The sequence below is a fragment of the Pleurodeles waltl genome, chromosome 11, assembly GCF_031143425.1.
Source record: "Pleurodeles waltl isolate 20211129_DDA chromosome 11, aPleWal1.hap1.20221129, whole genome shotgun sequence".
In the NCBI taxonomy this organism is placed as follows: Eukaryota; Metazoa; Chordata; class Amphibia; order Caudata; family Salamandridae; genus Pleurodeles; species Pleurodeles waltl.
The window spans coordinates 696,649,230-696,793,408 of NC_090450.1; the positions used below are offsets into that span (position 1 = coordinate 696,649,230).

Consider the following 144,179-nt stretch of genomic DNA (forward strand, 5'->3'; position numbering starts at 1 on the left):
ACAAAGCATGAGCCGTATGATCTGCCTAAAGGGCAGTTAGGGATGAATCCATATAAGCAAGGATGGGGGAAAAGACAACAGTGTGTAGCAAGTAGTTGTAAGTATTTCCATAAACCAGTTGATTCACTCCTGAAATATAAAGACCGGCAAAACCAGTTTCACGATTCAGGAAGGGTTGACAAATAACCCAGGGTTTAAGATCATTTTTTAAAGGTCCTTGGGATCCATTCAGAATAAATAGTCTTCACACATTTGAGATTTCTTAACACCATATTTGAGAGTTAAGCCTAATACAGCATAGAAACAACCTTAATCTTTTATGTAATACATTTTCTGTTTCAAATGGAAATAGGATTCATAGTCAGTTAACCGGAATTTCGGGAAAATCAGGAAGCTAAATTAGCTTGGAAAAATACTGGGCATTGTTACACAGAGGGGTTGAAATACTTGCTGATTTCTAGTTTGTAGATTTGATTCACTCTCTTTACTGTTAGCTCTTTTGGCCAATCATAATGATGAAACGAATTACACTTTCAGTGAATACTGTAAATTCATCTACACAGATACCTCTGTTGCTTTAGTTGATGTGGACACCCTTATAAAGTCCTCCTGATATATATAAAAAACATGACAAATTATCAACTCGAACATTTATGCAGAAGATCAAGAACACTAAATCACTAAAAATGATTATTATGCTGCCAAAGTGTCCTTGAATACGTTCTGAAAATGTCTGTGTGCTCTCCCAAAATATTCTTACATCTACCCTCCACCTGCCTTCAATTAAGCTTATAAGATGTAACCAAACACCACCATTTCATAAAAAAAAAAATTAAATCACAGATTTCTTAACCTAGTGTCCCCAAAAATGTCTCAAATACTGCTCCAATTTGCAATGTACATCTATGCATGCTGTAATGTGACTTTAAAGATTCAACCAACATTTTCCAAAACAAGATTTTTGAATATCTCATATATAAACATGTACACATTTTCTCAAAAACATTCCAAAAATATAAATATATTGAAATATTATGCCCACAAGTGGGGTGCCAAAATGTATGCAAATAGTCAACCAATGTAATTTCTGCTGGAGATTAAATACGTACTAGCTAGGCTTTTAAAATGATCCAAAATACGCTATCATATTTTACAATAATCTTTATGCATTTCCCATATGTCCTGTAAAATTACCAAGTATTTGTTCAAAATATCAAATGATATCTTGATATCTCCTGTCACGGGGCCAAAACATCTGAAAATTCTTCCAAGTTGTTCCAAACTTGACTGTTGTTGTAGCACATACTATCAAACAAACTATCATATTGTCTCAAAATGTGTAACCAGAAAGTCCTCAAAATAAAGCTATCCCTATTTTAGAAATACAAATATCCCCACTTATGCTTCCACAGGTTCTCCAGCTGTGCACATAAAATGTCTCCGGTCAAGCTACTGGAATGCGATGAAATGAACTGCCAAATGATCTGCCAACATACTGCTGAATACGTTACAAAATGTCCTTAATGTAGGCTACCAAAATCCCCCAAAGTAAGCCAACAAAATGTGCACAGGAGCTACTAAAATATCTCAGAAAATGCTAACAACTGTCCCAGTTATGATACCAAAATTTCCTACATTGTATCACTAAATATTATATGTTTCCACTAAATGTCCCTTTAGAATTCACCCCAAAATGAAATGGGTCCCTTTAGAAAGGCATATTGGAGTACCTAAAGTAGTACTCCTGTAGCAGTCTTTCATTTACCTTTAAATACCTTTGGGAATTAGCCCCAAAACATCTAAACTGAGGAAAGAAGATTATTCAGGAAATATTCATAAACAATTAGACCAACTAGAAAGAATTGTGATTGTTTTGCACTTTTACTAATATGTGGTTGGGTGTTCATGGCCGATTCACAAAGGCATGTAAGATTACATAAAAGATTGATCCTATATATTTATTTCCGTACTTATGAACGTTTTTGTGAATTGTCCCAAAATGTCCAACAATGTAAACAAATCCCCCCAAAAATGCTACCAAAATGTAGTAACAAAATGTTCCCAGGTACACTAATGAGTGCTATATACAGTGCCATAAATTCTCAAGTGAACACCATCAAATATTTACCAAAATCACAGAATGACCCTATTAAGTTATCACAATGGCCCCAAAAAGGCTACCACATATGATGCCAAAATGTCCAAAGATATTCAATCACATATTGCTAACAAGATATTGCAATATTTGGTCATAACATCCCTAAACAAGCTATGAAACGTCTCGAAATATGGTGTTAATTCAATGCTCATAACACTTTTGACGTGTCTCCAAATATGCTTTTAATGCATTTCAAAATATGCAGCCTTAAATCCTAATTATTTCATCTAAAAAGGCTGCTGTTACACTTGTCAGAGAATCATTGTTTCTCTAAATGTTGTTAAAGTATAAGTACACCCAAATTGGAATATTTTCAATACCTCACCTAATTTGTCAGAATTCCTTTCAAATTAGATAGAGCTTTATTTTATACAAATATCTTGTCGCCCAAAATTCTGTATGTTTAATCAGTAGATACAGATCTGTTAGCAGTCCCAGCATGATTAAACATTTTTCCTTACTGTGGAATAAGATTTTTTCCTTTAAATTGCTTCTTAAATGAGACATACACCACTGTTTCCTGGCTATTAAGCCACACTTTTACTCACTAACTTACAGCTCAAACTGTTTGAAACCTATAATTTAGCATGATTTTAAATTAAGGACTTAATTACTATGTGAAATGTTACTTCCATCTCCAGGAGTGTTATATTATCTTTACTATTTAACTCAACCATGGGTTAAAGGTTATATATATATTCCGAACTGATTTGTCTTGAACACGTCAATGCGGTCTATTAATGTAAATTTTATATTTTAGTTTATTTTATTTCCTACCCCTGAAATTGCTTCCCATATTTACCTCAAATTTCAGTAGACTGCATAAATAGTTTAACTTTCTCAACATAGTTAATTACCAAATATTTTAGGATGTTTAAAAACACACTTTTGGGATACAAATTCTTTATGTGGTTTCAAATGAGCATCTGTTGTCCAAGCCTTTCTGTTCACTGATATTACCTTCTGGAAATGTACTTCATTAATACATTTATTCTTTATTAATATTCTATTGCATATATGTTATCTAATTGACACATCCTCCTTCCTTTCATGCAATTGTTTTCCCTTTGCTAACTTTTAATAGAGACCTGCAAACATAAGGCTTACCAACTGTAAGCTAACCATAATTATAATTGGCAATTCTGCCTCACATTTCTTCCTCCGTCACGCTGGTCTGCGCTCCGTCCCAAGTCAAAAGGACCTCTCTGATCACTTAATCATAACATCAAGATGCTTCCCACATAAGCTTACAACAAATACAACACTCTACCATCTATGCACTCGTCTGCACAGTGCAGTGTGTTACCTGTCCAATATTGTGCTTTGGCAACCCCTGAATGAGTAAGGAGTGCAAATGCTTTATTACAATACAATATAATCTCTTAAGGCATTTAAGGCATTTCCCAGCTTCAGCTGTTACAAAGAGTGACACAAGACCTTTATTGCTCATCTTTTGGAACCTAGAAGTACTGGACGGCCCAAAATAGTGTTACAAGTAATCATTTTTCACTATTATTTATATAAACATTTTTTCAAAGGAGGCTTTGAGTCTTCAAGTAGTCATGCTGGATCAATATTTGGTAATTTTAGGTTTATCAAAGGGCTCGTTTAGGATTATTGGACAGAATGTTTTGAATCAGTTTCCCAAAATTGTTACAGATATGCATGGTCATCTCTTCTTAGACAACTGTGTTAAACCCTATTGTATCAGGGGTCGGAACATGGCGAGTGGCACGTATGGCGTGCGCTGGGCATCCTATCAAGCTCCCCAGTGGACACTGAGCGCAGTGTTTTTGCCCTCTGGCGAAGGTGCAGCAGTGGCAGGGACCTCTCTGCAGGCCTATGTGTGGGGGCTCCAGCCCCACGAAGACGGAGGGCAGCAGCTCGACTGGAGCTGCGGGTTGGGCGCGCACCGCCCTGGAGCTCCAGAGGAGCCGTCAGGCAGCAACGCTGTTACCATCCGGGGGATCGCAGGAAGAATCAGCACCAGTTGGGTGGCTGAGCAGGTGGCGTCCTGCAGGGCAGGTTTGGTGCAAGAAGATCTCAGCAGGAGGACTAGTCCAGAAACAAGCAGGCGTTTCTCATCCTCTAAGCTGGTAAGAGGGTCTATTTCGGTCAGAGGTAAGAGAGGAGCCCATAAAAAGGACGGTTGTATTAAAACAAAAATAAAAGACTTAAGTTTGTCTTCAGGAGGAGAAGGTGGGGGAAGGAAGATAGACTTCAGGCTGACGGTCCTGACAGTGAAGAGTTTGGGAAGAACTTGAGGAGAGCCACTTCTAGACATAAAAACAGCCCTGGCCAAGTTAAAGTGACTCCCTCCGTACGGGCATATTTTAGGGCTCTTCCATTGGTCATTTCTACTTCTGGTGCCCAGATGGAGAAGATGGCCCAGGTGGTTTCCTTCCCACAAGATGGGGCATGGCGAAGGAGGGTATTATACCCCCCCCCCCCGGACCTGAGGAGGCTTCTCAGGTTGGTTCTTGTTGCGTTAGCTGGGGGGGAGGGGTGCACGGTCATTATGGAAGATTTGGAATTATCTAATAGTTCCAACCCTGGGGAGCCCTCGGGGTGATGGGATCTCACCCCCTTGGGCAATTTGGGGCTGGCGGAGCAACCTGAGCTCGACAAATTGGATAGTATGTTTTTGGCATTGACAGAGAATTTATCCAAAGGGTTTGCGGTCTCAGAGGTAAACCAAGGAGAGATCAGGTCGGCCTATGAGTCCTTGGAAAAAAAGTACGATCTCCTGGCCCTTAGGACCCAAGCCCTCGAGGAGTCAATGGAGACCGTTGAAGAATTGAGTAAGAACAAGGAGGAAATTAAATTACTAAAGGAAAGTGAACGTAATTTACAGGAGAAATTGGAACATCTGGAAAATTCTTCAAGGAGGAACAATTTAAGGATTTTAAAGGTGGCGGAAGATGTGGAAGGTGACGACCTAAAAAAATACGTTGCTTCTCTTATAAAAAAAAATCAGTGCCTGTGGAGGAAAGTGAAGCTGAGATCATAAAAGATATTCAAAGGATCCATAGAGATCCATTCAGTAGGGATCTTAATAGGAAGAAACCGCTGAAGATTTTGGTTAATTTCCAGACCTATCAGTTGAAAGAAAAAATATTGCTAAAGGCATTGGGGCCGGGGCCCTTATATGTTGAGTTCTCATTTGAGATTAGGTAAGATTTATCTAGTGTAACACTAAATAGGCAGTGGGTGCTAGGAAAGCGATTGGAAGAATTTAAAAATTTGGGTGCAGTAGCCCAACTTAAATTTCCAGCAACTCTGCGTGTAATGTATAATAATAGAATGTATAATATCAGAGACCCAGACTTAGCAGATGAATTACTAGAAGGTATAAAAAAAAGGGCAACAGTGCGCAGGTTACGCCGTGGAGCTCAAAGGGGCTCTAAATGAGACCTAAGTGTCGGCTAATAGTATGGGGGTTCCCCCGGGTGAGGAGGGTGGGTAGGGCCATGGAGGGGCCACAGTGGGTGCTAGGGGGATGGGGGTTGCACTGAAGGTGGGTTGGCTGGGAGGAAGCTATAAAATATCCTTATGCACCTTAGGCCACTTACACACAAATGTATAGGGTCTTAGAGGGTCAGAGAGAGGGGGCGGGTTTATTTGGAATGTTAATGGTTTAAGGGTGAAGGCTAGGGCAAGAAAGATTTTGTTGTTGCTTAGGGAATGTCCAGCACATATAATAGTTTTGCAAGAGACACATCTACCAAAGAGGAGATGTCTAGTTTGTTTTCCAGTCACAAATGGATTCAACACTATGTGTGTACAGATCATAATTTTAATACAAGGGGGGGTAGCGATTTTAGTTAAGCGGCAGGTAAGTGTATCGTTGATAGGAGCCAAAACGGATAAGTCAGGCAGATGGCTTTTGGTTACCCTCCAGTTGGGAGGAAATAAATTCACATTGGTAGGGTTTTATGGCCCTAACTGTGATGATATAGAACCTCTGCAAAGGGTTTTTTCGAATCTCTTGGATTGCATGGATCCGGTTATTATGGTTGGGGATTTTAATGTGGTCCTGGATAATAAGGTGGACAGATCAGTCAGGTCTAGGTCACTGGGTACACCAAAATCGCAACAATATCTTAAATTAATGATGAAAGAGTTCCAATTATGTGACTTATGGAGGCTAAGAGCAGGGGAGGACCGGGAATTTTCTTTTCACAATAGAAAGTACGGCCATGTGTCTCAAATTTATTATTTTTGAGTAGATAAATCTGTGTGTGCCTAGTAAGGAAAATGTCACTTACCCAGTGTACATCTGTTCGTGGCATGTTCCGCTGCAGATTCACATGCTGTGCACTGTTCCGGCCATCTAGTGTTGGGCTCGGAGTGTTACAAGTTGTTTTTCTTCAAAGAAGTCTTTTCGAGTCACTGGACCGAGTGACCACTGCCTTTCGGCTCCATTGCTCCATCTTAGACTGTTTTCCCCCATAGGGTGAGGTAGGAGTGGTAGAATGAGAATACTGAATGAGATGTCCATGCAATAGAATAGATATGTATGTACATAGTTTGTGCTAAAGGAATATTTATTTACATATATACAATTTTTAATTGCAACTTAAACGGCTACAGGCTCCTGGGGAGGTGGGAGGGCGTATGTGAATCTGCAGCGGAACATGCCACGAACAGATGTACACTGGGTAAGAGACAATTTTCCGTTCAATGGCATGTGTAGCTGCAGATACACATGCTGTGCATAGACTACAAAGCAGTAATCCTCCCCAAAGCGGTGGTCAGCCTGTAGGAGTTGAAGTCATTTGAAATAATGTTCTTAGTACAGCCTGTCCTACTGTGGCTTGTTGTGTTGCTAGCACATCTACACAGTAGTGTTTGGTAAAAGTATGAGGTGTAGACCAAGTGGCTGCCTTACAAATCTCTGTCATTGGTATGTTACCTAGAAAGGCCATTGTTGCTCCTTTCTTTCTAGTGGAGTGTGCCTTTGGTGTAATAGGTAACTCTCTTTTAGCTTTGAGGTAACAGGTTTGTATGCATTTGACTATCCATCTGGCTATGCCCTGTTTGGATATAGGGTTACCAGCATGGGGTTTTTGGAAAGCAACAAACAATTGCTTAGTTTTACGAAATGGTTTTGTTCTGTCTATGTAAATCATTAGTGCTCTCTTTATGTCTAATGTATGCAGTGCTCTTTCTGCTACTGAGTCTGGCTGTGGGAAGAAGACTGGGAGCTCTACAGTTTGGTTTAGATAAAACGGTGAAATTACTTTTGGCAGAAATGTTGGATTTGTGCTGAGAACCACTTTATTTTTGTGTACTTGTATAAATGGTTCTTCGCTAACTCTTCGTAGTGAAGTGATGGCTATTAGAAATGCTACCTTCCAAGTTAAGAATTGGATTTGGCAAGAATGCATGGGTTCAAAAGGTAGGCCCATGAGTCGTGTATGCACAATATTAAGATTTCACAAGGGTATTGGTGGGGTTCTTGGAGGTATGATCCTTTTTAGTCCTTCCATAAAGGCTTTAATAACTGGGATTCTAAAAAGTGACTTTGCATGTTTAATCTGCAGGTAAGCAGAGATTGTCGTGAGATGAATTTTGATGGAAGAAAAAGCAAGATTTGCTTTTTGTAGGTGTAGTAAATAACTCACAATGTTTTGTATGGAGGCATCTAACGGTGTGATCTGGTTTCCTTGGCAGTAGAAAACAAACCTTCTCCATTTATTAGCATAACAATGCCTTGTTGTCGGTTTTCTTGCCTGTTTAATGACTTCCATACACTCATTTGAAAGGTTTAGATAGCCAAATTCTAAGACTTCAGGAGCCAGATTGCTAGGTTGATCGATGCTGGATTGGGGTGTCTGATCTGTTGTTTGTGTTGTGTTAACAGATCTGGTATGTTTGGGAGTTTGATGTGAGGTACTACTGAGAAGTCCAACAGTGTGGTGTACCACGGTTGGCGAGCCCACGTTGGTGCTATGAGTATTAGTTTGAGTTTGTTTTGACTCAGTTTGTTGACTAAGAAAGGAATGAGTGGGAGAGGGGGAAAAGCGTAAGCAAATATCCCTGACCAATTGAACCATAGAGCATTGCCCTTGGACTGAGGGTGTGGGTACCTGGATGCGAAGTTTTGGCATTTTGCGTTTTGTTGCAAACAGATCGATGTCTGGTGTTCCCCAGCAGTAGAAGTATACTTGTAGAATCTGTGGATGTATTTCCTGTTCGTAAGTTTGCTGGTGATCTCGACTGAGATTGTCGGCTAACTGATTGTGAATGCCTGGTATATATTGCGCTATCAGGCGAATGTTGTTGTGAATTGCCCAATGCCAAATGTTTTGTGCTAGGAGGCATAGTTGTGACGAGTGTGTCCCCCCCTGTTTGTTTAGATAGTACATTGTTATCATATTATCTGTCTTGACAAGAATGTGTTTATGGACTAGAAGGGGTTGAAAGGCTTTTAGTGCTAGGGAGACCGCTAGTAGTTCTAAGTGATTTATGTGTAGTTGTTTTTGTTGATTGTCCCACTGTCCTTGTATATTGTAATTGTTGAGGTGTGCTCCCCACCCAATCATCGAAGCATCTCTTGTGAGAATTGCTTGAGGCCCCGGGTCTTGAAATGGCCACCCTTTGTTTAAATTTACTGGGTTCCACCATTGAAGCGAAAAGTGTGTTGGGCGGTCTATCAACACTAGATCCTGAAGTTGACCCTGTGCCTGCGTCCATTGTTTTGCTAGGCACTGCTGTAAGGGCCGCATGTGTAGCCGTGCGTTTGGGACAATAGCGATGCAAGACACCATCATGCCTAGGAGTTTCTTGACAAATCTGACTGTGTACTGGTGATTTGGTTGTATGTTTGACACCATAGTTTGAAATGATTGAACTCTCTGTGGGCTTGGAGTGGCAATTGCTCTTTGTGTGTTGAGTGTTGCTCCCAAGTATTGTTGTAGTTGGGATGGTTGCAGGTGAGATTTTTTATTACATACTGCGTGTGATTTTGACACCGGTGTTGAGTCCTGGCTTTTACGAGCCAATCGTCGAGATATGGGAATACATGCATGTGATGTCTCCTTATATGAGCTGCTACTACAGCAAGGCATTTTGTAAATACTCTGGGTGCTGTTGTTATCCCGAAGGGCAGTACATTGAATTGGTAACGTTTGCCCTGTATGACGAATCTGAGGTATTTTCTGTGAGATGGATGGATGGGTATATGGAAATATGCATCTTTTAGTTCTAGAGTTGCCATGTATTCTCCATGTTTTAGTAAGGGAACTACATCTTGTAGTGTGACCATGTGGAAATGTTCTGATTTGATGAAGAGGTTTAATGTCCTGAGATCTAAAATTGGTCTTAGTGTTTTGTCTTTTTTGGGAATAAGGAAATATAGGGAGTAAACCCCTGTTCCTTTTTGGTGGTGAGGTTCTAGTTTTATGGCTTGTTTTGTTAATAGTGCTTGTACCTCTATTTGTAACAGGTCTAGATGTTGTGCCGACAGTTTGTGCGCTCTTGGGGGAACATCTGGAGGGAAATGTGTGAACTCTATGCAGTAACCATGTTGGATAATTGATAAAACCCATGTGTCTGTGGTTATGTCTGACCAATGATTGTGGTAAAGTGTTAATCTTCCCCCTACTGGTGATGTGTGTTGGGGAAGTGTGACATTGGAGTCACTGTTTGTTGCTGGGGGCCTGCTTGGTAGGCTGAAACTTTCCCCTTGATCTTGGGAATTGCCCCCTGAATGATCCGCGAATGGATGCCTCTGAAGGTTGCTGTCTAAAACCTCCCCTAAATTGTGGTTTTCTAAATGTCCCTCTATACTGGGAAGAGTAGAACGCGCCCCTGGCTTTGGCCGCGGCAGTGTCTTTCTTCATCTTTTCGATGGCTGTGTCCACTTCCGGCCAAAACAGTTGCTGCTGATTAAATGGCATGTTTAACACTGCCTGCTGTATTTCAGGTTTGAATCCTGAGCTTCGTAATCAAGCATGTCTCCTGATTGTGACTGCAGTGTTTACAGTTCTTGCGGCAATGTCTGCGGAGTCCAGTGCTGAACGAATCTGATTGTTGGAGATGGCTTGCCCTTCCTCTACTACTTGTTGAGCCCGTTTCTGATACTCTTTAGGTAGATGCTGAATGATGTCGGTCGTAACGAGCGAGGAGGGCCTGCGAATTTACAATACACCATTGGTTGGCAGCGACGCCACTCTCTTTTCCGCTGCCTCAACCTTGCGACTTTCTTTATCAGGGGGTGGTGCATCTCCTGATGATTGCGAGTTTGCACGTTTCCTTGCGGCACCAACGACTACAGAGTCCGGTGGAAGCTGCTGCGTAATGAACACTGGGTCCGACGGGGGTGGTTTGTATTTTTTTTCCACCCTCCGAGTGATGGCTCTTCCCTTAACTGGCTCTTGAAACACTTGCTGTGCATGCTTGAGCATGCCTGGTAGCATAGGCAGGCTTTGGTATGACGCATGCGTGGAACTACCAGGGTACTGAAGAGGAAGTCATCTTCCAATGGTTCCGAATGCAAACTGACATTATGGAATGTCGCAGCCCTGGCCAAGACTTGGGTATAGGATGTGCTATCCTCTGGTGGAGATGGTTTTGAGGGGCAGCACTCGGCTATTGTCCGAGACGGGGGGGATCGTAGAGGTCCCATGGATCTACACCATCCTGTGTTTGCACAGTATGTGTGGGTGACTGTGCAGTGGGCGTACCAATTGGTGACCCTGTCGTTTGTGGTGAATGTGGTGGCGATATTTCTGGAGAGAAATGTCGAGTTGGTGATTTCTCTCTAGCCACTTTAGCTCTTGGCTGATCAGTCTCAGTCTCTGCTTGTGGTAGAAAAGCCAACTTTCTCTTCAATTTGAGAGGAGGGGAAGTTTGAATTTTTCCCGTATACTTATGGATCTGTATTCTTGCTTGAGTTTGGTCAAACTCTTCAATGTCCAGCTCCTCTTCAAACCTATGCCTCTCCTTCAGTTGTTTGGAGAGCCCATGTTCCTCTGTATAGGAGGTCTTTTTCGGCTCCGAAGCTGGTTTTCTCGGCACCGAAATGCCCATGGTGATGGTTGGCCTCGGCTCCGAAAGGCTCTTTCGAGGCTTAGTGCCTTCGACAAGGCGATGTCCGCTTTTTTCGATGCCGGTATCTCGGCTCGAGTCGGAAGACTTCGGCACGATTTTGGCCTTCTTCGGTGCCGAAGGTGTTGCTTGGTCACCGCTTTTTTTATGGGTCGAGCCATGGCCTTCAGGCAGTGGTGTCCCCGAGGCCTTTTGTTTTTTCGGCTGACGTTGGGGTTGGGTCGGGGCAGGCGTACTCACTTTTTGTCCCGCTGTCGGCGGTTGGTCTCTGTCGGAGTCGTCCGATTCCGATCCCTGGATGGAGATAGCCATCTCCTCCTCTTCGACATCGAGGTGTTGTGACAATTTCGACGCCATCTGCATGCGCCTCACCCTCCGATCTCTTAAGGTCTTTTTCGAACGAAAGGCCTTGCAGGCCTCGCAAGTATCCTCTCTGTGCTCCGGTGACAGACACAGATTACAGACCCGATGCTGGTCTGTGTATGGATACTTAGCGTGGCACGTCGGACAGAAACGGAAGGGGGTCCGGTCCGTGAGGCTTCGACAACGGGTGTGGTCAGGCCGACCAGGCCTCGGCTGGGCGCGGAAGCCCCGAAGGGCCACCGAAGCGGTTGTCTTGTCGGTGCTGATGTATCGATAGAAGATCTTTCCCGAACGCAACAATACCGACGGTTTTTTGATGATTTTAATACTTTCCAGATTCGAATCACGGAGTGAAGAGGAACACGTCCGAACCCGATGGCTGAAAGAAAACATCTAAGATGGAGTCAATGCCCATGCGCAATGGAGCCGAAAGGGAGGAGTCACTCGGTCCCGTGACTCGAAAAGACTTCTTCGAAGAAAAACAACTTGTAACACTCCGAGCCCAACACTAGATGGCAGGAACAGTGCACAGCATGTGTATCTGCAGCTACACTTGCCATTGAACAGGATATTACTTATTCTCCCGCACATTTGTCTGATCATGCTGCAGTGATTTTAGGAATTAATTGCCCTCTGGAGATGTGCGGAGAAGGTGGACTCTTGATAGGATTCTGCTGTTACAAGAAGATATTATAGGCCGGCTTCGGAAGGACACCAAGGAGTTCTTCAGAATTAATTATGGTTCGGCTCCTATAGGTGTAGTGTGGGATGCTTATAAGGCAGTAATGAGGGGGAGGATTATAAGTATTGCTAGCTATAGAAGAAGGCATTATAGGGATCAGTTGGAGGGGATTGAGAGGCAAATACGGTTGTGCTATTTGGATTTAGAGAAGCGAGGTGACGAGGAGTTTCTTGAGTAACAAGAGAAGGGATTTGCGGCAGCAGTTGGAGTCGGTCTTACAAGCTAAAATTGAGAAGAGATGGGAGGTAAATAAGCAGACTCAGTTAGAGATTGGAGATAATATGGGGAATCTATTGGCCTGGAAAATCAAGAAAGATCAGGTCCGGGACAATATAGATGAGCTTGTGGCTAGTTATTCGGGGATCAGATTGACATGCCCTGATGAGATAAAAGAGGCCTTCCTAAAGTTTTTTGTATCTCTATATAAAAAGGATGGGGAAGTAGAGCTCGAGGCAGCTGAGAATTGGTTAGATATAGCCGTCCTTCCCCACCTTAAGCAGGACAAGCAGTCATATTTAAGCGGCCCTATCATGGAGGGGGAGATAAGGGCAATTCTTAAAAAGAGTAGTAAGGGGAAGGCAGCAGGAACGGATGGTATCCCGGTTGAATTCTATCAGATATTGGGCGACTCTATTATCCCTCAGATGGTCCAATTATTTTCGGAGATTTTTGAGGAGAGCTTTTCACCACCAGCTTCATGGCATGAAGCTACTATCTCTCAGTTTAAAACCAGGAAAATGTCCAGTGAGGTGTGAATCATATAGACCAATATCTCTGTTGAACACTGACTATAAAATCTATGCTAAGGTTTTGGCAAATAGGCTGAGTGGCGTAATTGGTGAACTAATTCACCCAGATCAGAAAGGCTTTATACGGAATAGGTTTATGTACGAGCAAACATTTAACCTAATTGGTGCTATTGACTTAGCTACTACGTATCGAGAACCGATAGCAGTTATAGCATTGGATGATATGAAAGCGTTTGATAGGGTTACCTGGAATTACTTAAACTTAGTTCTTGAATGGAAAATTTTGACAAGCAATTTGGTTGGTTTACCAGGCACCAGAGGCGAGGGTATTGGTGAATGGGGGGCTTACGGATCCGTTTGAGATTACTAGAGGTACTAGACAGGGTTGTCTTCTTTCCCCTTTGTTATTCGATCTGTATATAGAGCCCTTTGCAAGAAGGAATGGGCAAGATCCAGGAATTTCACCCTTTAGCAGTAAAGGATGGGTGAAGAAAGTTGCTTTATTCGCTGATGACCTCTTAGTTTACACCTCAAATGTATCCGATTCTTTTCCGGCATTATTGAGTTTGGCACAGAGTTTTGGGAGGGTTTCAGGTTACCATATTAATCCGGATAAAACAGAAATAATGGTAAAGAAACTGGAGGCTGACAATTGCCGCACGACAAAATCTATGAGATACTTAGGTTTGGTAATAGACCAGGAGGTGGAGTGAATTGCAGAGGTCAATGTCAGGTCTGTAGTATCAGAATGTAGTAAGTTAATGTTAAGATGGGCACACTTGCCTCTTACATTGACTGGGAGGGTAAATTTGGTCAAAATGATGATCCTGCCTAAGTTGAATTTTCTTTTCAACTCTATCCCATTATTAATGGATAGTAGGCTCTTGAGTATGTTTCAACAAAAGGTCAATTTGTTTATTTGGGCACAAAACGGTTCTAGGATTGCAACGAAGAAACTGCGCAGAAGAAAGGAGAAAGGAGGCCTTACACTTCCTGATTTACAATACTACGCATGGGCATTCCATCTTAGGAATGTTAGAATGCTATTTTCTGATCCAGATCACTCAGCGGCTCGAGAAATGCTTAATTGTATGGTAGCAACAGTAAAAGGTGCAGCCACTTACTTTTTTAATACGTTTGGGGATCCCAAGTTTTTTAAGAAAGTGAGACTGAAGATGTTGCAGGATGCAGCTAAAGTGGGGTATAGGGTACGGCAGGTGGCAAGAATTGAGTATTATAGTTTTTGGGCACCGGTTTGGGAGTCCCCGGGGATGCCTGAATGTCTTACGGATGTGTTAGCTTTGCCTCTCAAGAGAGCAGGGATCCAATACTTGGGGGAGCTAGTCGGCAGTGGTTTGTTACTATCTTGGCAAGATGTTATGGAACGGACTGGTCAAAATTTGTCAAGATTGAAGTACATACAATTGAGGAATTGGTCCCAGAAGGTTATAGGTAAGTTGGGGGCCGAAAACCAGTTTGTAGACAATATAATAAACAATCAGGCGAGTATAGGGAGGGTTTCTAGTTGGTATTGGGCCCTGGTGGAGGCACAGGATGGGGACTTTAACTTGCCGTACTCTCTTTGGGGGGAAGTTATGCCGGCTGATCAAATACAAAGATGGTGGGGAGATTCAATGCATATTGTATATAAAGAAGTCAAATTAGCATCACTATTGAGTAACCACCTCTTTACTTTGCATAGAGTCTTTTTCACACCAGCAAAGCTCTCGAAGATGAGAGGAGGAGACCCAGTTAACTGTGCAAAATGTGGCTTATCGAGAGCATCAGACATCCATATGTTTTGGGACTGCCCACTGGTACAAAGTTTTGGGGTAAAGGTTTGTAAGGTTATCATGAAGGTTGTGGCGCAACAGATCCTGCCGAGTCTTCCCCTTAGTAATTTTTAGTGCCCCGAAAGAAGGTGAAGTTAAGTGTAGGGTGAAGAAGAGATTATTTTAGTATTGCGATAATTTTGGCTAGGTGGGAAATATGTTGCAAGTGGACTTCCTCTTCCCCCCCTTCGTATATGGATTGGTTTGGCACACTTAATGAGATTTCTAGGTGGGAAGTAATAACTAATTATGTAATTAGGGAAGGGAAGGTGGAGGTATGGTCACGATTATGGGTCAATGGTGTACAGGACAACACTGCTCAATAGGGTATCATTATCAATTTAAGTATTCTCCGATGATTAAAGGCTAGGTCAACTTAACCCTCAAATGGACTGGTATTGAGAACAAGTGAAAGAGACCCGGCCGCCCCTTGGCGTTACGTATTTCTATATGTGAGTGAGGCCGTTTGCTCGTTTGGACAATATGAAGTTGATTCAATCAGGGGTGTATGAGGACAATAAAAAATATATATATATTGTATCAGGGGGTCAAAGTGCATTTTAAAAAAGTATGGGAACTGTGATGCCGCATGGTCAAAGGCGTGGCTAAATAACACAATATTCTGTGACTTTTTTCAGTCTTTCACCTTTCGGTACCTAAATGTAAAATAAAGCACAGCTTTAATGAAAACTAAATGCAAGTTATGTTAACCAGTGGGAATCGCACTATTGTACACTATAAAACCTCTATTAGTTAATGCACTGCAGCAGACAGCCACAGAAGAGAATTCTAGTTGGTGTGCTGGAGAATAATGACTTGTGTAGGTTTAGTGCTACAAGGTCCCTTTCTGTGACAGAAAGTTTGTGAACATGCAAGACATTGTTTTAAACTTGCATTAAACACAGTATAAAATAGGCTGCTATAAAATGTAGGAAAAGGTTTAACATAAATAGTGTTTTTAAACTATAGATTCTTTGGAGAATGCACATAGTGCAATTTTTTATAACTGTCTTTAAAAAATACACACTTCACAGCTCAGCTGGGAAATCCCTTGAATTAACACTCAAAACGAATAAAGGTGTGTCATCAGGAAGCTTTAAGTGATTCATCAATTAAAGTCAATACTGGCTTCCAAGCACCCTGTACATTTGCAGAGTAACCAGTTCTGCACATTAACATTTCTTTCAGGCAAGCAAGCACCCTAGCAAGAAGGCTTGTTTAGTGGTCTGCCCCACCCTTGGTTTCCCAGCACAGGAGACTCCCTGTCTTACACTTCAGTTTGTCTTTCCACAAACAGTAGGGAAACGGTTTTGTAAGATGAAAAAAGTACAGGTACGTATGTGCCCCTCAGATACCCCCGACTTGTCACTAGTATGCATCTGTTGATTACCGCTAGCCATTTTGTAAGGGCTCGGGGTCTGCGGAGTGCATTAAAATGTTGGTTTGCACTGTTATTAAGACATGGGCTTTAAGAGGATAGAGAATCCACTGATATCTGGCTATATGCCCAGGAACACTACTTTTATGTTTGGTTCAAATCTCCATCCCAACACTTTAGAGAACTCATCCAGAATATTATCCAAGATTCTGTGTATGTGCGTGGAGGCAACTACTATGGGATCATTCGTTATTTTCAGTTCTATCTATTTTGTAAAGTGTATACCTTAAGTAATAGATTATGTGCATACATTAAATTTATTTGGGGTTTATCTCTGCAGCTCTAGACAACACTGGGACTGGGAAGACTTCTCCAATCTCCAAGGCTCTCACCTTCACTCCATTCTTTATATCTTGAAACTGCTCATTTGAACTTTTTCATACATTTAAAAAAAAATACATTTTTATTCGTATTTAAAGATAATACAACAAGGGCAATGGTGGAGCCCAACATAATGAAGAAAAGAAAAATGTGAGCGGCAGTCCATCTTTCCATTAAGTCAGACACTGTTGGTTCATACATCAAATAGAGAGGAAGATAAAAACTTAACATTGAATAGAATTACACAGTGAAACAGGCATTCAAAGGTAATAATTCTATGATAGGGGTATCTCATCAACATTATATTGCTCCTCTAAACCATAATTGTCGATCCAGCAACCCCATAACTTGTGGAATTTGCGGGGGCAGCCACTGCTTTTATAAGTCACTTTCTCTGCCACCATGTAAAGGTCCATACCAGTTTTCCACTCAGACAATCTGGGCACATCAGCCCCCCGCTTCCCCTCACCAGTGTTTGGTCAGGTCTTGCTTCACAATTATCAGTCCCAAGTTACATAGTGTTAGTTTCATTCTCGGAGATCTATATCATTGGGTATACCTAAGAGTACATATTTGGAGTTATCAGGTATTGTTATCCCAAGGATTTTGCTCACTTCCTGGAGTAGCTTGTGCTAGTATGAGTATATATTGGAACACGACCAGAGTGTATGATAGAAGCTTCCACATTGCTCTCCGCAGCAGAGGCATTCCAGAGATGCATCCCTGCCTCTCTTGTGTAAGCGGCATCTATCATAGTAGACACAGGCCCTCATTCTGAAATCAGGCCGCCGAAAGACCGCTCCGCGGTCAAAAGACCGCGGCGGCCATTCTGGCTTTCCCGCTGGGCCGGCGGGCGCCCGCCAAAGGAGCGTCCGCCGGCCCAGCGGGAAAGGCCCTGCAACAATGAAGCCGGCTCCGAATGGAGCCGGCGGAGTTGCAGGGGTGCGACGGGTGCAGTTGCACCCGTCGCGATTTTCACTGTCTGCAATGCAGACAGTGAAAATCTTTATGGGGCCCTGTTAGGGGGCCCCTGCACTGCCCATGCCAGTGGCATGGGCAGTGCAGGGGCCCCCAGGGGCCCCACGACACCCGTTCCCGCCATCCTGTTCCTGGCGGTAAAAACCGCCAGACACAGGGTGGCGGGAAGGGGGTCGGAATCTCCATGGCGGCGCTGCTTGCAGCGCCGCCATGGAGATTCAGCCCATGCACGGGAAATCCGGCGGGAAACCGCCGGATTCCCTTTTCTGACCACGGCTTTACCGCCGCGGTCAGAATGGGCTGGGAAGCACCACCAGCCTGTTGGCGGTGCTTCCGTGGTCCCCGGCCCTGGCGGTCTTGGACCGCCAGGGTTGGAATGACCCCCACAATGTCGAATTTTAAACTGAATAAGTCTTAATCTCGATTTTATTGTCCCTTGCTATGGAAACGTTAGTGCTGCGTCCCAGTCCAGATCCTCCAGCTCACACACATCTATTACCCATTTATTTCTAAGTTTTAGGAATGTGTTGGAATATTATTATTAATAGTTTTATAGATCAAGGACTTTATCTTCCCAGTTATTTTCTCCATCATAAGTCTACCCTTCAATGGGGAGAATTCGGCAGGGGTGGAGGAAATCCCCTTGGCTCTCCAGGCATGTGCAAATTGGAGGTATTTATAACGCTGTGTCTCATTGAACTGGAATTCCCTCTAGAGAACTGCAAAGGACATCAGCATTCCCCCTTATAATATGTCTCCTAAGGTGGAGATGCCCCGGCAGTCCCAGGCTTCAAAATCTCTCAGCTTCCCAATCTCTTTAAAGATCCCTCCAGCCCACAATGGAGTTAACTGTGTGGCTCTATGTGCCCATCCCATGTATTTAGTGGCCTTGTGCCATGCTTCTATGGTTATCTGAATGGCCGGAAACAATTGTCTCATGCCCTTTCCTCTGTAGAGAAAGTAATATTGTGAATTTGTCAGGAATTGTGCACGCTTCAGTGCATAAGTGGGATGATCTCCCTTCTGGTGGCCCCATTCATTTATAGCTACCAAGTGGGAGGCCCAGTAGTAAGCCCTTAGGTCCGGAAGTGCTATTCCACCATTATATGCATTGCGCTGTAGGGTACGCAAGGCTATACTAGGGTGGGCACTGTTCCACAGAAGTTTCCGTAGTATATTATCTATTTTAACAAATATGTCTTCTGGAATTCTATAATATGTGTTTGGCAGGCAGGGTGTAAATGAATTTTGGGAGGGTAATTATTATAAATAATGCCATCTTTACCAGTAGAGGGAGGGGGAGTGTCATCTATCAGTCTGCATCTGTTTGATAATCTAAGAAAACTTTTCTTACATTATGGCCTATAGATTTCCCCTGGTCTGGCGTAACATAAATCCCTAGATATTGGAATCCCTCTTGGGTTTCTTTCAAGTGCCCAGGGAGTTCTATCTGGTCCTGTATTCCAGTGATTGGGAATAGGACTCATTTATTCCAGTTTATTTTATATCTCGAATGGGCTCGGTATTGCTCACAAATTTGAAGGACTGCTGGAAGAATTCCGGGTAGGTGATATACAGAAGAATGTAGTCTGCATATAATGATATCTTCTTTTCTGGGATCGGAGACTCGTTCATTTGGAATCCTCTAATATCAGGATGTGCACCTATGACAGGCCAGCTACTCTATGGTCAGGGCAAAGAGTAGGGGGAACGGGGGGCCACTGTGATGGGTCCCTCTCCCGATTGGAAATTCTGTAAACTGAACTCCGTTGACACTCACCGTTGCCACTGACTTAGTATACAGTAGATTTATCAATGCCAGTAAACTTGGCCCAAACCCCACTCTCTGAAGTGTTTGTATCGTAAACGGCCAGTGTATGACATCAAAGGGCTATTACATGGGGTTCTGGTCTGTGTCGGACCTCCGCAATCCAGTTGTGGAGGGTGCCTCTAGTGGACCACCCAGGTATAAAACCGGATTGGTCTTCATGAATTAGGGGAGTGATGACTCTTATAAGTGGTGCGGCTAAGATTGTGGCTAGTATTTTTACTTCCATATTCAGCAGGGATATTCGGCGGTATGAACCACACTGCGTTGGGGACCTACCGGTTTTGTGTATAACTGCTATCATTGCTTTAAGAAGATCTAATGGAAGTGTTCCCTCCTCTCGAGCCGTTTGGAACAATGTCAACAGGTGTATGGCCAATATGTCAGCCTGTTTCTTATAGAATTCCACTGGGAGGCCATTGAGCCCTGGTGTTTTCCCTGAGTTTAGGTTGGAAATAGCCTCTCGGACCTCCACAGGGGTGTGGTCCATCTCCAGTGTCTCACAGTCATTTTTAGAGAGTCTATGGGGGTCATTCCGACCCTGGCGGTCCAAGACCGCCAGGGCCGGGGACCACGGAAGCACCGCCAACAGGCTGGCGGTGATTCCCAGCCCATACCGCCGCGGTCAGAAAAGGGAATCCGGCGGTTTCCCTCCGGATTTCCCCTGCATGGGCTGAATCTCCATGGAGATTCCGACCCCCTTCCCGCCACCCTGTTTCTGGCAGTTTTTACCGCCAGGAACAGGATGGCGGGAACGGGTGTCGTGGGGCCCCTGCCACTGGCATGGGCAGTGCAGGGGCCCCCTAACAGGGCCCCATAAAGATTTTCACTGTCTGCATTGCAGACAGTGAAAATCGCGACGGGTGCAACTGCACCCGTCGCACCCCTGCAACTCCGCCGGCTCCATTCGGAGCCGGCTTCATTGTTGCAGGGCCTTTCCCGCTGGGCCGGCGGGCGCTCCTTTGGCGGGCGCCCGCCGGCCCAGCGGGAAAGCCAGAATGGCCGCCGCGGTCTTTTGACCGTCGAGCGGTCTTTCGGCGGCCTGATTTTGGCGGGCGGCGACCGCCGCCCGCCAAAGTCAGAATGAGGGCCTATGTCCCTGAGATATTCAGCTATCTGTGTGGGATTGACTAGGGAGCGTGCTTTGTAGAGATCTTCATACAATTTTGCGAATATCTCCGCTATACTCTGGCCTGTGTCTCATGTAATGCCTTCGTCTCCCACAATTTGGTGCACCCATCTCGCATCTATGTCTTGTCGGCCCAGCCAGGCCAGTAGCTTCCCGGGTTTATCTCCTACATCGTATAATTGATGTTGTGTGGCAAGCATCTGCCTGCGAGCTTCATCTGATGCCAAGGCCACATAGTCTGCCCTTAGGGTTTCGTCCTACGGAGTGACATGTGGTTTGGCGAAGCTATATTGATAGCTTCCACTCTCTGAAGCCTCCGTTCCAATTCTTCGAACTCCCTAACTGTTTTTTGCTTCTTGTGAGCAAATATATTCTGGGTTCTGTCCCTTAACAGTGCCTTGTAGCCCTCCCATAATATTACACTCGAACTTACTGAGCCCTCATTCTCTGTGAAGAAGAGTTGGGATTTGGTTTGGACTCCCTCAATGTGTTCTTATCTTCTAATTCCCTGGCATTCAAACTCAACACCCTGTCGGCCTGTGGGGTTTCTGTCCCATCGAGACCCAAAGCAGGGAGTGATCAGATAAACCCCTGGCCACATATTCTGCCCAACATGCTGTCCGGCCTTCCCCAGCCAAGACAAAGACATAGTCCAATCTGGAAAATAACCTATGTGTACCTGAGTAATAGGAATATCCTCTGTCACCTGGGTGGAAACGTCACTGCAGGTCTCTTTTCATACATTTTTGAAACATTTGTAGTGCCTGATGTAGTTTTCAATGTTGATCATTGTATTGCTTGTTTTATCTACATTTAGTGCCCAAAAATAAATGTTTATGTCAGGGTATGGGTGGAAGAGATCATGCCTGAAGATGAACTACAAGAACTGAATGGGTGTTATGGCACATAAGTGATCAGTACATAGTGGCACCAGAGAGAATATTCAAATGAATGGTTTACACCGCTGTAAGAATATGGCGAGTTGTATGGAAGTCCAAGGCCCATGGCAAGTTAGAGGACTTCTGCAAGTTTTATGTTTCAGGCTGTGCAATGGATGGGTGTTTCATGAGGAACATGGCCTATGATCTGAACAGGAGGAGAAAGAAACGCTTATTTTGCCTTTCACAGCTCTTGCTTGAGAAACACTGAGACACGACTCAGAGAACGGCCTTGTGATGAGTAACATAAGCCGGTGCAGTGAGGAGCAAAGCGATAGCGGTCTTCACATCACCAGCAGCTCCTTGTGGAGAGAACGATTCGGGTTTGTTATGGTAGAGAATCAAAATACTTTTGGGTAATTAAGGCCAGTCATAAAGCACATTTGCTTGCCACTTCCAGTAAATCACATCCATTTCTATCATATTCCAGGTGCCTTCTCGCAATTTAACAACTACTCTTCTTTTCACATGATTTGAGTAATATGTGTGGTGTCATTATACACAATGGGAAGGTGGATTTGTGTAGCTAGAGGCACCGTCCCTTAAAAATAACCTGTGCCCCCACATCCGCAAAAGGCCCTGCCTTCCAGCTACACTGTACTGGAAGGCAGCCACATGGTTTTACTCGTATCTATGAGAAAGATCTTACTAATGTAAGAATACAGTGAAAGAAATCAAGGTGTTATCTTCAATCAGGTCAAATGACTTAAAGTTATTTTTTTCACAAACTCCAGCCTGCGCTTTCTGCAATTATGGTAACACCTATCTTGCCTACATTGATTACTCCAGTTTGCAACACAAGAGAAAACGTGCACTTCCACAGAAACGCAGTTTGTGCCGTTTAAAGGCAGATGAAATGCTGACAGACTGAGCATTTCGAACACTCAAAGTATCAATTGTTCTCTCACTGCTTTCAAAACATGACATTCTTCTGAGAGTTTGCATCAAGTCTTCGAAGCAAAAAGGTCAGCAGCTCTTAGGGAAAATTAGCATATCTAATTTCTTTACTAAAAATAATACTTTTTCTTCGAGGCGCTCATATTAATTGCAATCTCTCTATACTATTGTAATATTACATGTTAATTTTGTTTTATAAATGTGAATTTCCTTGATATCTGAAGAAAGTCTCCCTCAGTGGCTAGAAGTACATATGTATTAACAGAGAAAGAAACTCCCTAGGACCAAACCACATAAACCTGGTGTCACAAAATACCTTTTTACTTTCCACAGCCAAGAAACTCCTGTGAACGTAGTGATCGGCCACTTTTGGGATGAGGCATCTGGTCAAACGGTGCACAAGGAGTCTTGATGACATGTGGCATTCCAGGCCGTCCACAGCTGCAGAACACAAAGCTCACACTCCTCAGGCCTTTGACCAATGAAGCAGACATCTTCAAGTGAATCTTGAATGGATTTTATTTCGGGTACTTTTACAAGTAACAGTATAAAAATAAGAATGGGCGATGTTTCATTTCTTCTATACACCCCAGGAGCTCTTGTTCATTCAATAACACTGCACCAGTCTTCTAGCAGGCTACTTACTATACACCTCATCCCTTGATCCTTCTTTACATAACTCTCTATCATAGGCCTCAACCAGCTCGAAGGTTTTCTGTGCAGCCCTACGCCCCCTCCGAAAATGTGCATGTCAACTAACTGCCTACCCACCTTGTGTGGACAGCATGGGCATGCATTTCTTGTCTCTGGTACTTCAGCAGCAGTGGCTGTCACCGTGGTTCATTTGGAAGCAATACTGACATTTCACCTAACATCCTGGGTAGACAGACTGTACTTCATCAATAGCGAAAAAAAACCTTCAGCCTTCGCATTCAGTCCTTCCCGATCATAACCAATGGCATGCAATCTACAAGTCTTTAGTGGCCAAGGTTCATGGCTTTGTCTCCCTCCTCTTCATCATCATCCTCACCATTGAAGGTGGAGAAACAGATGGGCTGGCACTCCAGAGTGCGAAGGTTCAAAAGGCAGGCCACTTGTGAGACGCTGAATTCTGGGATAGCGAGCAGGAGGACCCGCTGTCCATCCATTCCTAGCGCCCAATGAAAAAGACAAAATCAGGCATCTTGGTAGCAGGGAACAATCAGCAACACAAGACCAGAGAGAGGCAAACAAAGAAGTGAAGCGTCACTTAAGCTGTGTGTGGGTCCCGGTGCTGGAGCTGGCTGGGGGTGCTTCGAGTAGGAATGAGCTGCATTTATAGATCTGGATATTGGTTTGAATACTATAACAGGTGGAGGTGTTTTGGGTCAGAAATGAGGTGCATGAGGATGCTGCGGGTGAATATTTAGGAACATTGACAGATCTGTGTGTAGGTGCTGGAGGTCTGTACTGAGGTGCATTTGTAGATCTGAGTATGGGTTTTCTAATGTTGCCGGCCATTGTTGAGGTTCAACGGAAGGGTTGAACATGGGTTCAAATAGGGGATTAGGAGGTAGCGCTGCAGGTCAGTGCTCAGTACTGGTTCTCATAGTATAGGTCAATGCTGGGGTGCACTGGCAAAGCAGTACATGGGTCCTCATACTGGGATAGAAGGCAGTGTTGCAGGTCACTGTTGAGGTGCACTTGCTGATCTGTTGCTGGGTTCCAACACTGCAGGGCAATGTTGCGGTACCCTACAAACATGCATATAGGTTCTAATAAGGTGGCACTATGTGGGGCTGTAGGACAGTACTGTGACAAAGTGACAAAGGTGTCTTATGGTTTCTATGGAACAAAAGGGAGGTGAATAGTCAGGTTGCAGTGCATCCTTAGAGCTGTGTGTATAGCTCTAAGGATGCTCTATATAGTGTATCGAGTATAGTGGGATAGTAAGATGCACTGTGGTCCAGAGTAATGGGCATTGCAAACGTTGTGTGTGGTCTCTGTTCTTTAACAGCAAAGAGTGCTGCAGGTCAGGAATGAGATTTATTTTCTAGATCTCTGTCACTATATGTGCAGACACTCTTCTCCACACTTCTAACCTGCACACATTTTCTATCGCACGTGTATATTTCTGTTTCTGCCACCACTCCTCCCAAGCCCAGAGCTGCAGCAGGCCTGGGCACGGTGAACAGAAAAGAAGCAATGGAGTACCTCTGAGAAATGTGTTCCCTCAACCCTGTTTTTGTGGTAGGTCAGTCCCTGCTTAAATGGATCACATAATACCACTTAAGGACTATTTGCGTGCTAACAAGGTCATCGATTGGACCGGTTCCTCACCTTTGACTTCCTTTGATTTGAAGGCAGGTGCATTGCCGCAGAAGTAGACAGCAGGACAGTCTTGCAAAATGAACGGGTCTGACTTATAAAAAGGGTAGCACCCTGTGAAGGGAAGAACATAAATCAGCATCCGATGGATAAGCAGGCGGGTTTCAGAGAATCATCTCAATGAATGGGCAGGGTGGTCATTGTTGGAAAGGGGAAACTTGGGTATATGAGGAGAGGCCCTGTAGTACATAGTGAGATCAAGAAAGGTAGGGCATTGGCTTCTTATTGCAGGGGAGAATTTGAGGGGCAGAAGAGAGGCCTTTCAGAATAGGGAGGGGGGTGGTGGGGAGGTCTTGAAGGAGGTTCAATCACTGGTTCGGTTGGCAGCAGGGAGATGCCCTATCACAGAGGCTAGAGGATGGTAGGTGAGAAAGCGAGGAACTATCTGTGCCCCTTTGACCTCACCTAGCGTGTCAGGAGAAGTAGGGCTCAGGTGTCCGATTCTCAGAGTCCACTCCAGGATCTCCAGGTGGTCCTCCATGTTGCTGTACTTATAGATATCACTGACGTTCTGTCCCGAAGTTCCAAGAAACCTAAGGAAGCAACACAGAGGCAGAATCGTCAGGACCATGGAAGCAACAGTGCTCACTTAACCTAGAGGCAGGATCACCACATGCATGTAGAAACAAATTCATGTGACAGAGGACAGGATTAGCCAATGCATCATGTGACAGAGGGCAAGAGCGACACGTATGAAAATAAAAATCATGAGCTGGAGGGCAAGGCGATTGCAAGAATGTAGAAAAAAGCTGATGTGACAGAGGGGCAGGATCAGAACACGGAGAGAGAAAACAAGGTGATGTGACAGAGGGCCGGATCAACAGATGCATGTAAAAAACAAGCTGATGTGACAAGGCAAGATCGACATGCATGTAGAATAATAGTAGGGGGTAAGAAACGGAGATGTAGACAGAACGTTACAGGACAAATGCTGGTCTTATTGCATTGCCCAAACTACTAGCGTCTCTATGATTTATAGACACGAGTTATTGCATGACAAATATCTGCCTCAGCTTTAACACACACCTGAAAAAAGTCAACTTCAGTATAAGCCACAGATGTCAAGAGATGTGGGAATGCCACATCACACATTTATACATTTGGCATGGCAATGCCCAGGTGTGAGCACATAGTGGAAACAAGTATTCAACAACTTGAAAAGGATGATTAAATACACCCTACAGATATCAATACAATTGGTGCACTTGGAATATGTGCACCCTACTCCAAGATCCGTCAGAAAGTTTGCGGCAAAGGGTTTAATGATTGCTAAGGGTACATAGGCAATAACGTGGTTCAAAGGTCCATTTCCCCAGATTAAACACTGGACTAAGGCTATGAGGACATGCAACAATAAGGCAGAACCAGTTGATGCTATCCAACCTGTTAAATCCAGGCGGAAAGACATAGGGGGGCTCTTGAGATTTTACCTGGCATCCCAACTAGAAGTGACTGACCATGCAGAGCAGGAAAGATGTACTGAGGGTCTGGTGTGACCAGTCTCAAGATTCAGAGCTAATGCACTCATTAGAATGACTGTATTGGGTGTGGCTTTCCTTGAGGTTAGTAGGCTGGGTTAAATGGTCACCAGTATTGAGACAAAATATTGCATACATTATGGGAGAAGTTATGCCAATGAAGTAGATGATTGTATATTGAACGGAGGTGTTCCGATACTCACAACAGATACTTGTTCAATGCTTATGGCTATTGGGACGAAGTAACTGGCTGTCAACATGAGGCTACTCTTAGGGTTACGATCATTTCGGAACGCATGTCAACAGTTTACCCTATGATGACTTTTCTGTAGCAGTAATTTTGATGACTATAGGAAAACTAAATACAAAAAGCATATTTACTGAGTGTTGAGGAATATAATACATCTACGGTGCTAGGACCGATTGCCTTCCTCTGGACACTGCAGATGAATGGATGACAGAGGAGAAAAATGAACATATGCACTTCGGACACAAAGTATGCATCTGTAATCTAGAGATGAAACGACCTGCAAGGAAGGTGATTTTACATACTGGTTAATACAGGAAAAAGAGAAACACTCAATGGCAAAGGAGCTTTGGGCAAAAGGAACCCCAGAAGCAACAGCTGTGGTGGAAATGGGAAAAGGAGGGCGCAAGAAGACACGGATGCAGTGGACTTGGGTACTCTCACGTGTCCAGACATTCAGACGGACAATATTAGACACATAGCTACATGGACCAAAAGATCAAGCGAAAGTGGGAATGAAGACGATTAATCAGTCCTAACTATAGGGAGACAGGGAACTAAGACAACAGTGAGGGCCTTAGAACCCAAATCAGGAGCAATACATCCCAAATAAGAAACAGGATGCTCATAAACATTGCACTACAAAGAATGACACAAACCCCCCACAGTAACTTGAAAGGACACAGAGTCAATTGTTCGTACAAGAAATCACTGCCATAGCTGAAACGGGTAAGATGAAGGGACTAAGCCACAAACCCATCCTGCAAAGCATGTAGCTGAGTAATCCATACCATAAGTTTTACTTACAGAAGTTAAGTTGGGGTGGGTCACAGAATATGTGTTCCTCCCCACCGAAACAGTGGCAAAGTTAAGCCATCACCCCTACAAACTGCATCATGCAACGATATTCCTTTCCCACTGTATGGAAGTTTTTGTAAGTTCTGTTTTTGCTAAAAAGAGGACACTGGAAAATTTCCTGGAAATTATAACACAAAACGTAATATTATGTTCATATGTCTGCCATTCTTTGATGCTCCCTTTTAAAAGTATGTCCTTTGAACTCTTAAACATAACATTACTTCAGCTAGAATATTTTCAATGAATACAGAAAAAGGCAAACATATAGTTAACGGGGGACTAACATTGCACAAAAAATACCTGATTAATTGATAAACACAAGGGGTACATTTAGAAAGAGCCATCTGATTTATATTTACTTTTTAATTTAATGTTTTCACCTTCACAATGTCTTAGGACTCCCCTGGTGCACCATGGGTAATATGGGATGTGACTAACGGTTTTTACCCCAAAGGGGCAGTAGGTGACGACAGCTATGATCTGTCAAAGACCCGAGCACGAGCCAAGGAGACACCAGGTTTAACCAGAAGTCACCGAGCATGGTCATCAAAACAAACAATTATAATCTACAACTCTAATAGTGATAACAGCTGTTATACTGTCTTTGCAATTCTTAATGTGACTTAATGAAACAGAGATGATACAGAGACACCAGTACCTCTCAGACGAGAGCAGCAGACATGTCAGTACCTGAAATCATGTTCATGACGTGTAGTTACTGTGGCAGTGATCATTGATAGCTTCAAGCACTTAATCATTTCTTATCAAAGATATTATTCCAGAAATCAGTCTCCCAAAAGTTAATTATGGCAGCAATCATGCACCAGCAGATAGTGACTGTAAAAGTGCAAGTAATCAAAGGCCCATCAGATACTTATTGTGTTGGTAATTATGTACTCACCAGAAATAATGTAGGTACATCACACTGAACCATCATCATTACTTGTTTGATTTGTTTTTGTCGGTATTTTAGAGTATTTATCAATTGTTGTGTAATAGACAAATACATATAGTGCTCAGAGTGAAATGGAAATGTGGTCTAGGTGCGCACACAGTCCGTGGTTTGGTGGCATTGATGTATTATCCGTGTGCTGAGTCAGAGCATTCTAGGGACCAATGCAGCGACTGGTTGAGTCTCCTCACCTGACGCCATCGATGACTGCCTGGTAGGGGTTGGTAACCAGCTGCAAGGTGGAGTACACAGCAGCCTGTGGGAACATGCAGTGATGCAGAGGCTGCTGTGGGAGTGTGTAGTTTGTAGGGTCATACTGCCCGGGCATCACATCCACGGAAACGGAGGCCTGAAATGTAAAACAAATCCATCAGCTAACCAGGAAACTCAATCACAGCACTGAGCTTCTGCAATGACAGCTATAAACCAAATACAGAACTCAACCTCAAAAGCCAGTTCCTGCAGTTGGAGTTTGACAGGTCTCAACCATTATTATCCTTCGTCCAATAGGAGTGTCAATGCCTATAGGTGAACTCAATGACTGTGATGCACTGCTGCAGGGTCAACACCACAGGTAACGTCAATGTTTTAGCTACACAAGGGGGTGGGGTCTGTACCTAAAAATAAACAATGTTATTCACCTTTTTTCAATCTGCTTGTTTCATCAAGACGAAGCTTTTGAGTCATACTTCCTGTCGCCCCCACTTTCTGATGTCAAAGTTACCCACTCCAGCCATTTGTCAAAACCCAGAATTCTCTTCAGGATTGAAAAGTCATTCCCTCAACTATGCCCAACTAATGAGGAATGTTAATTTACGAAATGAAACCAGGGAAGAGTTTCCTATGTTTGTTAAAGACCCAGATTGTACATAAAAGAAGTGGTGGGCCAGAGATACTGACAAGTGGCTTGAAGGGAAGTAGCCCCAACTACCCAGTTACCCCAATTTTGGTAGATGTGAGCACTCTGAATATTGAGGAAGATTGAAACAATGCCCATCGCCTTGTTAAAAGCTCCCCATAGCCTTGTTAAAAACTCTGGGAGTAGTGTTTAAACAGAACAGCAGAATCTTCTATTGAAAGTGACCGCCTCATTCCCCAAACCAGATGAGTTTTATCTGATGTCATACAGAAATATGCAGCATAGATGCCACTCAGTTTGAGGATAAACAAACAACCTACCTTCAGTAACACCTTTTCTGGTAGAGATGCTGTAGGAAGTTGGCTCTGTATGTGCTATTTCAAAGTAAGGAATAGCATGCACAGAATCCAAGGGTTCCCCTTAGAGGTAAAATAGTGGTAATAATAGATAATACTAATGCTCTATTTTGTGGTAGTGTGGTCGAGCAGTAGGCTTATCCAAGGAGTAGTGTTTAAGCATTTGTTGTACATACACATAGACAATAAATGAGGTACACACACTCAGAGACAAATCCAGCCAATAGGTTTTTATATAGAAAAATATCTTTTCTTAGTTTATTTTAAGAACCACAGGTTCAAATTCTACATGTAATATCTCATTCGAAAGGTATTGCAGGTAAGTACTTTAGGAACTTCAAATCATTGCATGTATACTTTTCAAGTTATTGACAAATAGCTGTTTTAAAAGTGGACACAGTGCAATTTTCACAGTTCCTGGGGGAGGTAAGTTTTTGTTAGTTTTACCAGGTAAGTAGGTCACTTACAGGGTTCAGTTCTTGGTCCAAGGTAGCCCACCGTTGGGGGTTCAGAGCAACCCCAAAGTCACCACACCAGCAGCTCAGGGCCGGTCAGGTGCAGAGTTCAAAGTGGTGCCCAAAACACATAGGCTAGAATGGAGAGAAGGGGGTGCCCCGGTTCCGGTCTGCTTGCAGGTAAGTACCCGCGTCTTCGGAGGGCAGACCAGGGGGGTTTTGTAGGGCACCGGGGGGGGACACAAGCCCACACAGAAATTTCACCCTCAGCAGCGCGGGGGCGGCCGGGTGCAGTGTAGAAACAAGCGTCGGGTTTTCAATGTTAGTCTATGAGAGATCTCGGGATCTCTTCAGCGCTGCAGGCAGGAAAGGGGGGGGTTCCTCGGGGAAACCTCCACTTGGGCAAGGGAGAGGGACTCCTGGGGGTCACTCCTCCAGTGAAAGTCCGGTCCTTCAGGTCCTGGGGGCTGCGGGTGCAGGGTCTCTCCCAGGTGTCGGGACTTAGGTTTCAGAGAGTCGCGGTCAGGGGAAGCCTCGGGATTCCCTCTGCAGGCGGCGCTGTGGGGGCTCAGGGGGGACAGGTTTTGGTACTCACAGTATCAGAGTAGTCCTGGGGTCCCTCCTGAGGCGTCGGATCTCCACCAGCCGAGTCGGGGTCGCCGGGTGCAGTGTTGCAAGTCTCACGCTTCTTGCGGGGAGCTTGCAGGGTTCTTTCAAGGCTGCTGGAAACAAAGTTGCAGCCTTTCTTGGAGCAGGTCCGCTGTCCTCGGGAGTTTCTTGTCTTTTCGAAGCAGGGGCAGTCCTCAGAGGATGTCGAGGTCGCTGGTCCCTTTGGAAGGCGTCGCTGGAGCAGGATCTTTGGAAGGCAGGAGACAGGCCGGTGAGTTTCTGGAGCCAAGGCAGTTGTCGTCTTCTGGTCTTCCTCTGCAGGGGTTTTTCAGCTAGGCAGTCCTTCTTCTTGTAGTTGCAGGAATCTAATTTTCTAGGGTTCAGGGTAGCCCTTAAATACTAAATTTAAGGGCGTGTTTAGGTCTGGGGGGTTAGTAGCCAATCAATCAATCAATCAATCAATCAAAGGCATTTGTATAGCGCACTGCTCACCCGGAGGGTCTCAAGGCGCTGGGGGGGGGGGGGGAACGCTACTGCTCGAACAGCCAGGTCTTGAGTTGCTTCCTGAAGGCGAGATGGTCTTGCGTTGTCCGGAGGTGGATGGGGAGGGAGTTCCATGTCTTGGCTGCCAGGTAGGAGAAGGATCTTCCTCCGGCGGTGGCTCTGCGGATGCGGGGGACGGTGGCGAGAGCGAGGCTGGCGGAGCGGAGCTGGCGGGTGGGCTTGTGGAAGGTCAGGCGGCTGTTGAGGATCTTGGGGCCCAGGTCGTGGAGGGCCTTGTGTGCATGGGTGAGGAGTCGGAACGTGATTCTTTTGTTGACGGGGAGCCAGTGCAGGTCTCTCAGGTGTTCGGAGATGTGGCTGTGTCGGGGGATGTCCAGGATGAGTCGTGCTGAGGCGTTCTGGATCCGTTGGAGTTTCTTCTGGAAATTGGCGGCGGTGCCGGCGTAGAGGGCGTTCCCGTAGTCCAGCCGACTGGTGACGAGGGCCTGGGTGACCGTCTTCCTGGTCTCGGTGGGGATCCACCGGAAGATCTTTCGAAGCATGCGCAGGGTGTTGAAGCATGAAGATGAGACGGCGTTGACTTGTCTGGTCATCGAGAGGGAGGAGTCCAGGATGAAGCCTAGGTTGCGAGCGTGGTCCGTTGGCTTGGGGGTGGCTCCCAGGGCGGGGGGCCACCAGGAGTCGTCCCAGGCGGATGGTGATGATCCCAGGATGAGGACCTCCGTCTTGTCTGAGTTCAGTTTCAGGCGGCTGTTCTTCATCCATTCGGCGACGTCTTTCATCCCTTCGTGTAGGCTGGCTCTGGCAGCGTCCGGGTCGCTGGTGAGGGAGAGGATCAGCTGGGTGTCGTCGGCGTAGGTGATGATCTTGAGGTTGTGTTGACGTGCAATGGTTGCGAGGGGGCTCATATAGACGTTGAAGAGGGTGGGGCTGAGCGATGACCCTTGTGGAACTCCGCAGATGACTTCGGTGGCCGCTGACCGGAACGGGGGGAGGCGGACTCTCTGGGTTCTTCCGGCGAGGAATGAGGTGATCCACTCCAGGGCCTTCTCCTGGATGCCGGTGTTGTTCAGGCGCTGTACCAGGGTGCGGTGGCAGACAGTGTCGAACGCTGCGGAGAGGTCCAGGAGGATGAGGGCCGCAGTTTCCCCATTGTCCATTAGGGATCTGATGTCGTCTGTGGCTGCGATGAGGGCGGTCTCCGTGCTGTGGTTGGCTCGGAAGCCGGATTGCGAGTGGTCGAGGGATCCGTTGGTCTCGAGGAAGGCAGCTAGCTGTCTGTTGACGGTCTTCTCGATGACTTTGGCAGGAAACGGGAGGAGCGAGATGGGGCGGTAGTTCTTGAGGTCGGAGGGGTCTGCAGTTGGTTTCTTCAGCAGGGCACTGATCTCGGCGTGTTTCCAGCACTCCGGAAAGGTGGAGGTGTTGAAGGAGGCGTTGACGATGTCACGGAGGTGGGGTGCGATGATGTGGTCGGCCGTGTTGAAGATGTGGTGTGGGCAGGGGTCCGTAGGGGATCCGGAGTGGATGGTGTTCATTGTGCGTGTTGTGTCTTCGGTGCTGACTGGGGTCCAGGTGCGGAGGGTGGCGGTGGGGGGCATCTGTTCGGTGGTGGGGTTTGTGGTTGGTGGGCCGAAGCTGTTGTGAATGTTGGCGATCTTGTCGTGGAAGAAGGCTGCGAGGGAGTCGCAGAGGTCTTGCGAGGGAGTGATGTCATTGTTTCCGGCGTCGGGGTTGGAGAGCTCTTTGACGATGCTGAAGAGTTCCTTGCTGTTGTGGGTGTTGTTGTCCAGTCGTTCCTTGAAGGCTGTCTTCTTTGTGGCGCGGATCAGTTGGTGGTGTTTGCGGGTGGCGTGTTTGAGGGCCGTCATGTTGTCTGTGGTCTGGTTGGTGCGCCAGGTGTTCTCCAGGGAGCGGCAGTTCTTCTTGGAGGTGATGAGCTCGTCGGTGAACCAGGAGGCTTTCTTGCTGCTGCGTCTGCTGGGGGGGTTCTTCTTCAGTGGTGCGAGGGCATCTGCGCAGTTGGTGATCCACTGTGTGAGGTTGTTGGCGGCTTCGTTGGGGTCCGTTGAGCTGGTGGGGGGGTTCTGGCTGAGGAAGGTGGTGAGCTGGTCGCCGGTGATCTTGTTCCAGCTCCTGCGGGGGGTTTGTTGAGGGTGGTGGTGGGTCGTCGTTTTACTGAAGCTGAAGTGGACGCAGCTGTGGTCAGTCCACTGGAGATTGGTGGAGTGGCTGAAGGTGACATATTTGCTGGATGAGAAGACTGGGTCAAGCGTGTGGCCGGCGTGGTGGGTAGGGGTGGTTACCAGTTGCTTGAGTCCGAGGTTGGCCAGGTTGGCCAGTAGAGCAGTGGTGTTGCGGTCCTTGTCGTCCTCCAGGTGGAAGTTGAGGTCCCCCAGGAGGATGTAGTCGGTGGAATTGATGGCGTGGGGGCTGACGAAGTCTGTGATGTCTTCGCTGAACTGTGTGCGTGGTCCCGGTGGTCTGTAGATGAGGGTGCCTCTGAGCGTGGTCTTGGGGTTGGTGTGTATCTGGAAGTGGAGGTGTTCGGCGGAGGTGAAGGTGTCATCGGAGTTGGTCGTGATGCGGATGGTGTTCTTGTGGATGATGGCGATGCCTCCTCCTGTCTGGTTGACGCGGTCCCTCCTGGTGATTTTGTAGCCTTCTGGGACTGCGATGGCAACGTCGGGTGCTGAGGAGGCGTTCATCCAGGTTTCCGTCAGGAAGGCGATGTCTGGTGCTGTCGAGTCGAGGAGGTTCCAGAGTTCGACGGCATGCCTGTGAACGGAGCGGGTGTTGAGCAGGATGCACATCAGGTGTTTGTTGCTGGGGCTCGGTTTAGTAGGTGCAGTGTTGGGTCGTAGGCTGGTGAAGCGGCAGGTCAGGCAGGTGAAGGGTCCGTGGGTGCGTCTCGGGGTGGCTCGGTAGCAGGCGGTGTTTCGGCCGGCGTTGAGTGCGTGGAGGGTTCTGGCATCGTAGCTGTGCAGGGTGTGCTGGCGAGGGCGAGGACCAGGGGGTCTGGCGCTGGGCGCGGTCCAGGCGCGGACGGGCGCAGACGGGCTTACCTTTGGCGCACCTTCGGCGCTCAGTCGGAGCTCCCGCTGCGCGCGTCCGCTGCGCGGTCGCTCTGGGGGCGTCATAAGTAAGGAGCCGGGAGGGAGGAGCAGCTGGGTGGCGGGAGCGGTCCGGCGAATGGAATCACAGGGGGGCGGGGCCGCAGGGAGGCAGCGGCGGGAAATCCCAGGAGTAGCGAACGAAGGAATCTGCAGGCAGGAGGCGGCAAAGGCAGGCAGGAGCGGCAGCAGTGAGTGGGGCGACCAAGCCCTGTGGAGGGCTGAGCCAATGGCTACTAGCCCTGAGGGTGGGTACACCCTCTTTGTGCCTCCTCCCAAGGGGAGGGGGTCACAATCCTAACCCTATTGGGGGAATCCTCCATCTGCAAGATGGAGGATTTCTAAAAGTTAGAGTCACTTCAGCTCAGGACACCTTAGGGGCTGTCCTGACTGGCCAGTGACTCCTCCTTGTTTTTCTCATTATTTTCTCCGGCCTTGCCGCCAAAAGTGGGGCCTGGCCGGAGGGGGCGGGCAACTCCACTAGCTGGAGTGTCCTGCTGGGTTGGCACAAAGGAGGTGAGCCTTTGAGGCTCACCGCCAGGTGTGACAACTCCGGCCTGGGGGAGGTGTTAGCATCTCCACCCAGTGCAGGCTTTGTTACTGGCCTCAGAGTGACAAAGGCACTCTCCCCATGGGGCCAGCAACATGTCTCGGTTTGTGGCAGGCTGCTAGAACTAGTCAGCCTACACAGATAGTCGGTTAAGTTTCAGGGGGCACCTCTAAGGTGCCCTCTGGGGTGTATTTTACAATAAAATGTACACTGGCATCAGTGTGCATTTATTGTGCTGAGAAGTTTGATACCAAACTTCCCAGTTTTCAGTGTAGCCATTATGGTGCTGTGGAGTTCGTGTTTGACAAACTCCCAGACCATATACTCTTATGGCTACCCTGCACTTACAATGTCTAAGGTTTTGTTTAGACACTGTAGGGGTACCATGCTCATGCACTGGTACCCTCACCTATGGTATAGTGCACCCTGCCTTAGGGCTGTAAGGCCTGCTAGAGGGGTGTCTTACCTATACTGCATAGGCAGTGAGAGGCTGGCATGGCACCCTGAGGGGAGTGCCATGTCGACTTACTCGTTTTGTCCTCACTAGCACACACAAGCTGGCAAGCAGGGTGTCTGTGCTGAGTGAGGGGTCTCCAGGGTGGCATAAGACATGCTGCAGCCCTTAGAGACCTTCCTTGGCATCAGGGCCCTTGGTACTAGAAGTACCAGTTACAAGGGACTTATCTGGATGCCAGGGTCTGCCAATTGTGGATACAAAAGTACAGGTTAGGGAAAGAACACTGGTGCTGGGGCCTGGTTAGCAGGCCTCAGCACACTTTCAATTGTAAACATAGCATCAGCAAAGGCAAAAAGTCAGGGGGCAACCATGCCAAGGAGGCATTTCCTTACACAACCCCCCCCCAAACAAAAGAGGATGAGACTAACCTTTCCCAAGAGAGTCTTCATTTTCTAAGTGGAAGAACCTGGAAAGGCCATCTGCATTGGCATGGGCAGTCCCAGGTCTGTGTTCCACTATAAAGTCCATTCCCTGTAGGGAGATGGACCACCTCAACAGTTTAGGATTTTCACCTTTCATTTGCATCAGCCATTTGAGAGGTCTGTGGTCGGTTTGAACTAGGAAGTGAGTCCCAAAGAGGTATGGTCTCAGCTTCTTCAGGGACCAAACCACAGCAAAGGCCTCCCTCTCAATGGCACTCCAACGCTGCTCCCTGGGGAGTAACCTCCTGCTAATGAAAGCAACAGGCTGGTCAAGGCCATCATCATTTGTTTGGGACAAAACTGCCCCTATCCCATGTTCAGAGGCATCAGTCTGCACAATGAACCGCTTAGAATAATCTGGAGCTTTGAGAACTGGTGCTGAGCACATTGCTTGTTTCAGGGTGTCAAAGGCCTGTTGGCATTCCACAGTCCAGTTCACTTTCTTGGGCATTTTCTTGGAGGTTAGTTCAGTGAGGGCTGTCACAATGGATCCATATCCCTTCACAAACCTCCTGTAATACCCAGTCAAGCCAAGGAATGCCCTGACTTGAGTCTGGGTTTTTGGAGCTACCCAGTCCAGAATAGTCTGGATCTTGGGTTGGAGTGGCTGAACTTGGCCTCCACCTACAAGGTGTCCCAAGTAAACCACAGTTCCCTGCCCTATCTGGCATTTGGATGCCTTGATAGAGAGGCCTGCAGATTGCAGAGCCTTCAAAACCTTCCTCAGGTGGACCAGGTGATCCTGCCAGGTGGAGCTAAAGACAGCAATATCATCAAGATAAGCTGTGCTAAAGGACTCCAAGCCAGCAAGGACTTGATTCACCAACCTTTGGAAGGTGGCAGGGGCATTCTTTAAACCAAAGGGCATAACAGTAAACTGATAATGCCCATCAGGTGTGGAGAATGCTGTTTTCTCTTTTGCTCCAGGTGCCATTTTTATTTGCCAGTACCCTGCTGTCAAGTCAAAGGTACTTAGGAATTTGGCAGCACCTAATTTGTCTATGAGCTCATCAGCTCTTGGAATTGGATGAGCATCTGTCTTGGTGACAGAATTGAGCCCCCTGTAGTCCACACAAAACCTCATCTCTTTCTTTCCATCTTTGGTGTGAGGTTTGGGGACTAAGACCACTGGGCTAGCCCAGGGGCTGTCAGAGCGCTCAATCACTCCCAATTCCAGCATCTTGTGGACTTCCACCTTGATGCTTTTCTTAACATGGTCAGACTGTCTAAAGATTTTGTTCTTGACAGGCATGCTGTCTCCTGTGTCCACATCATGGGTACACAGGTGTGTCTGACCAGGGGTTAAGGAGAAGAGTTCAGGAAACTGTTGTAGGACTCTCCTACAATCAGCTTGCTGTTGGCCAGAGAGGGTGTCTGAGTAGATCACTCCATCTACTGTGCCATCTTTTGGGTCTGATGACAGAAGATCAGGGAGAGGTTCACTCTCTGCCTCCTGATCCTCATCTGTTACCATCAACAGATTCACATCAGCCCTGTCATGGAAGAGCTTAAGGCGGTTCACATGGATCACCCTCTTGGGGCTCCTGCTTGTGCCCAGGTCCACCAAGTAGGTGACCTGACTCTTCCTTTCTAGTACTGGGTAAGGGCCACTCCATTTGTCCTGGAGTGCCCTGGGAGCCACAGGCTCCAGAACCCAGACTTTCTGCCCTGGTTGGAACTCAACCAGTGCAGCCTTTTGGTCATACCAAAACTTCTGGAGCTGTTGGCTGGCCTCAAGGTTTTTGGTTGCCTTTTCCATGTACTCTGCCATTCTAGAGCGAAGGCCAAGTACATAGTCCACTATGTCCTGTTTAGGCTCATGGAGAGGTCTCTCCCAGCCTTCTTTAACAAGGGCAAGTGGTCCCCTTACAGGATGACCAAACAGAAGTTCAAAGGGTGAGAATCCTACTCCCTTCTGTGGCACCTCTCTGTAAGCGAAAAGCAGACATGGCAAGAGGACATCCCATCTCCTTTTGAGTTTTTCTGGGAGCCCCATGATCATGCCCTTTAATGTCTTGTTGAATCTCTCAACTAAACCATTAGTTTGTGGATGGTATGGTGTAGTGAATTTATAAGTCACCCCACACTCATTCCACATGTGCTTTAGGTATGCTGACATGAAGTTGGTACCTCTGTCAGACACCACCTCCTTAGGGAAACCCACTCTGGTAAAGATACCAATGAGGGCCTTGGCTACTGCAGGGGCAGTAGTCGACCTAAGGGGAATAGCTTCAGGATACCTGGTAGCATGATCCACTACTACCAGGATATACATGTTTCCTGATGCTGTGGGAGGTTCCAGTGGACCAACTATGTCCACACCCACTCTTTCAAAGGGAACCCCCACCACTGGAAGTGGAATGAGGGGGGCCTTTGGATGCCCACCTGTCTTACCACTGGCTTGACAGGTGGGGCAGGAGAGGCAAAACTCCTTAACCATGTTGGACATATTGGGCCAGTAGAAGTGGTTGACTAACCTCTCCCACGTCTTGGTTTGTCCCAAATGTCCAGCAAGGGGAATGTCATGGGCCAATGTTAGGATGAACTCCCTGAACAGCTGAGGCACTACCACTCTCCTAGTGGCACCAGGTTTGGGGTCTCTGGCCTCAGTGTACAGGAGTCCATCTTCCCAATAGACCCTATGTGTTCCATTTTTCTTGCCTTTGGACTCTTCAGCAGCTTGCTGCCTAAGGCCTTCAAGAGAGGGACAGGTTTCTTGTCCCTTACACAGCTCCTCCCTTGAGGGTCCCCCTGGGCCTAAGAGCTCAACCTGGTAAGGTTCAAGCTCCAAAGGCTCAGTTCCCTCAGAGGGCAGAACTTCTTCCTGAGAAGAGAGGTTCCCTTTCTTTTGCTGTGTTGCAGTTGGTTTCCCAACTGACTTTCCTGTTCTCTTGGTAGGCTGGGCCATTTGTCCAGACTCCAGCTCTACTTTTTCACCCTGTGCCTTGCATTGTGCTCTTGTTTTCACACACACCAGTTCAGGGATACCCAGCATTGCTGCATGGGTTTTTAGTTCTACCTCAGCCCATGCTGAGGACTCCAGGTCATTTCCAAGCAGACAGTCCACTGGGATATTTGAGGAGACCACCACCTGTTTCAGGCCATTGACCCCTCCCCATTCTAAAGTAACCATTGCCATGGGATGTACTTTTCTCTGATTGTCAGCGTTGGTGACTGTGTAAGTTTTTCCAGTCAGGTATTGGCCAGGGGAAACCAGTTTCTCTGTCACCATGGTGACACTGGCACCTGTATCCCTCAGGCCCTCTATTCTAGTCCCATTAATTAAGAGTTGCTGTCTGTATTTTTGCATGTTAGGCGGCCAGACAGCTAGTGTGGCTAAATCCACCCCACCCTCAGAAACTAGAGTAGCTTCAGTGTGGACCCTGATTTGCTCTGGGCACACTGTTGATCCCACTTGGAGACTAGCCATACCAGTGTTACCTGGATGGGAGTTTGGAGTGGAACCTTTCTTGGGACAGGCCTTGTCTCCAGTTTGGTGTCCATGCTGTTTACAGCTATGACACCAGGCCTTTTTGGGATCAAAGTTTTTACCCTTGTACCCATTGTTTTGTGAAGAGGCTCTGGGCCCACCCTCCTGTGCAGGTTTTTGGGGGCCTGTAGAAGACTCTTTACTATTTTGAGTTTTGGTTGTCTCATCACCCTTCCCCTGGGGAGTCTTTGTGACCCCTTTCTTTTGGTCACCCCCTGTTGAAGTCTTGGACACCCTTGTCTTGACCCAATGGTCCGCCTTCTTTCCCAATTCTTGGGGAGAAATTGGTCCTAGGTCTACCAGATGCTGATGCAGTTTATCATTGAAACAATTACTTAACAGGTGTTCTTTCACAAATAAATTGTACAGCCCATCATAATTACTTACACCACTGCCTTGAATCCAACCATCTAGTGTTTTCACTGAGTAGTCTACAAAGTCAACCCAGGTCTGGCTCGAGGATTTTTGAGCCCCCCTGAATCTAATCCTATACTCCTCAGTGGAGAATCCAAAGCCCTCAATCAGGGTACCCTTCATGAGGTCATAAGATTCTGCATCTTTTCCAGAGAGTGTGAGGAGTCTATCCCTACACTTTCCAGTGAACATTTCCCAAAGGAGAGCACCCCAGTGAGATCTGTTCACTTTTCTGGTTACACAAGCCCTCTCAAAAGCTGTGAACCATTTGGTGATGTCATCACCATCTTCATATTTTGTCACAATCCCTTTGGGGATTTTTAACATGTCAGGAGAATCTCTGACCCTATTTATATTGCTGCCACCATTGATGGGTCCTAGGCCCATCTCTTGTCTTTCCCTTTCTATGGCTAGGAGCTGTCTCTCTAAAGCCAATCTTTTGGCCATCCTGGCTAACAGGAGGTCATCTTCACTGAGAGCATCCTCAGTGATTTCAGAAATGTGGGACCCTCCTGTGAGGGACTCACTAGTTCTGACTAACACAGTTGGAGACAGGACTTGAGGGGTCCTGTTCTCCCTATTTAGGACTGGAGGAGGGACATTGGCCTCCAAGTCACTAATTTCTTCCTCTGTGAGGTCATCATCAGAGGGGTTGGCTTTTTCAAACTCTGCCAACAGCTCCTGGAGCTGAATTTTGGTAGGTCTGGAGCCAATGGTTATTTTCTTTATATTACAGAGAGACCTTAGCTCCCTCATCTTAAGATGGAGGTAAGGTGTGGTGTCGAGTTCCACCACCTGCATCTCTGTATCAGACATTATTCTGCTAAGAGTTGGAATACTTTTTTAAGAATCTAAAACTGTTTCTAGAATATAATTCAAACTTTTAACAAACTTTTAAACTCTAAAAGAAAATGCTAAACAGGGACTTAACACACAAGGCCCTAGCAGGACTTTTAAGAATTTAGAAAAATTTCAAATTGCAAAAATGAATTTCTAATGACAATTTTGGAATTTGTCGTGTGATCAGGTATTGGCTGAGTAGTCCAGCAAATGCAAAGTCTTGTACCCCACCGCTGATCCACCAATGTAGGAAGTTGGCTCTGTATGTGCTATTTCAAAGTAAGGAATAGCATGCACAGAATCCAAGGGTTCCCCTTAGAGGTAAAATAGTGGTAATAATAGATAATACTAATGCTCTATTTTGTGGTAGTGTGGTCGAGCAGTAGGCTTATCCAAGGAGTAGTGTTTAAGCATTTGTTGTACATACACATAGACAATAAATGAGGTACACACACTCAGAGACAAATCCAGCCAATAGGTTTTTATATAGAAAAATATCTTTTCTTAGTTTATTTTAAGAACCACAGGTTCAAATTCTACATGTAATATCTCATTCGAAAGGTATTGCAGGTAAGTACTTTAGGAACTTCAAATCATCAAAATTGCATGTATACTTTTCAAGTTATTGACAAATAGCTGTTTTAAAAGTGGACACTTAGTGCAATTTTCACAGTTCCTGGGGGAGGTAAGTTTTTGTTAGTTTTACCAGGTAAGTAGGTCACTTACAGGGTTCAGTTCTTGGTCCAAGGTAGCCCACCGTTGGGGGTTCAGAGCAACCCCAAAGTCACCACACCAGCAGCTCAGGGCCGGTCAGGTGCAGAGTTCAAAGTGGTGCCCAAAACACATAGGCTAGAATGGAGAGAAGGGGGTGCCCCGGTTCCGGTCTGCTTGCAGGTAAGTACCCGCGTCTTCGGAGGGCAGACCAGGGGGGTTTTGTAGGGCACCGGGGGGGACACAAGCCCACACAGAAATTTCACCCTCAGCAGCGCGTGGGCGGCCGGGTGCAGTGTAGAAACAAGCGTCGGGTTTTCAATGTTAGTCTATGAGAGATCTCGGGATCTCTTCAGCGCTGCAGGCAGGAAAGGGGGGGGTTCCTCGGGGAAACCTCCACTTGGGCAAGGGAGAGGGACTCCTGGGGGTCACTCCTCCAGTGAAAGTCCGGTCCTTCAGGTCCTGGGGGCTGCGGGTGCAGGGTCTCTCCCAGGTGTCGGGACTTAGGTTTCAGAGAGTCGCGGTCAGGGGAAGCCTCGGGATTCCCTCTGCAGGCGGCGCTGTGGGGGCTCAGGGGGGACAGGTTTTGGTACTCACAGTATCAGAGTAGTCCTGGGGTCCCTCCTGAGGCGTCGGATCTCCACCAGCCGAGTCGGGGTCGCCGGGTGCAGTGTTGCAAGTCTCACGCTTCTTGCGGGGAGCTTGCAGGGTTCTTTCAAGGCTGCTGGAAACAAAGTTGCAGCCTTTCTTGGAGCAGGTCCGCTGTCCTCGGGAGTTTCTTGTCTTTTCGAAGCAGGGGCAGTCCTCAGAGGATGTCGAGGTCGCTGGTCCCTTTGGAAGGCGTCGCTGGAGCAGGATCTTTGGAAGGCAGGAGACAGGCCGGTGAGTTTCTGGAGCCAAGGCAGTTGTCGTCTTCTGGTCTTCCTCTGCAGGGGTTTTTCAGCTAGGCAGTCCTTCTTCTTGTAGTTGCAGGAATCTAATTTTCTAGGGTTCAGGGTAGCCCTTAAATACTAAATTTAAGGGCGTGTTTAGGTCTGGGGGGTTAGTAGCCAATGGCTACTAGCCCTGAGGGTGGGTACACCCTCTTTGTGCCTCCTCCCAAGGGGAGGGGGTCACAATCCTAACCCTATTGGGGGAATCCTCCATCTGCAAGATGGAGGATTTCTAAAAGTTAGAGTCACTTCAGCTCAGGACACCTTAGGGGCTGTCCTGACTGGCCAGTGACTCCTCCTTGTTTTTCTCATTATTTTCTCCGGCCTTGCCGCCAAAAGTGGGGCCTGGCCGGAGGGGGCGGGCAACTCCACTAGCTGGAGTGTCCTGCTGGGTTGGCACAAAGGAGGTGAGCCTTTGAGGCTCACCGCCAGGTGTGACAACTCCGGCCTGGGGGAGGTGTTAGCATCTCCACCCAGTGCAGGCTTTGTTACTGGCCTCAGAGTGACAAAGGCACTCTCCCCATGGGGCCAGCAACATGTCTCGGTTTGTGGCAGGCTGCTAGAACTAGTCAGCCTACACAGATAGTCGGTTAAGTTTCAGGGGGCACCTCTAAGGTGCCCTCTGGGGTGTATTTTACAATAAAATGTACACTGGCATCAGTGTGCATTTATTGTGCTGAGAAGTTTGATACCAAACTTCCCAGTTTTCAGTGTAGCCATTATGGTGCTGTGGAGTTCGTGTTTGACAAACTCCCAGACCATATACTCTTATGGCTACCCTGCACTTACAATGTCTAAGGTTTTGTTTAGACACTGTAGGGGTACCATGCTCATGCACTGGTACCCTCACCTATGGTATAGTGCACCCTGCCTTAGGGCTGTAAGGCCTGCTAGAGGGGTGTCTTACCTATACTGCATAGGCAGTGAGAGGCTGGCATGGCACCCTGAGGGGAGTGCCATGTCGACTTACTCGTTTTGTCCTCACTAGCACACACAAGCTGGCAAGCAGGGTGTCTGTGCTGAGTGAGGGGTCTCCAGGGTGGCATAAGACATGCTGCAGCCCTTAGAGACCTTCCTTGGCATCAGGGCCCTTGGTACTAGAAGTACCAGTTACAAGGGACTTATCTGGATGCCAGGGTCTGCCAATTGTGGATACAAAAGTACAGGTTAGGGAAAGAACACTGGTGCTGGGGCCTGGTTAGCAGGCCTCAGCACACTTTCAATTGTAAACATAGCATCAGCAAAGGCAAAAAGTCAGGGGGCAACCATGCCAAGGAGGCATTTCCTTACAGATGCTAACCGCATATTCCTAACCTTAGAATACATATATCCCCAGGTGTCAGACAGGACCTGGAAGACTTTGAAGCAGCACCCCTGTGTGCTGGGAGATGATGCCTGCAGCTTTGCATGCGTCAGCTGCACCAATGTGACGTGCGTGGGTCTACATAATAGCCACCAACGCAAGCTAATCAGTTGCTGTTGAGGTTCTTTCACCCCTACAGACACAGAGCACAAATCCAATTCGTTTTGACCAATGTGCAATACCTACAGTGGAATATTTTTAGTTTAATGAGTCCAGTTCCCAGAAAGGGGAAAATGGGTGGGCCAGTGATGAATTACTACCAGAAAAGATGTTACTGAAAGTCAGTAAGTTGCTCTTCTCATGGAGACTTCTAACCACAGATTCCTCACCTTTGAACAGATAAAAGGGGAGTACCTCCCAAGGGAATGGTCTGTAAAATGGCTCAAACCAAAAGGTGCTGCAGGCCCAGTTCCTGGGATTTAGACTGATGAGGGGTCTTTCAGTGTCAGAGACTAAAAGCTTCACCTCCTGGGTGACTTTAAAGTGAATCCGGGCGCACTGGCTGCAGGCCGGGGAATCGTGAGACGACCTCAAGCACAACAGGCAGACTAAGTGGGAATCAGTGACAGCCACTTGCCTGGGGCATTCCCCACTAGGCCTAAATCCTGTTGACATGTCCCTTGAACACTGGTTTGAATTTCAAGTTTTAGAATCAGAAAACTTCGCAACATTGAGGAAAAATAATCAGAGAGACCAGAGGAGCTTTTGACTGGGGTGTGGTTCAGGGCCAAAAACAAGATATTAGTTAAAAGACCTGTTTTTCTGACAAAAATCAGAAGGTTTGTATACAGTGACACTGCAACTCTTGTCAAGGCCAAAGGTATAGGGGATCCTTTACATATGTTCATGAGTTAAAGGAGCGCTGCATCACACTGCATAGTGCAAGACACCGGTGACTGGCTGGTGGGTGATGTGTTGATAAAGAACAAATAAGCAGAATATAACTAGGTAATGTGCAAATTAGTTCCTTGTTTGGTTATGAATGGTTGTTTGTACTCTCTTGAGGGAACTCATTTGCTTGTGATGTGAAAGATACTATGTAAAGGAACCACAGAGAGATTAGCTGAGAGCACACTTTGAGCTTAAGTTTGGGGCGATTTATAAGGAATGATATTGTATTCAAGACTATTGTATTATTTTTTTGAAAATACAAAAAAAGGTGTGTACACCATGTTGCAAGTTCCATAAGCTGAAGCTAGCACCACTAAACCACAGGCAGCAAACAAGTATTCTCTTTTGTAACTGGAAGATATTATGGCATAACCCCTTCTTCAAATGTATATGCCTTCCCATCTTCATCACAGGAGGATTCCTAGTATCAAAATAGGCCTGCCCACTCTCCTTGAAGGGGAGTCTCACAAAAAGTTATATAAAATGGGATGCTGGGCACCCAGACATTGCATGATTATTATTATAAGTTTATTAAACATAGTTACTAAAAACCGTAGCATACAATAGCGTATTTTTGCAGTTGCCACCAAAAAATTCATAACACATTAAAAGGTCTAGAAGACACAATATTAAAAAGCAAACAAATCCTCAAAAGTACAATGTTCTGCAGCTCAGTTTAAAAAGGCAATTCAAAATGGTGTCCATATGTTTAAGGCCAGACATTGCATGGAGCTCTTGCGATGGAGCCAGGTAATGCCATCTGTGATGGCTGCATTCCTCAAAGCCTTTGACTTGTGGATAAAACCTTGGGACCGAAGTAAAAACGAAGACTGAGGGAAGCTCTGCCTGTTTAAAAAGAAAACCACAGAGAAGCGTGCAAGTATGCAAATGCAGTGCCTCCTCAAGCAAAGAGGAAAAACTGGAGTTCTGAGAGCAGTAGGACTTGCATTCACACAGGCTTCAGAATCTTACAAAGACACTTTTATGCTGTGAAATGATGCTTACAATGTTTATTTTGCAAGTAAGGAAACTGCAAGCACCTGCTGTTGCGCTGTTTGACCTGTCCGCCTCCTTCCACAAGTCTACTTGTTCTTGTTCCAACATTCCCAGGCTCCTTCCATAGGTAGTGAGCTCCTCTCTGATGCACAGTGAAGGATGGAGATGTTCTTTCTCCCTCACCAATCGGACTCTGTCTTCACCCTTGACTGAGCTCTTGCAACCAGTTACTGATAACTATATGACTATATGGCAAGCGAGGTAAGGTTGTACTTTCCTCCAGTATTTTGTAGGATAGCGTTCCAATCAAGGTCTCCCTCAAAGCGGCTTCACCTTGAAGCCTGACACTTCTTGATAGCAGCATATTTGGCCTACAACACTTCCATCGCAACAATCAGTAACAATTAACTCAAAGGTCAAGGGTACTAAACTACAAGGAACTGAGGTTAGTGAAGCCCTCCCTCTTCTACAGTAGAACTGCCGGGTGAAGTGCAACAGATCTGTGGACATAACATGACTACAGTAATGTTAAGATAATTAATTGAATGTTAATTAAAATGTCATTCACATGCAGTAAAGAGGAGAAAACTAGTCAGCCAAACTGCACTGCTGCACATTCAAGACAACACAAAACAACTTCAACAGGCACTCGACTTAGCGCTAAAATAAAACCGAGCATTGTCTGTGATATGAACAAAGCCCATACAAAAGGAACCCTCCTCCTTAGTAAGCACCAACGAGGCACCTCACGCTGACAATCCCTTTTGTCTGCCAGCTGAAGTGAGAATGGTTTAAACACACAGATAGATCTGTTAGGGTACAAATTCTTGAAGGCAGTCAATCCATGTCAGGAAGCACAAAGACCTGCTTATTTGAAAGCCCACTAAAACATTTGTGTTCATCCAAAACCTGAATAAAAGCTATCAACAGTTTTCACAGATGACACAGCAACACCTAAGGGCTATGAAACTATAACAGTGGTGGCCTTATGATCTATCTATTGCTAACACAAAGGTGGATGCATCTGTATTTTATGCAGTCTACACCTCCCAATTGCTTTTGTAATACGGTTTTCTTCCACTAGACACTGACCTTACCAACATTGCTGAGGAACAAAGGGCCTGATTTACCGTTTGGTGGACAGAGTATTTCATTGCAACTAAGACGGAGTAGCTTGTCTGCCAAACGCTCGGTCCGCCCACCCTATTTTGAGTTGAGCAGACTGCCAGGATTACGCCTAGCAAGTAAAATTTATACAGTCTGCGGAAATCTTCCTTTGACAACCCGAGGGAGAGCGGGTTGTCGTAGTTAAGGCATCTGATCATCTGCCCTATTTAGAGTAGGGGGGTCAAATGGCTTTTTTCTGGCCGTCACCATCAGGAATATCCTGACGGTGAGGAGCATTACAAATAAAAGTTTTTTTCTTTTCCAACAAAAGACTCCCACTTTCAGTTTGTTTTTGGAAAAGAAAAACACTTGTGAACTCTCACATGGCTTTGTATGAACTGCTGTTGCAGCGATTCATTTAAACCCATAGGGCTCACAGTAGGGTGATTAGTGAAATGTCAATTTGGCAGGTGGAGTAAAGGCAAGGGTGGAGAATGTAAAGTCTTCTGCAACCCTGACAGCCTTTACTCCATCCGCCAGCCTCTTAATCAGGCCCAAAGTGTTCTGGAATGGCATGGATATAAACCAAAATTACCTTCACATGCTACATTAAAATAGCTGCAACACACCCACACTTGGCCTCAAAACCCAGAAAATCAAAAAACAGCAAGCATGTAGGAAACACTTCTGTGGACGTGACCCCATACGTTTACCTCACCTCTAGTCATTCCTGAAACATTCTCAGACTTCACTCTTTCCAGAAAAACAGGGGAAATAATCCCCAAAAATGAAACGTGGCCATGGTTCTGGCAACTGTAGGTGTATTTTGAGACTTGTTAGTGACGTAAGTTCAGTAGGACATCATTCAAGTTGCATATTAAAGAAGCAAGCTGCTGTCTTTTGTAAGGGGTTAGCTCAGGGCAGGGAGCAAGTGGTGATAGGCAAAAAGGAGAATGGTTAACTGTTTACTGTAGTGCATTTCTTATTTCTTTGTTGAGCGTGATGTGCAGAGGTTATGATGTTGAGAGGAATTTGTCAGTGTGTAGTAACAAAAAACCAGTGCTTGAGACATTAAAGACCTGCTGCACCAAACATCATACAGCAGAGTCCCTTTGAGTGTTCATAACATATTGTGTGCATGGCAACTGGAGAGTGCTCTATGGATTGTAGAAGTTGAAGTTTTGAGGATATTTGGAAGGTCAAGGGGGGATGTGTTCCAGTGGTGAGGGACATGAGGTAAAACTATCTAATACGGAGGAGGTGTTGGGGATTATCAGTGGCCAGATCTTGTTGGGTGGAGGATCAGTAGGGCAAAAGGAGAACAGATGTTAGGAGCCTACAGACAGCAACAAGGTGGGGTAAAAACGCAAGGGCAGATTCAAAGAGAAAAAGGACAAACCTCGTAAGAGAGCAAGAGTTCATTGTAGTCAGGCTGCTTAACGTCTATAATTCCAAGTGGAGACAGATTAGGAATGGTACAGGTAACAGCAACCAAAGTAAGTACTTATCGAAGGTGTTGGAAAGAGTGTCTCTTACAGCCAAACAGCTTGCTGGAAGCTTGAGTATTAATTGTTACTCATGTGTGCCTATCCCAATCTCCCTTCTTTGTGTTGGGTGATAAGCAGATATCGTATTGCTTCATACTGGATTTCTCAGAAGTGAGGCGGGTTGTTCGGGAGTGAAGCTTTTTGAGCCTCTTTCAAGGCTGTGACAGGCGGCACCATGAGCATGCACCTTTAGCATTGATAGTATGTGGCCACCCTGCAGAGCTCTATCTAAATTTCTCCCTTCCTCAGAACTGTCTCAGGCACTGCCCCAAAACCAGAAGCCCTAGTACGAGTTTGATCAACGAATGAAAGGGTCAAATCCCGATCGGCAAGCTTTTTTAAAGGGCATCTGCCGGCCCTGCACTTACACTCAGCTGTAGCAGAAGTTCATCCAGCATCCTGATGGACTCCACACTAGCAGCTTGAGTTTTCTTTGTCAGGTACTTGGCCTGAAAAAACAGAGGACGAGATCACTGGATATCCACATAGCCACCCATATCATTACACAAAGTTGCTCCATCCACACAAGATACTCAAGCACACAGGACAGATACTGTGCAGGTAGCAGGCTGCAATAGCCCTCACACACAGCAAAGACATAGCAGATAGCAGCAGTTTCCCCTTACATAAAAACAGATACAGCATGGCCACTAGTATTACAAGCTACCTTCAAAGAGCATGGGCGGAGGCATTCCAAGCTTCCAGCATAAACACCCGCTGTCCCCATGCCACATCGAGGTTTACCTTATTCAGCGTATCCTTGCTCTGTGTGCTCTTGCTCAGTAGGTTGCCTGCCAGGATTACACGGGAAATCTGTGAGGCACTGGTCTGCTCCCCTTCATCGCCCACCTGGCCGGTGACCACGTCCAGCAGCAGCTGCAGGCCAAGGAGGCTTTCTCCACTCCCACTGCCCAGTCCCAGCCCTGAAGCCAGCAGCACAAACCTGTTCCAGCAAGACAGGGAAAGGAGTGAGAACATAAACTCTCTCCAATTTGGTTACTCCAAGGGCAAATTAAAGTCTCTGGCACTTCTTGGGTCTCTCCGCACTCTTTTCCATTATCAGGGGAACACTAAAGAAGGGTTTAATAAAGAAAACAGAGAAATGATGGTTGGGCAAGATCTCCATCTTTCTATGTCTCTCTCTCTCTCTCTCTCTCTCTCTCTCTCTCTCTCTCTCTCAATAAAGAGTCAGTTCAAGCCCTGCTTTCCTTTCCACAATCACAAGTGCAGGAAAAAGCTTTTGACTAGTGTGGAGAGTACAGTGGAATTTGGACCACATCCCAATTGACCATATTGGTCATACTGTCTAGATAGAGGCATTCTCCTGTAAGGCAGGAGTTGATCACACCCACATTTGGGAATATGTAAAAAGCAGATATATACATTTGATTTTCACTTGAGCTCTTAATGAAACAAGTTGCACTGGAATCTCCCAGCTGATGACGCATTGCCTCTCCTTGAAAACAACGTATTTTAAAAGCTATGGCAGGAGTGTGTAATTGAATGAAATTTTTACGTGTCCATGGGACAGCTTGCTTCGTAAATCAACTTGTCCTGCAACAAAATCCACTTGTCCCTTTGGTGCCATGTAGTGCAGCGACAAATTATGGCAGCAATCTCATTATATAAGGGCTTTGATAATAGCCTTTCTGATTATGCCAGTGCTCAAATTAGGGTTTGAATACTAGCAAATCCCTTATTTTGCCACCTTTCCACAGATGTACATACTGAGGCTGTCGGTAGCAGTAAGCAATAGTTCCAGGTTTGAAATGCCCTTTGGAGTCTGTACAAACTTATGAACTTGCATGTTTTAGGGAGTTTTACCAGCTCTTCTCTAATTGTCTCCCATCCTGAGAAATCTTGGAAATGTATTCCTGACAGTTGGGGAAAAAGGTAATTGGAAGGAAAGTGAACTTGTAAATGCTCAACAGATTTTCACATAAGCAAATCTAGACATACATGTTTGCTTGAGATAAAATTTAGTTCACAAATATTTTCTAGGAGTAACATTTCCTGACCTACTTCTGTAAATTCTTGGTAATTCATGAGTTGTAAATCTGCACGAATGCAAGGACATATACCATGGGTGCACTTTTGTGACATCCTTTAAGCACTGGGTCCGTAATTAAGCCTGGCGTTAACCAAGACATTTCGTTTTTTTTTTACAGTTATGTCTCTCTCTCGATCTATTGGCAGGCTTTACTATGAGTGACAGCATTCTGCTCTTCCACAAGAAGCACTTTGGCACACAAAGTAGTTTTGTTCAATGCCAGGAACTACTGTGACAATGTGTGCTTTTTGAGACCAAAACATATTTTTGCTCTTGCCAACGTTTGTTATCGCAGTGAGGGCCCGGCAGCTCCCACAACAATAAAGGTTTACAAAAAACATGTCAAAACAAGACTCACATTGACAAAACCAAAAGACTAGCGACCAATGTGGAACCTACTGTCTTTGACAATGCTTGTTTACATAATCTTGTTGAAACTGGTTACACTGCTTTTTCAATTATGGCTATATTTTCTAGAAATACTAGCATGCATCAACACATTTTACTAAATGATGCTTCAAAGAAATGGTACCAAAAATTCACAGCAGCTTAGCAAAACTTTTTTATTATCCTCACTTCATTTTTCAATGAACGTTTTGATTTTGAAATCAAAGAATCCTCAATATTGCTTTCATGCTTCTGAAATTATTTGCATCTAACCAGAGAGTATTCTGGGAGCATTATAAGTAGCCTCATATTGTTCAACTTTGTAAATGTGGGTACGCATTTTTATATTGGAACTACTACCAGTAGTGCTGTCAGAGCTTACACCAGTTCCTTAGAGCCAGCTCACCATTATAATAAAGGCTTTGAATTAATGAACCATAAATACAAGTTCGAACAGAATTAACATTTTGACTCATGTTACCTTTACTGTAGACAATGCCCTTCCCTGATCCATAATGTGGTGCAGTAAACTGGCAGCCAAAGGGTTTGAGCTGCAGGGGGTTGGGCCTACTTGCCCCAAGGACAAAATAAATATGGAACCTTGTTGTTCTTGACCCCAAACAATATGTCCTGGGCATTGGGATAAAGGAATTCCACACCCCCTGTATGGTATTGTTCTTGGCTAATCTTGGTTTACCAGACTTATGTAGATTGTCAACATTACACATTTTGCGCTGTATCTAATTTAAAGTGGGCCAAGTTTCTGTCTCGTACATATATTGAAAGTAAATCCACAATTTAAGGACGTTGCAGTATGAAGTTTACTGAAAACGGTCCCCAGAGCAGCCTTCAGTCAAGTGTCAGGAGATTAAGTGCCTTACAATTCCAAGCATAAAAAAATCTGACAACCTTGACAAAGATTAGGGGTTTCCAACCTTTTCACTAACAAAGCTACTTATGTTCAATAAAAATCACCCTGAGCTACTAATATTATTAGTGCTATACACATCAGACAAGATTACATTAGCGGTCATCCATGCAAGATTACCAGACGTGATCACCTCAGTGCAGGAATGCCAGTAGTACCATAAAAAAAGGCTTAGACAATCTGCAATGCCTCTACAAGTGTAATACATAACAGCCCCTACTGCAATGCCTTCTGGCACCAATGTAATAATATTAATCCCTTCCCCGCAATGGACATAATGGTTACCATTACGTCCTGGTATAGGCCCTCGGGGGAAGCGCTGGCGCCCCCCCTGCTGAGGACCTTCCCCCCGACCCCCTTGCCCCCAGGGCGGGGCTGGAAGGGGAATCGCTTCCCCTTCCACCCCCGATCCCCCCAGACCTCCCCAGTGACGTCTGATGACATCAGTGTGCCAATGTGCACTGACCTTATCAGAGGTCAACTCCTGTCGCTCTGGAAGCAATTCTTCCAGCGCAACCAGAGGAGAAACTGATTAGTTTCTGCTCAGTACGGAGGGCAGGGGAGGCATGAAAAGGGAAGGAAAGGCAAATTGTTTTTAGGCCAGTTCTGATTTGGGGGGCAGAACGGTCTATTTCTATTAGGCCGATCTGTCCCAAGGGAAAGCAGAACTCACTTAGGCACCAGGGATTGGTGTGTGTTCTGTTTGGGGGGGCGGCAGCCCCTTGGGCAAGGGTCGCTCCCCATGGAGGCACATTACTGTTGGCCATCTCTGCCCCCTAGGGAAGATTTGTTTTTCAAAATAAGAGGGTGGGGATGTGCTATACCCCCACCCCAAATAAACGGGGTCAAAGTTGTTCTGCCCACCAGTGGGCAGATGGGGCAATTACCCTGATCCACAAACAAGGGGGGGCAGAAAGTCTACTAGATGCCAGGGAATAAAAACAAATAATAATAATAATAGTATGGTGGTGGCTACAAACCAGTATGGGCATGGTTATGCCCCTCCCCCCAACTGAAGGGGGTAACAGTCTTTCAGCTATCCCCCAAACACTAAAACATCTTATTCCACGGCAAGCAAGAGGACATTTGAGTATTTTGGGTTTTGGTTTTACATTTGGGCCCTGAGAGCTTGGCTAACTCTTAAAATCGTCCCACTTGAAATGTAGAGTGCTGCACTTTTTGGACTTATGGACACTGCCATGTAGAAAAATCCACAAGACCTAGACACATCTGAAAACTAAACATCTAGGTGAGTCCAGGGTGGTGTGCTTCACATGTACACTGCACCATTTTCTTACCCACAATGCCCTGTAAACCTCCAACTCTGCTGGAAATCACAAATTTTTTCCAAATTTTTGTGATGGAACCTTCCGGAATCTGCAGGAACCCACAAAATTCTTACCACCCAGCATTGTCTCATCTATACAGATACAAATTCTGCCCCACTTGTCAGCCTAAAAATGCTTTTTTTCAAACTGCCCTTTTGGACCCGCTTTGGTTCCCACTCAATTTCGACCTGTTTTTAGCTCTTCCCTGTCGCAGGCACTTGGCCCACCTACACAAGTGAGGTATCATTATTATTGGGAGACTGAGGGGAACGTTGGGTGGTAGGAAATTTGTCCCTGTGCAGTAATCCCACACATATATGTGGGAAACGTGATTTTGTTAGCTAAATTTGAGGTTTGCAGAGGATTCTGGGTAAGAAAACATTGGGGGAACCACGCAAGTCACACCTCCCTGGATTTCCTTGGGTGTCTATTTTTAAGAAATGTTTGGGTTTGGTAGGTTTCCCTATATGGCTGCTGAGTCCATGACCAAAAACATAGGTCACCCCCCTCAAAAACGGGTAGTTTAGTATTTGATCATTTTGATGTGTCCACATAGTGTTTTGGGGCATTTCCTTTCCCGGGCACTAGGCCTACGCACACAAATGAGGTACAATTTTTATCGGGAGACTTGGGGAACGCTGGGTGGAAGGAAATTTGGCGCTCCTCTCAGATTCCAGAACCTTGTGTCACCCAAATGTGAGGAAAAAGTGTTTTTTTTGGGCCAAACTTTGAGGTTTGAAAAGGATTCTGGGTAACAGAACCTGGTGAGAGCCCCACAAGTCACCCCATCTTGGATTCCCCTAGGTATATAGTTTTCAAAAATGCACAGGTTTGCTAGGTTTCCCCAGGTGCCGGCTGAGCTAGAGGCCAAAATCCACAGCTGGGCACTTTGCAAAAAACAGGTCTGTTTTCTTTGGGAAAATGTGATGTGTCCACGTTGTGTTTTGGGGTATTTCCTGTCACGGATGCTAGGCCTACCCACACAAGTGAGGTACCATTTTTATCAGGAGACTTGGGGGAAAACTGGATGGAAGGAAATCTGTGGCTGCTCTCAGATTCCAGAATTTTCTGTCACCAAAATGTGAGGAAAAAGTGTTTTTTTAGCAAGATTTTGAGGTTTGCAAAGGATTCTGGGTAACAGAACCTGGTGAGAGCCCCGCAAGTCACTCCATCCTGGATTCCCCTAGGAGTCTAGTTTTAAAAAATGCACAGGTTTGGTAGGTATCCCTAGGTGCTGGCTGAGCTATAGGCCAAAATCTACAGCTAGGCACTTTGCAAAAAACATGTCAGATTTCAATGTAAAAATGTGATGTGTCCATGTTGCGTTTCCTGTAACGAGCATTAGGCCTACCCACGCAAGTGAGGTACCATTTTTATCTGGAGACTTGGGGGAACACAGAATAGCAAAACAAGTTTTTTTTTTCCTTTCAAATGTAAGACAGTGTGTAAAAAAGACGTCTATTTGAGAAATGCCCTGTGATTCACATGCCAGTGTGGGCACTCCGGAATTTAGAGATGTGCAAATAACCACTGCTTCTCAACACCTTATCTTGTGCCCATTTTGGAAATACAAATGTTTTCTTGATACCTATTTTTCACTCTTTATATTTCAGCAAATGAATTGCTGTATACCTGGTATAGAATGAAAACCCATCTCAAGGTGCAGATGATTTATTGACTCTGGGTATTTAGGGTTCTTGATGAACCTACAAGCTCTATATTTCTGCACAACCAGAAAAGTCCAGCAGACGTAACAATATATTGCTTTAAAAAAATCTGACATTGCAGGAAAAAGTTACAGAGGAAAACGTTGAGAAAAATAGCTGTTTTTTTCACCTCAATTTCAATATTTTTTTATTTCAGCTGTTATTTTCTGTAGGAATACCTTGTAGGATCTACACAAATTACCCCTTGCTGAATTCAGAATTGTGTCTACCTTTAAGAAATGTTTAGCTTTCTGGGATCCAGCATTGGTTTCACACCCATTTCTGTCACTAACTGGAAGGAGGCTGAAAGCACAAAAAATAGTAAAAATTGGGTATGTCCCAGTAAAATGCCACAATTGTGTTGAAAATGGGGTTTTCTGATTCACATCTGCCTGTTCCTGAAAGCTGGTGATTTTAGCACCGCAAACCCTTTGTTGGTGCCATTTTCAGGTAAAAATACCACAAGCCTTGTTCTGCAGCCCTTTTTCCCATTTTGTTTTTAAAAAAACGACATTTTTGCTGGAATTTTGGCTAATTTCTTGGTCCCCTTAAGGGGAACCCACAAAGCCTGGGTACCTCTGGAGTCCCCATGAGTAAAACTTGGCAATGTTAGGGTGCAAATGGACTGGAGCATACGAGAAAAAAGAACACAAAAGAGGGGAAAAAAACACCAGTGAAGGTACTGCTTTTAAACTAGTGCTCAAAGATGTTCAAGGACAAATTCTAAAGTGCATGGATTCCTATTCCCCTAACACTAGGCTTAACAGTGTCTCCATGTTTTCATTTGGAAAGGAACCATGGCCTTTGTTGACATTTACCACATCAAGAATTTCAAAATCAGACAGGAGGTGGATGTGCTAAATTTACATATAAGATGTATGGGCTGACAAAAGCTCTAAATAAGAACTTGCTCTGTCACGTGTTAGATTGTATACTGTGTGGGCCAATGGAAACAAAGGTCTACAGCAGTGGTTCCCATCCTTTTGACTTCTATGGACCCCCACTTTATCATTATTGGATACAGGGGACCCCCACTGAATCATTATTGGAATCCGCCACCGAGTCATTACTGAAAGTTGGGGAGCTAATCTGTTAATATTATTGAATTTTCTAGGTAGCCGCGGACCCCCTGAGGAGGCTTCGCAGACCCCCGATTGGGAACCACTGGTCTACAGAGTTCAAAACCTACAGGGCAGGCCGAATGCTTTATATTTTAATTTTCATAGTACATAAAATGGGTACCTCTATGGCTGTTTTTGAGTAATATATCCAAATCTCTGTATGAAAATAGTATCCTCCTTTAATGTTGTTCAAGACATACTTCCTCAGTGCCTCTCTCAAAGTCCCCTTCACCCAACTATCTCCTTCCCTTACGTTAGCAGTCTCTTTCAGTGATCACAGCAGCCTCGCCCAGTGATCTTTCACCTAGTCTAGTATAACAACACTTTGTCACAACCACGAGAACGTGAGAATAAAGGAATATCTCTTCACGAGCAGTAGCAGACCACCTAACATTTCCGGAAAGAATTCCCCAAGACATCTCAGAAATCTTGTTATTATTCCATCATTTCTTCTGCCTACATCTCCTTGCATGTCAATCTGAATGAGACACAAAAAATGATGACTGTATAGCACAAACCTCAGCGTGTGTTGTCAAAAGACATAAATATGCCTTACGTTATGCAGAATATTTCCCACAAAGGCATTACAGCTAGAATCAACGTAACAACTAATACTCATTTGCAGAATTATATTCCTAACGGTGTGAAACCCACCACCGCTAACACAAAAGCACCATATATGGAATGTACAGAATATTGAGTGTGAGAATAAAAGAACATATTCATAGCACTGGGTGCAAACAGCATGAATAATTACAACACTTATAACTGACTAAATCACCAACACTGATCTCCTCCAGAGTAGGGTGCTACCCTTCTGAAAAAGTGATTCAGTGCCTCACCAGTTCTAATAAGCACTATATAAACAGCAATGCAATATCTAGAACCCATATATTACCTTATTAGACCCTGGATTCTTTTCACTTCCTCTATCCCTGAGAGTCTCAACCTGTTATTCGCTGTCACTCTCCTTTCGCATATCCTGGCATGCTTCTTTTCCCTTTTCCTGCAGTATCCTTCTATCCTCCAATTACCAATTGCAGTCTCATCCCCAGCGCCTACTGTCCACTTCAGACAGCTGCAGGTATCGTCCCTGTTAACCCACTTCCTGAACCTTGCTCCCACCTCCACAATTACACTTCCAGCCTCTCACCTGTCACTCTCAAGGACTGGTCGTGGCACCTGAGGGGGCATGTCAGCTATGCAGTGGTCCTCCACCATGAACCGTCCAGCTTCGTCCTCTGCCCCAAACACAGCGAGGATGGTACCTGGGTAGGAGAAAGAAAATACCATTGACACTAGATCTCTCTGGCAAAGGGGCAACAGCACAAAATAACCAATAGGGGTCTGGTTGGGATGCTGGTGACATGGATATGAAGGTGGAAACTGCATCAGTCCAAGGAACGCTTCAGCACAGGGCCGAACGAGGCCAAGAACGGCAGATCTCAGCTGATGGAAGCCAGAGCACCAGGCTGCAGGCGGCAGCAACAATGGGCTGCAGGCAATCAGTCTGGCCCAACTGAAACAGCAACAAGGGCAGAGGATAGAAGCGAGCAGCATAAAGCAAAGGAGCTTGATCCAACAGGGTAAGAGGCAAAGAAGCACCAGCCCGAGAGCGGCAGGAGCACCCGGCCAAGAGTGGCACACCACAGCAAGAAAGGTCAACAGCCCCAGCCCAAGAGAGGAAGTAAATAACAGTCACAGGAAGCAGCAGAGGGAGGACAGAGGGGCGGACCAGGACAGGAGAGGCTGAGTGTCGCTGAGGCAAAGAGCTGAGTGGGACAGTGTCACTTATTTGAGAAAGGACCGAGCTAAATCCAGTGCAAGAAGCAGTGCAGGGCCTACTGACAGCAGCATACAGTGGGTGGAGTGGCAAAACTGGCATCGCTCAACAGCCGCACCTGACGGGCAAGGTAGTAGCAGCAGGCACCAGGTGGGAGTAGCACTGGGTCAAGGATGAGGGCAGCACCAGCTAGCAGCAGAAGAACCAGCCAAAGCGGAGAAGTAATATGGGCATTTGAGGGCAGCAGGCGGAGGGGATAAAGGAAGCAGGACATGACAGAGGATTGCAGTAGCACCAGAGTAAGGGATGGCACAGCACATGGTAAGGAAGGTGACAGCCAGTCCGGCAACTAGCACAACTGAATCAAGGAGCACAACAAAAGGGTCTGATGTCAGCAGCACCACCTAAGGGTGGCAGCAGCACCGGGTCGAGAGGAGGCAGCATCAGTGGACTGATGTCAGCAGTATCAGTTTGATGACTGCAACAGCAGTAGGCATTCGGCATCAATATTGTGATTTGCCAGTAAGAACGCAAATGGCATAGATTATTCATCAAACTCTAGGCTTGCTTATTCCGCTAACGCAAAAGAATATTATTCTAAAATAAGGAAGACAAAGACCTACTTTTCCCTCCAGGTTACAGTACAATCCCACGCGACCTAAAAAAAACACTTCACTATCATTACAAAGCTCCAAATTCCTATTGCAAAGCAAAGTGATGTTCCAGCCTCCCGAGCTCAATGAGACACTATCCAAATTCTTTTCGACAAAATCACTATCAGTAGGAGGCGGATTCACATTCTATCCCTTCACAAGTACATTTTTAGTTCATTTTCGGGTCCCTTTAGCTAAGGCTGATGCAACACTAGAGGAATTTTCTCCTCAAGAAGATTTACATCTTGATAAAACCAATTCAACCCAACCCCCATAATGGATCACCATTAAAACTTATTTTTGCAAAAACATACGCATAAATGTGCAGCTATGATGGCAAAATGAAGCCTTTTGAAGGGCTTTGTTTTCCTGCCGCATACTGGTATCATGCACTGAATGCAAGCACAGCTTTTTGAAAGTACTGCTGAGAAGGAACATTTCAAGACAAGACTACACTATCACACTTCATTATCCTCTCAAAGAATGAGGGAAAGGCTGACTGACTGCTAGCTTGAGCATTACAGGGTTACCATGTGCACATGGCAGAGACATGGGGCCTGATTTACAAAGGGCCCCGCGCACCCGTGCTGGAGGCCCCACAGTCTTGGGGGAGTCTTCACACTTGTGGCGGAATCACCGCAATGAGAACTCGGAGAATTCCCTTTGCAGAGATCCCGCCCCGAGTGCCGAGACTCCCCCAGGACTGAGGGGACACCGCACGAGTGCGGAGGCCCTCTGTGAATCGACCAACTGAGTAAACACTAAACGTTCAACACTAGCTCTTATTCTGGTTGCTTGGTGAAGGGCATTCTTCCATAGAAGTGTGTCTACTCGAAAAATGAGGCATTTCTACCCTCCATTATCTGGCTTAGCGGCAGCGATCTGCCTGATCCTCTCGTGAGTTTTCTAAGCCCCCATTAGCATCATTTCCGCCCACAAAGCATACCTGTGACAAACTTCTGAATGTCTATGTTTCCCTCGAGCTTGATGCGCTGCAGCTCATCCTCCAGGATCAACTCATCTGTGGAGCTGATGTACTTTGACCGAAGTGGCTGTGGCAGTAGGTTGTGCTGCGTAGAACAGAAGCATTAAAAATGAACATTTTTAAATTGCTCTCCACATTTTGGTAAAATAATAGTATGGATTATATTGTGATTTCGCAGACTAGAAGCTAGTGTAATGTGGAAGCTGAGCTACAAACCTAGGAAGCACACATGACCCCTGTGCTGCTGCCTAGCTACTAGCCTTAACTCAGTGTTGTGAAACATAACCCAACTAATTAAATAAAAGAATCATTTTAAACTATTACAAGGTTATTGGTGAACCTTTCAGAAACTGGAACTTGCAGTAATTGCAAGTCAACAGGTTAAAGAAACTTGTTCCCTCACTACTCACTCTTTGCTGCTAAACAACGTCTTCTGACATCACTCTGTAATGCTTGAAATTTCCCTTCAAAAGTGCCTGCTCAAATGACTAACGGATTAACAACTCTGAGCATCTACTCAGTCTATCACGTGGAGGGCTTAGAAAAACCAAAGAAACCCCCCAGAAAAGTCGACTTTCTCAAAATCTGTTCCTGTTTTTGACGCATGTCCTGAGGTCTCTGTTTCAGCCAAAATGGCCAATTGATGCCCCCTTCACCAAGGCAGTGGTGAATGCTATGCAGGGGCGGCTCCTTTATTAGGGCGTGGAAGTGCTGCCTTCTCGCCAGCAGCAGCAGCTGCAAAATCTTTACAGGGAAATTATAATAAACTGAGTTTATTATTGTTCCTTCTAAAGGGTGGGCGGTGACGGGGGAACACGGAGGTGTCGAGCATGTGTGTCTGGCCTGCCGTCTCGGGCCAGCCAAACACACACGCGCAGTAGGCTCTCTCCAGACCGGTATCACAGTTGCTGGGCTGGAGAGAGCCTGCATAGGCTCACAGTCTGCCTGGGAACGCCCGCTCCTAGCCAATCCTGACGCTGCTTTGAGCAGCATCACGATTGCAGGCAGGGCAGGCTGGGAGCCTGTGCCTGCACTTGAGAACAGAGTAGCAGAGGAGCGGTGGAGCAGTGCGGCGGCAAGCAAGTGTTTATTTATTTAATTATTTTATTTAATTTTTATTTCCCCCTTCTCTAACCCTGTCATCCTCCCTCTCCCCCCACACCTGCCGCCCGCCCCTTCGGCACACTTAGAGCCGCGACTGATGCTATCTACACTACATATGAATCCTGACAGGGCTGAGCGATAACTGTCATTGACATGTTAATGCTAGTATCTCCGAGCATGCAGCAAAGTATTTTCAGTGCATCTGTTTTGACACTGGCACTGCCGGGTTGTTTAGAAACAGACTGTCTGTGCCTTGGCACAGCCATGTTGCTTCTAGTGTTGTTTAAGTGTTTATTAAGAGATTACTAGCGCTGTGGTCTTGTCAGGCTATTTCTAAAGGAACAAAGGAGGTTCAGAAGAAATGGCAAATACTTTGTTGTTGCTAGTATGCTTTGGCAAGGTTGCTTTTGGCATTCTCTAGACCAGACTGCCTCTCATTCGGCCTGAGTGTAGAATGGGGGTGCTGCACCTTTGCTAGAAGGCCTGCAAAGCCCACATGTAATGGGTGTGGGGGATTCAGTGTCTCCTTCCTGCTGTGTTTATTGCTACCGGACTACAGAAGGGTCCTGGATGTTAGGGTCCTGGCTATGCCAAGTAGGCAGCTGCTGCTTTACTGTGGAAGAGCAGGTCTGTGTGGCTTCGGCAAGCTCACTACACCCATACATTATTGTGAATGTGTTGATGACTGACATGGCTATGAAAAGCTGCCTGGTCTGTTCCTTGAGAGATTATTGACTTACCTCCTCACTGATCTCCCTCAGGATAGAAGGCTGCAGCTCCATGGATTTGAACAAAGTACCCACAACACAGCACTTCTCAGATCCCTGCAGCTCACACAACTTCCTCACCACAATATCCTTCCCTGGAATACAACAAGGAGAAAATCATGCATAAGTTAACATAACAATAAAATGACAAAAACCTTAATAGGCCTCAAACGCAATCGGACTGGATGCTGGTCATCAACATTGCTTGGCTTGCTGGACAACTGTTAATATTTATGGAAACGTGCTTTGCAAGACCCTTGGTATGGATAGTTTTGTATTACAATAAAAAGCCAGACTATATAAAACAGATTAAAGATGGGGAAAACTGGCACACTGTTACAACTGAGGACTTTACACCACATTACTAGAAAGAGCATTGCCAGCTACCTGTTTAAGGAATATCCTCTACCTCTCAAAGATGGATTGTATGGACATATTTTTCTAATTGAATTGCTTCCATAAGAAAAAGGGTGGTTTCTCAAAGGCATTCTCCTTCATGAGATTGACTGTCATTCATCACAGACTGCCCGAAAGATTTCAATATGCCCGTGTACAGCACTGTTTTGTTCACGATGATGCTCCTGCCAGTACTGTCAATACCATTTCAATTCTCTTGTGACAGCTTTAGAGATGCATGGAACTCACGCCACTCTTTTAGGGAAAGATACAGAACTAAACCTAAAACCAAAAACCTTTCACTCGCGGTTGGCTCTGAGTAGTTTTGGATCTTAGGGAGTGCATGTACAATATTTTTAGAATTGGCACTAAACCTCATGGCTTGTGTAAAAACTTTAAACTTCTGTTGAAAGCCCATGTTCCTAAGGTAGTAGAACTCAGAGGTCCTCATTATTATAAGTGTGGAAGAACCAAATTGGTAATTCTCCATCAAGTATTAAATATATTGTAGAAATTGATAATTCGCAGATACAGAATTATGAATTTTGAATTTCTGAATGGAGACTAGCCACAGCAATTGGTGTTTCCACAAAGATTCCACTGGGTTATTCTTCTAGTTTGGCCTGCTTTCCCCATGCACATTTAGAAAGGTTTTTCCTGGGAAAATGTATGCATGAAAAGAAAAAACACACTGTGGTCTAAACACACAACTTACAATTTTAATGTGTGGCAAGTACTCCAGTTTTCGCTCACACTGCAGATGTAGCATAGCTTGTAATTGAGGTTATAGGTTTCAAACAGCTCTCGCCCTAGTATAATTCAGCCTACACTTTTTAAGAAAAGCTCTATTTGAGCTTCTGTCTTTATCTTGAGGAACAACTTCACAAAGCTGTGCTAAGGTTGCAGACACAAATATAGCATTTTGACTATATTACTCCATGCCTACTATCCTTACAATAGTTTGCAGTTTCAAATGGATTCAACAAAAATCCTTGGGTACTGAACTAAAAAAAAAAAAAAAAAAAAAAAAAAAAAAAAAATGTACACGCCAGGTCCTCCATGTCAGTAAATCTGAAGCAGCTTTTCACTGCATGTAATCAAAGGTCGTAAACATACCTACCCTAGCAAGAGTTGTGCTTTTTACAATCATACATAGGCAGTCAACCTGCAGTTAGAAGAAAGGACGCAGTTGGTGAAATGACAGAGGAACTGGGGTCAAGAAAAGTAAAACGGCAGAAAAGAGTGACTCAATAAAAACATCCAATAAATTGAATATGCCACTGCCAGCAGAAATCAAAGGGTCTGCTAGTGTACAATCAGAGGAAGGGTGTTCAGGATTCAGGGAAGTAATTGAGCTGCACAGTGTTATATACTTATTAGGAAAGTTAATCTTTTTGTATGGTTCCCTTTCACATTGGGAGGCTGCTGAAACAAATTCCCAGTGCATGTGCTCTGATACTGTAAATATCACATATAACTGCCTAACCCCAATTGCCTTAGGCGACTCTGAGGTACAAGTGTGTAAAAATTACACATGGCATTGAGGTGAAATATCACATGTGGGCTACAGTGTGGTTTTGTATGATTCACATGGGATATTTCAAAACATGGCATCAGGTCTACCACTGCACCTTGAGCAGCTAGAGGCCAAAATCAGAGTTGGCATATGTCAGAAAAAAAAACTGCCGACCAGGTGCAGCTCGTCCGTATAGGGGGAGGAACGTCGTCCTGAGCCAGGAGCAACCACTGGAAATCCTTGTACATGGAAAGGCTGATAAGTTTTGTTTATTATCCTTTCCATGTAAAAGGGGTGGGGCATTGGGGGTGACGAGCTGAGGGGAGTGCACTCCCCTCAGAGCGCATGTGTGTTTGGCCAGCCGTCTCAGTATTAAGAGTCACACTGTGATGTCTGCCACAAAACAGCCAAATTCCCGAAACTGCCAGGACAGTGGAGGAGGGAAAAGAGGCGGACCCACCACCAGCAATGCCAGCCTGAGAAAAATCCTCCCATCATATTACAATCCACAAATCACGCCAGCAGTTCTTCCATTACGGAAAACCATTGGTTGTGTGAATCGCAGCAGTCTCAACTCATGTCTTTCAGAAAACCACACCAAATTGAATAATTTGAATAACACACACCTGATACACATCCACACACCCCACACATCTACTCACTGCACTATATAACACACCCCTACACAACCCACAATCCTTTGCAATCAAAACACCACATACAGCCACAGACAACCAACACCCCAGAGAGTTAAAATTTGCAAGAATAGTCACCCATAGACACTTCACTACGCACACATCACATGCCTGTACAAAATACAAATATTAGTACCACACACAATCCACCACACCTGTCACCCGCTCACATCGCAGCACCCTCATCTCACCATTTATCTAACTCTGCACACATTCACTTTGAACACAACCACACCAGCTACACAACCACTACCATGTCCCCACAAAAACACCCATCACAACAATGCAATGGCTCACTCACACTAACATCCCAAGCAAAACACAGCTATCGCCGAGTGCCCATATATAATGGCCACAGATCAAAGATCCAAAGCTAGAAACACACTAACCTGATTTGGAAAGTCAGATGGCTAAGTGGATGCACATGTAGTACATCCAGATACAGGCCAATGTCCAGTCAAAAGCTCTTATTTGTGCCAGCTATCATGCCAGACAGTTCACTAGGTAACAGAGGTGAACAGCCATGTCATTTATTTGACAATACCATATGCCATCAGCTGTACAATCACTACCAACATGGTTCATCAACATAATACATGGTGTATGAAATAAAGTTACAGAGTTTTATGTTGTATCCACATTACATAGTGCATCAGCTGTCAGTGCCTTGACATGATCCCCAGCAATGACACCGTCTGCAACTCACACAAATGCTAAAATACCCCTACTGTAACCTGAACTCTGCGTTTTACTCCCTCCAAAGGTAACCTTGACATTGTCACCATGGAGAGGATACCACTGCCCCTCTGGATGAAGGCCCCAGGGAGGACACTCCACTTCTATTGGGATGAAGCATGTGGACGTGACTTTTTCCTTATGTTTGTGTGATCCATGCAGGTCAACACCATCAGAAGAAGGGAATTTGGTGTGCAATCGGCAAGCAAGTGCAGACCCTGGGGGTCTACAGCCAGCAAAACACCCACTGTAGGAAGAGGCGGGAGGACCCGAGACAAGTTCAGGGCACCAAGATGTGCATCAGGGGCATGCTGCACTATTTATATTTGTCCTGGAGTTCTTTTCTTGGTGCATTTTTGAAAATGGCCGACTTTGTTTGTATGTGACTATTTGTGTGTAAGTAGTGCTAATGCTACCTGTTTTGTTTGGTCAGCATGTGAGGTTGTGTGCAGTGCATTTGTACCCCAGTGATGTGTGTGTGTTGTGTGATGGCCATGTGTATGTTGTGGACATGCTGTTCTCATGGTATTGAATGGTGCTTGTTTTTACATGTGTTTGTTGCAGTGTTGTGTGCCTTTGTGTGGTTTGACTGTTTTTGTGTGTGGAGAATGGTATGTCAGATATATTGTGATGTGTGTTTGCTGGGTATGCCGAATGCTGCGTTGTATGGTTGTGTGATAGTGTGTGTTTGTTCCCTGTCAGTGGTACGTTGTGTTGTATATCAATGGGTGGTGTCTATTGTGGGTGCTTGCCAATGCTTTGATGGTTTAGCGGTTGTGGTGTTGTAGTGTCGTTTGGTAGTGTTGTGTGCTGTTGTGTGTGACTTTGCCAGTGCTGTGTTTCTGGGAGTAGGTGTGTGTGAGAGATGGCTGTAGTGTGGGTACGTGCGGGTGTGTATGTGGCTATCAGGTTGTGGTTGTGTGTGTGTGTGTGTGTGTGTGTGTGTGTGTGTCGCCCTCGCCACCCATTCCTGATTGGTATGTTGTGTGTGCATAGGTACTTTGACAATTTACAACAGTGACAGGTAAGTGTGTGTACTCCCAGTTGTTGTTTTCATCTTCGGCCTTGATTCCGGTGTCTCTGGGCGAGCAGGAGCAGCAGGAAGACGTGTAGTTCTGGTTCCATGACAGCTCAGGACAAGTATGGCTTCCTAAAGGTGAGTGTCTCCTTTTATACGGTTGGTTATACAGTTGGTTTCCGCCTGGGTTTCTGTAGAGGTTTGACTGCGGCGGAAACCTTGGCGATGTGCTCCTTGTAATCTGTCCGTCTAACACATGGTCTCTGCCAGCCTGCAGGTGGCTACCGTCATTTGTGGCAGCTGGACCGCACTGGCGGTGCCAGTAGTGCTTTGGCTGTGTTCTGTCATAACATAGCGGTGCGACCGCCACCGCCAACATGGAAGTCCTGGGACCACCAAACTCGTAATGAAGCCCCAAGTCTTGATTTTAGTGCAACATACGTTCTGGAGTCTTTCCTCCTTCATATGATTTGAAATACAATTGTATTTACAATTCAGCAAGATAGCACACATTTGAAATACAGACCATTTATTAGTAAAAAGCAGCTTAAACATTGTAGATCATGCAGATATCTCAGGTGCACTGTGTAAAGCAGTTCCACCCAAAAGACCCAGTAAATGTTCTCTTATAACACCACTTTTCATGATGTCTTTAATTTATCCGAATACTTGGATGGAATTTTGACAGGTGATGCCTGACTAAGTGTAATTCTTGTTTATTCAGTTGCATAATGGCTCCTTGTCTACTTCAACATAGCTTGACTATCCTCTCAGTCGTTCCTTAGAAAACAATCCACCCTAGCTTTCTGTACTGTACATCCACTGCTTGCTATTACATGTAGCAGAATTTCCTAATTCGATAATTTTCTTTGAATAAGGATGGGGTACTACATTTCCTTTTGCTATCTGTGTGCAATTCATGTAAGTTATAAAAGGATATTTCCTTTCTTTTTGGGAATTAAACTTCCTTAGCTGTTCTTGCATACCTAAATTGCTTCCATTTTCAATGGCTACTAGAGGACATTCTGTAACCAATTTGTTTAGATCAGAGTCAAATTCAATTGGACTTCCAATTCCTGCAAAAATCTTGTGACATAAATTGTAATTGTAATAGTATTTATATAGGGCTTACTACCCCTGACGAGGAGTCGAAGTGAATTTGGTGTGTAGCACGCTACTCGGAACCCAAGAGGAATTAGTGGTGGATTAGTTTAGAGTTAATTTGAGCAGAGGGTATGTGAGTTTGTCATATGGAGTGACTAGAGTAATGGAGTCGATCCTGCTCTTTTCTCTATATATACACACTGACAACTCCTTTCTCGCTAAGGCTTGTGCTTTGTCATCATCTTTCCACAGTATGGTTACACTGTATCCTATTTTTGGAATTTCACTTTCAGAACTTTAATGGGTGCTCTAATTTCATCTTTTTCAGAAATAATGTGTTTAGGTCTGAGTATCTTACTACATGGAACGTGTATCTTCAATGGTTCTGGGCGGATTGTATAAGAAGTAACTTATTTAGATCACGAATAGTGTAATTCGGTTCCCATTGCAAATCGTTCTTTGTCACTGTACATGCAAAAATGTGATCTCCTTTTCTTGTGTATTGTAAGTGAACTGTATTTTTGATGGTACTTACATGCAAACAGTGTACATTATTCACAATTCTTTTACCCTAGTGTGCAACACCAAAAATATATATATTTTTTGTTATGCTTTCATACAACACTAGCTCAGTTTTCAATTCCTCTTTATCGAGAATATTTTTCCACACATTCCTTTGCTTATTAGTTGTCATTTCATTGACGTTAGACTGTAAATAGTAATGTAGGTATGTCACTAGTGGTTGAAATACTGATTCGGTCTTAGGTAAACTAAGATGAAATGGTGGGTGGTTTGATTTTCATTAATTTTCTGAATTTTACATAACGCAGGAAAATTGAGATAATCCAAGATTGAAGTCTGAAAACGTTCTGTGGTCTATCATCATGTTGTTTTTCTCAGTCCGTCTTAAAACTTGTTGTCTTCAATCCTGTTAGCATGGCCCTCTCAAAGAGATCTATAGTGATATTGTTTCTGGCAGGATAAAATGTATATTTTGCTGTAAATCATTCACAATTCTCATATTCAAATTTGATATAGTCGTCTGTGAAAAGAAAAGGTTTAGTCACATTTTTTAAATAAACATATGCATTTCTACCTTTGTGGAAAACAAATACTTGCTCTGTGCTAGGAATAAAAGGCATCCTTTTTGTAGTACTCTCTAGGGCCTTCATTTGCTTTAATTTGTCTAATGACAGGTGAAAGGCTACACTTGTCTGGATCTGTGTGATGCCTTCTTCTCTTTAACCTCTAGGTTTTCTTCTTGTTAGGTGCTGATGTAAAAAAAAAAAAAAAAAAAAAAAAAAAGGAGTACAACTTTCTTTTAGTTCTTCCAGCTTTTGTTTTCAATCTAGAGGGACCAAACCCAACTTCTGCAACGTCTTTAAGCTTGTTGTGCCTGGTACTGACAAATCCAAATATTTAGTTTTCCCCTGAACCTTTCCTAGGTTGTCTTTGTCACCCTACTGTAAACTTTGTCCATTAAATAGTTCTTTGTGTCTCTTCTACATTTTTAGGTCGAGCATGAGCATTCAACCTCGTGTATACTTTTAGTATATTTCTGCTGGCTTAAAGCAATTTCATTTGTTTGTTGCAGAGTCCTTTAAAATTCTTGCTCGCTAGTGGTCAGTTCTGCCTTTTCCCCCCTCCTTTTTCTGTTTCAGAACAGTGACCAAATGCTGTATTATTACACTTTGATTTCTTTATCTGGTGCTGTGACGGACTACTTTGGCATTTCTTTGGTGCTCACTTTTTCATGTGGGTATTTTAGGCTGGTAGCTGCCCGTGTTTTATAGCAGCATTCCGTTCCTCTCACCTCCTCCCATGTCGCTGACATTTGTTTTGGCTTTATTCCAGTGCTGTTCTCACCCCCGGCTCCTAAAATAAGCTTATTTTACAAAAAAGAACCACCCAGGCGTTTAGCATGAATGCCACAATATGCTGTTTCTGGTATAATGTAGCTAAACCTAGAAGCAATGATGTGCAACTTGCTTAGCCCCGCATCTGCAGTCTCTCCCTCAGGGCTCCTCCCTGCCAGCAGTCAGGAAATCACACACAAGGCATTGCTTATCTCCTTTATTGGGGCCATAAATCTTCTCAGTCTGCTCTGCTATTGTTAACTTTATTACAGCTTTGTTGAAATGAGTGGCAAGAATGCTTGCAAGACTTCTTTCTGTTAAAATAAAAAGAACATACTTGTCCAGCCTTATTTTCCATTGTCTCTCCTCAAGGGCTTGTGATTTCTGATATCAGTAGCCGCCAGTGACCACCAAAACATGGCAGGAAAAGACGAAATTATGAGACAGGGTTGAAAAATGTATGTGGCAAGAAAAGTTCAGTTATGAATTTACAATACCAATAACTGTAACTGAAGTAAATGTGAGAACTACTGCATTGCAAATGCTTGTCTTATATTTTTCGAGTCAACTCTTTCCTGTAACCATCTCACATATATTGCACAATTAATGTAATTATGAACAAGCAGCAGCTGACCAGTGTTTTGCAGACATAGTAGCTGACTGAGACATGCTCAGAATGAGGATAGGCTTACACACGGATAGAAGGAACTGCATAAAAAGTTTGAGCAACTGATCTACTATTCTCTGTAAGGCTTATGAGTTACATTAAAACCCAAATAAGACTTACAATTTTCACTTTTATTTCTTTATTCAGATATGCAAGATGAATATAATTATTAAACAAGTTCATCTTAAGAAAGATGTGCATACCCTGAAATGGAGTGGGAAGTCCTAAGCACCTTCATTATCCCTTTTATACGCTGTGCACAGCCTTCACCCAGGTCCTATACCTAACCTCCTTCATCTGTGTACAACAGCGTATGGTTACAAGGTTATCCTGGCCTTGCACTAGGCTTAATTTTCTGGTTGCCAAATTTCATGCAGCTTTCTCAAACTGCACCAAAGTTATTACTGGATTAAACTTTTCTTTGTGGCTCCTGACAGATCTACTGAAAATCTGTCCTAAAGAAACCAAAAGCTAAACCTTCAAACCTGTCCAACGGTACTACAGTTATTAGCAAACTGACACTTTTTGACCCCATGCTAACTTTGAAATGTGCCACACACTTTCATGTAGCTGTATGAAATTGAGAAAACCTTGAGAAGGCTAAACATGTTATGTATCTGCAAAACATTTATGCAGATCCATCAAATATTGCTAAATGTATAAGTAAATCAAGAATGTTTTGACCACTCCCTCTACAAAAAACCTGGTTCAGGATGTAACTAGTTAACTGTCTGCCAGATTACATGCAGTTTCATTAAACAGCACTAAGGTTAAAAGCAAATAAAAATTGTGCTGCCCTCCCCCCTGCCATTTAACTTTACCACCATTCAAAGATTGGCACAAAATGTGGCATACCAACTGAAAACTAATCATTCCAGGCTTCTGCCATATTTTGTGAAGATTTGTCACACAGTGTCAATGTTACTAGAAAATGAACACTTTTTGCCCTTTCTTTTAACTGTATACCTTCTTGATGAACCTTCATTAACTAACATATCAACCGAAGACTGGACAGGCTAGACTTTTGCCAAATTTCGAGCAGATCCATCAAACTATGACCAAGGTGGTTATTCAGAGTGTGGTGGTAACCTGACCGCCACGCCGATGACGGTGTAATGACCGCCACCAGGGTGTCGGTGCAGACCGCCATACACCGAGTAAGGCGGTGAACCCAACGCAACACATACAACTCTCCACCAGTACCGTCACCGCCGACAAGCAGCATCCAGCGCCGGAAGTAAACTTCATGCACGCAGAAGCCAATGTATCGCCTACCATATTCTGAGTCACCACGCCGCTAGGATATCCAGGGCGGGCTAGATGCCACAAAAAGCATGACGGAAACAGAAAGTACAAAAGGAGACACCAACCTCCCGGCACAGAGGCGCCTCCGCAGCTGCTAGTCTTCCCAGCGTTGTACCTCACCATACACGTTCAGGGCCACCGACAACGACGAAGATGACAACCATAAGTACGCCTAGCACAGAGGGGAGGAAATGGCAGTGATACACTCCCACACATAACACACATTTCTCACACAGACAGCGAAGGCCACACACAATATACGTCAATGCCAAGTACACAATACACACACAAAGCCAAGCAGACACGTGCCAAACATACAGGATAACGCACACCAACACATCCCATAACCACACAACGACAACTAGACCACAAACACCTTAACGCAGGCACAGACAGGCATATTGTGCGACACCACACATACACACACCAAGAACTGTATGTAGCAATGACACACAATCAAAAGCAGTGAACACACATCCAAACAATGACACAGGTGACACAAAACGTACAAACAACAATAATTGAAATCCACACATGCAGCATCAGACGCACACAACACCCCATATAATTCCACAAGCAAGCAGTCAGACACATTACAACATGCCCATGCCCATGCCCATGGCACAACCCATCTACCCAGCGAATCCAACAACACAGACACAACCCATACAGACCTCACACACTGTTGCACACAGATGTCACACCACCATGTAGAAGGAAACCAGGACAAGCATCTCAACTTGCCAACCACAGCAATGTGGGCAGTTGTATTCTTCAACAAATAATAAAAATGAACTATATACAATATGTGCCAATGGCAAATCCAGTGTCCAGAAATGCAGGACACATTGTCCATAACTCATGGGCCCAACTTGACTCCTGACAGCAAATAGGCCTCCACGTCATAGGGGCATCAATGGAACAGGCAGGCACCTCAGGGACGTACGGGTGTGGGGCTGGCTTGGATGTGGAAGTGGCACGTTTCAGTTTGGGAGGGGTGACTTTGGCACTGGGAGGGGAGGATATCTTGCTGGGTGGAGGAGTTGGGGAAACACCAGAGGGGGCTCCCAAGGAATGGGAGGTGGAAGGGCCTGAGAGGGGAAAGGGGACGAGGATCAAGGGGTGGAAGAGGAGTAGAGAAGAGGTCAAGGGCGGCAAGAAAAACTTTCTTAGGTACACAGGGCGGTCACATGATTGAGGGTTGGGAGTGGAGGTAGAAGGTGTAGTCTGACGTGTTGGTGTGCTGTATGTGGATGCTGGTGTGTGCCATGTGGGTGGTGGCTGAATGTTGGGTGGGTGCGTGTGCATTCATTGGGAAGAGGGGGCAGAGATGAAGGGAGAGGGAATGGGAGAAGTGTGAGTGAATGCTGCGGTGGTGTGTGCAAGTGAGGTGGATGTGCTGCAGGTGGCAGAGACTTAGTTGTGTTGAGTGCAGATGTGGTGTGTAAGGTGTGTATCTGGAGTCTGCTGTTGGGGGGATTGAGGATATGACAGGAGTGATAGCAGGACCAGTGTGTGATGATGCAGTGCTGGCAGGTGTGAGTGGAGATGTGACTGTAAGGGAGGAGGTGGTGGGGGAAGTGTCTGTTGTGTTTGCAGATATGTGTTGTGTGTGTGCATGCCTGCGTGAACGTTTGTGATGCCTATGACTATCTTTGCGCACCTTGTCTGTTGTAGTGGGTGTATGCTGGTATGTAGGTGTGCTTTGGACAGGTGTAGGGAGAGGGGTTGTGGATTGGGAACAGGTAACTGGAGGGGGGACGGAAGATGAAGGGACATTGGCTGCCGTCAACGAGGAGGCCAGAGCCTGAAATGATCTCTGTAGGCACGACAAGGCACAGTGAATACCTTTCAGGAACGCACTGGACTACTGCATCTAGGAAGCCAGTCCCTGGATGGCATTCACAATGGTTATCTGCCCCACAGAGATGGACCTCAGGAGGTCAATAGCCTCCTCATTGAGGGCAGCAGGGCTGACTGGGGCAGGGGCAGAGGTGCCTACGGCGAAGGAGATGCTCACCCTCATGGGTGAGCGGGCATGGGCAACTGGGTGGGGTGCTACAGGGAGGGCGGTGCTGGTATGCAGAGTGGTGGACAAGGATGGTGCTGGGGTGGTCCCAGATGGGTCCACCACTGCCAGGGAGCCACCACTGGAGAAGGAATCTGTATCAGATGTGTTGGTAGATCCAGTCTCCCCTCGCCCTCCTTCCCACTAGTCCCCTCGGCTTCACAGCTGCAGGGAGAAAGGGTCTGTCTCATAGATATGTGTTCTGCTCTCATGTCGGACATTTGTATCCCTCATAACACAGTCAGCACTCTGCCTAGCATTGTTACCTATGGTCATGTTCCCTTTTCCACACAGGTGACTCCGGATACCCCAACCTGCCCTGGCCCCTGACACCTCTGAGACATACAACTATAGGAGGTACAATGAGGCACATGGCTGGACAAGGCGAGTGACTGCATGGCCTTTCAGTCTCTTGAAAGCTAGATTTTGTCACCTTCATGTGTCTAGTGGTGCCCTACAGTACCGACTAGGGAAAGTCTGCAAGATCATTGTTGCATGCTCCATAATGTGGCCCTTAGAAGGCACATCCCACTGTTGTAGGAGGGGGACATTGATGCTGGAGCAGTGTTTGGGGTCGGTGACTCTGATGCTGAGGGGTAGGCAGACGAGGATGAGGCAAATAACAACAGGACTGACATGATTTGTCTCTACTTTCAATGATGCACAGGTATGTGTGAATTGTATGTCATCTGCACATGGAAGAAGTATTGCTGCAGCCAATCTGTAGCCAGTATGTGCATGCATCAAGGTGTGTGTGGGGAATAAAGCCTTCCATCTTGGTTTCCGAACTTGAAGGGAAGTTGACTTACCATGAGGGGTAGTGGAAATGCACTGCTGATAAGTACATGTGTGGAATGCTGGTGCCATTGCGGTACAGCCTTATAGTTGTACCAAAGGTTAAGGTCCTCAGTCTGCCTGTTTGGGTATATGTTAGGGGGACTTATCAGTCTTGCCCTGCTGCGTAGGCATGTCAAGCTGCATTGTCAGCTGCTGTGTGGCAAGTACCTGTTCCTGACTACTCAGGGAGGTGAACAATAGAGGATGTTACCTATGTTATAACTTTCCTGTCCCACACGTGTGCGAGTGCCTATGCAGACCCTTACATATGTGGTACCATAGCTACTGGGCCAGTCATCCTGTGTATCTGTTCAAATGCTGTGGATGTATGTCTTGGTTCACAAGCCTTCCAACATTGTGCCTGGTTCCATTTCATTTTCCCTCTTCGGATCACATCTCTGTCTGCAAGCTGATTTCTGTATTGTCTGTTGCCATAGTTTACACTGGTTATCATTACAATTTGGATACACTTACCCACCTGCTAGGGTGTCCCACTGCATCTGTCACTTCAACATTATTGTGGTGCCGGCATGTGTATAGATTTGCTGCTTGGAAATAGGATTGCCACTACATACAATGAAGAGACGTGCACCATGACTTGTGTGAATTTGTGTTTAAGTGTATGACATCACAGTCCAGAGGAGTTGGGTAATGGTGTGGGTGTTGTTCAGAGCGGGTGGTACAGCTGTTTGTCTCACGGGTCTTGTATCCATGTGCCCTGTATGCTGTGTACTTGGTATTGGACAGCCAACAGGGTGTAACAGTGGCACACAAGGGTGACAGTTCAGGAGAGGGATCACTTCCTGGTGGGGAGACTGGTCTTGGCCTCAGGTCCTGCAGGATATCTGGAAGGGTGACCTCTTTTGCGGGGGAGTCCCTCAGCTGCAGGGGTAGGGGTGCTGGTGGCCTGTTGGTCCTCCTGCTGTGCCTCAATTCCAGTAGCAGGTGCTGATGTTGTTAGAAGTGGTGCTGCCTGACTACTGGATGGGGCCTGCTGTTGGGTTGAGGATGCCCGCAGGATATTGTTCAACTCCTTGAACTCCCTTAACACGGAGACCATGGTGGCACTGAGTGCCTGCCACTGCTGCATGGCCTCCTGGTGGTATTCCCCCTGCAGCCTTTGCATGTCCTGCAAGGTGGTGAGTATCTGGACCATCTTGTCGTGGGTTTGCTGGTAGGCTCCCAGGACTCTGGAGAAGACCTCCTGGCCAGTTGTGTCCTGTACCTACCTCGTCCCTTGGCCCACAATTGCCCTCCCACTGGCCCTTATCCCCTGTGCCTGTGCCCCTGGTGCAGTGTGCCCCCTTCCACTGATACCAGGACCGTCACTGTCTTCGGTTTGCACAGTTGACTCCTGTTACTGTCCTGTGGGGCACACTGATGTATGATGTAAGCTTGAGACACAGGTATGGGAAGGTGGGTTCAGCTGTGCATTGGCTGCCAAAAGGGAGGTGGTTACAGTTGTGGGCAGGGGGAGGCTGGTGGTGGTGGACTGACCATTCATGCCTGATGGGCAAGGTTCATGGTCCATATCCAGACTTCCAGGGGAGTCCTCCCCTATTTGACCTGCTTCCAGGCCTGGGCTTTCTGTCACTGGGCTCCTCTGCTGTGTGGCAGTACTTGGGAGACCAGTGGAATAGGAGGTATTGTGTCAGATGATGGTATTGTAGCAGTGACTCACATGGTTGTATGCCATCATCAACTGGATTTGCAGGGCAGTAATGATGTTGACAGTTACCAGTCCACTCCTTGTGTTATCATCAGTGGAATGTTGCAATGGGCCTATTATGGAGGATAGTTAATGTATGTCTTGCTACTGTCATTGCCATGTACTGATCCTCATTCCTTAGACCTACTGGTGATGGGGAGTGACATGGTTTAACGTGCAATTGCAGAGATGTGATGTGGCTGTAGCAGTCATGAAAGGGTACAGAGTGTTGCATTGTGGTAGATGTGGTGCTTGATGCAGTGTGAGGTATCCATGCACTAGGTGGGCCTTTGAGGGAATGATGTCAGTAGGGTGCTGTGGCATGCAAGGGTGGGTTTTGAGTCCATGATTGGTTTGTGCACGTTAGGGTGGTGTGAGGGGGGTGGGAAGGTTGTGGGGGGACATGTTGGCCGGGGAGTACAGTACACTTACCAGTGTCCAGTCCTCTAGGTATTCCCGTCAGCCCTTCTAGATGTAGAATGGCCAGGACCTTCCTCTCCCACTGTGACATTTCTGGGGGAGCCATTGGGGGCCCACCAACAGTCCGAATAATGGCGATTTGCTGCCTGGAAGCCATGGCCCGTAGCTTCCCCCATAGGTCGTTCCACCTCTTCCTAATGTCCTCCCTTGTGGGTGGATGGTTCCCCACTGCATTCACCCTGATGACTAGCCTCTGCCACAAGTCGTTCTTCTGGGCTATGGATGTCTGTTCCACTCTAATGATTTCGTCACCTTCAGCTCCTCTTCTGTGAATCATGGGTTTTTTGGTGGTGCCATGGTGGTTGTGTTGTGGGTGTAAGTTGTGCAGGGATTCTGGGTGTGCTCTTTGTTGATGTGAGTTTGTGTAGAGGTATGTGCTTTGTGGTGTTTGTGTACAGTGGTGTGTTGTGTGATGACTGTTCAGTGTGATAGTGCCTAGGTGCAGAGCCTTCTTTCAGTGTGCTTCTGCCTCACTCTGTCAGAGTTTCTGGTTGCAGTGGGGTCTGGGTATGTGTATGTGTGCGTGTTTGTTTGGTAATACCGTGGACAGGTGTGTGTATGGGTCTCAGGTGTTGGTTAATGGTATTGTCCAATGTGGTGCAGTGTTCTGGTGGTGGTGCCTTTTTTTCCAGCGGCGGTTCAGACCGCCAACGGATTGCCACCGTGTTAGGACCGCAGTGCTGATTTGTGAATCGTTATTTGGCGGGCAGGATATTCTCGGCAGCGCGGTGCTGGTGGTGCAGCTGCCTCCTTCACGCCATCGTTTTAGCAGACGGTGTCGTTTTTTGGGTGTATTTTGGGCGGTATTGTGGGTGACTCATAATGCGGCGATCTTCACTCCACCATCACTGGCTGCCTTTCGGTGGCCGCTTGCACGACGGTCTTCGGTAATGACCGCCAAACTCGGAATGACCACCTAAGTTACTAGTAACTAAAATGTATTTTTGACTTTTCTTTAACTTTAATACCTACCCTGTCCCTTCACAATGGATCTTCAGAAAACCCGAAATGTCAGCACTGGGTTTAAGTTGCTAACTGTTTGCCATATTTGATTCAGATTCATCAAACAGTGCCAAAGTTATAAACAAAATAAATGTTACTGACCTATCAGACATACCAATAGAAACATAATCAAATGACTGCATTTACCATGATGCATTGGTGCTATTTTATGCTGGAGTGTGAGGCAGGGTGCTCCCTTTTTTGTGAGAAACATAATCCTGTCAAATTTCTGCCAACTTTTGTGCATACTTATCATACAGTGCCAAACATATTACAAATTAACACTTGTTTGACACCCCATTTTTAATTGCCTCCCAGTTAATGGATGTGCACAAATTTGAAATGATCACGATCAATCTCAGCATATTGTCTGAGACTGTCACATTTATCAAACTGTGAAAAAGTTATAAGAAAAAAAACAAATGGCTTGTCAACTGACAAGATATACAGAGGTCTACCCACCTAGCACCTTTATCAAATGCAAAATCTCTCTGAATAAAACTACTGAACAGATTCACACCAAAAGCATGCTTTCTCAGTAAAGTCCTATATTCACGCCAAGTTTGGCATAAATCCATTGAGCAGCTTAGACTGCAGGTGTGAGCAAAAATTCCTATTGGCAGTAAAAAAAAAAAATTTAAAAAGGGAAAACAGTTTTTGTTTAAGCTGACCTTAACCTTTTTGACCCCTTGCATGGATCTGCATGAATATGTATCACCTACTGGCGGATGCCAGTACGTCGTTATAGTTAGGACCATGTTTCCATAGAAAAAGCATTTTTTTACTTGCCTATATCTTTGGCACCGTTTGACGAATCTTCACACAATCTTCCGAAAAAAAGTGTTGCACACAGAAAGTTTCAGGGTGATCCATCAAGCAAGGGCTGAATAAAAGAGGGGGTCAAAAAAGTTGTGTTTCCCATGTTAATTCCTATAGGACCGTTAGACACATCTACAGCCCGAACGACTGGACTGAATTACAATACATTTGGCAGAAAGCTAGCTTTTGGTATGCAGACTGATCTTTTGCTTATTTGGTGTAAAGCCTTTCAGTAGTTTTTAGGAGAAAATTAGGGAAATCCCAAATTGTATATTTTTGGACACTGCATCTTCGCAAATTTTCTGCGAATGTGCCTGAGAAAGGGAGCGCTGTAATTGACTGACCACAACCTGTCTAGAAAGTTGCGGCTGCCATTTTATTTCACGGGACACAGTCCCCCAGGGTGAAAATCCTAATCGAAATTAACATAAGGGATCAGGGCGCAGGGGTGTAACATAGGTGTGTTTTAGGGGCAAATTATGGGTTTTTGATAATTTTGCATTTCCATGTACACACACTCAGAATACTCATACGCCCACTCACACACCCACTCAGACACTCATGCAAACAGTCAGACTCACACACCCACTTTCAGACCCACTTAGACACTCACACACCCGCTCGCAGATCCACTGACAATGACATGCCCTACAGCTAACCTGCGCTGTGCACAGCCAAAGGCCATGCGTGGCATGTGGTTATGTGGTTATAAGGGCTTGAGTGAAAGGCTTGGCAGCGGTCCAGGCTTTGCGACCAACTTCTGCCTCGCACCGCCAAAGACAGTGCGCAGCAGGGATTAGAATAACGTATAGTAATTAAAATTACTTTATGTTAAAAACCATAGAAATTCACTGAAAAAACAAAGGTTACAGGGGCATTATAGTTAGGCTCCGAATGTACTCGTACAAAACCACATAAATTCAGCAGTTATAGGTAGAGCTCCTTCAAGATACTATAACTCATGCTCTAAAGTAACTATAACTCGCACCTTCACCATGCACAGCTAATTACTCCACATATTATATAATTGACAAGATCTGGTATGGCATCTTTGATATTATCACTGCAACATTGGCAATAAAATTATTGATAAGAAAACTGTGCTTGGCAAGGGCGCAAGTTATAGTTACTTGAACAAACTTTAACTATAACTACTGAATTGCTATGGTTTTTTGTGAGTAAATTCAAGTCCTAACTATAAGATCCCTGTAACCTTTGTTTTTTTCAGTGAATATATTGTCTTAGGCCACCAATCGCTCCAGCACTCTCCAGCGGGTGCAGTCCCACACGCACAAGGGTGGACTCACTGTAACAATTCCTCTCCCACAGTACAAACGGCTCCGCACTCTCAGGGAAGTATCCTTACGTTTTTTATTTAAATGCTGTCAAAACAAACGTGTTTCTGAAAGCGCCTTTATCAGTGTTGAAATTCTTCTATATTGACTATATACCCCTGGGAGAAAGAGGAGGTGATCGAGAATTACAATTAAGATGTTTAGAGTCCAGATATATCATTGAGCTTCAGACAAAAATACCATTTGGACTAAACAGTGAGGAACAATTGGCGATTCACCTAGATTAGAACAGTAGCTTGTACGAATATTGATTGTAAAGGGATGGAACACTGATTAGGAAGGCCCATTCAGGGCTATATTTTGGGAGTAAAATGAAATGAATTTATTTTCAATGATGTCGGGGAATTCTATAAGACAGCATTAATGTCTAATTAGCCCGCTCAGGGCATGCTAATGGTCTAAACTTATGAAATGAAATGATATCACATAATTAATATAGATGTGTAAGAAATGTTATATTCTGATTGGCCCATTCAGGGTGTAATAACATTTTAATGAGCAATGGAAAGAAAAAGGAAGAATGATGAATTGGTAATACTGTAAGACGTTATAAAATGGTGGACGCTGTATGATCTAGGTTACATTGGCTTTCATATTTCAATTTGCCCCTTTTCAGTGCTGATGAAAAAGAATCATGTGTATTAAAATGCGTGACTCTCTGCAGTACGCCGACACTAGCAAAGGCGCTCGCCAAAACACGTCTGCTTGTCTAGAAAGCGTGTGAATAAAGAATGTAAGGATACTTCCCCGTGAGTGCGGACCCAGTTTGTACTGTGGTAGAGGAATATATATATATATATATTTTTTTTTTTTCTTCTCCAAATGGCCCCCATCAAAGCGCACTCTATGAAGTCGGTGCTCAATGTCAGGGACGGGCCAACCCTGTAAAATATTTGTGTTCCATAGACAGAGCATTTTTTTGTTTTGCCAATAACTTTGGCACCGCTTGACGAATCTTCAAAATTTTTTCGAAACTTATACTTTGGTCAATTCAGCTGCCGTCACGAAAGTTTTTCAGGGTGATCCATGAAGCGGGGGCCAAAATAAAGGGGGGGTCTCAAAACACTTTTTCTCCATTGTGTGTCTATGGGGATTTTCAATTCTTTAGAAACACCTACAGCCTGGACTGCGGAACAGAATTACACCAAATTTGGCACGAAGCTAGATTCTGTTTCGCAGATCACGCTTTTTTTAAGGCCAAAAAATATAGTTATCTAGTGCCGTGGATCGATCCTCTGATTTACGCGCCAGAGGTAGGATTTGATTGGCTGGCCGCAAGCTCACAGCTATGTTGCGGCCGCCATTTTATTTCATCAAGAAACGACCCCAGGGGCTAAAATCTTGAAATCTGGATCACCAGATGAGATCTACCCTTTCAGTACCAAAATAGATGTAGGCCCTGCCACTATTCCTAGTATCACTCCAACTCACATTACTACTGTGCAGTTGAATTGCGCATCTGATTAGAAGAAATTGGTATTTAAACCTCTATTAAAATACCTAATTTAGATACAATTGAGATAGGTAATCACAGTGCTATTTCTCTTTTCTGCCAATTGTGAAGTTAAAACACAAACACTTAGCTCACTTGTTAGCAACAAATTTACAGCAGCACTGGCTCCTAAACAGCAGTCAAATAGAATTCAGGTCAGAACTTGGCACTGAAGCTGGCTTGGTTTCAGCACTCAACACTTGTAGAATGGACCTTGATCTGTTATGCAACATGTTGACAATTTAGAAATCATGTCCCGATGATTACTCTTTCTGCATGCAGTTATTATATCATTTGTGTTTATGGAATGTAAGAGTGAAATTTCCTAATGTCCATCACCAGGTGGGTTGCTGCATTCTGGGCAGTCTGCCTTTGAACTACTAGACTGGCTTTCTACCCTATATAAAAGTAATACGCATGATCATGTTTTGCATTGATCAATGTATTTCATTGCTACTTTGTGGTGTTAATAAGGGGGAGAATAGGCTTAACATGTAGAAAGAGGAACAAGACATTTCCAATGTGACAATTAAGGCTCAGTTCCAGATCTCTTTTCTTACAGGAGTGTACTTGTATTCTTAGAAAGTGTGAGATACCGTTGTCCTCAAGGCTGGCTGTGCTACAAGAATATTAGCCACATCATGTACAGTTGAGCTTGAGGCAGCTAAAAGTACATCAATTTGGCAACTCCTTTCAACTTTTTTAAAATCATGAAGAAACATTCCTGATGCCCAATGACAGAGCCCCTAACATTTTAGTCAATGATTCTTTGCATGTCGGAACAGAAAGGCCAATTCTCTGAAGAGGAAAAGTAAAAAGTAAGTAACAGAAACATGGTGTTACTGGTTAACAAAATATGTGGCCTAGCTGAAAGGGACATTCAGGAGAGTGGCTACTTGTGCTACAGTGAGGCATGCTGTCACTTCTTCTACATTTGGTCTAGTAATAGGTAGCCTAGGGCAACCATAATGTGGCTCAACGCTTTTATCCAATGTTTGTAATCATGAGCAGCACAGCACATTCCACATAGGGCAATCCTTCCCAGGGGTTCTCAAAGACTACTCAAATGCTACTCTAAATTGGGCTTCAATATAGTTTTCCATGTTCAGTAGCCCAAGGCCACCATCTTTCCTAATTGCCTATACTGGTTTCCTTGGTATTTTGCCTTTTACTCCTCTAAATAAAGAACATACAGGCTGATTTATGTTTGCTAGTTCTTATTAAGGTATTGCCACTTGAAAAAGCTGTTAAAAACTCAGTAAGACATTAATTTTCAGTGCAGGCACCCTTTCTAGCCACAACACAAAGGCTGCCATTTGACCAAGTCTTTTTTTTTAATATAAGAGGAGAGAAAAGGATAATTTACTTTATATAAAACGTCAATCTTCTGGGTATCATACATTTCAGAGTACTTAATTTTATCCTACACCCACCTAAACGTCGAGAACAACTCACTTCTAGCCTATTTCGAGTAATGTTCAAGCTGCACACTCAATTTTGGTTCAGTTAACCTTGAAGTCCAGTGTTGTATTATATTGTCATAGGACATCTAGGACACCTAGGATTGAGAGCCATTCCCTCTACAACTTCACTCCCCCTAATCTTCAACATCCATAGTTCTACAGACAATGCAAAAATGCAAAAAGAAGAGGTGATAAATGGCACCCAGGTCTCATTCCGTTGCACAGCGGTAAGATTTCTGGCCTTTCCCCATTAACTAACTCTATACCAAGAGGTAGAATGTAGCTAGCCCAAAATAACTTCTGCATAACTTGTCATACTCTTGCCCTGACCAATACATTTCTGAGATAGGTTGAGTCAAGAAAATTGTACGTTTACTCAGCATCAACAGCCAAGATAACCATAGGCATTTTCAGTTTGTGGATTGTTCTAGGAGATGAAGAACCATGCGGATACTTTCAAATGTTTGCAGATTTTTAATAAACTCAGATCGATCTTGATGTATTCAGAAGGGCTTGAGGGTATACATATAACTACGTTTTTTGTGCAGTAAAGAGTATGCTTTTTTCCACTTCTATCTTACCCACCCTCTGGTAAAACTGAGTTCAAATGTATTTGTGTCATATTAGAATAAATTAAAGGGAACTTCTGCCTCCTAAATTTCTGTGCTACTGTACCAGTGGTATTTGGTATAATGACCAATGTGATAAAAACTTAATGAGTGAAGATTTTGATAACCAATACTTTCTGCTCTAAAACAGGCAACCTCACTGTTTCATTCAAGCCAGCAGGCTAAAATCATACATAGTGTCCTGGTGACATGTCTCAGGGCTTGGAAAGAAAAGGGAGAGTTAGCAAATTTGTGTACACAAGGACAACCAGCATTTTAAAATAACCCAGAAGTATCCGAGAAGATGCATTAGGTTTATTAGTTACAGCCATAGCTGTCCAGTGCTAAGTCGGCCTTACACTCATAACCGGCGGTCATTTGACAGGGAAGGATTAAGACGGAAAAATATGTAAAATGTAGTGGGACAAGTACTGAGAACAAGAATAGATTCCCTACTAAACAGTATGTTAAGTGACCAGAGTATGAGGGCATTAAGCAAGAATTAGCCTAAGTAAAGCAGAATTAAGGCACATGAAGCAAATGGAAAATATGTCACACACCAAGTGGATCTACCATAAGAAAGGCAAAAAAGGAGACAGGTAGCATGCTTTTAGGTTAAAAAAACAGCATGTGATGATTACGAGTAAATAAGTTGGAAAGGATAGGATTCTAATTAGAGATTGTGGTGCACAGCAGTCAAAGTTAGGCAGTTTTATACAAATCACAAGTACATCACAGAAACAGTATCTCTCTCAGAAATGACTTTTGAAGAATGATATGCAATTAGTAGAGAAATAACGTCATGGGAAGTAAAAAAGACTATTAAATCAATTCAAGCCAGACATAGTGAGGCTACACTTCAGAGAAGGTAGCCAAGATGTTGAGCAACGCATCCAATTTATGCTGAAAAAAGAGCAGGGTTGTTGGGTCGTACATCCATGGTTGATGAATCTACCCTAATGTTCAGAGGCACTGATTTTAGAATGGGTTAAAGAAGTAAATCAAACTTCCCTTTATACATAAAGTTGTTTCTTTTTAGCATCTTAAAAGTTGCAATGATCATTCACCATATAATGACTAGGCAATTTAATTTCAGGTGGAAGACAGTATCTTGATTTACCCTTCGCCAGTGATATTTATTTGTCACCCATTGAGAAAATCACTGGAGCACAGAAATGTCAGCAAAACTTCTATTTGCCGTGTACGGATGCCATCTTAAAAGAGTTCACTTTTACTAGGTTCTATGATCTGGATAACTGCATTTCATTTCAATTATGATTTTGGGAAACTATACGACAAGGTAAGAAGGAACATATTACATGGCAACTCTATTGTAACTCTCAGCAGCAACATCACAAAGCATTCGCGATTTAATTGAAACAAATGTTCTGATACTAAGAATATACCCTCTTTAAATTGCTGTTCTTGTCAAATGAAGTGACTTTTTCAAATGCTTGACCTAACTACGTTTTAATGTCCTTGGCTTTCTATGTGCAGTTTTGTGTGTATGTTTTATTCTTATTATATATCTTCTGTCTATGTGCAATTTCTGGTTATCTGAGCTACTCCAGGCGTTCTTACACGTGTTGTTTATTATTACTCCATGCCCTACAATACTGCTGCCCTTCACTGTTTTTTTCTTTGTAGGCCTTGGACTTCACCTGTATTTTAGTTCTTAACGAGCTGTAGTTGCCATTTTGCAACTTTTTCTTGTGTTTGAGCAAGTATGAAATCTAACTCTTTCTATTAAAATGTTCAAACGTTTCTTTTATTTGTAATGAATATCAATGATTCTGTGACAGTCTAATTGGACATTTGATTTGTGTCAACTTAAGTCACTTTTGTTGGTTATACCACTGTATCATATAATATGTATGCTGAACTAATTATACAGTCTGACATGTATAAGATGAGATGGAGGGCACTCATAGACTGTAAACATCAAGGTTTATATTTTATACAAGAAAAATATTATATTTCATGATTGCTGCAATACAATACAATTGTTGGCATTACGGCTGTAACATATAGTAGCTGGCTGCACTCACTTATAAGAGCCGAACAGATAATTTGTCATGAACAGTTTAAGAAAAATGGAATAGCTAAGCATGCCGGACATTTGAGAGTCAGGAAGATCAAGAGTCACAATGGGAAAATGCCACAAGTTGTGACTTTACTAAACCCGAGTTGCTTAATGTGCTATTTGACTATTTGTATTTTATCCTACATTTCAGATATTTATGGCTTAATTAGTTAGCTAACCTCTGTCACCTGCCTAGCTTTTTCCCCAAAATCTGAAGTCACCCTCCTGTTTTTTTCTTACTGTGTCAGATACTGGAAACTAGCCTGGACCCTCGTTGCTTCCCTTCCTCCACCCTCCAGGGATCACGTTCTAGAGATAAATGCAGACCAGACTCTAAATCAAAGCTGGAACATTATTTTGAGCCCACCCTGAAGCCTTTGCCATCCTCATGGGAAAACCTAATTTCTGAGGTCCTATTTCTCAAGGAGGTGCTCTCAACTGCCTAAATGTCCAGAAAGCCATATCGCTAATACCCTGAACCACCAGTTACTAAAGGGTTCGAGAAATCAAGCAGATTTAATAACCAGTAAAGAGGTGCATACGTGCAAACACTTGGACCCCCAATCAAATCAAAATCTACCCTAAAAAACTAAGGGTCCACTTTCGACCTAGTACTAAATTGCTTTGAGAATTGATCTTCTGAAGATAAATGTCTGATATTATCTCCTCAGTCAGAGCAAAGATGAGAGATACAAGAACTTGTGAATCATGTCTACATCTGATGAAGACCAGCTGAAGCTACCTCAGGCCTCAGCAGAGCTTGCTCCTTTGTCCTTCCCCATTCAGGACCTTGTTGGTATCTTATTTTTAGCACAATCATACTACGCCGCCCTTAGGCTAAGAAACTGTCCTCTTTATAACAAGTGTTTCAGTTGTTAACCACTGGCTAGATCACTCTCCTGACAACTGTAGGTTTATACTCCATACAATGTGCCCAGGGTTGACAGCTAAAGGTAAACTATGCCTTACTCATGAGGTACATATGGTATAGAAGACTGAATTATTTTTCTGATAATTTACGGCACAGCAAGAAGGAGCAAATTATATGGGAATTCTCATTTAATTGCAAATCTTCCCAGGAAGAACATCACAAAGCATCTGTAATGCCACTGACATCGAAGAAAATAGGTCTCAATTTTTTCACCTACTGGTTTAGCCAATGTTTATTGCTGATACAGTGCACTATTGGTAAAAAGCAAAATGCATTCTACTAATGTTGTGCTTGGAGTGGTAAATTTAAAAAGATAATTTTTGTTGTGCAAAAGCACGTTTTTAAAAGTAGAGTGGCCCAGCACCAAATGGCTGCTGCCAGGACCACCAAACATAAAAAAAAATGTAAAATAAAGTTGTTGTTTTTTTAAGGACCAAGATGGATGTGCGAACTACAGAGTAGCGGATGTGGGTGGTGGGCTTAGAAGCAACGAGTGAGATGGGGGAAAACAACAGATAAGTTCTAGCCTTGGGGCGGAAAAAAAAAAAAAAAAAAAAGCAAAGGTGGGGTAAAGAATTGAAAGGTCTGGGGAGAAGAGATCAACACGGAGCGCGTGCAATTGAACAAAAGAAGAAGCACACAAGGAAAAAGGGAGCAACATGGAGAGTGTGGATGTTTAGAGAGCAGTACATGATAGAGACCAACAGAGCACATGCACTCTCACGAAGAGCAAAAAGAAAAAACTAGCTCCCTGTAGTGAAATATGTGTTTTTGCCCAGACTTTGTGTTGCACCACTTTGCAACTGGATTAGCTGTCAAGTGTTCACCAGTTACATTTTGTATTCAGTTTAGCTGCCTATTGACTTTATCGTAGTGTTAGACACTGCCATGTTAAAGGCTGACCGTTTTTTTTTCACATAGTAAACTGTGCTTGTTTTTGTATTCTTTCTCACCGAAGAGCTAGGACATATTATCACCGAACAGCTAGTATTGAGGAGGTAGGCAGTCAGCACAATAAGAATGTACCAGACTGATGTATTTTAGTGCAAACAGGTACAATTTTGGGAAACTGTCCAGTTCCAACCTGTTTCTTTCAACTCTGACCTACGTTAGCCAGCATGTTTGAATATTTCTTATTTATGGGAGGGGTTTTTCCAGAAAGCCCTTCTCCAGTAGATATAAAAAGGTGGCCCTTCTCAGTAGCGGTGGAATTCCGAGACCTCGGTCAGGCTTAGACATCAAATGCCTGACATTTGTCCCGTGAGGGTGGATATCTCTTTCTCGCAGTTGAACTGGGTCATCTTCTTGCTGGCATGAGAAAAATGAAGAGCTTGGCAGGCCCTACGGTGATGAATTTTTACTTAATTCTTTGCTTTGCATAATATTATCATAACTACATATATTTGCTGTGTACATTGCAGTTGAGAATCATTTTAGTATATTTTCCTTTCATTGCTGTGACCATTTTTAAACGTGTGCTTTCAATCAACTAAACTCTTTTTTTTAGGAACCTCATGGTGAACTAATAATAAATGTCTTCTTTGAACTGAAAAGTGCATTCCAGAAATGTTTGTCAGCTTGGTCATTAGTGAAAGCAAAACACTCCTAAATGGGAATAGTTGAGGGACACAAGTAATGCAGTCAGAAGGACTGTAAAGAAGCTATGCTCTACAGGAGGAACAAAAAAAGGAAGGAAAGACAATGCATAGGAAGCAGGCAAATCGGAGTGATAAGAAAGCCATACAGTTGTAAACAATGAGCAAGCTCCAAGCCCACTGTAAGTTCTGCTATGGTCCACAAGAGGTCTTTAAGAGACAGACAGCTAAAAGCTGCCTGTAGACAAGATCTAAAAGGCTGCAATACTAAGGTGATCCCTACTTTCAATGGCTATATAGTATTTGCCTCCCTATCTTTAGTAAACTCTATTTTTTCTCAGCAGTCTAGGAACCTCTAGGAACCTCTTCTGTATGGCCCAAGAGTTTGGTAGCAGCCACTGATCATATTGAGCCCTTTAAAGGAACAAAAGGCACTTTCATGCTTAATGACTCACCCCATTTTTTGCATGCTCGCTCTATCATTCTGGGTCTCATCTGAAGTAGCCGGGTAGCGTAAATGTGGGCATACTGGCGGGTAAAGCTGCGTTCCCCCAGAGTGAAAACATCAGAGCAGTTGACATAGCTGTTCACTGGTACCCTGTGAAAAATGGCAGACTCCTCAGTGGGTGGAGCCAGCAGGCTGCAGGCTTTACTGGCCGCCTGATCAGAGAACATGACAACAGTTTGGATGAGATAACTGGAGAGGACAACTGGAACAAGAAGAGAGAGAAGAAAAAAAATTACATCAGGAAAAAAGAAACATTGTACAGTACCTGGCAGAAATAATTCAGAACTTTGTAAATGACCATATACACTTATTAAAGAGCTTGGAAGATTTCTCAGCGAGTGATACGCATGCACTACTGAAAAAGGAGTTAGGCACCAATTGCAAGACCTCTCATAATTTTGTGCAAGCAACTGGGCACTATACCGCAAATGTTAGCAGTTTCTTTCAGCAACTGGTACATGAGCACAGACACATACAAGTTGGCTTGGCATGGATAACAGCAGCAACAACTCTGACAATCTGCTTGTACCTGCTGACTCCTTAAAAGAACATTACACAGCTAAAAGGGGCATAGACCAACAATGGACACCACCTACAGCCCCCTCAATAGATGCATGGATGAGGGGAATGGGCTGGTGTGGCAAGTTTGAGGAAACCATATACGAAGCAAGAGGTTGCCCCCAAAAAATGTAATAATGTGTGGAGAAAATGGGGGGACTATCACAGACTAGAGGGTCAAAAGGATACTGGGAACACAGTTGTATTGGAGGTGTTGATCCAAAATGGACTTGGGAATGTACTGTCATGACGGGCCTTTTGTATGTGAAATATGGCTGATCGGAGCAACTGTTTTAGCTGCATGTTGTAAAAAAGCAATAAAATGTTTATATTAAAAAAAGAACATTATACAGTGAAAAGCAGTAGTATTTCACTTGTTGAATATGTAGGGACACTCAACAAAGCAATGCACGATGACCAATGGCGATTTCTGCACATATGTACAAAAGATTAAGAAGGAGCACTACAAGGTGTCTGAGAAATGTTAAAATGCTTTACATTTTAAAGAAGTACTGCACTATGACCATAGACCAATACCAGCTCACACAGCTATATACATGAAATATTAAAGAGCAAAGTGCATCTGTGCAGATATTTACAAAAAACTGCTGCAAACTAACTGACTGCAGAACTATCAAGGTGTTACACAAATATGCTTAAACTAAAACACAACCTATCCATCCATTGGTAAGTGCGAAGCACACTAAAAGTTGCAGTCACATAAAAGTGATTTGCCCTTTGGTTAGAGCTTAATGTGACGCAAGGTTGTTAATGAAGACTTTTTACTTGTTATCCTCTAATGTTAGGTCAACGCTATAAACACTAATTTCCTACTGATGCAACAACAAAAAGATGAATAGCAATATTTGAGACAGTGCTTAATATTTACTGGTCGTTTCTCAATGCAACATTCTATTAAATTATATTTACCTTGTATGTACAACCACAGATCGGGATAAACTATCTCCAAATCAGCCTTGCCTTAACTTCAAAGTAACAGGGACCCAAACTTGCTGTCTAGTAAATCAAACTGCATCTCATCAGCTAAATGAAATAAGGTCAAAATGTATCTAAAGTCCCCTATTTTCCTTCCCTATGTCAAATGGTCTAGCACTGCTGTCTGGACTGCTCTATTCCAGAGACAGTCAAGACCGACTTTTCCATATTGATGTCAGATGGCTTAAGTGTTCAAGTAAATCGCTTACTGGTGCTACGGGAAGTGACGTCACACAGGATTTGACTTCAATGTAGTCACAAGAAGTGGCCGCTGAAATGGGGAAAATCAATGTTAAAATAATAAAATAATACATGGAATACAGGTTCCACTGAAAGGACAAATACACGCAGGTGTACAGATTAAATTGGGAAAATATATTGGCCCCAATTAGAGCGCAGATGACTTCTCTGAGCTGGAGGGCCCACAATTTTAGTTTTTAGCTGGAGGCTTCCTGTATACTCTTATACCGCGTAGAGATACTGCACATGAAATGGCTCTAAGAGCTGAAGCACATGTCATCCAGGTCGAGCCCTAAGCATTAGTGAGCTTACAACTGTATAAGACTGTGTAAGGGAGAGTGCAACATAACCTGAAAATGTGTGTCTCACTCATGAGTGGATCGTAATACAATGTAATGTAACAAACTAGAAAAAAATGAATGGAATGCTGCCCAGAGGAATTGCCAGAGGTGGCTTCAGCAACTTTATCTGTAACATCTGGGTGATCTCTCCGATTTCCTCTTGAATATCACTCCTTCTGTTGTAAACATAATGAAAACTAACTTGGTCCTGGGGTTGCCACCTTTCTCAGAAAATAAATACCAGCCATTTGCTTATTTTTGTGAAGCTGGAAAGACCAAGAGCTACTACTTCACAAATATTCATTTAAAATTATCTTTGTTCTTAATGTGTTGTTTCTGTTTTGTCCTTGCAACTAATAAGGACTAGTCAAGGCAGTTCTAAAATACTTTTGAACACGTTTTGTTTCAAACGGGGTACTAATGAATATTAGCAAACGCTTCCATATTTTCAACTGGCTTTGACATAAACAACAAAAATACTAGCCATGCAAGTAAAACACTGACCAGATGGTACCCTTAATTGACCAATGTTCATTATGATGTCGACCTTATGAAGATGAACATCCTACTGAGAACAATAAATTGTGTTCTTGCATCACAAAAGAAGCTCAGCAGCGGTCACAGTCGAATGTGAGGGCACCAATTTAAACTCTGGCTTCATCTTGGTCAACCCTCATAGCTATGTTGGCATTCTACTTACTGACTTCCATTTGGTCCAGTCCAAAACCAATGCCAATGGTCTGGACCCTGATTACTTTTTGGTTCGCAATTGTTGTGATGTGACCATTATCTCTGGCTTTAAACTGGTTAGCATCAGTAACACACACTGAAACAGCTATCCAAGAATACTCACTCTGATGGTGTACTTCACTTTAAGCGAAACGCTGTGTTTACACCTTTTCTGTAACAATAGCTACTTTTGTTCAATGTAAATCACTCCGAGCTACTATTGTTAGTGTTTCAACACTGATCAAATCAGACAAGATTACTCGCAGTGATCGCTGCTAGCAGTAATATAAAAACAAAAAGCTTTGTAAATTCGTAATGCCTTTACAAAGATAATACATAACACCCACACCTGCAATTCAGACATCAAGGTAGAAATATTAGTACTTAGTCTCCCCATCAACTCTCAAATATTAGCTTTGAATACATTTTGGGAAATCATACATTGTTCTCCAAACATCAGCTTATCAGTTCTGAAAATGCACACATTTCCGTCTGAAATAGACTTTTCATTTTTGGAATACATATTTCAATTCAACCATGCAAAACTTTTAATTTAGTATGCTTAGCGGCGCACAGGAGAGCTACTTGCAAGCAGATGTAAAGCTACGAGTGGAGAAGCTTGCTTTGGACACAGCTATTTGCTAACATCCCAATCCTCCCGAAATAGGCGGGAGATTCACAAACGTGTCACTTACCTCCTGTTTTTGAATGGAGGGAAAATCCTAGCTTTTGCCTTCCTTTATGATCAAAAACAGGAGACAAAAGGAGCCAATGATAAAACTAGTTTGTACTTACTGATAGGGTCTTGTGGCAAGCCTGAAGAAACTCGATGGTTGTTCTAGCTCCCCCAAGAGGATATAATTGGTTAGCAAAATAGAAAGACCCGCCTCGTAGACGACAGCCCAGTTAACTCGGAAGTAAACGAATCCTCTGCCCCGGAAAAAGATACTACAGGCACATGCGAGCCGGTAATCTGATTCAAGGGCTGCATGTGCACTGTGCTGTAGGAGCTGTATTCATTGCTGCCTACTATTGATTATTTTAACTCCTGGATATATCATCTCATTTGCAGTCCGATTTCTGTTGCCGGCTAGAAGACGTGTCTGTGCTGCTAGCGTATAAGCAACAGTGCACCCCAGACAGAGCACGGAGAAAGTAACCATTGGCGTAATCATTTTTGTCGTTCCCGAGCCAAAATGTGTTCGCACGTGTTTACTTAGGGAATAGGGTTTACAACTTTCAGTGATTACTTCAAAGGATACATAGCCCGCAGAAAGCCACTTTGCGGTCCTGCTGCCGTTAGAGAGCTTCATTTTAAAGGGCAGGCGCGCAGGCGCATTTTTGCGGGTTAATGAGAAATATCCCATCTATCAGAAGGAACGTTTCAGCTCTAGTATTATGCATTACTTTCTTAATTCGTTATTATACATCAGGCTCAAAGATTAAAGAAAAAATCATAAACACTAGGTATCTCATGAACCAAAGGTACAGTGTCCATAGGAACCAATCTAATCACATTCCGAATGCCCATATATAACCATCTTTCATTTAGTCCTTACTCGTCTTCACTGTAGAAAGTTAAGTTGAGGCAGCTTCAATCGGTTTTAGAATCAGAGCCTATGAATAAAACACACTTAGTTATATCAATCCCTGCATAAGCAGTACAAGTTTCAATAAAACCATTCATAACAGACCATAAATCACAAGCTGGTAAACTTAACAACATATATCAGTGAATATGTCACAGAAGGTCTATAATCCTACTTTTCTGCAGTGTATGCTTGGAAATCAACAAGACCAAATACTTTAAAGATACATGTGAATGAAGAACCAATATCGCCCATAATTATAACTGTAGCATACTTACTGTTACACTAAAAAATCAGGGAGGGCGGCATATTTCCAATGTGTTCTGGAGGGATAATCATCGCCTCCATGTCCTTAATAGAACTGAAACTTTCCTTCTCATTAGCTAGGAAATTTCTCATTCTATGTCAGGACCAGAGGGGAGGATTATGCATGTTTAAAGCTTACTCCACCAAAGTTGACGCTTCGTATACGGGCTTAAAATAAAACCTCTTAAAAGTAGACTCCAAAGACCTCTGCTGCATTCATTATCTCCTCTAGTCTGCCATGTACCTTAATGGTATTGGAAGCCATAGCCCCCCTTGTTGAATGGGCTCCAAAGACATAAGTATTGATTCCTGCCTCTATCACAATCCATCATACCCACCTGGCAATGGAAGGAGACGGAACCGCTTTGAAAGTTTCTTAATAACAACAAACAGTTGTCTCTCATTTCCTCATAGACTTTAATATACCTGACCACACATAGCTTGGGAGGAGCCTCAAAGGCAGGATATGTTACTGTCCTTGTTTTGGATTTAGTCCGTCTAGATATGGTGAACCTAAACGGGGTGAACACCCTCAACGTAATGTCTAGAGCTCTGACATCTGATACTCTCCTACAGGAGATCAGGCAGAGCAGAATGGGCACTGAAAGCTCTTTCCTAGAAAGGTACTGGTTATCTGGCAAGTCTGGCAGAAAACGTGAAACCAGATTGACGTCTCACAACCCAGAATATCTGGGTCCAGGAGGTTTAGTCATCTTGATGCCTGTGAGTAATTTACCGACCTAGGGGTGTTTCCCTACTGGAGTATTGTTGATGGGCGGGTGACCCGCCGAGATCACTAATATGAATAAATTCACCGTACAGTAGGCTAGCCCGGAACTGGCTAGCTGTGCCAGAAGATTCAAGTTGGATGCCAGCTGATGTACCTCAGGAGTTGTGCGTTCAGTCTGGATGCGAATAGGTCCATGTTGCAAGGACCAAGAGGGGCCAAAAGACCGATTGGTCCAGTTGCCAATCGCTGGAATCCTTTATATACCTGGAGTTCCAATCTGTTACTGCATTCTGGGTCCCCAGAAGGTATACCTCTGTCACGGAAATCTGATGCTGTAGGCAGTAATGCCAGAAATCCTTCGCCAGTTTCGCTAGCGCTCTTGAGCGTGTGCCACCCAGGCAGTTTATGTATTGCAACACTGACACGTTGTCCATTCTGAGGAGTATGCAGCGCAATACCCTGTCCAGAGTCAAAGATCTGATCACAAACGATCCCACCAGGAGTTCCAGGCAATTGATATGTAGAGTCAGTTCCTCCTCTGTTCGCCTGCCCCCCACCCCATGGAGATCTTGCCACACCTGGCCCCCAGCCTTAGCGACTGGCATCTGACTCTATGTTCAGATCCGGAGGGGATCCGAAGATCGCTCTGTTGTTCCATGCTTGTAGATGGTCTATCCACTATTGCAACTCCAACTGAGTCTCTGAGCTCAGTGAAATAATTTCTGAGTAAGTGAGGCCTCTCAGGAGATGGGATGCCTTCAAGCGCGGCAAAGCCCTGTAGTGTAGAGGACCCAGAAAAAGGGCTTGGATCAAAGTTGATAACAGCCCAACTATCCTGGCCAGTTGTCTGAGGGAAATTCTGTCCTTTCTCAGAACCTCCTTCAATTCCCTCTTGATCTTGCTTACCTTTGATTACAGGAAACTTAGAGTAGCTGCATTGGAATCTATGAGAAACCCCAACAAGTTCATGGTCTGAGCCGAGGTCATTTCTGATGGTTGATGACAAACCCTAGGTTCTGCAGTAGCACAATAGTCGTGGTCAAATGAGAAGTTGGGTACAAGATTGATCCATCAGGAGGATGTCATCTAAGTAAATGATCAGCCTGATGCCCTGTGTTCTGCAGATTTCTACTACTGGTTTGAGGAGCTTGTGAAGCACCACAGTGGCAATGCGGTGGAAAGATAGGGACCATAAGGTACGCATCCTTGAGATACAGGCACACCATCCAACCCATCAAACAACAACAAAAAAGAGGGGCACGTCTGGGAGGTTCAGAGAACAAACTCCTGGTCCTGTGTATATTACTCCGAATAGTAATCAAATCAAAAAGATATCCACAGTTCCAAAAAGGTATTTCTCTCAAAATTAATTCTATACAGGTTGCTGGAAAACCAATTAGTTTGAAGCAAAACCCCTCACATACCTTCCGGCGACATGCTTCATCATAGGGCTGTACTCCACGTCAGGCCGGCACTGCAATGCCTGACGGGCCCCACGAGGGGGCTCTTTGCCGGAGATCTTTTGCAAGTGATGAACAGCCTGTCAAAAACACTAATCTAGGATTGGTGTAAAGGCAGTTAAAAATGCCTAGAGGTAGAACGCAATTTATTAGGATGTTAGACCTCTGACATGATTAAAAACAACACGAGGGGAGACAATAAAACAATGTCTACACTCCCCAGCAAAACAAAAATTGTAAATAGTAATCACTAAATCTCTCAATTGGGAGTATAGTGTAAGTAGATACAGGATCCCCTGTGTTACTTCAAATGATAGGTCAACATGTTTCTCGCTGATTAGTCAAAAATGATCTGGTGCGATTCATCAGGACCATGACACCTACCTAATCCTTAAGCAATTAGAGACCCATAATAGGGAATATCTGATTAACAGGAGCCTGAATTGTAGGAGAAAGAAACAATCATCAAAGGAATTTCTTTGGTATCAAACATCCAGTGTGTGCACAGTGTCAGCAGTTTTAAAACCACATACTTGTGAAAACTCCCTTCGGTGACATGTGTCAAAAAAAAGTTTGTGAAAGAGAAAACAACAAGTCAGATGTACCACAGTGCTTACCCTCCATATACTAAAGGAGGGGCCCCATCGGGGAAAACATCAAGCTTGAGTGATCCACTATGGTCTAAATATACGTAGAGAAAGAATATCTTAATTTAAAAGTAACCGACAGAATAATGTGAATAAAACATTATGTCACAATGTTGAATCAATGAAATTATCTAAATCTGACATATAAATGCCATGAGATAAACATACCAAATGGGACTTGACAATGCCATAAACAAGGAATACAGATACACATACACCATATTGTAGTGATAGTCCTAGATCTTGAAAAAATTGTGCTGATGTAATGCTGGAGGCGTATGAAGTATAATGCCAAAGATAGAGCCCCAAAGAAACAAATTACAAGGCTTCTATATAAGGACGTCACTAAATCTCGAGTTGAGACTCGTAACTAGGTACCGGAACACCCCCGCTAAGCCGTTAGCTGCTGCGGTGGGAAATCGGTAGAAGCCGATTTCCGGTATATGATTACGTGGTAGCGGTGCCCCAGAGAAAATTCCTAATGCACGTTAACAATCCTGCGTTATAACATTATCCAAAAGCGGGTAAAGGCAAGGAAACACTAAAAAGAACCCGCCTTAACCGGTTGCTGGTGCGAGTTACGCTTAACCAATACCGGCCAGCGTTATTTACAAAAAGGCGCGCAAGAGAGCTTCCGCTTAAAGCCGAGTACAACTAGCAATGATGGAATGCAAAGCGAGTAATAGCCCATAGCTACATACGGATGGCACTTACTCTTAGTGGTCCCATATTAGACGACACACCTACATAGCTCTGAGTGTTCCTGGAACAATGAAAAGTTATCCGTGGTGGGGCCTTATAAAGGAAACTGCATTCAATGGAGACAGAAAGTAAAAGAGGACTGCAACTGGAATGTGTTGATAAACACAGACAAAGGACACAGTGGTAGCTATAGCTATTTATACATGGAAGTATTCCCAGAGAGGAAACAATATTATATAAAGAAGGACTACCACAATTTTGGTCTTCAGTCAGAAAGAAAATAGTGTTCATTTCTTAAAATGAAATTAAGATGTAAAAATATTATCATGATAGAGATAGGGCCAGGTCAGAACAAAAAGAATTCATGAACCATAGTAAAGCCGGATTGCATGACATCAAACAGGGAAAAATGCCCCGAGAAAATCCATATGTCAAAAAAAGGTGGATATGGCTATCTATGGATAAAATTAGTCCAAGGAATCTCGTCGTTGAGTCCAGTGAGGTGGGTCTTTAGTCTGTAAACCCAACGTTGTTCCTTCTCGAATAACCTACGAACACAATCTCAATTGTCCTTAATAGTCTCCAGAATGACCCACCGAAGGTCACTGGGAGTGTGATGTTTCTCAATGTAGTGGTTGGTCAGTTTCGTCGAAGATCTCTTATACCTGATGGTACTACGATGTTCATTGATTCGTAGTTTGACCATTCTAGTTGTCATACCTATGTATTTCAAATCAAATCAAATCATTAGCATTTATAAAGCGCGCTACTCACCCGTGCGGGTCTCAAGGCGCTAGGGACAAAGGGGGTGGTTATCGCTGCTCGAACAGCCAGGTCTTTAGGAGTCTCCGGAAAGCGGAGTGGTCCTGGGTGGTCCTGAGGCTGGTGGGGAGGGAGTTCCAGGTCTTGGCCGCCAGGAAGGAGAAAGATCTCCCACCCGCCGTGGAGCGTCGGATGCGAGGGACGGCGGCGAGTGCGAGGCCAGAGGAGCGGAGGGGGCGGGTGGGGACGTAGAAGTTGAGCCGTCTGTTGAGGTATTCCGGTCCCTTGTCGTGGAGGGCTTTGTGTGCGTGGGTGAGAAGTCGGAAGGTGATCCTTTTGCTGACTGGGAGCCAATGCAGGTGTCTCAGGTGTGCGGAGATGTGGCTGTTGCGGGGTACGTCGAGGATGAGGCAGGCTGAGGCGTTTTGAATGCGTTGCAGGCGATTTTGGAGTTTGGCGGTGGTCCCAGCGTAGAGGGTGTTGCCGTAGTCCAGGCGGCTCGTGACGAGGGCGTGGGTCACGGTTTTTCTGGTGTCGGCGGGGATCCAGCGGAAGATCTTGCGGAGCATGCGGAGGGTGAGGAAGCAGGCGGAGGACACGGCGTTGACTTGCTTGGTCATGGTGAGAAGGGGGTCCAAGATGAAGCCGAGGTTGCGGGCGTGGTCTGCGGGGGTCGGTGCGGTGCCGAGGGCCGTGGGCCACCAGATCACAAAGGCACAGAATCATATATATGCAATTTTTTGTACGGCAATTAGTATGTGATCTTAATTGCCATTTCTTGGGTTCCCCCAGGTCCACCTCCAGTGTGCTGATAGTGAGAGGGCAAACATTACACCCGCCACAGGGATGATGTCCTATGACTCTCAACCATTGATTAGCACTAGTGGAGCCAGAGTAATTGCGTGATGCAGGTCTCGTATGGACTACTAGGTCTTTAATGTTCTGTGTTCTCTTGATGGAGAATAGAGGACGTTCCAATGATTCTCCAGCACTGTTAAGGATAGGCCAATGTCTCTGCACAATATTCTTGATCAGGTTACTCAAAGGGGTAAATGTTGTCACACATGTCAGTCTAGATTGTTGTATGCGTGTAGTGTTAGTCAAAAGGGTCTCCCTAGGAATGTTACTGGCTCTCTTCTTGGCCTGTCTAATGCTCGAGATAGGATATTTCCGTTCACTCAATTTACAGCATAACATGTCTGCTTGTGTGTGAAAGTCAGCTATCTCAGAACAATTGCGTCTTATTCTTAAAAACTGCCCAAAGGGGAGGTTATCTCTCAATGCTTTTGGGTGATGACTGTCATAGAGTAGGAGGCTGTTCCTATCAGTGGATTTGTGGAACACAGAAAAATATAGGTACCCATTACTTAGAGTGATATGTAAGTCAAGGAAGGATACCTCTTTGTCTGAGATGTTGGCGCCAAAGCAGAGGTGAACATCTAAAGTGTTAATCCATTGAGTAAAAGCTGTTGCTTGTCCTGCATCACCTTTCCAGATCACTAGGATGTCATCTATATAATGACGCTACAATCTGATGTTTGAAAAGAATGGTTGTGTAGGTGTAAGTATATGGCGTTGTTCAAAAGTAAACATATACAAACATGCAAGACTTGGCGCGAAGGTACTCCCCATTGAGGTACCTTGTATCTGATGATAAAGACGTTCTTCAAATTGAAAAAAGTTTTATTTGAGAGCCAAACTGGCACATTGCATGATGAAACTGATAGGGGTGTTGTAAGTCCATGTATTTGACTGGAGTATGTCTTCCACTGCAGTAAGAGTTGCTTCCTGTGGTATATTGGTATATAAAGCCTCCACGTCAAGACACATCAACATGTCAGTGATACCTGTATTGTTGATATCTTCTAGTAGAATCAGAGTGTCCTTAGTATCTTTCAAAAACGTTGAAGTCTTTTGGACAATCGGTTGGAGGAAAAAATCACAGAATTTAGATAGAGGCTCAAGGAGAGATTCTATCCCGGATACGATAGGGCGTCCAGGTGGGGGAGTACCCTTGTGGATCTTAGGGAGACAGTAGAAATAGGGTACCCTGGGATTTTTTGCGTCCAAGAACTCTGCTTCATGTTGGGTGATCCAATCAGCTGATTCTGCTTCAATTATCATCCCACAAATCATGCGTTGTAAACGTGGGGTTAGGATCAATCGATATATGTTTCTAATAGATTCTATCGCTGAGCAGTCTGAGGCATTCTTGTCTATAGTTAGTTGCATCAAGAACCACAATCGCACCTCGTTTATCTGCGGATTTAATGGTGATGTCCAAATTGTGGGATAAGGAGTGGCTCGCTGCCGTTCCAGTTTCAAGATGTTCTGAAATGGATGAGGAGGTTCTAGAAGTTGAACTTCATGACGCACCGCCTTCTCAAAGGTAAGTACTTCTATAGGGACCGAAGTGGGGGGAGGCATGAAGGTAGAGGGGTTTCTTAGATTGGTATCACCTCTCAAATCAGTTGGAGGACGGTCTTTAAAGAAAAAGTGTAACCGGATCTTCCGGAATAAGGCTGTCATTTCACAGTTCAGTCGGAACAGATCCTCCTTGGGGGTTGGCAAAAAGCCTAATCCCTTTTCTAGAACTGCCGTCTCTGATGGTGTAAGAGAAATACTAGAAAGATTGACAACTAGGGTTTCTTTTGTGTCGTCACACTGCGGCTCCTGGTGACCATTTGGGGTTCCTCCTGTGCCCAGTGAACGTTTCTTCCTTTTCTTCTGTTTCTGCCTCTGCCCCAGCCTCTTCCTAAAAAAGGATGGAAATTGTACTGTGGCTGTGGTTGAAAAAAGGGTATAGGGATTTGTTGCCAAGGAGGAACCTGTTGGTATGGGAATGGAGGATTGAAATGTGTGGGGGGAACATAACGGTTCTGACTCGTTCTCTGATATCCTATCTCGAGCATTAGATGGGCCAAGAAGAGAGACAGTAACATTCCTAGGTAGAGCTTTTTGACTAAAACTACACGCATACAACAATCTAGACTGACATGTGTGACAACATTTACCCCTTTGAGTAACCAGATCAAGAATATTGTGCAGAGACATTGGCCTATCCTTAACAGTGCTGGGGAATCATTGGAACGTCTCTATTCTCCTTCAAGAGAACTCAGTACATTAAAGACCTAGTAGTCCATACGAGACCTGCATCACGCAATTACTCTGTCTCCACTAGTGCTAATCAATGGTTGAGAGTCACAGGACATCATCCCTGTGGCGGGTGTAATGTTTGACCTCTCACTATCAGCACACTGGAGGTGGACCTGGGGGAACCCAAGAAATGGCAATTAAGATCACATGCTAATTGACGTACAAAAAATTGCATATATATGATTCTGTGCCCTTGTGATCTGAAATACATAGGTATGAGAACTAGAATGGTCAAAATACGAATCAATGAACATCGTAGTACCATCAGATGTAAGAGATCTTCGACGAAAATGATCAGCTACTACATTGAGAAACATCACACTCCCAGTGACCTTCGGTGGGTCATTCTGGAGACTATTAAGGACAATAGAGATTGCGTTAGTAGGTTATTCGAGAAGGAACAACGTTGGGTTTACAGACTAAAGACCCACCTCACTGGACTCAACGACGAGATTCCTTGGACTAATTTTATCCATAGATAGCCATATCCACCTTTTTTTGACATATGGATTTTCTCGGGGCATTTTTCCCTGTTTGATGTCATGCAATCCGGCTTTACTATGGTTCATGCATTCTTTTTGTTCTGACCTGGCCCTATCTCTATCATGATAATATTTTTACATATTAATTTCATTTTAAGAAATGAACACTATTTTCTTTCTGACTGAAGACCAAAATTGTGGTAGTCCTTCTTTATATAATATTGTTTCCTCTCTGGGAATACTTCCATGTATAAATAGCTATAGCTACCACTGTGTCCTTTGTCTGTGTTTATCAACACATTCCAGTTGCAGTCCTCTTTTACTTTCTGTCTCCATTGAATGCAGTTTCCTTTATAAGGCCCCACCACGGATAACTTTTAATTGTTCCAGGAACACTCAGAGCTATGTAGGTGTGTCGTCTAATATGGGACCACTAAGAGTAAGTGCTATCCGTATGTAGCTATGGGCTATTACTCGCTTTGCATTCCATCATTGCTAGTTGTACTCAGCTTTAAGCGGAAGCTCCCTGGCGCGCCGTTTTGTAAATAACGCTGGCCGGTACCGGTTAAGCGTAACGCGCACCGGCAAATGGTTAAGGCTGGTTCTTTTTAGTGTTTCCTTGCCTTTACCCGCTTTTGGATAATGTTATAACGCAGGATTGTTAACGCGCATTAGGAATTTTCTCTGGGGCACCGCTACCGCGTAATCATATACCGGAGATCGGCTTCTACCGATTTCCCACCGCAGCAGCTAACGGCTTTGTGGGGGGTGTTCCGGTAGCTAGTTACAAGTCTCAACTCGAGATTTAGTGACGTCCTTATATATAGAAGCCTTGTAATTTGTTTCTTTGGGGCTCTATCTTTGGCGTTATACTTCATACGCCTCCAGCATTACATCGGCATAATTCTTTTAAGATCTAGGACTATCACTACAATATGGTGTAGGTGTATGTGTATTCCTTGTTTATGGCATTGTCAAGTCCCATTTGGTATGTTTATCTCATGGCATTTATATGTCAGATTTAGATAATTTCGTTGATTCAACATTGTGACATAATGTTTTATTCACATTATTCTGTCAGTTACTTTTAAATTAAGATATTCTTTCTCTATGTATATTTAGACCGTAATGGATCACTCAAGCTTGATGTTTTCCCCGATGGGGCCCGTCCTTTAGTATATTGAGGGTAAGCACTGTGGTACATCTGCCTTGTTGTTTTCTCTTTCACAAACGTTTTTTTGACATGTCACCGAAGGGAGTTTTCACGAGTATGTGGTTTTAAAACTGCGGACACTGTGCACACACTGGATGTTTGATACCAAAGAAATTCCTTTGATGATTGTTTCTTTCTCCTACATTTCACGTTCCGGTTAATCAGATATTCCCTATTATGGGTCTCTAATTGCTTAAGGATTAGGTAAGTGTCATAGTACTGGTGAATCGCACCAGATCATTTTTAACTAATCAGCGAGAAACATGTTGACCTATCATTTGAAGTAACACAGGGGATCCTGTGTCTACTTACACTATACTCCCAACTGAGAGATTTAGTGATTACTATTTACAATTTTTGTTTTGCTGGGGAGTGTAGACATTGTTTTATTGTCTCCCCTCGTGTTGTTTTTAATCATGTCAGAGGTCTAACATCCTAATAAATTGCGTTCTACCTCTAGGCATTTTTAACTGCCTTTTTACCAATCCTAGATTAGTGTTTTTGACTGGCTGTTCAACACTTGCAAAAGATCTCCGGCAAAGAGCCCCCTCGTGGGGCCCGTCAGGCATTGCAGTGCCGGCATGACGTGAAGTACAGCCCTATGATGAAGCATGTCACCGGAAGGTGAGTGAAGGCTTTTGCTTCAAAGTAATTGGTTTTCCAGCAACCTGTATAGAATCTTGAGAGAAATACCTTTTTGGAACTGTGTATATCTTTTTGATTTGAACACCATCCAACCCCCGCATCAGCAGATCCCTGAGAAGGTGCATACCCTCCATTCTGAAGTGTTAGTATGTTATCCACTCTTTTAAGGCTTGTATGTTTATCACTGGGCGTAGCAGTTTGTCTTTCTTCTCTACTAAAAATAGATTGCTAAAAAGCCCTGAGAGTGTAACACTGACCTCCGAATTCCTCCTTTTTTGAGGAGCTCCTGTACTTTTGTGTCGATCAAGGCCATTTCTGCTTCTGAAAAGAATAGGGGAGCTAGTTTCACCACCTGAACCTGGGAACTGAAGAATTCTATTTGAATTCCGTTTACTGTTTCTAGGACCCACAGGTCTGACGTAACCTCTGCCCATTTGTGAGCAATAGCCTCAACCTCCCCCCGAGCTCCTGGGGGAAAGAAAGGGTTTTGCTTACCATTGAATCCTCCGGGAGCATTAGCCCCGCCTCGGTGCTGCAGTTGTTTCTTCCCTTTCTACCTCCCTTGTTGGGGAAGAAGGCTCCCTGTCAGCCATCATGCCATCCATTATTGTGTCTTGCTTGACCTCTGTTGGGGCCTTGGAAATTGGAGCAGCTGGGGGAGTGACCCCTGCTTCTTCTGGCCCCAGCAAAAACCTTTCTAGGGCAAATTTCCTTTATGGTGGTCTCTGCCTTGTCCAATGCCAAGAAAGTGGATACAAACTTCCCAAGCTCTTTTACGAAAGGTTCGCTGAACAGGTTGCCCTGTGCTTCCAAATTAGATAGTTCCTCTAACTTGGGATCTATTTTTACCAACAGTAAACGGCGCCTTTCTGCGGACAGAGTGCAGTTGGCATTGCCTAAAAGGCACACTGCCCCACTGCCCTCTGAGCCCACCCTGCTACAATGTCGATGGTCATGGGGCTCCCTGTTTGTTTGGAACGTTCGGCCAATTGAATAATGGAAGTCAGGGATCCAGAACAACAAATAACTTATCCTGGCATGCTCGCCAAGAGCGGTCAATAACCTTCTTGGGATCCCTTGTGTATTTGGCAAAAAAGGTGCACCTCTTAGGATTTATATCTAGGGTCTCTGCAACCTTGATGTTTAGGGGCACACAGCTCCTTATCAGGGGTTTAGCAGATTGTTCTGCCATGTAATCCACAACGTTTTGGTCTGAGCGCCATTCTGAGGAGCTAGTGTGGTAAATGCCCTCCGGCTCGACATGTCAGATGTGTTAGATTCCCGTTCATAAAGATCTGAAGTAGCCGAATCCGGGTGCCAAGGTCTTCCTGAATCTCGGTCCTCATCTGTCTCTCCCTTCCCTTTTTTGGTAACCCTGCATCTGGGTCAGTTTCTGGGTCAACCTTGTCGCCAATCGCTCTGGGCAATTTTGATTCCCCTCCTCCCAGTAGGGTGTGTTTTTCAACATGTGCACACTCTTAACAAAGGCTTCTCTCAAATGATCAAAGTCTTCCAGGTGCCTCATGTCACATTTGTGGGCCTTCTTGGGAGCTGAAGTGGAAAGGCCACTAGGCCCCCCAGAATCCCTGAGCCACTATTGACCTGAGCAGTCAATTTGGCAATAGCCTGGGAAAGAAGCATGTCCACCTCCGCAGGAACACACCATTGTGGGGGCCATTTCTCCTCAGATGCCAGGTTAGGGGAATATTTATGGTCCTAATAGGACTCCATATTTAAAGAGGATGTGAGCACCAGGATTCAGTAATCATCCTGGAGAGTTGAAGGGCAGCCCCCTGGCAGGTGCTCAGAGCCAGCAAGTAGACTACAGCCGCTAGGTGGCATCAACTAATGAAACGGCCAGAGGGCCTGAAATAAACTTACAGCGACTACGGTGTAAGCAAGTGTTGGTAGGGAGTAAAACCAGGTGAAGAGTCCATGAAACACAGGAAAAACCACTGTACCTCCCTAGAGGGCATCTCTAGTCTGTGGAACACTGTTGGAAGAAGTGTGCTTCTCGCCAGGCTGCAATCCGCCTCACAGAGACTGCAGCCACAGCGAAACACTGCCACCTGGAGGACCCATGCGGTATAAAGACGGGCAAGAGTCTACTGTGTGTTGGGTGCCGATAGCAGCACCAGGAAAAAGGCAGTATACACAGCAATAACACAATATAAAGCACTTACATCACAGCATACAATACCCCCGATATCCCAAAACCATCTAGAGAGATGTTAAGGAAGCGAGGGACTTAAATGACTCAACAGTGAAGAAAGATGAAGAACTACTGGGGGCATGGTTATATATGGACATTTGGACAGCAATTGGATTGGTTATTGGTTTGTTATGGACACTATCCCTTTGGTTCATGGGATATGTAATGTTCATTGTTTTTTATATGAACCTGCTGTATAATAAAGAGTGAAGAAAGTAATGCATAATTCTCGTCTCAGGTACTGACACAGAATTCCCTAACGGCGTAAATCGAGATCAAGTCCGTTGTCTAATATAACATCTGTCTCTGACTGGAAATTGAGTTTATCTATTGTGATTACAGTGCAACTTGAATTTCAATCTCTGAAACCTACAGTTGGTTGTTCTTTTTTAGGCCTCGCGTGACACTGTCGATTGCAAGACATTTTAACTCAAAGGGGTCCTAGAGCCTGCAAATTGCTTGCCATTAGTTGGCTTCATTGTCACTCTTATTTGCTGGCTCTTGTTCGGTCTTGAGCACTAGCTCCTGAACCAAGTAATGGTTTCTTTCTATAGGTTGCAACCAGCTGTCTGGTTTGCTAAAGACATCTTGGAGACTTTCAGAAAGTTGACCTAGAAATGCATTCCGTTTGTTGATTACCATTGGCTTTGTGGTTTGTAACTCACACTCTCTGGGTTTTCATTTGATGGCTTTATTTGCTTTAGGCTCTCCAGGTTCTGTTTGTCCCTCCCCTTGCCTAAACCATGTTTTCTGTATTCTTCCATAAACTTGCTTTCTGTTAACAGGCCTTCAAAGCTTGTTCTTATCTCAGAACATTTGTTGTGCATTCAAAGATCTAGGTCAAATGTCAGGCACTGTCTTCTAAGGGTGCTTGTTTACTTTTCTTTTTCTGACTTCAAGATGAGAGGATTTATGTGACAATCTTGCTGGATACTGGGGTTAGGAAATAATATTTTTTTAGCACACAACAACATTTAAAAGAACTGTGTAAGTATTTCAAAATATAGCAGAATTATGAATGCACAAGTGAAACACATTTTTTTGTTTTTTCTGAAGTGTATTGGAAACAAATACTTCAATATGATCATCTAGACAGATTTTCGTCCGTGCACTGTATAGTTTTATTAGTAAAACTGTATGTCTGTGCAAATGTAACAGTCATTCCAATTGGAAATGTGTTGTCTGTAATGGCAGTGTGCTACCACCCCATGAATACTCCACTCTATGTCACTGCACTCTACTCTGCACCACTCCACACCACTGCACTCAGCACCACAACATTCTATACCACTGCACTTTAAGCAACTTCACGTTACGCCTCTCTACTGTACCCCTCTACCCTGTGCCACTGCACTCTTTGCCACAGCACTCTACACCACTCTAGTCTGGGCAACACTAATCTACCCTGCACAACTCCACTTTAAACCACTGCACTCTATGCCACTCTGCAACACTACACTCTGCGCTTCTGCATTCTATGCTAATACACTCTATGCAATGCACTTTACTATGTAACACTCTACTCCGTGTCCCTGCACTCAATGCCAATCCATTGTATGCCACTCTAATCTACTCTGCACTCTATGCCACTGCCCTCTACACCAGTTTATTCTACAACTTTACACTCTATGCCATTCTACGCAGCTGCACTCCACCCTGCAACACTCTACCCTATTCCACTTCACCCTACTCTGAAATAATCTACACCACTGCTCTCTTGCCACCATATTCCACTCTATGCCACTGCACTCTACACCACTCTACTCTTAACCACTGCACTCTATGCCAATGCAACAATGCACTCTACACAACTGCTATGTCACTGCACTCTACGCCACTGACCTCTATTCTGCATCACTGTACTCTTCGCCACTGCTCTCTACGCCACTCTACTCCACTGCATTCTGATACTGAAATCTGCAACACGGCATTCTCCACCACTGAACTCTACGCCACTCTACTCTGCACTACTTCATTCTACACAGCTGCACTCTGTGGCACTATACTCTACTCTGCACAACTCTATGCTACTCTACACTACTGTACTCTATGTCACTCGACTCTGCTCTGCACTCTCTACCTCTCAACTCTACTCTGCATTACTCATCTCTATGCCACTCCACTCTACACCACTCTACGCCACTCTATGCCACTGCACTCTGCACCACTCTGCTCTGCACCAGTTCACTCTGCTGCACTCTACTAGGCACTACTCTAATGTACACCATAACATTCAACAACGCTGCATTATATGCTGCTGAATTCAGTGTCACTGTATTCTATGCCACTATACTCTGCAACACTCTACACCAGTCCACTCTACTCTATGCCACTCCAGTGTATTCCACTTTACACAACTCCACACTATGCCAGTTCAACACACAACATTCTCTGCCACTCCACTCCATGACACTCAACTCCACTCTTGGTCATTCCACTCTACGACACTTCATGCCACTCTGCTCTATGCCACTAACTTTTAGCAATGCTGAACAGCAGCCATTCTGATGAACAACATGGCTAAAACACATTGACAAAACCAATAGCTCTTGCACAGGCGAGACTTATTTGCTTTGCTAATGCTTGTCCTTTTGTGCTGAGCATTCTTCCACTATGTGTGCATTTTTTTTTTGCAGCACTCACCAATAGAGTATGTTGGCAGGCTGTCTCCTGTCTTGCCCCATGTCCATATTTGCCCCACACCCTCCTTCCTCCTTTGTTGTAGCATAACCCGTTCCCCCTACCACCTGCCAAGGCGTCGTTGCATCCCCTGTGCCTCCTCCGCCCTTAACTCCTCCATTACTTGCTGGGTCCCCCTCCTGGGTTGTTGCCCCACTATCGCTGATTAGCTCTTCGGACCCACCGACCCTCCCACTTTGTTGCTTATTCCCTACTGCACAACATGGCTAAAAAAAACTTGATAAAGCACACTCAAGCGTGGGTTGGATACAGATTAGTTCACCTCAGTCAACAGTTTTAGCTTCTGACGTAGTGAAATTATGGACATCAAACTGATATGGTGGCCACTAAGGTGGCTACACTAGATGGAGGATCCCACTGAAGCCTTCAGTTAAGCTGTCAAACACTCTGAGTGGGATCCACTTGAAAAACATAGCCATTACGTGACTTTGTAACAAGATCTTTATGCCGCCTTTTCCACTGAGGTTTTACCTTCTGACCTAAATTGTTGAGCGCAAAATCCTCCAGCAGATAGAAGTTTGAAACCTTTTGTGTGAGATTCAGCAGAAGTTTCTTTTCTCATTGCAAAAAAAATTCTTAAGTGTGACAAACCAGGAGATCGTGCCCACCACGGTTGTGCCTTTCTCATATAGCAATCATAATCTTGTCCCTGTCCTCTGCAGGATGACATTTTTGCAAGCCCCAATTTTTCTTGGTGGCTGAAGTTCTTTCACCTAGTTATTCAAATGTTTCCAGCCCTCAGCGTCAGCCTCTTTCTATGGTACAAGAGCACAGACAGCAGTGAAAAAGAAAGCTCAATCGCTTTTTAAGCCAGAGATTCTGCATATTTCCCAGTGCCCACTGGTCTGCTGTTTCTTCAAAGGAATTATGCTCTTCTTGCTTTTTATGCCGCTAGGACTAAAGGAGGCAGGTCATTTGACCCATGAGAATCACAGTTCTTGGGCACAATTGAGATCAGCTCTAGACCTCTGTCATTTGCCAGGCAGACAAAGAAGTGGGTTCTTCCTTCTCTAATCTTCTCCAAGTTCATTTGGAGAGTTTTTATTTATTTATTATTATTATTATTATTTTTTTATATTTATTTATTGATTATTACATATTACACATACAACAGAACAACAGAGACTAGCCCACAGAGCATGAATACAGGCCGTGGTGAAGTTTATCCCCACCCTGACACCGGGTTACAATCGATAGGGAATGACACAAACTTTACTCCGTGCGGGTGCATCGCATTTAAATCTCGTAATGTCGACAGAGTTCACCCAGCCTCCGCAAATAATACATTCCGAGCACATAGTCCAGGCACGGGGCCTTCCGTCAAACACCGTAGGGCAAAGGACTAACAGCAGAAAAAAAAACATATGGAAAGAAAAGAAACAGAAGGCAGGCAGAGCACATACACAGAGGCGCCCAACCACTATCATCTTCACACAATGCCCAGCGTAAGAGAAGGGCTGTGGGAGATAGAGTCACCTAGGACGCGAGCTTTCATGCAGCACTTACACAGCCCCGCTTAAGGCCTCCAAAAAAGATCTCAGCGGAGCCCAGGTATCCTTTGGTCGGGAGCCTTCTGGAGTCAATTCCCAAAAGATCATCAGCTGTTCCTGACAAAAGGAGGTATCACGTAACCAGTCGGACCACAAGGAGCTCGCCCCCTGCCCCAGCACATGGCAACTCTGCGCTTAGCCAGCAGAAGAAACAGGCCCACCAACCTCCTATGTGGCTGGCGAACCTCGTCCACACACCCAAGCAGCGCGATTTTGGGGGATATAGGCAGCTCCGACCCAGTCATCTCAGCAATCATGCGCATTACCTCCACCCAGAAAGCATAAACCTCAGCACATTCCCACGCAAGATATAAGAATCCAGCGTCAGGGGCGCGGCACCGCTCACAGCGCGCATCCGCGCGCAGACCCATAGAACAGAGTCCGCTAGGTGTGTAATATAGGCGGTACAAAAACTTGAAATGTATCAGACGCAGCCTATAATTAGGGGACAATACTCTCATATGCGCACAGCATCTCCGCCACATCTCCTCCCACATCCACCTCCTATCGAACCCTTGCAGACCCTCCAAGGTCACCCCGCTGCTCCTGTATGCAATTATATAATTTAGTAATTATTTTACGTGGCGACTGAGCACAGTACAGCACCTCCAGAGCCCGACACTCCGGTGGAGTCCCGGGAAGTCCAGGGAACCGAGCACGCAGCATAGCACATACACACAGCACATATATCCGCTGCAGCGCAGTGGCGCATCCATCCCCAAGCGCATCCCCAAGAGAAATCAAACAACCATCCACAAACCAATCGCCCAATTCAGTCAAGTTAGAATCCTGAAGAAAATCACGCAACCCCGCATCACAAAACATCCGAACATCAGCAGCAGCAAGAACAGGAAACGAAGGGGCAAAGGGTATACTAACTCCGGAGCACCACAACAGTGCCGTCCAGGCTTTAGCAGTGCACGCCTCAGTGTCAATGCCATGCGATTGAGGGCGGGATGGATTTCCAAGGACACGAGCCAAGCCATCCGGCCAAACCGCATCACTCTCAGGCGCCAGATGTGGCAAATACCGAATCGGACGCAGCCAATAATATGAAAAGTGTGCCTGAGCGCAATGATAATATAGCTCCAGGTCAGGGGCAGCAAGGCCACCCAACTCGAAAGGCAGCGTCAGCTTCTCCCAAGCAATAAAAGGTTGTCCGCCCGCCCAAACGAAGCGAATCAAAGCAGAGCGGAGACGCCTCAAAAAAATCTTCGGGAGTATGAGCGGAAGGTTCACAAACAGATACAAAAATTTGGGGAGCACCACCATCTTCACAATAGCAATACGCCCAATCAGCGAAAGTGGTAGTGAGCACCATACTTCAACCTTCTCCTCCAACCGTGAGATCGACGTACCATAGTTGGCCATCCAGAGAGTCTCCATATCACAACTCAACCAGACTCCCAGATAACGAACCGGCCCATTCGCCCACTTAATGGGGTAGCGGGAAGAAAACTCCGCCGCACCTGAAGACAGAGGCAACACCACTGACTTAGACCAATTAATCATGATCCCGGAAAAAGTGCCAAAATGCACGATCTCATCCAGCAAAACCTCTAAATTCCTACGCGGATCACGTACATACAGTGCAATGTCATCAGCATACATAGAAATCAGAATAGGCCGCTGCCTATTGTTATGCCGCTGTCTCAGCCACGCTGCAAGGGGCTCCATCGTTACAGCAAAAAGTAACGGGGACAAAGGGCATCCCTGACAAGTCCCACGGGCGACCGGAAAAGGAGCCGAGACATTCCCGTTCAAACGTAGTCTAGCAGAGGGGGATGTATTCAGTAATCTGATCAGTTTCACAAATCGAGCACTCAGCCCCACTTGAGCAAGTAACGCAAACATGTATTCTCATGCCAGAGAATCGAAAGCCTTGGTAGAATCTAAAAACACCTCCGCCGCATTCTCATCAGCCTCCATCGAGCCCGCGACCGCAAAAAACGGACGCAAATTGTGAGATGTGGATCTTCCCGGCACAAATCCAGACTGATCTGGCACTACCAGTTTAGGAAGCAACGGCTGCAACCGCGCCGCAATAATTTTAGCCAACATTTTATTGTCAATGTTAATCATAGAAAGCAGGCGATACGAATCACAACATCACGGATCCTTACTCAGCTTGAGGATCGTGACTATCAGGGACTCATTAAGTGAGGCAGGAAGAACCCCGGCCTTCAAGGACTCCGCATATACCTCCAAATGATGAGGAGCAAGAATATCCGCGTACTCCTTGTAAAACGCAGGAGTCAAGCCATCTATACCAGGAGACTTATCACTAGGCAGGCTATGAATCGCCGTTCATTTGGAGAGTTGAGAGTGTTTTGGGGAGTTGGTAATGGGAAGAGTTGCTTATACTCTCAACTGACTATTGATTTGCAGTGTATCATCAACCTATCCTGAAACAAATCCTCATTATCAAATCAACCTTCTTTTTTCTGTGCTTTGGGTCACTTCACTGTAAATCCATCCCAGAAAATCCTGCTATAGCGTCTTTCCAAGTAGAAGGGGCACAGTGCCTATATGTGTAGTTATTTGCCTTCATCCACACACTGTTTTAGTAAAATTATGGAATTCCTTTGGAAAACCAGTCAGTCTTGTTCTGATCCCAGACCAGTCCTTTCAGTGAAAGGAGACACCTTGGTTGAGAGTATGCCACCGTTAAGGATGAGCCTCCCAGCAGATCTCTGTGTATTTTACCCTGGGAATCCCTGCATTCATAATTCAGTCCCTCGCCCCACCTTCCTGCCAGAGATTTAGTGGAATGCCAGTCCTTTATGTTCCCCAGAGAGCTATTTAACGCCAAATAAAGAAGATGGGAGCATGGTAGAACTGGTTTAATAACTATACAGGCTTCAGTCTGAGATGAACAGCTTTTTTTTTTAAACCGTCACTGGGCTATGCAAAAACAGGTATCATCATGCATCAGCATTTGCTAGAGGAATTAAAAGGACGAACGGATCAATTTCATAGGCCTTCCCAAAGGCAACTTGTGGTAGTTGTAGTAGTAGTAAACTTTATTGTTTGATTACTTAAAATCGTTTCAAAATGCTGTAAAAAAACTGCTCATAAAATTTCAAATGCAGGTTAAAATGCAAAGAGGAAATACACATTTAAGACACTTGGCTTATTAAAAAGATTGTGTGTAGAAGTCTTGCCCAAAGACTGTAGACAAACGAACCTGCATTTGTACCCAAGGAGATTTTGGCCCAATAATGGATGTCGTTACAAAATACCATAACATCTTCTCATCAAATATTAAATTCTGAATAAAGTGCGAGGAAAATATGCACATTTAAAACACTAGATTTGTTAACAGGATTATGTGCAACAAATTGAGCCGAAATCCGTAAGCAAGTGGATCTGCATTTATGCCAAGGGAGGTTTTAAGCCAGTGACTCCTAAAAGGTACTTCACAATCTGAGAGATCATTCTCTGCTCTGCTGAATTGAGGCAACACAGAATTGCTTGCCTGTAGGTGCGCACCCCCAGTGGATTCCAGAGTGGGTGTTACCATTTTTCACGTATGACCAGGGTGGCTTTGCAAATACAAAACATGTGGGTCACGGTTTGTGAGGCAAGCCCACATAAACGGCAAGGCCCATCCTTTTCGGCCCTCAGCCAGGGACTTTCGTGCTTCCTTACCAGTAAAATCCCCAAGCGGCGTATCAGGTAGTTCCTCTTTATTTTATAATTCAAGACTTCTCCCAAGTACAGTTGTGAGTGTAAGGTCTATAACTATTTAATATTAGCCAAGCATGAGGGCGTTCTCAAGGGATGACTTGACTTGTGCAAAATAAGAACTTTAGTTCTAAGCAAGCTTTTATAATGTGGAAAGGCTACTGCAGTCTAGTGATTGCTGTAGGGATATAGCAATACCGATATTGAGCATGTTCCACTTTTACAAAAGTGATCCATTTTTAACAGTGGTCTATATATCGGTACTTAGAAAATGTTTATTTGGATGCAGTCTGTTACAGCACATAAGGGGCCTATTGTGAGAGAGCACTAACTGTGTACCTGACATTCGTCAAAAACTGCACGCTTCAGTTTCTCACCACATCCACCAGTGACCATGTATACCAGAACATAGGGACCTGTGGTAAACATGCAGTATGGGATAAGAGAGAAAACAGGGACACTGGCCTCCCACCACTCTGACTTGTCACTTTAACACGGCACTGAGATCTGCAGGGCATAGTGGATTGTCTAAAACCAAATACAAATATCTTTATTAACTGCCCAGAACAGTTCTGCTCTAAATTGTAATAGTGAATGGATATATCGTGGTGATATCTCTGTATAACCATCTCCTTGTACTTTGATGTGGAATTTGCTGTTCCTGAAACTAAGCATAGGAGATGAGTATCTACAATTACGTTTTCATCAATGCTGTCTCTGTGAATTTAGAAACTGCCTGAAGCTTCATCACACTGTGTTCTCTGGAGAAGATAAGTTATAATTTCTAGGTGACCCCTTTGCCACTCTTTGCCACTCTATAGTAATTCTCAAACATTAGTACCTAGTAATTCCTAAGTTGACTACTCATATAAACTTTAATGTAACTCTTGATACAAAATGCATCATCATAAATGCATAAACATTTGAAACATAGTCGTGATTTAAGAATAAGATGAATTAATTGTGATATTCCTAAAGTCTTAGAAACGTTCAAGTAAAATGTTCAAAGTTAGTTTTGTCAGCTCGACTTTCAGAATATTCTTCTGTATTCCCAATGTCTCCTCAACCGGAAGACACAGTTGTGTAGAATTCTATATCCATGTAGTATTACAATTGTCTACCAAAGATGCAGGAGGCCAGGAAGACAGTATTATACCCAGAAATCCAAAGTGGCTGCTGCATTTCTAAGCTATGTTGGAGTTCATGGCTTGCAGGGAAATGTAGTTCATCATTAGGACGTTGTTGAGTAGTGCGTTCTCTGTGCCTCTGACTCCACCATTAAATAGCACTGGCACTGCAAAGATCACCCAAATTTCCTTCACTAAGATGAACTCTGCATGAACTAGTTTGGAGTAATGCGTTTCTGTGCTTGCCAAGTCTTACATGGTAAGCCACGTCTCCTGACACCTTCCTTCTTCCTGTTATACCCCCCCCTTTTACAGTATGAATCCCCTGTGGGCTCCAAAAAACTACTTAAGTGAGAGTTAACTAATCTAAAATGTATTCTTTTCCAAATCCTTTCATGCCTCTCATGCACATTCTATGCCAATTTACCGTGGCCTGCTACAAGGTCAACTATACCATCTGGAATTATTCGATTACCATGGCTGCTGTTCAGCGGTCTCCTACAGCCATGAGATAAAAAAAAGCAAGTAAAACCAGTAGAATTCAACTGGAGACAAGAGGCAAAACAGTTGATTGGGGCGACCTTCCACCTAAACTAACTGTCACAATAAAAGCCCAGTCAAATATGGCTTTTGTCAGTCGCACAAAATAAGGTAATTTTAAAATGTACTTTCTGGGTTTGGAACTAAGGAGCTCCCTCATTAGTGGCACATGAATTTCGATAACACATTTTACTGCTTTGAGAGAACCTTTTTAAACTCTTTATTTACACCATCTATAGAGCCTGTCTTTTTCGCATTCAGATTAGTCCCAATATTGTTCCTTTTGTCTTCACTAATACTGCATTTAAGGGTGTGAAACATAGGGATATAGCAAGTGCACTTTTTCCTGAAATTCTCAAGAAAAATTTCACACATTTCGGGAAATTTCCTTTTTTTACATTTTGTGTGATAAAAACTCCAAAGATAGCTTTTACAACAGGAAAACAGCTAATTTACCTTTTCCTGTTTTATAAATCAAAATTGAGATACACACTACACCATTTTCGCATAGTTTGATAAAAACCCCACAACTGTGTTCAGAGACAATTGGTATAGGAAATAACAAGCTCAATATATTCACATAAATCAAACGAATTTTCAAATGAACATCTCAAGGCAACAACCAATAGAGATGCACACCACATTTGTCAGAGGTTTTGAAATAGGAACATTCATTTAAAAGATAACGATGTCTCAAAATGCCTTTATATAAAGCTTTTATTTAAATGTTTTTCTTTAGTTTCGTGTTCCTGCACATGCCTTGAAAAGACACAACAGTTTTCCTTCCAAACCTCTAATGTAAATCCCCCAAATATAAACATTTTAAAGCAAATATTTCCCTGAATATTTTTAACAAATATTCCGTTGGGTTCAAATGCAGTGTTGTGGACCCACACATCCTGCAATCATACACCATGATTAGGACCAACTACTACGGAACTGTATTTTTCAGTCGTGGCTAGTTGAAATACAGATCGCCACAGATTGGTTTATAGTTCTCCATAGATGCAGACTTCTACTTTCTGATTAGGCATCTTCCTTCTCATCTCCATGGGTGATGATGTAACAGAGCGACTTGTAGTCAATATTTCCCGCCACATCAATGGGCGTCATAGCAAACATCTGCTCCACCTATAAATGGAAGAAATTACAGATGGTTAAGCTAGAGTGCGAAGCAGCTTTGTTTATTATTATTTCAGTTTCTCTTGCGCTGAAAGAGGTGCTAAAAGCTGCACTGGGAAATATTGTAATACTAGACCTCATGGCCGTTTATAAACCTCCACGTATTGGGCACTGAGACCAACCTCATCCCATATACTACAGTCCCTACCCAGATAGCTCTGCATCCATAAGACGCTAGAAGTGAACTAGGTGACTTAAAGCACTACGGGGGTCATTCTGACCCTGGCGGTCGGTGACCGCCAGGATCACCGACCACGGGAGCACCGCACACAGGCTGGCGGTGCTCCGTCGAGCATTCTGACCGCGGCGGTTCAGAAACGTAAAGTCGGCGGTCTCCTGCCGACTTTCCGCTGCTCGGGAGAATCCTCCATGGCGCGCTCCGCCGCCATGGGGATTCTGGCACCCCCTACCGCCATCCTGTTCCTGGTGGGTCTCCCGCCAGGAACAGGATGGCGGTAGGGGGTGCCGCGGGGCCCCTGGGGGCCCCTGCAGTGCCCATGCCAATGGCATGGGCACTGCAGGGGCCCCCGTAAGAGGGCCCCACAAAGTATTTCAGTGTCTGCAAAGCAGACACTGAAATACGCGATGGGTGCAACTGCACCCGTCGCACCTTCCCACTACGCCGGCTCCATTCGGATCCGGCGTCCTCGTGGGAAGGTAGATTTGCCCTGGGCTGGCGGGCGGCCTTTTGGCGGCCGCCCGCCAGCCCAGGGCAAATCTCAAAATACCCTCAGCGGTCTTGTGACCGCGGAGCGGTATTTTGTCGGGGGAACATTGGCGGGCGGCCTCCGCCGCCCGCCAATGTTAGAATCACCCCCTAAATGTCTGTTTTCAGAGTTGGATAAGCTTACATAATCTGTCCCGTTCCAGCCACAGTTCCCTACCACCACTAATACTCATTGAAGGGTCCAGTCTCAGGCACCCGTCTGGGGGGGAGGGCACTGCATAGACAGGGACGAGTGCGTCCTAGCCAGTCGAGGTTGTTTGCCACTGGTGTCTTGGGGTCAAACTGACTGGGCTCTGCAAATTAGGCCAACTATAGACCCTTGTTGCAAATGGCTCTCAGGGTAATGAGGGCTAGCTGTCCAAAGTTTCTGTAGTAGGTAGTATGGGTGGCAACAGCTCAGAACTCAACAATCAAAAACATATAATAACATGTTTTCCATTCCAGTGCTGGTCTTGAAAACGAAAATATTTTAATAACATGGCAAAATGTAACACATAACTAGTTAAAGGGCCTCAACTACATAGTTGTGATTCGAATTATGACTCCCAAATACTTTTTTACACCTCTATGGCAACTTCACCATGTTCTAGGATCCTCTCTAGTATCTAGGGTGCTTCTACACAAGCATAGGTGCCTGCATATTTCACCACGTCTCAACGCAAGTGGAGTATTCCGTAGTTCAGTTCAACAGTTTGTCCCCGGATTGGGACTGTTTAAGTAACAGTCCGTGTTCGCTTTACAGAACAAGGTTTGTGGGTCTAACTCAGTCTTTCATGTGTGAGTCTCCATCAACTACTCACATTGCTGTGGTCATACAACACTAGTGGACTTTCTCTTGGTTGGCATTTTCAGCACCACTCCACTGACAAAACAGGACATTCACTCAGAATTAGAGCCAGGTTGGGTAAGCTGCATAGCTGGCCTGCTTGGCAGGGGGCCTTCCTGGCATATGGTTCCTCCAGGCTGGGATCTGGTGGGTGGTCATTGCGGCCAGTTGCAGCCTCTGGGAGGGGAGCAAATGTGGTGGTCGTCGGGCAGGTGGGGCTTCCCAGTTGGCTTCTGTGGCAGCAGTAGTTCTTCCACTGGATTCACTCTGAGTTGGCAGCACCAGGCCATTTGGGCATATGTGCAGGGCTTGATTTCTGTACACTGTCCACTGCGGGGTGATGTGATGAGAGAAAAAGAGACCCCTCAGAACAAGGTTGGCTCCAGATTTGCTCCAAAGGCTGGCCAGCAACCTCTGAGTGTTTCGCATCCTGGGAATATAGCTGGTGTTTCCTAAACAGTGTCTCCTCTGCAGAGCCAGGCACTCTTTTTTCCTCTTTGATCAGGCATGGTTCCGGGCGCTAGGCAGACCTTCACTTCTCCAGCAATTTGTACAGATTTCAGGTAAAGTCCCCCATACCCTGGAAGATTTATCATCATGGAGACACTAGTGCTTGCCACAGCAGCTCTGGAGTACGAGTACACTGTGGAGCACTGCCTTCATTGGTCAAGATCATCATGGAACTGGAACACAACAGGTGGTTTAGATCTCACTTTTATACACATTTTCAGACTGGATGCGGATCCACTGTCAAAGGTTTCAGAACCTGGTTGGGGTTGCTTGAAATGTCATTTTCAGGCTGCTCCTCAGACACAGCCCATGTGTAAAGTGATGCTGTCACAAGAGGTAGCAACGAGCCTGACTCCAAGCAGAAATATCTAAAACAAGGGCACAATGAAGTAGAGATCACTGCACCCCATCAGGATTCAGGAAGCAGTAATCAGGGGCAGATAAAGGGGAAGACCATTTCTAGAAATGTTCTCACTTTGAACAACAGAACCTACCATCCCACACCTCACTTTTACCTTCTACCAAATGGCAATGCTCAGGATGAACTAATGGCAGTTGTTTGATAAGAAAATCTTCATCGAATTTCTAAAGGCAACTCTGTCTTCCTCCTTCATCACTTCATTGTCTTAATCTATACCTTCTGGGCACAGGAATGTAGTTAATATCCATGAACTGGTGAAGGTACATCACATCTGTCCTGTGCCATGCTAAACCAAGGGCCATCCAGTTTGGATCCAACTGGTACCAGTATTCAGACCCATAATACACACAGACACCTACTGTGATACATGTGCTAATCACTCATTGCATGTACATGCACTCAACACACATGAAATGTCAGCGCTTAGTTCTATGAATCGCACAACACTTGATCTTTACATGAGGGGAGTTAGTGGACTATCCTCTCTCTGAGACAGAGAAAAAGGTCTTATCACACTACTGATTCACAAAACCTTAGCACACTGCAGACACAGCTTTGCATTATTCATACAGCACATGCACAGTAACCGTGCTTATATGAGGGCCTGCTTTGTGCACCCCTCCAGGTCACAGAACAGGTTCTGGACCTCGAACTACTAGCGAGAGACCCAGGCCTCTATGGATACACTAATTTAGTGTGATGACAAGGCCAGCAAAAAGACAGGATTCTGGTTTGACATACACTCAAGGACACAAGACAGGGGTACACACTTACTGACCAAGCAGGCTATATTCCTGTATTTTCTCTATTCCTCGCAGAACTGTTTTTCCTTGCTGTTAGAAAAAGCAACTTGTAAATGGTTCGCAAGTGCACATGCATACATGGGATAACATACAAGTATGACTCATCTGCTGATTGCCAGATGAAGAACCCTACTCAACAACTCACCAAGAACCTTGATACAAGAAGTAAGTGCAGCCATTTGTCTATGCAGCATTGTGTAGGCCTTTGGCTTTTGGACCATTCTGATGCGGTAAACTCCTTCGGCACTCGGTGCTTGTGGTCCCAGCTTGCAGCTCCTAGTACCCATTCCAAACCAGGTCTAAATCTACAGGAAGGGTGAGTATAGAAGAACTGTGGAGTTGGGGTTTGTAGTGTGCCACTGTTTGTCAACTACGATAGATCCAATGTCTGCATCCTAGACTTTATGCTTTACAGTTACCCATATCACCCTGATACCTTAAACAGCAGCATTTGCACCATGAGCACCTCCCACCCACCCAGTGAGACGTCCCATTTCAATTATGAGAACTGATATTTTGTCATTTAACATGGATGACCACTCCTGGAAATTTTGAACAATATTCTTGTGTAATTCAACGGCACCCCAGTTAGTCTGGTATATTCGAGGATCTTCCCCACTGCGCCATGTATACACATGCTATGGCCCTCAGGCTGGGGCGTCAAGGCTACATAGGTTCCATCACTGCCTTATCTCTGGTTAGACTTGTGTATCTCAGAACTCTACTGTAACCTGCCTTGATTATCTGGTTTTCCACTCCCTCAAGGATTTGGGTTATACTTGGCTTTTCCCCAAAGTCAATTCTGTAGTCTTTGACGCATGCTCACCTCATCTTCTGAAAACTTGTCTGCTTGGGTCATAAGAAGCTGCTTCAGCCTAGGAACAAAAGAGGAAGGTCATGTTCAGTACTGTTTGTTGGTAAGGAAGTGGTCTCAGACTCCACTACACCAGCACTTGGCATCTAGACAATGGGGGTTATTACAACTTTGGAGGAGGTGTTAATCCGTCCCAAAAGTGACGGTAAAGTGACGGATATACCACCAGCCGTATTACAAGTCCATTTTATCCTATGGAACTCGTAATACAGCTGGTGGTATATCCGTCACTTTACCGTCACTTTTGGGACAGATTAACACCTCCTCCAAAGTTGTAATTACCCCCTATGTTTTCATTCACATGTTAGACATTCAGCGGATCCTACCCCATCCATAAGGATTGGTCAAAGGGACCACCAGCCGGACACGTTATTATATCTTCCACAGACTTAGCTGACTTTTCAGAGATGTTTGACTTTCCTTTAGGCCACCCACCTCTGAGTGAAGGAGAAATTAACAGGAAGCAAGTAAGGAGATGAGTAAGGCAAGAATGAGCAAGAAAAGGAAGGCAACAGATAGGTAACACAAAAGGTTACGGAGAGACAGAGCAAAAGAGAAAGCAGTCCTACCTTGGCAGAAAAGGTGCTCATCGTGTATTCATCTACCTTGCCACCAAGCCACCAACGCAACAAGCTTTCTGTGCATCTTGATGCAAATCATGTTTCATGTACTTCCTAAATGTGCCTCCCGAATTACTAACAATTGCACAAGCGCTTGTGCGAAGCAGCAGTACACGATAACAGTAGCATAAGTTTTATCACTGATCAACTTAAACTCATTGCATAGGTAGTGTTAAATGCCTCGTAATTCATGGAAAGTGGGTGTGATTGAGCGGGCACAGACAATGGGCCTCACTCCACGCCAAGCGCATATTTACTTAAGACATCCAAAGTAGCATCCACGCACACTGTGTGGAAAAATAGTGTCAAATGAAACCGGGCGCAAACAAAAGACAAAAGTTATGACAAGTGAAATTACGGTATTTCTCAACATGTGATATTTCATGCAGTATATCTTTGACTTGCCGAATGCTCGTAATGCGTACTCCTGATTCACAAAAGCAAAGTTACAGTAGGGAGTAAGTTTACGACTTTCCCGGAGTTCACAAACTATGACTCCAAACGCTGTATACTTAGGTATGCAGAGTTGCCCACACGTTTTGCATCACTAGAAAACTTGCCACACAGTGCAGTTTGTAATTGAGACCCTCAGTACTTAATCTGTAGAAGAATAAATGCTGGGGCCAGAGTTTTTCTCAGAAGCCCACCGCCGGTGCTGCTGAATGCCAGGGTTTCTGTGGCTTCCAAGCCTTAATTTCACCTAATGCCTCTTTCATGCACCACTCTCCACACTCTGTCCCTTTATATCCAGTGGCAGCCGGCAGTTTTAGGAGGGAGGGGGGCGGGCGGGAAGCACATACACACACACACACACACACAAACACTCATTCTTTCACACACAGGCACGCACTTACAATTCAAACATGCACGCATGCACCAAACATTCATTTTAAAACATCACACACACTCATTCTTTCACACACGCAGAGCCATTAACACTCATAACCTTCAAACATGCACGCATGCACCAAACATTCATTTTAAAAGATCACAAACTAATTCTTTCACACACACAGGCACGCACATCCATTAACAGCACTCATAACACTCAAACATGCACGCGCGCACCAAACATTCAATTTAAAACATCACAAACACACACACTTACCTTCAGCCTCCAGGTTCCAGGAGGGTTGGGACTGCTCCCTTCCCTCATTGGCTGACCTAAGGTCCCAAGTCCCAGCCTCGTCACAGAGTGGGATGGGGTCAGTGAGACTGCTGACCCCACCCCACTCTGTGACGAAGTGTCACTGATTGACACTTGCCCTGGGCTCTTCAGGGCTTAAACCTGAAGCGCCCAGGGTGAGTGTCAAAGGGCGACGCTTTCCTCATCACCCAGGGGAGGGCCTTGAGGCTCCTTTGCTGAGTTCAGCTCAGGCAGCCAGGAGTGTGCGCAAATCGTGCATGTCTGCTCCTGGCTGCCTGAGCTGAACATGGAGAGTGTCTGTCAGGCTGGCATCTGTTCAGCCTGACAGACACTCTTCATGAGGGGCAAAAGGTGGGGGGGGACGTGGCCCCTCCACCCTAAAGGACGGGCCGCCACTGTTTATATCACTCTTGCAGGTTCTTTTCCATCCCTGATTTCTCCCTTTACAATTGTCTTTCTATTTTTCCCTTATCTCTCCCTTCATCGAGTGCTACCTTTCTGCCTATTTTTCTGGGTCAGTGTGTGATAATGGAAAGTAAGTCCCAGGTCCCAAAAATGAGTGCTGGTGGGACCCACCTGCAACAACAGTCTCTAATTAAGCAGTGGAACTGTGAGCTAAGCCTAGAGCAAAAACATGACCCAAAAATAATGCTCAATATTGCTACCCATGAAAGGTATGGCACCACTACTTGATGTTTAGTGTTTTAAATTTGAAGCTGCACTATTTTGGGTAACAAGCACCATGGGTATTTTTCAAGCAGCATTGGATTGTACGAAGATTAGAACATCTAAGCCACAGTGTTCATTATTCATAAACTCACTGACCATAATTATAATCAAGTTCACAATAATTATATAACAATATGCTAGTTAACTTCTGTGTAGCTTAACGTTGGATGTTGTTATGGCCTCTGGGTGCTGAGGGTTGTCTGGTGATAATGGCCTCCTATGGGTGGGAGGGCAGCAACTTAGAAGCTGGGTGAGGACGCCTGTACATGGCCTTCTGACATAATTATGATTTGAGACAACCAATTCAGTTAATGCTTGCATTTATGGGGGAAGACAAATTATGTGAGGATGGGTCTTAGGTTTAGTATCTATGTAGGTATGTATATTTGTGGTATTTTTATAGTGCGAACCAAACCAGAAGGCAGCGGAGCACTGTACAGGGTCAAAGACAAGCACGAATTCAACAAGTGATATGAGAGGTAGCTGTTTTGTAGACTGTTAATGTATTGTAATGTTCATTAAAGAGGTGCATTTCTACTCTTTCCTAAATTGGAGCAGCGTTGGGGGAGTCCTAATGGATATGGTAATGTTGTTCCAGATTGTGGGTGGATAGAGAGATCCGCTGCTTTGTTTTTTTCATTTTTACACTTTTTAATCCCCAGTCCGATGGTGTCTTGGCTGTAGGTGTGCTTGGAATGACTAGAGATGAAGAGCTTGCCTACAAGATAATCAGAGCTGGGGGAGTTGCTGGCCGGAATGGATTTGTTTTGATACAGCTGATTTTGAAGAAGGTTAGGCCTCGCAAGAAGAACCAATGGAGTTCTAACAGGATGCAGTGATGTGAGCATATAACTTCAGGCCCTGAATGAGGTTGCTCCAGGAAATTGGATGCGTTTAAGGGGTGCCAGGTTGGTGTTTGGGAGGCCACGGAGCAAGGCATTACTGCCAGAAGTATGAGTTTATCCAAAATTAATTTAGGGTACTGGAAAAAGGCTTGTATCCAGGCGTACTTTAATGTCCTTTAATCTTTCAGGGTGGTAGCAGTGGGATGGTGGCTGGGAGCTATGTAAGAATGCAGGTGGCACCATAGAGGTGGCTGCTGGTAATGATTTTGGCATATTTGGGTTGAGATTAGGTTGTTGGGCATCATCCAGTGATTTACTGCACGGAGGCATCTGCAGAAAGTCCATGATTAATCACTAGGGGGCAAATATTTTAATATATTGGTAGCAAAAAGTGGTTGAAAATTGTCCATCGACTTTTTGCGACACATATCTTATTTGGTGAACTCTCTCCATTGAGATGCACTATCTCCACGATTGTGGGAATGAGGGATGGGAGGGCTAGGGCCCACTCATGAGATTGATGTATGTCAGTTAATCTCAGGGAGAGGTGGGAAAGCAGGAGTATGTAATGTCAAATGTATGTCTGCACAAGTGGATCGCATAGTTAACGTCAGTGTCTGTCTTAAACCCAATAAAAACAAATGAAAACAAGCATTTTCAATGCAACAGGTCTCGCATTTGTTCGAGTTAGAGCTATTAGCGTTGTAAAGCAAAAAAAAAACACAGCGTGATCGCGCTATGTAAAATGCAGCGCGATCGCTCTGAGTGGAAAATAAACAGATAAAGTAGTCCGGACTCCAGGCTGAAAACATCGAGCCTCGTATGTTTTTGGTACTTTACCGGTGCTGTGTAGGTGGGCTGAACACCGGAAAAGGCATGACGTATGCATGCCTTTCACAAATGAAAGCAAGCGGATTTTGAAAGGCAAGCCCACAAACCAATGTAAGTGACTGACGTGGCATGGGTGTGGTTTGAAGCCCAAAGTGAGATTACAAAATGGACAGAGCACTTTGTGCTCGCCCATAAAAAATGAAGGGGGGACGATTCTCTGTATTAAAAACAGTGATGGTGAAATAAAGAACTGAACCAAACGACATACGAGAGATGTTTAAGATTTACTATGAGACTCGTTTTGGGACAAAACTAATGCAGAAAGACACATATCCTGAAGACATTACCTTGGGCTGGGAGGACTGTGTGCTGACGGAGCTATTCAACTCTCCGCTCACATTCGAGGATATTAAATTAGCTACCATGGTGCTTCCCAGTGGTAAGTGTCCCAGAAGGGACAGGTTGGCAATAGACGTTTATAAAAAATATGTGGACTTGCTAGCCCCTTCGCTCCAGGATGTATATAGTGAGGCACTGGAAAAGGGCACCCTACCTCCATATATGAGGGAGGCAGTACTGGTGGTCTCACTGAAGCAGGGGAGGAATTACTCAGGAATGCTCTTCCTATACACCACCGTCCTTACTGACAGCAGGTAACATTTTTGCCAAGATACTAGTGCAGAGATTGCAGCCTTTGATGCGATTGCTGGTATTACTAGAGCAGGCCGGGTATATTTCACAGATGTCAACAGTTTTTAACCTCCACACCCTCATGTCAGTAATGCATAGGATTGAACCCAAATTGTTAGAGTTGGCTGTTTGCTTAGATGCAGAAAAGTTTTTCGACACCATAGACACCATAGAGTACCCATATATGGGCAGAATGTCATCATCAGTAGTACTCGGAATGCTTAGAATTGACAATGATTACAACATGCCAGATATATAGGGGAACCAAACAGTTGTCTGTTATCACCGGTAATATTTGCCTTGGCTATAGAACCACGTGATTGCTGCATGCAAGAGCATCCTGGACAGCACGGGTCCCTTATAATCTCTCTTTATGCAGCTCCTGTCATGCTATATGTGAAGGAGGTGGTTTTGTTTGGTGGATTCTCTATACTCAAAGTAAACTGGCTTAAATCAATGATGTTCCAGGTGGTAGACAACATGGTCACTCCGACTGTGGTGTTCATCCTTTCTTGGTGCAAAGATAGGCTGAGATACTGAGGGATACATATAACGAGAGACATGATAGAATTAATCTAATGCAACTTTAAGGGTCGCTTTAGAATCCCTCAGAACCAGGGTGGAGAGGTGGGTAAAATTGCCTCTGTCGTTGTTGGGGAGGGTCTATATGATTAAAATTAATATTTTGCCACGGTTTTTATATATGTTTTTAAATGTTCCCATCTGGTTATCGCCACACTTCTTCAAACAACTGAGGCAGGTCTTGCTTAAATTAATATGGGCTGACAGACAGCCTCAAGTGCGCTGGGAGATCCTGACGGGACACTGAGGGGCGGGGATCTGCAGTTCCTGACTTTGCACATACCTGGATGCACAGGCATACTATATTAAATACTGGATCGATCATACTTCCACACTGAGCATTTTAAATTCGAACTGCCTTCTTTTGTACAAAACACCTTCTTGGCAGAGCCGGGGATCCCTCACAACCTACGGCGGATTAGGTAGCTACTACCTGGTTATGCCTGGCGATGGCTGTCCACCTCAATAGGGCCTGCTGCTCCTTAGTACCCTGTCTTACCTAGGCTAGATAACGAGCTTCTGCTACTAACTAAGGACAAGCAGTGTATAAAAGTATTAAAGAGTTTAGGATGGCAGAAGATGGATGACCTGCTCACTAGTGGTTCATTCTTAATACAACAGGAATACAAGGAAAAAGGTGGTCGCTCTGCACTGGAAATAATGACATATACCAGGCTTCCTGCCGAAATCGATGCTTTGTGTAACGAGTTTCCCAACCCTCCAGTTGAGTTTGAAATGATGGTAAAGTATATAGTAAGAGAGGAGGGAAGGGGCTTGGTATAGTTTTTGTCACTGCCGAATACGTTAGACAAAGCTCAACTCCAGTGAGAAACGTCCCTGGGAGAGGCAATCTAGGGCAACAGCTGAGCCTACTGTTGTGCACCGGTCAAAGGCATCCCATTCACATATAAACACAAACTGATGCATTTCAAATATGTACATCAGACTTACTATACTCCGGGATGTATGTCCAAGTTTGGATCACAGGGTGGGGTGAAATGTACGATATGTGCGCTTGAATCTGCTTCGTTCATAATTATGTCTTAGTCATGCATCAGACTGCTGAACTATTAGCAGTGCATTTTCAAAAAAATAATGAAATGACAGAGCTGCAACTAATCCCTGAACCTCAGATGGCATTGCTGGGAGAAATGTGTGACTTTAATTCTACTATTAGCTGAGCGCAGGATGGTAATGGTATGAATGCAAAATAAAACGCCTACCATTGATCAGTGGTATTCTGATATTGTTCATTGTTGCAACGAGGTGGAATTATTTAGTGAGGAGCAACATCCTAGAGTATGGAAGCGAGATTCCTGGTCACCCTTTTGAGCAAATGTGATGCCACAGATAGATTTGGAGGAGGTAGAAAATGTGAGCCCGAAGATGGATAGACCTTCCTTGCACAGCAAAGAGTCTAACGCTAAGGAGAAAATGTAATGGCATTAAAACATACTCTGAAAGACTAGACGTTTGTGATAATGTACCTACAAGATGGGAAAAAGGGAAATTAAGCTATATACAAGAGATGGAGTAAAGTCCTGTGCATTGTTGTCAATCAAGATGCGCCCTAGTCACCCTTTAAATGTATGATAATATTGGAATAATGATGGATACTGTGATGCTGCAAAATATGTTGTTTCTTTTGAGAAAACATAAAACAAACTTGGGAAAAAAAGTAAGTGAATGGGCAATTCCAAATGGCAGAGAATAGTCCTTGTAGAATCCTCAGAAGCATGTCACAGCTAAAGGCATCTGTACTAATTCCTCTAAATAACACAGCATACAACACTGTAAGAGAAGATTACAGATTTGGACTCGTTGCCAAGTTCAACTCAAAGGACTACTGAACATCCAGGAACAATTCTTGGCCTAGTGCTACTAGGAGTTAAAAAAACACATAATCAGGCTTCCCATCATAAGCATATCCCCACTGTTACAAATTGTCTAAGAAATGCACTTGAGTAGGTAATAATTCTAAATCTAGCCTCCAGCTCGAAATCCTGAAAGCAAACATGTCCATGACTATAAAGTAGGTTGTCTTATCGAAAGCACAAAAACTTTGGAACTGTCTACCTGAGGGACTGAGATGCGACCAAAGTCTGGAGGACAATGTTGTTTACCTAGAGTATGACAGACTGTTTAAAGGCAATGGAGCCAGGAGAGGTAGGTCATAGTTCGCATCCACTACTTTGTAAGTGTAAGTTATGATAAGCACAGCGTTTTTTCTCTTCTAGTGCAGACAGACCGTGCCATCTATATCGCTTCTCATTACATGTGATGTACTCATGTTACTCACTCATCTTTGTGTACATGACCGGTACCATTGGGGTCCAACAATTTAAATGCATTGACAATGGTATCTTCAGGGTCTGCACCTGTGGGGGGGGAACAGAAATGTTGTATCAAGAACTAAATTGAGACACCTACCTAATTCACCCCAAACAGTATGCTGTTTACAAATGGCCTCATCCTTAACAACCCTGCCTCAGCCATTTCTGATCAAGGAAGATGTCTTTGGTTTCCACTTCTTGGGAATTATTGCAGTTGTGTAATCTGTAGGCGACCTTTGCTGGGTATCGAATTAGGTGACTGATCTTTACTTCACCCATTTCCTTCATCTGGCATTTACTAAGACTGTTTTTCCTGTGTTATACTATCACCTAGCATCAAAAACACAGTATCTTTTGAGGGAAGTATAATCCAGTATTAGGTTTATAAAACTATGTCTAAGTAACTTACAATAATGCTTCATTCAAATACATCTAAATAATTAATGTCAATCAAAAAACGTTAGTAAATGCCTGAATTAAAATTAATTGAATATATTTCAATAGTATTTGTGGTTAGATGTGTCAAAAATATTAAATTATTGGATAAAATTAAATAAAAAATAGATATATAAACTGTATAAAAGTATATTAGTATTGGAGTTAGAATAATATTTACAATAAACCTGATCTAATTGAAAGTTAATTACTTAAATTTAAAAAAGGTCAAGTTATTTCCATTAAATTATTTGAAGTACATTCACTGTAGGGTTAGCATTAGAGTACAATAGAGTAATTAATTATATTACATTAATAACAAAATAAGGCTAGAGCTTAGGGTTATTATTTATTACACAAACATTTCATTGATGCTCAGGGTTCGTGTTGGTGTTAGACTAAAGTAACTTGTTAATGGAATAAAATAAAAACATTGCTTGGGCGAAATAAAAGAAGGAACAAGTAAAGGATATGAAGTTAAAGTAGTCAAAGTAGTCAAAGAAAGAACATAAGCCACATTATGATTGCATCCGGGATATGTGTCTGCTGGGGTCTTTCTCTAAAGCATTATCCCAAGCTTCTGAAATCAGTGCAGCCATATGAATAGCTCTGCTGTATAAGACCTACATTTGTACTATCAATTTAAAATAATAGTTATTTCTGATGTCTAACGTGATTATGTTAACCTATAAAATGTCTGCCTACTTAGGAATATCTTTGCTGTTTAATCCTAAAATGGTGAACTCTGTGCAACCTAAACACGTATAAGTGTTTCTAGAGGATCACTCCGATGTCTGAGACGTGCAGATCGCTGGCTTACCACTGAGCTTCTCGCCAAACAACGTCAGGAAGACAGTGAAGTTGATGGGTCCCTTCCCCTCTTTCAGCATGTCCTCTAGCTCCTCATCCTTAAAATTCACTTTACCTGCAGGAAAGAGCCAGCAAGCAATCACTGTCTGTTCAGTCTTTTTACAAGTTTGTTTATAAAACAACGCAAAAGCTGTGTAATGTATTAACAAGGCAGGCCACCTCAGTGGATCTTACACCAAACCTCTTCATTGCCACCCATCACCTGCAAGGAAAAACTAGGAACAACTACAGAACTTTGGAATGGCCACACATCATCATCCAAGCGTTAACAACTTAAGTGTTTCGTGCTGCTCAACACCAGATAATTATTCCTGTAGGTATATGTGTTTTGAGTACTTTAGTTCATTTTGAATGCTTGACAGCGTTAGTATTTTTTTTATTTCTGATGTTGTGTACATTGCTAACAGGGGATAGGTTCTTGTTGCTGCTATCGCAATGCGGTCACCTCAGCGCTGGCTAATAGCCACATAAACCCAAGTTGTTCACGTCGCAATCTGCATCATTTGATAATGAATGGCAAGATGGCCACAATAGTGCTTGATGATGTCAGGGTGTACACATCTCTGCACTGACCAGTCAGAAGAGAGAAAACACACAATGCTCGAAATCACAATCACGTCCCCATTCTTTTTGTCTTGGTAATTTTTATTTTCAGTCATGTTTTTTTACCAACAGTGTTTCATTACATTATAGTGGTCGCTGTCCCTGTACTTGCCAATACCTACACAGTAAGTAACAAGCTTTAAACCGCTTGGTGAATTCTAAATGAGAGCTGCTTGTCGCTGATCAGTAGAGAGGAAGCTCTGTTCAATATTCTTTCATGTGGTAAAAAAAGCTCCTAAGGCAGAGTGAAACCAATCATTCACACTGACATTTATGCCAAATCTAGTGTTTATGATTGTTAAGCCTTTTGCTGCCGGTGTATTACGTTTTGGAAAATGTCTGCAAGGTCACTTAGGCATAAATATTTTTACTACAATTTAGCCCTTTTTCTGTTCAATGTGCATATGTGTATGTGTGTGTTTGTGTGTGTATATATATATATATATATATATATATATATATATATATATATGTATATATATATATATATATATATATATATATATTCATATATATATATATATATATATGTATATATATATATATATATATATCACTGAAAAAAACAAAGGTTAAAAGGATGTTATAGTTATTTTCTGAATTTACACACACAAAGCCATAGAAATTCAGCAGTTATAATTAAGGTTAACTCCAGTAACTATAACGCGTGCCCTAAGGTAATTATAACTCGAACCCCCGCCATGCAGTTTTCTCATCAATAATTTTATTGCAAATGTTGCAGTGATAATGTCAATAATGCCATAGAATGTGTCATACGTGATGTATTATATGGAATAATTAGCTGTGCGTGGCAAGGGTGCAAGTTATAGTTACCTCAGGATGCAAGTTTTTGTTACTTGAATTAACCATAACTGCTGAATTTCTATGGTTTTGTGCAAGTTAGCACACACACCTGTAAATATAGCCAGTGCCATGCACGGCCGAAGGTCCAGCGGCCAACCCTCCTGAATGCACCCATACCCAAGCTGCTCACGGCCATTAGCCGTGCGCAGCATTGGGTTGGATGCAGTGGGTGCTTTTTTTTCCATTTTTCTCTGTATCTGTGGATCCGCCGCAGGTGGATCTGCGGAGGATCCTCGTCGCTATATATCTATAATTTTCAACCCTAAGTAACTCTGAAGCTACGGAGCAGATTTACACCACATCACAAAACGCACAATCTGTGTCCCAAGATCTAGCTTCCTGCCCACTTTGGTGTAATTCCATTCAGCGGTTCAGGCTGTAGGTGTGTCTAAAGACCCTGAGGGAAAAAGCATGGGGAAAATGCATTTTGGGACCTTCCCCATTTTCTCAGCCCACGCTTGACGGGTCACCCTGACATTTCAAATCAGCAGCTGAACCCACTGTCAGATTAGATTTGAAATGTTCGTGAAGATTCGTCAAGCAGTGCCAAAGTTATTGGCAAAGCAAAACAAAGCTTTTCCTATGGAAACTAGGTCCTAACTATAACTAACTGCTGGTGACCGCCAGTATATACACACACGCATATATCACATATATAAATGTGCACAAGACAGCACACGCGTGAAAAATCACACTCTATTAGTGCATACAAAAAGCAGCCATTGTGTAGGGAAACGATCAATGAGGATTAAGTAAGAGGGAAGGTAAAGTTATTTGCTTGTATTTGTAATACTCCAGTGTCGATTTCCTATTCAAGCCAGGTGAATAAAATAACCAGAGAGAAAGTGATATAGTTCCCGATGTACAATAGTTGGGTCTTGAGCCAGCCAGCATTTTTGTGCAAAAACTGGTTTCATTTTGTGGTGCAACTGCTTTACTAATTGGTCTCATTGCAAAATGCGTGTTTGTAAGACGATGAAAAAGACACCTGCAAAATGAATATGCAGTGGAACAACCCTTTCATCATAACTGTACTGATCTTCTTCCTAAGTCTATCTATTCTGTTTCTTATTTTAGAATTTCTCTTTGGAAAGCTCTGTTTTCCCTAGGACTGTTCATTGATATAGTAATGTAAGCAAAGGACCACCAGTGAGAGGAGATACCCAGGGTGGGGAAACTGAATTTGGGAGCACCACAGAAGGAAATTGTTATTGCACAATTCACATTACATTTTCAGCCTAGAATACATTTCTCCAATTAAATATTAAATTTACTGTGGCTTGTAAATGAGCCTTGTGTTACATTTCTGCAGTCACTTTTTGGAATGGTATCCTTTTTAGAGAGTTTACAGGTACATCACCTTAGGGAGCTAATTAACCAATCATGGGAAACATCTTTAAGTTCAGGGCTTCATGGGGATGTTCAAAGCCTGCAGCCTTGGCAATTGGTCTATCTCTTAGGTGTTCTACCACTGTATTATGGTTGAAATACTGACCTACAGAAATGTTGCCTCCACAATATAGGCCTTTCCAGTATAAAGCAAGGTAAGTCTAGATAAGTGGATGTGGGATTAAAGATAGTAAATAAGTATTTACCTTGATGTTGTTGTAGGCGGTACAGTGTTGGTGATATTTTTGTAGGTCAAATTATGGATATATAACCACCCACCCATTAATCCCCAACTCAAGAGTTTACTCACCCAACTGCATGTATGTCTCCTTGAGGTCTGGCTTAGTGATAATGCCATCACGGTTCTGGTCAATGCAACTGAATGCCTAAGAAAATATTAGAAAGGTTCTTTTATGTGGTTCTCTGTACTTCTGCGTGCTCTTACAAAGGTGCAATAAAACAGAGCAAAGGACAAGGTGAGCATGTCTGAAGAGCAATATCTGGTTTGTAATATTCAAAAATGGTGTTGGCACTGGTAAAATGATTTCAGGGGAGAACAGTTTCCAAACTATTTATGAAATTAAAGTTACGGTTCCAGGTTCCTTTGTAAACACACTAAAAAGCCAATTATCGGGGCAAATGGTTATTGATGGTATTGAATACACTTTGGAGGAATCGGTTAGAACTCTTTATCCAGTCAAGTACATAGTAACAAAGCAAAGTGAGAGTTGAGAGTACCTAGATGAAAATCACACATATTATTATTTCTGATCCATATTTATACACAATATAAATATTAATTTTGTTGAATGTGATGTTCTTCGTTGTACATTCACGAGGACCTTTATTCCTTCTTCTTCTCTAGTTACAGGGTTTTTCATAGCATAGGTCAGCCAACACGTGTTTTGCCCAGGAGCTGTAAAGCCTTGTGCATTTTTTTTAACAACAGTGGCCCGTGTAGGTATCACTTAAACAATTAATGAATCATTTATATGGCTAATTAGCAACCTACAATAAATGCTGTCACCATATAATCATAAATCAGACCACCCTGATGATTTCAAATAGTATTTATCATATTAATTGGAAACAACATAAAGACATTTTACATTCACTAAATTAATGAAATCAAGAGCACAGTGTCCCCAGTGACCAAAGAACAACAGAGGGAAAACATTATTTAACAAATTATTGTGTTTCTCCTAACAAACATTCTATAATCTTCAGAAATTGTCCATATTCCTTGTCATGGTGTCACTTTGGTATGTTTGTTCGTGATATGGGTTCACAACGTTTCACCCTGGCAAAAAAATAACCTGGTCTCATCAGGACATAAATAATAAAGGATGACTCTTGCCAGGGCTGGGTTTAGGGCACTGTGAGTGGTGCGGCCACACCGCGTGCTGACGTGGATTGGGGGGCGCTGACCTCAGGGAGGGTGCTGTATTTAGCAATGACTTACAAAACTTGTGAATTAAAAGCACCTACTGAAAAGTTCCTTGTGCGTCCAGCCTTCAGGAAACAATTAAAATGTCAAGATACATCTTGTGATTAATGTTCCTGCTAGGGAGAGAGATGGGAGTTTTGTCTAGCGGCATCTTTGACTCGCCATAAAGTAGCATAGAGGGTTAATATGCCTGCTGAAAAGAACAGAACTACATTTTCTGTGGATAGCTGAGTGGATTAGTAAAGCCAGCCTACACAAGCAATTTAAAACAAATGAATGTATGTGGAAGGGGGGCTATGGAGAGATGAGGGGCGCATTTGCTGGATGGTAGTGAGGGAATCCAAGGAGGTAGTCATAGGGTAGGAGGGGGTGCCAAAAAACACAGTCGCACAGGGCGCCACCAGTGCTAAAGACGGCCCTGCCTCTTGCATCCAGAGTGGTGAAGGCTACTTAGTATATAAAGTCACCTGCGTATGGTATCTAACCAATTTACTTACTCAGGGGACAAAAGGTAGGCCCCCTGGAAATATAGCCAAATAAATCAAGGATATAGAAGGACCGCGTATAGCGACTTCTAAAGTCGGCAGAATTGGCAGGAGCAAACCAATTAGTCCTTGTAAAGCACTGCTTTACTTGCCAGTGTGTTTATTTACACTAAGTAGCCTTCACCTCTCTGGGTGCAAGATGGACTAATAACCATGGTGGTCTGAATTATGATTTTATGGGGACAACTTTAATTGCGGTTGGCTATTTAGCCATATCAGTTATGCATTAATCTTTTAAGTGATAACTACGAGGGCCATTGTTGTAATCTAGCATTTATATTCTTGCCTCATGGGTTTATGGGCAGTTCTTCCAGCCTCTCTGGCTTTTTTAAGGTAGGAATAAAATTGTTTTGATCCCAGAGCTTGAAAGACGATTTTGATTTGGGGGATTATACAGAAAGTGAGGTCAGAAGAGAGAGCATGAGGTAAGCACCACATGAGGATCAACATTTGAAAGTTAGGACAAATGATGTTTTGCACATAAGGCAGTAAAGATTAATTTGCACCATTTCAGTCAGGCCCACCTTTGCATTGTATCTGCAACTAACAAAGACAATGGGGACTAATTAATAGTGTGCAACCTGTGTCAGTTCGAGAATATGAAACTATGTAAACAGCTTGAGCCCAAGATTTTTCCACATCTTTCCTATGTGTGAAACGTGAATCCACGATTTTCTCTTTGATAAGCAGTGGACATTATACAAGTCTTGTCTACTATAAAATGCAAAAGACCTACTGTCACTTACTGCTGACATTATGGGCCTCATTACGACCCTGGTGGTGTCGGTAAAGGTTGGACAGCCACCAAAGCAGCGGTCTGGCCTCCACATTACAACAGTGGCGGAGCCACCACGGTTGGACCGCCGACAACACTAGGTTGCCACGAGCAGACAGCCTGGCAGTGCCAGTGGTCTCAATCCACTAGGGCAGCGCTGCTCTGGGGATTATGAGTCCCCTTTCCGCCAGCCTTTGCATGGCGGTAGCCCTGCCGTGCAAAGGCTGGCGGAAAGAGGGTGCTGTGGGGCCCATGGGGGCCCCTGCACTGCCCATGCACTTGGCATGGACAGCCCTGTCGCGCTTTTCACTGCCTGAATTACGGGCAGTGAAAAGCGCGGTGGGTGCTGTCACACCTGAGGCACTGCTACATTGCCGCCACCTCAGTTATGAGCCGGCGTCAATGTTAAGGCCCTGTTCTCTGCTAGGCCAGTGGGCGAAAATGCTGTTTCCGTCCGCCAGACCAGCTGGGAACTCTTAATGGGCCCTGTGGGTGGAAGACCGGCGTGCAAACTCATAATGAGGGCCTATATCTTTTGCATGTGTTCCCAACTTCGCCAGACGAGAAAATGGAGGCACAGGGAGAAAAGTAGATTTTCTCCAGGATCACACACTTACAGTAAATTGAAGATTTATTTAATAACAAGTTGTCCTTGTTCTACCTGCTCCAGCCTGAGTATCAAACCACTTCATTGTGAATACCACATTATCCCATATTTCTACACAATGTAATATCTTTCATGGGAATTACTCAGAGTCATCTTCTCTTTAGGAAGTCCCTCAAGACTTGCCTGTTTTCCATCTAGTTTCCCCTTTCTGATTATAGGCTCTGCAGCGTGTGTTTTTTTTTTTTTAGGCCAGCAATGGGAATCCTTTTTGTTAGGGCATCTTTGTGCTTTACACATCTGCTAACATAACATAACATGGAGTAGTAGTGAGGTTGAAGGTACACTAGTGCTCTTGGACACCAGCAATAAAAGCAACAATGTTTTGCAATATTGGTGCAGACTGAGATCTATCTCACAGGCGTCCCTACGTTCCAAATCTCACAGTTGACTTTTTGGTTGTGTGGCTCAGCCCACCTCCTTGAACTCCTGGATCTGCGACTGCTCAAACATGGAGAAGACGTTGGAAGATCCCCTCTTCTTGGCTGCTGCCTTGCTCCTTGTCCCCGCTTTCCGGCTGGCCTGTTGTGGAGATAAGTAACATGAAGCATTAATTGTTGGTGGGACTAGTTGATCTGAAAGCATTTTTAGAGGTCTCTCCCCACAGAGCAAATGAGTGCCTGCATTGACTAGCTCAAATCTCTACATGGCAGAGTGCATGTGCCCGTGGATCTCTTTAAGCTGGCATCCTACTATCTATTAGGAGTGGGATAATTGATGTGCATTCCCTAGCAAATGGAATGTGGTGTCATAGTCTGCAAGGACGGTGTCTGGCTGGCAATGTATGAGAGTGTCATGGGGTAGATGAGCTTGCCTAAGCCCTTCCTAGGTCACAACAGTCTGTTGGAATGAGCCAGTTGGAAACGTTGAAGGGTGGAGGTCTCGAGGGAGAAATGTACTTAGCACCCTGAGAGACGAACAACTCAGCAACGCTCTAGCATGGACTTACCTCACCTCCAAAATAGAACAAGACCTGAGGTGCCGCCAATGAGTAGGTTGGAATTATGAGAGCAATGGTAAATATACAAATGCTATCATTTCACCTAAAGATTTCAGCTAAAAGCAACTGAACTCTGTGGTTGAAATACCAGGGAGTAATATGGGACAACCAGGGAAACTAGAACCGGAATTATGGGTTACTCTGGTAATTTCTCATTACTTATATGGGCTCACAAGGTCTCACTAGTAATGTTGTTTATGTCTGCCACCGGTGTTCTCATGCCCCCAGCATTGGGATAAGGGACAATCCTAGGATTTTCAATTAAATTATCAGTTATTTGGCTTCACTGAAGCGACTTTGCAAGAAGCAACTTTTCTTGTGTTGATATTAGTACAACAATATTAAAATAAATAATTACCCTAATAAAATAAGTACATATAGTTTAAAGTTCTATTAAGTGGAAATACATTACATTAGTCACACTGGGAGGAAAGGTTTGGCTAGTTGTTTCCAAAATCTATTTATTTAATCAAATGTTAACAAATGACCTCCAGGCTAGCATTATGTATTTGGCATTTAAGTAGCATGGTCACTGGAGAAATCAAGGCAAATTGGCCAATTTCTCTCCCTTGTCCACTGACTAGTTGTAAAATGCATCTATAATGTGGGTGCATTGGACCCATATCCTAACAGGGCCACCACACTTACTACACTATTGATATCTATGCTCCTCAGAAAAGCCTCTTCCCCTAGACCTCGCAGCCTTGGTCCACAGCTGCAAGCCCAAGGGAAGAGGCCCCATCCCTCGGCCTCTGAGCACTGGACCATGACTGCAAGCATCAGAGGAGGCTGGGCCTTTTCCAGGCATCACAGCTCTTAATAATGCCTGTAATGTGCATGAGAGAATGGTGCAGTGGCATAGCAAGGGTGCCAGGAGCCCTGATGCAAGTAAATGGTGCTGGACAGAAAAACAAAGACCCATTTTGGGTGCAATGGATCCCTAACATCTATGCAGCCTGATGCCACTGCACTTGCTGCACTGTTGTTAGTTATAACTCAGAGAGGCCCATCCCTTGGGCATCTACCTACAATTCAATGTTGCAAGGTCTATTGGTGGGTGCCCCTCCCCCCAACCCAAGCTAAGACTGCAATACCCAGTGGAAAGTTGGCCATTCCTGGGACTCACAGAGCTGAAATATGGCAGAGAGGCCTATAGAAGAGAGGCAATTAGCATTGCAATGGTGCATGGGCACTGGTGCACATTAAAAGTGTCCCTTAACTGTTGCCTACTGATTGCACAGTAAAATACAGATAATAATTTCAATATATTGGCCATCTAATAGCCCCAGGCCCCTTACTATTGCACCTGCTACACTATTGATTGCTAAGACTCTGATATGGATCCATGCACATGGGAATCTTACAGCACTTTGAGGCAATAGCAAGTGGGCACAGGAAGGGTCCCCCTCTTCAGGGTTTCGCAGTCATGGCGTAGTGCTGCAAACAATAGGGAAGGGGGCCCAATTCCCTTGGGCTTTGAATTGCTGGACCATGGTTGCAATGCCCAAGGGATGTGCTCTCTCCCTAGGACTTGCACCAAAGCTATGAGGACTAGTGTAGGGACCCCATTCCCCTTAGGCCTCACAACCATGATCTAGCATTGTGAGGTCCAAGCAAGAGGAGTCTGTGGCAGGATAACCGTCGTCCTTGGGCCTCACAGCAATGGTCTAGCACTGCAAGCCTAGTAGAGATGACCCCCATGGTCCTGGCCCCTTGATCCAGAGCTGCGAGACCCAGGTGAGCTTGCCTGTGGGTATTCCCACATGTGGTCTCGGGCTGCGAGGCCCAGGAGAGTGTTGTCCCATCTCCTGGATATCACAGCCTTGGTCTAATGCTGTGAAGCCCAATCGGAGGGGGCCCCACTGCTCTTGGCCTCACAGGCATAGTCTAGCGCTGCAGCCCCATGGGAGGAGAGTCCCCTTCCTTGGGCCTCGGAGATCTGGCCCAGCCCTGTGAGGCTCAATGAAGGGGGGGTCTCACAGCCATGGTTGAACACTTAGTGGCCCCATTAGTTAGCCAACTTTCCATTACTGCTTCACAGGACACTTTGTGCCTGTGGAAGCAGTCAGGGCAGGGACATCAGAAAATCTTTGTTAGCGAGCAGGAGGACTATGAGTCGTATACCACATTTTTTCTTTGTTTCTCAATCACCATACCCTAAAGCAGTCCATTTTAAAATCAAATTTGGCTGCAAATTGAGCTTATCAAGTTAACATTCTTACTATGTTTGAGGGCTATTCTCTTTACCATTTACTAGAGTTAACCTTGGCAGCTCAATATTGCAAAGTTTGATGGACAAGTTTAGAAAACATAAAACACTAGTGTAAATATCAGTATCTACCAAGCATACTGCCCAGTACCTACCCACTGTCACAGCACCTGGTCCACTCGGTACGTTTTAGCCTTGGAACTATGATACTTGACATCTATGGGCACATTTATGGAAAAGTGGTGCATCATTCATGATGGGCCACTTCTCTAGCGCTCATTGCGTTCCCCTAACGACACCATGTGTGCATTGTATGTACAATACGGTGTACCATGGCAGTTGTGTTCACATTAGCATCCTAATTTATGGCACTAATGTGCCACTTTGCTGAATTAGTGCCATAATTTATGGCGCTAATACAGCAAAGCACAGGGAGGCCCATTGTTTTCAATGGGAGCATCATCTTAACGCCTGCCCGAGGTAGGCGTTAATAATGACACTAAAAATGGCAAAGTGAAATCTCACTTCGCCATTTTTCTGGGCCTATCTATGTGGGAACGCCCCTTTGCATACATTATGCCTAGCGCAGGCATAATGTGGCACAAGGGTTTACAAAGTGGCGCAATGCTTGCTTGTGTTCTAAAGTGCTGTAGGGTCCAGAACACAGTGACTCTTCATTGGTAAGGACCGCCCTTTGGCCTTGCCATCAGAAACACTACCACCCGAGTTGTGGTCTGGTGGACTAGCTTGTATGTGGAACCAGAAGTACTAGTTTTTAATCCCGGCCTCTCATTTGGCTAAATTGTATGCTTTTGGGCAATCACTTTTCCAAACACAATTCCTCTCCTCCCTTTTTGGCAACGGAGGGAGTACTTAGATTCAGTGTAAAAGGTGCTAGTAAGCCTGTGGTTAACAAATTGACGGGAGAATTCCTTGGGGATGCGAGAAGTGCTATATTCAGCTAATTGTAATACAATAGTAAATCTGGAGCCTTTGCAGCAAGCAAGCAGTGCGCTTCAGTCTTGGGTCTACTGATTTAAGAAACAGTTTGATCCGGGGTCTCCCCATGCCCCTGTCCACTGATCTGACAATATGTCACCACTTAAAAGCAGGCTTGTTAGAAATGGGGTCTCTTGTTGGCAGAAGTATACACCCTAGTCTAAGTAGGGACCATAATCCTAGTCTGGGTAAATCACACACAATCCAAATTATCCTGTGCCCATCCTCTGGTAGCTTGGCACTGAGCAGTCAGGCTTAACTTAGAAGGCAGTGTGTAAAGTAGTATTTGTGCAATAAATCATACAGTAACATAGTGAAAAAACCACAACAATACACCACACAGGTTTAGAAAAATATATGATATTTATATGGTTAAATTAAGGTCAAAAAGCTAAAGATTCAATAAACACGAGTTGAGATATCACTTTTGCAAGATTAAAAAGAGTCTTAAATCTTAGAAAACAACAGTTGTCTCTTGCTTGCACAAAGTACCTAGATTGCATCAAAAATAACACGTACGGAGACCGTAGAGAAGGAGATGTGTGGAAAAATAGGGTGTGCATCAGATTTTCCAGCGCAGCACAGGCGATGCGTCATTTCTTTCCACGCTGCAAGGGGCTTTGTGTCGATTTCCAGCATACAGTCTTGGTTCTTCACTGCGATGCGGGGATCTTTTTGATGCCCCGGGACGATGCGAGGAAAATCCTGGGCATGCAGGAAGAAGTCACAGGTGTTGCGTCAATCCGGTGGGCGATGTGTTAGATTTTCTGCCGCATGGCAGGCGCTACGTTGAGTCTTCACTCGGGAAGTCGGGGTGCGTCGTTCTGGTTTGGCTGTGTGGCGATCCAGTAGGTAGTGCATCAAATTTCCGGCCACAAGGCAGGTGCTGCGTTAATTCTTCACTCGGGAAGTCGGGCTGCGTCGTTCCGGCTCAGCTGTGCATCGATTTCTCGGTTGCAAAACGGCTGTGCGTCATTTCCGGCAGGCTGTGCGGCGATTTTCGGCACACAAGGTGTTTCCTGAAGAAATTAAGGGGGTTATTCTAACTTTGGAGGAGGTGTTAATCCGTCCCAAAAGTGACGGAAAAGTGACGGATTTACCACCAGCCGTATTACGAGTCCATTATATCCTATGGAACTCGTAATACGGCTGGTGGTATATCCATCACTTTACCGTCACTTTTGGGACGGGTTAACACTCCTCCAAAGTTAGAATAACCCCCTAAGTCTTTATGGCTCTGAGACTTCAAAAAACAGAAGGCAAGCTTTATTCATGCCCTTGGAGAGCACTTCCCAGCAAAGTAGAGGTCAGCAGGACAGCAGGGCAACTGCAGGGCAGCGGTCCTTCTCATCAAAGCAGTCCAGATGAGTCATTTGGGCAGTCAGTCAGTTCCTCTTGACAGGTTGCAGGTTCAGGTTCAGAAGTGTCTGATTTGGTGGGGTCAGGGGACCAGTATATATACACCCCAAAATGCCTTTGAATTAGGGGAGACTTCAAAGAGTGGTTTTGAAGTGCACAATATCCCCTTTCAGTACAGGTCTGTCTGCCAGGGTCCCAGTAGGGGGTTTGGCAGTCCATTGTGTGAGGGCAGGCCACTAGCCTTTGAAATGTGTCAGGCCCTCCACCCTTCCAACCCAGGAAGACCCATTCAGTATGCAGATGAGTAAAGGTGTGACTGTGTATCCTGTCTTTGTGGTTGTCTGGGTGAAATGCACAAGGAAGCTGTCAACCAGCCCAGACGTTGATTGGAGACAGGCTGTAAGGCACTGATGGATTTTAAGTGCTGAGAAATGCTCACTTTCTAAAAGTGGCATTTCTAAAATATATAAAATCCAACCTCACCAATAAGCAGGATTTTCTATTGGCATTCTGGTCATACTAAATATGACCTGGTTACCCCTTTCTGATCACAATCTACCACTCAAGCAGTACAGAGGGTAGCCCTAATGCTATCCTGTGAAAGGAGCAGGCCTCACATAGTGGAAAACTAATTTAGGAGTTTTCCACTACCAGGACATATAAAACACCATTTACCTACATTGCACCCTGCCCTGAGGGTTACCTACAACCTACCTTAGAGGTGAATTATATGTAGAAAAAGGGGGGGGTTAAGGCTTGGCAAATGCTTTTATATGCCAAGTCGAAGTGGCAGTGAAACTGCACACACAGGCCTTGCAGTGGCAGGCCTGAGACATGGTTAAGGGGCTAATTATGTGGGTGGCACAACCAGTGCTGCAGGCCCACTAGTAGCATGAAATTTACAGGCCCTGGACACATGTAGTGCACTTTACTAGGGACTTACAAGTAAATCAAATATGCCAATTGGGAATGAACCAATGTTACCTTGTTTAAGAGAGAGAGCATATGCATTTTAGCAGTGGTAAAGTGTGCAGAGTCCATAAAACCATCAAAAACAGTGTCAGAAAAGTGGCGGGTGGCTGGCAAAAAGTTAGGGGCTGTCAAGTCTAACAAGGCTTAATTGAAGAAATAATCATCAAGAGCATACTATAAGGAGAGGTCCCCAGCACTGTTTTCATTCACACAAAGAGGGCTGTTTACAGGCAGGAGGCTGGATTTACAGCTCAAAAGCTGAATGTCGTCCTGCAGTGCCCATGGTGGCGGACCCCACCTATAGTGCAGGTCTTCCCACTTTGCCTCAGACAGGCACTTTTTTTACAACTTGGTAGAAGGAGTGAGACTTGCTTGTCCTTTCAGTAGCTTAAAAAAGGCTTAGACCCCACATGAGGGATTCTTGCATTGCCTCTATGGGGGCAGCTGAACAGGAGCAGTGATTGCAGGACAAACCTGCAAAATAGAGGATAGTTGGGCACCCTAGGCCCACAGGAAAGGGGGGTGCTTCCCCATGTTGATGTGCTGAGCGCAGGTCCTAGACAGTTGCCTACACTGACAACGATTTGTGCCGGCCGTGACTAATGTCTCCAGATGGGTGGAGTGGATTTAATGGGCCCAGCAAAAAGCACATGTAAAGACTCCCTACATGGGCCCGCTTTCAAAACATTAGCAGGATCACCAACCATGTTGATTTGTTGTGAACTGGGTCAGCTGCCCACAATTTGTCCTGGGTGAGTGCTGCCCCCTGTCTTGGCAGTTTGCCAGGTGCAAGCTTAGATAGCCTTTGGCCAGACATATGCTTTTATTGTTCGATACCTCATGTATGGTGTACCTTAGAGACTGGCAACTGTGAGTCCTATATGACAAGGTCTGGAAATGTGTGGATGAGTCTAAAGTACCTGACAATGATTCTCCTAGTGAGATGCTGACTACATCCCCATATTGCAACACCTAATTAGGAAGATACTGCACATGGTATTATGTCACTGGAGTGTTACTAAAAGGGAAAGTGTACTATGTTTCTGGAGTGATAAAGTGTCACATGGTCGTACTCTGTTCTGGTAATAGGACATTTAGGCGCTGTACTTAGAAAGCCATAGACAGCACAGACCCACGCTAAAGTCAGCCCATTCTTGTTAGACACTATAGGTTGTGCTGCCTCCGGGACTATTACACCCTGCCTTGTGGCCCTTATCCTAGTTAGGCGTTTCTGTGTCTGAAGTGTTTATTTTTGTGCCCTCAGTCTCCTAGGGACCTGCAGTACATAATCACATTGCCCTGTCTTTCTGTTGAAGCTGTCATCTGCACAGTGACACAGCGTCCTTGCACAGCCACTGTTCTATGGCCAACGGTATCACATTCATAGTAGAATAATGACACAGGTGCTAGAACTCCATCCCGTGACTTTAAAAGAAAGAAGTGTATGCTGTTCACTGGCTGGCCATGGTGTGTCACTGCCACATTCCTCCCTACCATCAAAAAGACAGGCACAAGAATGAGGGGGACTGAAGGCAGTTCCAGACCTCTGTGAATGCCATATTTTAACTGTCTGTTGAGTCGTATTGGTGCACCAGTGGTTATGTGCCCCCTCCTGGGCCTTCCTCGATACCATAACATGTTTGGCCACCAAGAGTCATTCCGGCGTGGGTTTTTTCTGTTGCCTTCAAGATTTCATACTCTGACTAAACACTTTGGGGGTGATTCTAACTTCGGCGGGCGTCGAAAGACCGCTGAGGGTATTTTGGGATTTGCCCTGGGCTGGCGGGCGGCCGCCAAAAGGCCGCCCGCCAGCCCAGGGCAAATCAACCTTCCCACTAAGATGCCGGCTCAGAATTGAGCCGGCGGAGTGGGAAGGTGCGACGGGTGCAGTTGCACCCGTCGCGTATTTCAGTGTCTGCTAGGCAGACACTGAAATACTTTGTGGGGCCCTCTTATGGGGGCCCCTGCCGTGCCCATGCCATTGGCATGGGCACGGCAGGGGCCCCGAGGGGCCCCGCGGCACCCTCTACCGCCATCCTGTTCCTGGCGGGCGAACCGCCAGGAACAGGATGGCGGTAGGGGGTGTCAGAATCCCCCATGGCGGCGCAGCAAGCTGCGCCGCCATGGGGGATTCTAAGGGCAGCGGTAAACCGGCGGGAGACCGCCGGTTTCCCCTTTCTGACCGCGGCCAAACCGCCGCGGTCAGAATGCCCTGCGGGGCACCGCCGGTCTGTCGGCGGTGCTCCCGCCGACCCTGGCCCCGGCGGTCTGAGACCGCCGGGGTTAGAATGAGGGCCATTGTGTTGCAGATGTTCCAGTAGCAGCTCACTTTCAGTAGTGCTTTCAGTTTTGTACATAGAGCAAACTGTGTCACTGCTGAACAAGGCCGGACTGGCTGTAGCTGGCGTCGGGCGTTTCCACGGGAGGCTGGAAGAATGGGGGGCACTTTTGTTTCTCAGGGCTGGTTTTGTAGCAGTGCAGCAGTTGTGAAAACACTGCAGAGGTCCTTGTATATTCAACAGTTTTCAGACAACAATAAAAGTGACAAGATAACTCTGGTGATTAACGTACCCACTGGAGAGAGATCTGAGTTTTGTCTAGTGGCAGTTTTGACTCTTCTAAGGTAGCGCAGAGGGTTAATATTCCTGTGGCGTAGAATGTGTACTATGCAGATCACAGAACATTAATTTAGGTGCATAGCTCAGGTTACTGCTTTTGTCACAGAGATCCTTTCGTCACTGTGCAGTTCATAACATACAATCATAATCTAGCACAGTGAGCTATGAACTGCCATCAAAGAACTGCATGCAAATTGCATGGTCCAGGTTAGAAAGTTATGTTTTTCCCAGTCTTTTATTATCCTAATTTGGCTAAAAAGGGTTTGTTTGGGGAGAAGTAAATTCTTATTAATAACGTCAACTCTAACCACTGTGTTATGTTCTGAATCCTGAGTTTTTTGCTTCCCCGGACCAGTAGTCTACCTACATCTTGTAGTCCCGTTTGTCTTATGTAACATTTTCTATACGCTGATTTACACACGTATGATTCATTGTCTCTATGTGTGTGGGATGTAAAGTGCTCCATCACCCTACACTGGTATGAGAGGCCCTATGAAACAAATAAAATACATGTGAGAGAGGGGCTATATAGAGAATGGAAAGAGGAGAGGCACTGTTGGAGGGTGACAGTGAGGGAAACATTATAGAGCCTGAATAAAGATGGCCACCGGGTGTCAGTGCTGCATTGGTACCGATCTGCTCCCCCGCAGAACTCATAGGCTGTCCACTAAGTGTCACTGCTGCACTGCTGCACTTGTATCTGTGATTTCCATCTAGAAACTCAGTAAATGGTGTATCATGAGTTGACACCTGTGGTCGCTGCTGCACTGTTGATTTTATACAAGTCAAGGGTGTGTGCAGTCGAACTTATAATTAAAGTGACTGGCTGCCTTTAAACTACAACGTTATTTGGAGTTTTTGCTTGAAATTACTTCAGCTG

At 44.5% G+C, this 144,179-nt stretch overlaps 2 protein-coding genes across 4 annotated transcripts in view; both read right to left on the minus strand.

The window, feature by feature from the left end:
• Nucleotides 1-22,928: 22,928 nt before the first annotated feature.
• POLD2 (DNA polymerase delta 2, accessory subunit) lies at nt 22,929-90,818 on the minus strand. 3 transcript variants are annotated; one of them, XM_069214252.1, is made up of 12 exons: nt 90,618-90,710; nt 88,822-88,883; nt 87,006-87,260; nt 60,791-60,912; nt 58,908-59,031; nt 56,679-56,793; nt 48,750-48,948; nt 48,374-48,454; nt 28,521-28,678; nt 25,200-25,327; nt 24,747-24,848; nt 23,269-23,577 (listed from the first exon to the last, which is right to left on the minus strand). In XM_069214252.1, the coding sequence occupies exons 3-12, from the start codon at nt 87,223-87,225 to the stop codon at nt 23,405-23,407; spliced, it is 1,422 nt and encodes a 473-aa protein (XP_069070353.1). In that variant the 5' UTR covers nt 87,226-87,260; nt 88,822-88,883; nt 90,618-90,710; the 3' UTR covers nt 23,269-23,404. The 3 variants fall into 3 exon arrangements, with proteins under 3 accessions (XP_069070352.1, XP_069070351.1, XP_069070353.1); XM_069214251.1 differs by lacking the exons at nt 88,822-88,883; nt 90,618-90,710 and adding an exon at nt 90,718-90,818 and having other exon boundaries at nt 22,929-23,577; XM_069214250.1 differs by lacking the exon at nt 88,822-88,883 and having other exon boundaries at nt 22,929-23,577; nt 90,618-90,731.
• A 23,311-nt stretch (nt 90,819-114,129) lies between these two features.
• MYL7 (myosin light chain 7) overlaps nt 114,130-144,179 on the minus strand; it is a 35,855-nt gene continuing 5,805 nt past the window's right edge. The window contains exons 2-7 of the mRNA XM_069214253.1: nt 134,560-134,664; nt 131,022-131,097; nt 127,806-127,910; nt 126,517-126,595; nt 118,726-118,774; nt 114,130-114,561 (exon numbers count right to left, since the gene is read on the minus strand). Of these exons, the coding sequence (XP_069070354.1) occupies nt 114,457-114,561; nt 118,726-118,774; nt 126,517-126,595; nt 127,806-127,910; nt 131,022-131,097; nt 134,560-134,664 (519 nt within the window). The 3' untranslated portion in view covers nt 114,130-114,456. The remainder of the gene's footprint in view (nt 114,562-118,725; nt 118,775-126,516; nt 126,596-127,805; nt 127,911-131,021; nt 131,098-134,559; nt 134,665-144,179) is intronic.

Excerpts from the sequence above, each read along its gene's own strand:
- POLD2 (XM_069214251.1), bottom strand. The coding sequence starts at position 87,225 with ATGTTCTCTGATCAGGCGGCCAGTAAAGCCTGCAGCCTGCTGGCTCCA. Across the intron at positions 48,949-56,678 it reads CCAGTCCTTGAGAGTGACAG|GTTTGTGCTGCTGGCTTCAG; the intron begins GTGAGAGGCTGG and ends TTGCTGGAACAG. Across the intron at positions 28,679-48,373 it reads AACTTCTGCTACAGCTGAGT|GCCTCCGTTTCCGTGGATGT; the intron begins GTAAGTGCAGGG and ends TTTACATTTCAG.